At 45.2% G+C, this 137,500-nt stretch overlaps 5 protein-coding genes, 42 non-coding genes and 1 pseudogene across 47 annotated transcripts; 21 read left to right on the forward strand and 27 right to left on the reverse strand.

The window, feature by feature from the left end:
* Positions 1-27,858: 27,858 nt before the first annotated feature.
* On the reverse strand, positions 27,859-27,931 carry trnav-cac (transfer RNA valine (anticodon CAC)). The gene has a single exon. It is a non-coding gene; the product is annotated as a tRNA-Val (tRNA).
* Positions 27,932-28,267: 336 nt separating this feature from the next.
* trnaq-cug (transfer RNA glutamine (anticodon CUG)) lies at positions 28,268-28,339 on the reverse strand. Its single transcript has one exon. It is a non-coding gene; the product is annotated as a tRNA-Gln (tRNA).
* A 436-nt stretch (positions 28,340-28,775) lies between these two features.
* On the reverse strand, positions 28,776-28,848 carry trnav-aac (transfer RNA valine (anticodon AAC)). Its single transcript has one exon. It is a non-coding gene; the product is annotated as a tRNA-Val (tRNA).
* Positions 28,849-31,088: 2,240 nt separating this feature from the next.
* trnaq-uug (transfer RNA glutamine (anticodon UUG)) lies at positions 31,089-31,160 on the reverse strand. Its single transcript has one exon. It is a non-coding gene; the product is annotated as a tRNA-Gln (tRNA).
* Positions 31,161-31,594: 434 nt separating this feature from the next.
* Positions 31,595-31,667, reverse strand: trnav-cac (transfer RNA valine (anticodon CAC)). The gene has a single exon. It is a non-coding gene; the product is annotated as a tRNA-Val (tRNA).
* Positions 31,668-32,515: 848 nt separating this feature from the next.
* trnav-cac (transfer RNA valine (anticodon CAC)) lies at positions 32,516-32,588 on the reverse strand. The gene has a single exon. It is a non-coding gene; the product is annotated as a tRNA-Val (tRNA).
* A 1,765-nt stretch (positions 32,589-34,353) lies between these two features.
* Positions 34,354-34,426, reverse strand: trnav-aac (transfer RNA valine (anticodon AAC)). The gene has a single exon. It is a non-coding gene; the product is annotated as a tRNA-Val (tRNA).
* An 8,351-nt stretch (positions 34,427-42,777) lies between these two features.
* Positions 42,778-45,630, forward strand: LOC142391906 (NLR family CARD domain-containing protein 3-like). Its single transcript, XM_075478090.1, has 4 exons — positions 42,778-42,855; positions 43,018-43,225; positions 43,373-45,161; positions 45,383-45,630. The coding sequence occupies exons 1-4, from the start codon at positions 42,853-42,855 to the stop codon at positions 45,558-45,560; spliced, it is 2,178 nt and encodes a 725-aa protein (XP_075334205.1). The 5' UTR covers positions 42,778-42,852; the 3' UTR covers positions 45,561-45,630.
* Positions 45,631-49,652: 4,022 nt separating this feature from the next.
* On the forward strand, positions 49,653-58,306 carry LOC142391252 (ribonuclease inhibitor-like). The gene is made up of 4 exons (XM_075477022.1): positions 49,653-49,702; positions 51,150-51,323; positions 57,267-57,443; positions 57,956-58,306. The coding sequence occupies exons 1-4, from the start codon at positions 49,653-49,655 to the stop codon at positions 57,966-57,968; spliced, it is 414 nt and encodes a 137-aa protein (XP_075333137.1). The 3' UTR covers positions 57,969-58,306.
* Positions 58,307-80,610: 22,304 nt separating this feature from the next.
* On the reverse strand, positions 80,611-80,684 carry trnat-agu (transfer RNA threonine (anticodon AGU)). Its single transcript has one exon. It is a non-coding gene; the product is annotated as a tRNA-Thr (tRNA).
* A 14,718-nt stretch (positions 80,685-95,402) lies between these two features.
* On the forward strand, positions 95,403-95,521 carry LOC142392578 (5S ribosomal RNA). Its single transcript, XR_012771223.1, has one exon. It is a non-coding gene; the product is annotated as a 5S ribosomal RNA (ribosomal RNA).
* A 298-nt stretch (positions 95,522-95,819) lies between these two features.
* LOC142392085 (5S ribosomal RNA) lies at positions 95,820-95,938 on the reverse strand. Its single transcript, XR_012770755.1, has one exon. It is a non-coding gene; the product is annotated as a 5S ribosomal RNA (ribosomal RNA).
* A 354-nt stretch (positions 95,939-96,292) lies between these two features.
* Positions 96,293-96,411, forward strand: LOC142392957 (5S ribosomal RNA). The gene has a single exon (XR_012771584.1). It is a non-coding gene; the product is annotated as a 5S ribosomal RNA (ribosomal RNA).
* A 299-nt stretch (positions 96,412-96,710) lies between these two features.
* LOC142392086 (5S ribosomal RNA) lies at positions 96,711-96,829 on the reverse strand. Its single transcript, XR_012770756.1, has one exon. It is a non-coding gene; the product is annotated as a 5S ribosomal RNA (ribosomal RNA).
* Positions 96,830-97,183: 354 nt separating this feature from the next.
* On the forward strand, positions 97,184-97,302 carry LOC142392958 (5S ribosomal RNA). The gene has a single exon (XR_012771585.1). It is a non-coding gene; the product is annotated as a 5S ribosomal RNA (ribosomal RNA).
* A 301-nt stretch (positions 97,303-97,603) lies between these two features.
* LOC142392087 (5S ribosomal RNA) lies at positions 97,604-97,722 on the reverse strand. Its single transcript, XR_012770757.1, has one exon. It is a non-coding gene; the product is annotated as a 5S ribosomal RNA (ribosomal RNA).
* Positions 97,723-98,076: 354 nt separating this feature from the next.
* On the forward strand, positions 98,077-98,195 carry LOC142392372 (5S ribosomal RNA). The gene has a single exon (XR_012771028.1). It is a non-coding gene; the product is annotated as a 5S ribosomal RNA (ribosomal RNA).
* A 298-nt stretch (positions 98,196-98,493) lies between these two features.
* Positions 98,494-98,612, reverse strand: LOC142392088 (5S ribosomal RNA). Its single transcript, XR_012770758.1, has one exon. It is a non-coding gene; the product is annotated as a 5S ribosomal RNA (ribosomal RNA).
* Positions 98,613-98,966: 354 nt separating this feature from the next.
* On the forward strand, positions 98,967-99,085 carry LOC142393521 (5S ribosomal RNA). Its single transcript, XR_012772120.1, has one exon. It is a non-coding gene; the product is annotated as a 5S ribosomal RNA (ribosomal RNA).
* Positions 99,086-99,386: 301 nt separating this feature from the next.
* Positions 99,387-99,505, reverse strand: LOC142392089 (5S ribosomal RNA). Its single transcript, XR_012770759.1, has one exon. It is a non-coding gene; the product is annotated as a 5S ribosomal RNA (ribosomal RNA).
* Positions 99,506-99,859: 354 nt separating this feature from the next.
* On the forward strand, positions 99,860-99,978 carry LOC142392959 (5S ribosomal RNA). Its single transcript, XR_012771586.1, has one exon. It is a non-coding gene; the product is annotated as a 5S ribosomal RNA (ribosomal RNA).
* A 1,285-nt stretch (positions 99,979-101,263) lies between these two features.
* LOC142391253 (uncharacterized) lies at positions 101,264-102,506 on the forward strand. Its single transcript, XM_075477023.1, has 3 exons — positions 101,264-101,803; positions 101,919-102,018; positions 102,161-102,506. The coding sequence occupies exons 1-3, from the start codon at positions 101,264-101,266 to the stop codon at positions 102,301-102,303; spliced, it is 783 nt and encodes a 260-aa protein (XP_075333138.1). The 3' UTR covers positions 102,304-102,506.
* A 2,459-nt stretch (positions 102,507-104,965) lies between these two features.
* On the forward strand, positions 104,966-106,208 carry LOC142391254 (uncharacterized). Its single transcript, XM_075477024.1, has 3 exons — positions 104,966-105,505; positions 105,621-105,720; positions 105,863-106,208. Exons 1-3 carry the CDS (start codon positions 104,966-104,968, stop codon positions 106,003-106,005), a joined length of 783 nt encoding a protein of 260 aa, XP_075333139.1. The 3' UTR covers positions 106,006-106,208.
* Positions 106,209-107,676: 1,468 nt separating this feature from the next.
* LOC142393740 (5S ribosomal RNA) lies at positions 107,677-107,799 on the reverse strand (annotated as a pseudogene).
* Positions 107,800-109,588: 1,789 nt separating this feature from the next.
* LOC142391255 (uncharacterized) lies at positions 109,589-111,286 on the reverse strand. The gene is made up of 4 exons (XM_075477025.1): positions 110,747-111,286; positions 110,532-110,631; positions 110,145-110,389; positions 109,589-110,044 (listed from the first exon to the last, which is right to left on the reverse strand). Exons 1-3 carry the CDS (start codon positions 111,284-111,286, stop codon positions 110,247-110,249), a joined length of 783 nt encoding a protein of 260 aa, XP_075333140.1. The 3' UTR covers positions 109,589-110,044; positions 110,145-110,246.
* A 1,239-nt stretch (positions 111,287-112,525) lies between these two features.
* On the reverse strand, positions 112,526-112,644 carry LOC142392961 (5S ribosomal RNA). Its single transcript, XR_012771588.1, has one exon. It is a non-coding gene; the product is annotated as a 5S ribosomal RNA (ribosomal RNA).
* A 354-nt stretch (positions 112,645-112,998) lies between these two features.
* Positions 112,999-113,117, forward strand: LOC142393631 (5S ribosomal RNA). The gene has a single exon (XR_012772150.1). It is a non-coding gene; the product is annotated as a 5S ribosomal RNA (ribosomal RNA).
* A 298-nt stretch (positions 113,118-113,415) lies between these two features.
* Positions 113,416-113,534, reverse strand: LOC142393031 (5S ribosomal RNA). The gene has a single exon (XR_012771654.1). It is a non-coding gene; the product is annotated as a 5S ribosomal RNA (ribosomal RNA).
* A 358-nt stretch (positions 113,535-113,892) lies between these two features.
* Positions 113,893-114,011, forward strand: LOC142392962 (5S ribosomal RNA). Its single transcript, XR_012771589.1, has one exon. It is a non-coding gene; the product is annotated as a 5S ribosomal RNA (ribosomal RNA).
* A 298-nt stretch (positions 114,012-114,309) lies between these two features.
* On the reverse strand, positions 114,310-114,428 carry LOC142393032 (5S ribosomal RNA). Its single transcript, XR_012771655.1, has one exon. It is a non-coding gene; the product is annotated as a 5S ribosomal RNA (ribosomal RNA).
* A 358-nt stretch (positions 114,429-114,786) lies between these two features.
* LOC142392963 (5S ribosomal RNA) lies at positions 114,787-114,905 on the forward strand. The gene has a single exon (XR_012771590.1). It is a non-coding gene; the product is annotated as a 5S ribosomal RNA (ribosomal RNA).
* A 298-nt stretch (positions 114,906-115,203) lies between these two features.
* Positions 115,204-115,322, reverse strand: LOC142393033 (5S ribosomal RNA). The gene has a single exon (XR_012771656.1). It is a non-coding gene; the product is annotated as a 5S ribosomal RNA (ribosomal RNA).
* A 358-nt stretch (positions 115,323-115,680) lies between these two features.
* Positions 115,681-115,799, forward strand: LOC142392964 (5S ribosomal RNA). The gene has a single exon (XR_012771591.1). It is a non-coding gene; the product is annotated as a 5S ribosomal RNA (ribosomal RNA).
* Positions 115,800-116,097: 298 nt separating this feature from the next.
* Positions 116,098-116,216, reverse strand: LOC142393192 (5S ribosomal RNA). The gene has a single exon (XR_012771809.1). It is a non-coding gene; the product is annotated as a 5S ribosomal RNA (ribosomal RNA).
* A 358-nt stretch (positions 116,217-116,574) lies between these two features.
* On the forward strand, positions 116,575-116,693 carry LOC142392965 (5S ribosomal RNA). Its single transcript, XR_012771592.1, has one exon. It is a non-coding gene; the product is annotated as a 5S ribosomal RNA (ribosomal RNA).
* A 298-nt stretch (positions 116,694-116,991) lies between these two features.
* Positions 116,992-117,110, reverse strand: LOC142393034 (5S ribosomal RNA). Its single transcript, XR_012771657.1, has one exon. It is a non-coding gene; the product is annotated as a 5S ribosomal RNA (ribosomal RNA).
* Positions 117,111-117,468: 358 nt separating this feature from the next.
* Positions 117,469-117,587, forward strand: LOC142392967 (5S ribosomal RNA). Its single transcript, XR_012771594.1, has one exon. It is a non-coding gene; the product is annotated as a 5S ribosomal RNA (ribosomal RNA).
* Positions 117,588-117,885: 298 nt separating this feature from the next.
* On the reverse strand, positions 117,886-118,004 carry LOC142393035 (5S ribosomal RNA). The gene has a single exon (XR_012771658.1). It is a non-coding gene; the product is annotated as a 5S ribosomal RNA (ribosomal RNA).
* Positions 118,005-118,362: 358 nt separating this feature from the next.
* LOC142392968 (5S ribosomal RNA) lies at positions 118,363-118,481 on the forward strand. Its single transcript, XR_012771595.1, has one exon. It is a non-coding gene; the product is annotated as a 5S ribosomal RNA (ribosomal RNA).
* Positions 118,482-118,779: 298 nt separating this feature from the next.
* LOC142393037 (5S ribosomal RNA) lies at positions 118,780-118,898 on the reverse strand. Its single transcript, XR_012771660.1, has one exon. It is a non-coding gene; the product is annotated as a 5S ribosomal RNA (ribosomal RNA).
* A 358-nt stretch (positions 118,899-119,256) lies between these two features.
* On the forward strand, positions 119,257-119,375 carry LOC142392969 (5S ribosomal RNA). Its single transcript, XR_012771596.1, has one exon. It is a non-coding gene; the product is annotated as a 5S ribosomal RNA (ribosomal RNA).
* A 298-nt stretch (positions 119,376-119,673) lies between these two features.
* LOC142393038 (5S ribosomal RNA) lies at positions 119,674-119,792 on the reverse strand. Its single transcript, XR_012771661.1, has one exon. It is a non-coding gene; the product is annotated as a 5S ribosomal RNA (ribosomal RNA).
* Positions 119,793-120,150: 358 nt separating this feature from the next.
* On the forward strand, positions 120,151-120,269 carry LOC142392970 (5S ribosomal RNA). Its single transcript, XR_012771597.1, has one exon. It is a non-coding gene; the product is annotated as a 5S ribosomal RNA (ribosomal RNA).
* A 298-nt stretch (positions 120,270-120,567) lies between these two features.
* Positions 120,568-120,686, reverse strand: LOC142393039 (5S ribosomal RNA). The gene has a single exon (XR_012771662.1). It is a non-coding gene; the product is annotated as a 5S ribosomal RNA (ribosomal RNA).
* A 358-nt stretch (positions 120,687-121,044) lies between these two features.
* LOC142392971 (5S ribosomal RNA) lies at positions 121,045-121,163 on the forward strand. Its single transcript, XR_012771598.1, has one exon. It is a non-coding gene; the product is annotated as a 5S ribosomal RNA (ribosomal RNA).
* Positions 121,164-121,461: 298 nt separating this feature from the next.
* LOC142393040 (5S ribosomal RNA) lies at positions 121,462-121,580 on the reverse strand. The gene has a single exon (XR_012771663.1). It is a non-coding gene; the product is annotated as a 5S ribosomal RNA (ribosomal RNA).
* Positions 121,581-121,938: 358 nt separating this feature from the next.
* On the forward strand, positions 121,939-122,057 carry LOC142392973 (5S ribosomal RNA). The gene has a single exon (XR_012771599.1). It is a non-coding gene; the product is annotated as a 5S ribosomal RNA (ribosomal RNA).
* Positions 122,058-122,355: 298 nt separating this feature from the next.
* Positions 122,356-122,474, reverse strand: LOC142393042 (5S ribosomal RNA). The gene has a single exon (XR_012771664.1). It is a non-coding gene; the product is annotated as a 5S ribosomal RNA (ribosomal RNA).
* Between the last annotated feature and the right edge of the window lie 15,026 nt (positions 122,475-137,500).

A 137,500-nucleotide genomic window follows, 5' to 3' on the forward strand; every position in this document is an offset into this window, starting at 1 on the left:
ACAATACATCTTCACTGTAAAATCCAATAGCTGCCCTGACATTTGTTAACTTTACTAGGTTAATTACAATATGCACTTATGACTGATATTTATGAAGTAACAGTTAGTTTCATGGTGAAAAAGGCAAAAAACTTAGTGTTTAGAGTGAAGATGACTTTATTTAGAGTGAAGCTCACTCAACAATATGTAGGAACACAGTCTCACTCCCACTGCGCATTCAAAGAAGAAGAAGTGTGCATGCGCAGTAGCAACATTCAGTCTCTCCCGCTCAGCAACGTATATTATGTCTATGTCAGCAACGCAGCAGTCCAGCACACAGACCGGGGCACTGAGGGCAGCCTGCTGAGTCCACTTTTTCAGTTTTTTTAAAATTCGTTTGAAAAAGAATAAATAAGGTAAGTTATCAAGCAAGTATGTTTCTTAATATGTTTTAATTACTGCTCCGACTGTTAGCGTTCATGAGCTAACGTTAGCGTTAGTTAGCTAGCTAACGAACCAAACAGGCATAACATTAGCCTGTTCAGGCCATGGTTAAGGCGAGTTTGGGCGGTTTCCCACCATAGTCCTGTGATTATCTTAAAACGTTTTAACAGTTTCAAAGTCTAATTACTTTGAAAGTCTCACATTTGAAATGTTGTAGCATGAGTTTTCCGTTTTCCCCAAATTGACAACGATGGCATTTTGGCCTGACTTTCAAATTTGCAACGTGGAAATTACAGTTTTCAGTTAAGGCAGCATGAATGTGTTTGATGCAGAGAGGAGGATACATTAGGTTCATAATGCACTGGCGCTGTCTTTCTTTGGGGAAATGATGAAGACTGGTTTAGTAGCATAGATGCTTTCGCATCCTATGATCAGACATCCCAAGTCTCCCGGAAGTTCCGGGAGTCTCCCTGATATTGATAGTTAATCACGGATGCCCGCGAGTCGGATAAAATATCCCGGATTTAAGACTATGCTAGGGAGTGTTTTTTTTTTTTTTCAATGCGAGTGAGAGCGTGCAGGCAATACAATAACTCGTGCACCATGCGCGTTTCGACTGCGCAGGCACGAGAGAGAGAGGGGTGTGGGGAGAGGTGTGAAACCTGTGCGTATCTGTCCAAAGCGATGCTCTGTTCAACCAGCGTTCAGGGCGACTGCTGGTCAGAAGGCCCGCTGATTGGTTTAGTCAGCAAAATAAGCCAATAACGTTCGGTGTGGGAGGGCTTCGATTTACTCTCTGACAGTTACCACTCAAAACTGTGCATCCTGCGAAATGGCAGAGGGTGAATCCTTGAGTAAAAAACGAAAATATAAGACTCATTTTACAGCAGAATATACTAAAGTATATCCATGTCTAGTGAAGGTGAAGAATGATGACACTGTGCGAGGTGCACTGTATGCAATAGTGACTTCAGTGTTGCCCACAGCGGACTTAATGACTGTAAAACATGTGGAGGTAGGCTAAGTTGAATGCGTCATCATCTGCATCTTATTTCTGTAGGTTAAATGCTGTTATAAGATAAAACAAAACGTATCAAAGACTTATTTAAAGTATCAAACACATTTAGTTACTAAATTTGTAGGCCTATATCTAACTAGCCAGCTACAGTATCTAACTATCTATATCCGGCCTGTCTAAGCCTTTTAAAAAATCCCCAATTTAATATAGGGCCGGGGGGGGGGGGGGGGGGGGGCAAACAGAATTGCACACCGGTGTAGCCATTTACTGCAGGTGGGATGGACTAAATAGCCCAGTTACCTCCTCATCTCGCTCTTTTTGCACTCCGTGCCCATATTATTTCCCAGCAGAGTGGCTGAGCTCAGGTGTCTTGCTCCGTGTGCAACACATAACCCAGTTGGTTTGAGGTGGTATTAATATTTTCAAAATAAATTGGCTTAAACAATTTATCAAGAACCCATTTTAAATTTGGAACTTCATACCAATATGGTTCCATATGTAGTATCTATGTGGGGAAAATTTATGTTTGTAGATCAATGACCAAGAAAGAAGCATCTGTTTATGAAAGTAGGATAGCTTTGAGGGGATTTTTTCAACATTATAATTACAAAGTAAAAAGAAATTTAGGCCTCCTAATTTAGAGAAAATTAAATTCGGTATGAAGTTCCAAATTGAAGATGTGTTCTTGATAAATTGTTTAAGCCAATTTATTTTGAAAGTATTATTTAAAGTGTAAAAGTCTGAAAAGTTAAGGCCACCATTATCGTACCAGTTCATTATTACAGATTTTTTTTTAATATAGTGGTTTTTGTTCCTCCATATAAAGTTTAATGAAGTTTTGATTTGCCGTTGTCGCTTTCTCTTTTGCCGTTGTGATTTGCACTTCAGGGCCACCGTAGCACCTCCTCACCCAAGCAAGCGAGCAAGTGCAGGGCACCGAGTTCAGGGCAACATGTTTTTCTGTGTGTTTCTTATACGAGTAACTGAGTGAGTTAACTATGTGTGTGAGGGATGTTTATGAGACGTTGGGAGAGAGCAAACAGTTGACACCATAGATGTTGGAACTATTCTGTTTGGGGTGGCAGGGTTTTTGTTGGGAGGGGCGGCGGAAGCACGCACACTTATCAATGATTGAGGATTTGATTTGAAGTTATTTTATAATAACATGTGTCACGGATTTAACTTCCACCGACACAAAATCAGGTTCTGAGATCCCCCAAATCACACAGACGGTAGGCGAAGTAGGTATAGAAAATAGAACTTTATTGTAATTTCAATGCATAAGTAAAATCATTGCGCAAGTGAAATCATTGCACCAAACCCACCTGCAGTTACCCCCATCCCCCAGCTCTTCAACCAGTAACAAAGAAAAAACAGGTAATATTCTGGCCACACTATGTTATCTTGACAATGCCAGTCCACCACACATCAGCCCACAAACAGTCACTTCCCCACAAAGCCTCAGTCTACTGGTGACATTTTCCACCCCCCCCATTTTGGTGGTCGTCCTCGCCCACCCATTCACTCCCCATACCTTGCTGGAGGCATGCCCATATTAGACCGCTGTGACCGCCTCAGAGGGTTTGACCCCCCCTCTGACAGCAGGGCAGCCCCGGTCTGATCATCTGGCTCTAACAAAACTGGGGCCTGAGCTGGTTCAGCAAACCGCACAGGTTCACCCACTGGGTGAGGAATGGCAGGCTCTGTAACGGCCAAGGGGGCCAGTCGGGCTAAGGGGGCAAAAGGTAAAAAGAACGTAGGTTGTTTAGACAAAGAGTCCATCTTCAGGGTACACACCTTGGGCTCAGTCCTTGTAGCCTCAAGTCCTGCAGGACAGGGGCGCAAGTTGTTCCGGTGCATTGTCTGAATTGGTCCCTCCTTCCCCTCGGGTCGGATTTTGTACACTGGGTGGCCAGACAGTATCTGCGAAAGCACAACAAAAGGAGAGGGCATCCAATGGGGTGCCAACTTGCCCCGAGCTCTCCGTCTGAAATTCCTGATCAGCACTCTCTCGCCCGGCAACAAGGGTACGGCCCTTGTCTTCTTGTCATACCGAGCCTGATCCCAGCTCTGCCTCTGTTCTGTGTGGGTTCGGACCCGGCTATAGACCTCCACCAGCGTCCGATGGTGCTTGTCCACCCATCCCACCACCGTCCTCCGATCCTGTGGGGGGACAACATCTACACACAGGTCAATGGGTAGTCGGGCATGACGTCCAAAGAGCACAAAATAAGGGGTCAAACCAGTACTACAGTGCACCATGTTGTTATAGGCTTGCACCAAGGCTGGAAGCTTGTCTCTCCACCTCAGCTGGTCCTCTGCACAGAGGGTATTCAACAGGGATAGCAGGGTCCTATTGAAGCGCTCACACGCACCATTGCCCTGTGGGTGGTATGGGGTGGTCCGGCTCTTGGTACAACCATACAATTCACAGAGCTGACGCATTACCTCAGATTCAAAAGCCCCCCCACGGTCTGTCAGAAACCGCTCCGGACAACCAAACGGTTGGATGAGGGCGGCCCACAGGGCACTGGCCGTGGTCTGAGCAGTCTGGTCCTTAGTAGGCACGGCCACTGCAAATCTAGAAAACAGATCAGTCATCACGAGGATATACTGGTGGGTGTCGGTTGGCCGCCCCAAAGACAAATAATCCAAGGCCACCACCTCCCATGGGTAGCTGGACACAATCGATTGGAGGGGGGCCCGTACCGCGGGGCCGGCCTTTGCAACTGCACACTCGGGGCATTCGGCTGTCCATACCTTTATGTCTTTTCCCATTCCTTGCCAGTAGAACCGGCGGCGCATCAGGCCCAGAACCTTTTCACTATTAGCGTGTCCAGCTGCCTTGTGGTAGTCCTTCCACAAGTCTTGAGTATGCTGGGTTGGGACAATCAACTGGAAGGTCAGCTGGCCAGTATCTGGCTCCTTAATGCAACGTCCCAGGACGCCCTTGCGTTGCTCCAGCCGATCCCATTCTCGCCCCCACTTGCGAACCTGGGGAGACACTGTTAGACCTTGACTTTTCAGCTGGCTCACCTGGTTCAACTCCGGGTCCTGCTGCTGGCGTTCCTGCCAGGACCCCCAGCCATCGTCTTGAGCTGCCCGAGGAGCCTCCTCCAGCCCCCTCTCCCCAGGAGGGGCAAGGTGGACAGCCTGGACATGTGCCTCTCCTGGGAGTCGGGACAACGCGTCTGCATTCTGGTTCGTCCTACCAGGCCGGTATTTTACTGAAAAGGTGAAATTTGCCAGCTGAGCCACCCACCTCTGCTCCACCGCCCCCAGCTTTGCTGTCCCCAGGTGTACGAGGGGGTTGTTATCCGTGAACACTGTGAACTCCGACCCCCACAGGTAGTGCTTAAACTTTTCTGTGATCGCCCAAAACAGTGCCAGCAACTCCAACTTAAATGAACTATAGTTCTGGTCATTCCTCTCATGGGGCTTCAGGCTCCGGCTTGCATAGGCAATCACCCGCTCCCTCCCCCCTTGTACCTGTGACAGCACTGCCCCGAGTCCCTACAAGCTGGCATCTGTATACAGCAAAAATGGTAAGTTAAAGTCAGCGTAAGCCAGCACCGGTGCCTGCAGCAGTGCTTGCTTAAGTTCCTCGAACGCCTGCTGGCACCTGGGGGACCACTGAATAGCTGCCTTCTTGACCCCTGCTGTGCCCTGAAGGAGAGCGTTGATGGAGGCTGCCACTCTGGAGAATCCCGGGATGAAACGGCGGTAATAACCTATGAAGTTGAGGAAGGAGCGGACTTGGGTGACTGTCGTAGGAACAGGCCAGTTCTGTACTGCTGCCGTCTTGTCAAGGTCTGTAGCCACCCCACTTTTGCCTGACCACATGACCCAGGTACTTGACCTCTTTACGAAAAAGGTGACACTTCTGGGGCTGGAGTTTCAGGCCGTGCTGTGCAGTTTCTCAAACACCCTCTCAAGATGTTCCAGATGGCTGCCGAAACAGGGGGAATACACAATGACATCATCCAAGTAAATCAGGAGGAAATCGTTCACCTGGCCTCCCAAGCAGCGCTGCATGAGCCGCTGGAAGGTAGCAGGGGCATTGCACAGGCTGAAGGGCATCCGCTCGAACTGGAAGAGGCCCACGGGCGTGGTAAAGGCAGTCTTTTCTTGGTCCCGCGGAACCACCTCGACCTGCCAATACCCGCTTGCAAGATCCAGAGTGGAATACCAGGCTGACTCCTTGAGATGGGTCAGGGACTCCTCAATCCTGGGCAAAGGAAAAGCATCCTTGTGAGTGATTGCATTTAATTTTCGGTAGTCAACGCAAAACCGCCAGGACACATCTTTCTTCCGAACCAGCACCACGGGTGCAGCCAACGGGCTGGCACTTTCCTTTATTACTCCATTGTCCAACATACCTTCCAACAGCGACCTCAACTCTGTGTACAGATTTGGTGGAACTGGCCTGTACCTCTCACGCACTGGCGGTGCGTCCCCGGTGGGAATCTGATGGAGGACTGCAGTAGTGCGGCCGAAATCATCCTCATCTGCCGCAAAGACTTTGGTCCATCTCTGCAGCAGCTCGGCCAACCTCCGTTGTTCATCGAGGTCTAGGCCCTCCCCCTGCAGTGCCAAGGCTGGATGGCTCGGTGATGATGCCTCTGCTGGGGGTGACAGATCATTTATTCTCCTCACCTCTACTATTGAGGGTCCATCAGCTGTTAACACCAACTCTTCCTCAGTTCGCACATCTTGGGGATCCACCTGTGAGACTGCAGCGAGGGCCCGACGCTGAGGGAGCTCCACAGGGAAAAGGTGAGGGTTACACACTCTTACTGGTATTCTCCCACCCCTCACCCAACTCAGGGTCCTCGCCACCCGCCACTCTTGGTCATCGCTTTGCAGGTTCTCCACCATGATGCAGCAGTCTGGCCTCCCAGTCGCTTGGGGGACCTGGGCCCAAACCACCATTTCAGTCTCCGGGGGGATCACTATGGGGTCCTGACGCGGCAGCTTGGCGACACCCTGTAGGACTCCAGAGGGCTCCGCGAGGCCGATGCGCCGGCAGACTGCAAAGACCTTCCCCCACTTGGCGGCCGCTGTGGGGTTCATTGCGGACTTGAACCTCTCCTCTGCTTGGGAGCCACCCTGGAAAACACTCATCCAACAGTCCCCAATCACACTCATCCCGAGTAAACAACCGTCATGTTGCAAACACGCGTCTTCGACCACCACCACCCCTTTCTCCAATACCTTGACCCCATTTATCTCAAAGTCAAAAAGCGCATACCCAATATATGGGATCGACAGTCCATTTGCAGCCTTCAGGGTGAGCCAGGGGATTGTGCCCCTGACTAGTCCCTCCCCAAATTGCTCCTGAAACACAGAATGCTTCATTAGTGTGACTTGAGAACCAGAGTCTAACACACATGAAATGCTTTTACCTCCCATGGTAACGTTCACTTCAGGACTTTCTCCGACGAATGAGGGCTTGGTGGGGGGTGTGGTCTGGGTCCCCTCCTCGACCGCTCGCCCTACAGCGACCGAGGAAGCTAAAAATCCTGGGGGCCACGGCGTCGCTTGGGGCAGAACCGGCGAGTGTGGCCCGATTGTCCACACTCCAGGCAAATAGGCCGGCCCTGAGGGTCCCACTGGAACTGACTTCGAGACACCTCAGGGGCGGACCGGCGGGGCCTCTGCTGGAACGTTGACCCTGGTTGGACAGTCTGTACGGTTGGGTCAGCAGGCCCCACGGAGAGATTAGCTATTTGGGCCCGCAACTCCTCGGCCAGGGACCTGCCCAACACTGAAATCTGTTTCTTGAGGTCTTGTTGTAGCTCTGCCCGCAGGGATTCCCACAATGCCTGAGTGTCTTGGCCAGGAGGGGATTCTAGGTGATGGGTAGGTGGAGCCTGCTGTAGTGCTGCCTGGTGTGTAGGCGGGGGCGGCCGCTGGTTCGGGGGAGGCCTGGATGTGTACGTGTGGCAGGCCCAGGTCTCCGTTTCCTCTTTAGTGTGCTCTTGTTCAAGTGCCTTTGCCTCCTTACAAATAGCAGGGAAGGTGATAGCCGGTATGCGACGAAGTAGCCTTTTCAACTCTTGCTTCACATGACCTTGCTGTAGTCCCCTGATGAACTGGGTGCGTAACAGGTCATCTTCCACTGCGACATCCACTTGTTCCTTCACCTGCCACCTGTGATAGAGCTCCCGAAAACGGAGAATAAAAGCACACATTTCTTCTTCTGCGCCCTGCCTGCACTCATAGAACTGAGCCCTCAGTGTAGCCAGAGACTGACTTACCCCGTATAGTGTTGTCAGGAAGTCCAATATCTTCACATCACTGTCCCTTTCGTTATCAGGCAACAATAGGACTTCACGTTTGGCTTCGCCCCCCAAAGCACTCAATATAAAATCAGTCTTTTGTTCATTTGGAAGACCTTGTGCCCGTACAAACATTTCAATTTTAGCCCGCCATTCCTCAACCTTTTCTCCCCTCTTTCCTTCAAAAATGGGCAACCATGGCCCTCCCGTATACCAAGGAAACTTGACATTGTTAACCATATTTGGTGGTACATGAGCCGGGGCAGCCGGGTTCTCATTACCATCGTTCGACATACTGAATGTGTGTGTAGGGGGATCCTGCCGAGACAATGCCAAAAGAGAAGTGTCACGGATTTAACTTCCACCGACACAAAATCAGGTTCTGAGATCCCCCAAATCACACAGACGGTAGGTGAAGTAGGTATAGAAAATAGAACTTTATTGTAATTTCAATGCATAAGTAAAATCATTGCGCAAGTGAAATCATTGCACCAAACCCACCTGCAGTTACCCCCACCCCCCAGCTCTTCAACCAGTAACAAAGAAAAAACAGGTAATATTCTGGCCACACTATGTTATCTTGACAATGCCAGTCCACCACACATCAGCCCACAAACAGTCACTTCCCCACAAAGCCTCAGTCTACTGGTGACACATGCAGTTATAAGAGAAATAGAATGGATGAACACGGCATCTTTATTGTTCAGAAAATAAAAATTGATAACCAAATCAAGCCATTTAAGGAACATAACAGCATAAAATACACCACAAATGAAAAAAGAAAAGTCTGCGCTCATGACTTAGGGCATCAGGGCATAATGAAAGCTTTTAAAATGAGTAATAAAATCTGACAGGTAACCAGGGAAGGAAGTCCTTTAATCCTGGAAATATTCTCCAGGTGATAGTCGGCTGACTTCCTAACTGACCTGATCTGGCTGCTGAAGTTCAGCTCTGAGTCCATAATAACACCCAGATTCCTGCTTGGTTTGTGCTTTTTAACATCACAGCCTGAAGCTGAGCTCAGATTTTTAACAGCTGACAATGACCTCTGTTTTCTCTTTGTTTAGCTGCAGGAAGTTCTGGATCATCCGGTTGGTTATTTGTTGGAGGCTCTTTGCTGGGCCAGTTATTCCTCTGTGCCAGCAGCTGAGCACCAGTTCTGCCAAAACTAACAGGAAACATCATCCTGCACCGCTGGATTATCAACAAGTAATACTGACCAAGTCAGGAGATTAAAAAGGATGCAGAGGATAGTCAACCATATCCTAAACACGGGACTTGTGTTTGACACCAGTCTTTGAACTGCTGTGAGACCGTTGTTTCCTTCATTCGTTTTTCACCTTTTTTTCCAAAACTACTTGGTCAAAAGGTGTAAAACATTAAAAGTACTGGGTTAAAGTTAGAAAAGCATCATGTTTAGGAAATAAAATACACTTTTGGGGGAAAAACTTGGCCAATAAGACCAGGAGCTCCTGACCTGTCTCATACATTTCAGTAAGAGCTCGGGAAATTGTCCCAAAAAGGGCAAAACATGTCTCCTTTAAAGGACCAATAAGAGCTACATCTCAGACTCTACAGGCCTCAGTTAACTTGTTAAATGTGTGAGTGGGTCGGTGTGAAAACTCAACATCTAGGATGTTATTTCCAGCTTCTACGTTTAACTGAAATAGAAAATCTGAGAATTACGACAATTTGGGTAGAGCTATTTTACGACAGTAAAATATTTGGCAGTGACTAAGGGCCTTTAGCACAGACAGGAGGGTGGAGGCGAGAGGAGACAATGAGGCTGATACCAGACCAACCAGATGAGCCTCCAGCGTCCACCTGTCCTGATAGTCCCTCACAAGCAGCTGTCTGTTGTTAGCACGTTAAGCTTTGATTGGTCTGGGCTGGTCTGTGGCATTATTTATAAACCTTCACCCTTGCTGTTTCCTCTCATAGCTTGTTTTCACCATGACAGCTGCTGGGTTCTTCCTGAGGTATAAGCACAAGCTGTCTTTTACAGTTTTTGTTTGTTTGTTTGTTTGATTGATTGGAAACATTGGTTAATATTGCATTCTTACTCTTTGTTGTACATAATTTCAGGGTTTCCCTCTTTGCCTTGTTGACTGCTGCTACATGGGGTTTTCCCACTAAAGGTGTGCTATCATCTGTTGTGGTAAAACATTACATGCTTGCTTGAATTAGCTTCTGCTAAACTTGTTCTCATGCACCCAGGTTCAAAATCAGCAGGCCAGAGCAGCAGCGGCACAAGAGCTGCAGGTAATTTTGGCTCTTACCAGGGAGCAGCCGCTGGCCGCCCGGTGACCGTGCCCTACACTGCTTCCAGTGGCGTTTATATGGCGACACCTGTGCAAGCCTCTGGTCTAAGTCAACCTGTTCTTCAGGCAGACCCAAGACTCAGCGGCTCTGGCTCCGTTGTGCCCGTGCAAATGGCTGTGCAAGCTTCTGGAGTCCCACAGGCTGTTCAGACGGGTCCAGCATTGAGCAGCTTGAGCTCTGGCCTGCCTGCAACAGGATACTCTACTGTCACTTATGTGCCTGTTGATGTAGGATCTGACGCTGGAGCTGCCCAATCTGGACCACAAGGTAAATCTTCTGCTTGGAGTGTAGATGGCCCAAAATGTGTTTGGAAGCCTAAAGGTGTCTGTGCGTTTTCATGTAGTCACTAGCAAATCTTGCCGAGCTCTATTATGAAGCCGAAACCTGCTGTTTGGATTTTTTATTTTTTTTCAGAACATATGTATTAAAACACAAAATGATGCTCAGGTGTGTAATAATGGCTCCCTTCTGCTTGGAGGAAACGCCTTTCACTTTAAGCAGCCTTACTGGGGCACCAAAGAGAACCCGAGCATTGCACCTGTGCTTCTCATTCAGTCTGCTCAAAATCTCTGGAGAGGGGGGTGGAGCTTTTAACTTTACATCCTAAGAAACTGCGATGGTAAGACTCTGTGCTATCAGAACTTCTGCTGTGAAAATGACTAATTGTGAAATGTCTCCACACAGAAACCCAGTGGGCTATTGCTCCCTCAGTCTTTGAGGATGCGTCAGCCCAAGCCCTCAGCCTCACTGACGTTCTCCCTGCAGCCCCTCTGTCACCACCTGGCCCTGTCCTCCAGTCAGGGGAGACCTCCAGTGTCACAAAGGAAGCTGAACTCGGGAATTACCAGCAGCAGACGGAGGAATTCGGCTACCCGGATGACCGCCAAGGGTCTGGACCGGGATCTGCAACCGTACTGGTGCCACGCTTTGGTGTGGGTGGATCTCCTAACTTTGACTACAGGCTTTTGTATGGCTTGTACCCCTCTGGAACCTACAGCACCTTCAGCCAGCAGCATGAGAAGGGCAAAGACTACTTTCAGGATGTCCACTACTTGAAGGAGCATATTACTGATAGCCATGGTTCTGGGCAGCAGAAAAAGTTCTTCCCAAGTGCCCGCTAGAGCTGAACATGATGTGCAGAGGGTATGTTGAGTGGTACCTGCAAATGTCTTTATCTCAATGCTGTAACTAATCTGGTTCTGTTTCAGATTGGGAAGCATATCCCAACAGCATAAGATTCTTTTTAGTCTTTGAATAAAATCTTGTCACATGATCTTGCTTCAGAATGATTAAGGGAAACGATGGCCTGTGAATAACATCTGGGTTCAAGGCAAATGGCAGGCATCACCTGTCATATTTGACTCGGACATTCTGCTTTCGGTTTCAAACATGGCTTCTCAAAGCTCTGCATCTTGAGAGGAATTGCTATGGAAGTGTTAAATAGTTGCTCAATTGACTCTAGCGATCAGCTACAGCATCCTTTACAGCCATTTCTCTACACCTGTACATGGCAGCCAGACGCAACCCCTTCTATAGATTGCTGAGTGCACGTAGCCAACCTGAAGGCTTGCCAAACAAACATTGTGCTTGAAATACTTGGCTGGATACTTCTTAAATATTCTTCTGCAGTTAAGCCACAGCCAGTGCTGTCTTTGGCAGTCTTGTCATATGATGACCTTGTCTGGGTTTTTTCCCCCAAACCCTGCAGACGGAATGCTAAAGTAATGGCTAGCCAGTGGATAATGAACATTTCTATTTTTGTCTCTGGGCATCCATATACTAGGGCTGTCAAAAATGATTGAATATTCCTTCTAAAACGATGTAATCAGACATCTGTATTAGCACATGTCAATGACACACATGCGCATCTGCAGGCTTTCAAACTGCCAGGCAATGGCAGCTTTACATCAATAACGGGACAAACAGACTAAACTACTTGTACAGGTAGTTTATTAAAGTTTAAACATTTAACAATTTGTTTCATGTTATGCCAAGTCCATTTTGGTGACCATTTTCAAGAATTAACCTCATGTTGCTTGTGGTCGACTGACAAGCTAACTGTAGCTCGTATACAACTTTGTCTCAAGGCTCCAAAATTTTTCCATCTAACCAAAATCTGAAGTAGTGCCAGGCGGGGCTTTATATATTTTTGGGGGTTAAAATCACTTTCTTTGCGCCTGCGGTTGGGTTCTGAACTTTCTGCCATCTTCATGTGAATCAACTTTCAGCAGTGATGCTTTACCAGACAGTGACTCCTGTGACCTTTCCCTGACCCCGTCATGCAGTGTGCCGACTCAGGGCAGACGGCGGCTGCGCAGATGTTTTTCCACATTCGATTTTCATTTTCACCTTCGAATGTCTGTTTTTAAAACCTATTTGAATTTGGAATATTCTTTGACAACCCTATCCTGTACCACTCTACTATTGTGCTTTAATAGGCAACTTGTTGCCTTTCCACTCTGTAATGGCAGGTTGTGCCAGAACATGCTTACTGATGTTGCATCCTCTGAATGCAATAATAAAGAATTACAGTAGTCAAATCCTGAAGTAACAAATGCCTGGACCAGTTTTACTGCATCATGAGACAGGACATTCCTGATTTTAACAATATTACAAAGGTGAAAGAAGGCAGTCCTAGAAACCTGTTTTATGTGCATTGAATGATAAATTCTGGTAAAATAACTCCAAGGTTCCTCACTGGAACTATCTTACCATCCATTTACTTTACTCAATGTATCCAGTTTAGGGTAGTGGAAGCCTTTAGCCCAGTGATACTATTTTTTTTTTCCACAAGAGCCACATTGGCAGAGCAAAATCAAGGGAAGAGCAACTTTTATGACAACATACTAAGTCCCCTTTTGCAAATATGCATTTCTACATATAAAACATCCCACAAAAAAAGAAACAACACAGCCAATACATTTTCAATTAAGACCGCATTTACCTGAATACTGGAATACTTAATACTCAATACTGGAAGCTGGCATGCATGTCCTTGACTTTCTTCATGTTGTATTTGTAGTTTGTTGCAATCATAGTGAGACATTCAAGATGAGCATGGTTTAGTCCTTTTTTAATTAAAAACCGACCCATTGTGCCTGCATCTCGCGCTGGCTAAAGGAGCTAGCGTGCACTGCGGTCAAGTGTGACGGTGGTTTAAGCGGGCTGCGTTGCCAGGTTTAACAGAGCCCCCTTTAGGAAACACCATTAAGCCTTAATTAATACTTAATAAAAATACTTTATACTACAAAAACACAAACTTAATAGAAATACTTAATACTGTGCAGTATTCGCTGTATGTTATTTGAAAAAAATTGTTATTGTTACCATATTGTTATAAGCTACTATGCGAGTGCGAGCCACCAATTAAAGCTTGAGGAGCCGCGCAATGAGTATCTCTGCTTTAGCCTATCCCTGCTGCCAATTGAAAGAGTCAGGGTACACCCTGGACAGCTCTCCAGTCCACTCTGCAAAAGGTCTAATAATTTCCACACTTCCATTCACTGAGACTCTGCTAGAACTGTTTGGAGACCTTTTTTAGAGGGCCGTATCAGAGAGCCTACTGTGGGAGAGTACTTCGAAAGTTTGATCGTGCCAACTATTGCTAGTTTAATAGCAAGTGATCTGAATCGAAGGAGTTAAAAAATATTTTGCAAATTGATCATGTAGCTTTGCACTCGAGGGAATTTGAAAATGCATCTTCCGCATGTGGTAGAATCAGGAAAACATAAGCAGAGGAGATATTTAAGTCTTGTGTAGGATGAAAACCAACATGGGAAGATGTGATGCCATGTTAAGGACCGAGTCTGTATGAAGCACAGTGTCATAGCCCTCCAGCTGGTGTCCCAGGTGAGATGAACAAGGCCGCACACACAGGGGGCAAGTCGAGACAGTTGGTTAAGAGGGATGTATGGCTCTGATGAGGCACACAGAAGACACCAAGTGGTGCCAAGCAGAGGGGCAAGGCTACGTAGCATAGGCTAACGAGTCACATGCAATTAAAGCTTGGAAAAGGCCAGCGAGTGCAGATTTAACTGAAACACCTTCATGGCATAAGGTCAAGCAGGGCCACTGTATTGAGTTTCATCAAGTTATTTTGGTCTGGGTTTGTGTAATGCAATTCAACCATGAGGAGAAGGAAACATGTAGTGGTGGAATTTAAAGCAGCAGTATTCAGTTTGCCCTTCAAAAGCAGAGTCAGCCTCAGTGGGTGTGGTGAAGACTCAAAGCTATGAACTGAAAACAAACCTTGAGATCAAGTATTCAATACACAGACCTCATTTTATTGGTCAAGTTTATTTTGCCAGAGTTCAGCCACATGTTGGAATCTCCATGGAAGTGTCCATGAGAGTCACCTGCAGAAAACAGAAGGGGTCAGTATTGATACAGGAGTCTCAATACTTCAGACACTAGTCCAGCTTTACCTTAGTACAACTTCTGCCCTTTAGACCCAGTCTTGGCATCAGCGTGGTCAAAAGCATCCTGGGAGTATTTGGCGTACGAACTGGAGTCGCGGGCTCGTTGGTAGCCATTGCTGGACTGGACGATGTGGGATGAAGGGTATACAGTGCGCATCTCAGATGTGTCCTTAGGGACCTGGTCGGAGGTCCAGGCAGACTGTGGGAAAGAACGGTCGATCTTCAAGTTCATTAGGGCAGCAAGGAAACGAGCAAAGTCTGCGTCCTGCGCAGTAAAGCCAGCATTAGACCCAGAGGAGCCGCTGCCGTAGCCAGACCCAGAGGAGCCGCTGCCGTAGCCAGACCCAGAGGAGCCGCTGCCGTAGCCAGAGACAGAGGAGCCGCTGCCGTAGCCAGAGACAGAGGAGCCGCTGCCAGAGCCAGAGGAGCCGCTGCCGTAGCCAGAGCCAGAGGAGCCGCTGCCGTAGCCAGAGCCAGAGGAGCCGCTGCCGTAGCCAGAGACAGAGGAGCCGCTGCCGTAGCCAGAGACAGAGGAGCCGCTGCCAGAGCCAGAGACAGAGGAGCCGCTGCCAGAGCCAGAGACAGAGGAGCCGCTGCCGTAGCCAGAGACAGAGGAGCCGCTGCCGTAGCCAGACCCAGAGGAGCCGCTGCCGTAGCCAGACCCAGAGGAGCTGCTGCCGTAGCCAGACCCAGAGGAGCCGCTGCCGTAGCCAGACCCAGAGGAGCCGCTGCCGTACCCAGACCCAGAGGAGCCGCTGCCGTACCCAGAGGTGCTACTACCAGAGCCAGAGGACCCACTATTTTGACCTGAGCCCAGAAATTAGTTGAAGCAAAGTATGACAGCATGGTTAGTCATGCTGTTTGGATTTCAAAAGAAAAGAAAGAAACTTTAGTATATAGGAGAACAAAAACCTAAACCATTAAACATGAAGACTCACCTGAAGAAAACCTTAAACAACATGTTGAACAAGACAAAACAGAAGCAACACAATTCAGATAAAACTGGTCAAAAACAGCAATCTATTGACTGCTGTTGAGAGAAGATTTGTGCTGTAACTCATCTGAGGCTGCAGCTGACTTTATATTGGTGCTCTACCTGCTCTAATTACACTCATAAACCTCACCTGGGACCCAGTCAGATCGTGCTGCATTCAATTCAGCTCTGAAAATGAACACTTCTGACATTTAAAAAGGTTTGTTGCAACATGTGAGGAATGAACATGGGATGTTTTAAAGAAGGTGAATTACGCTTGGTCAGATACGTGTTAAACATCTGGACCAAAGTCCTGCAGATCACTGTGGGCCCCTAATCTCTGGCTGGGGAGGGGAGTGACAGAGATTTGGTCTGAAGGACTCCAGGTTATAACCTCGGTTATAATACGTCACAAAGACGTCACAGCCATGAAATTGGGGTCCAACACATCACTTGTCCACTTCACTAGTGGGAGCTGCTAGTTGGGTTTAAAGGGGAAAAAACTGAGCTCTGCGTGACATAAGACTGGAGTCTTAGTAAGTTAACCTGCTGAGTTCTGGAAATAACTCTAACATAATGTTGACTCCTTGGCAGGAATAAGGAGCTCTGCAGCTCTCTCATCCAGAGGTTCTAGAAGCATGGATGTGTTTGGAACATAGCAGAGGGTGTATTCTTACTAAAGTCACGCTAACTGCCTTCTGCGCACTCTGAGATGTTTAAAGCTCAGATTAATATCTGAGCTGAGATGTAGAAACGTGAGACAACATGATGCAGAGCTGCTCTTTTATTAAGTGATATGGAGGAGATCTTAGATTTATTTCAGATGAACCTGATTAAACAGGACATAACAGAGGTTAAATGTTTAAAGCACCTTTTGCCATCATTTCGTTCATATCTGTAACTGTTTCTCAAATTTGTCTTGATGATTTCTGTGGATTTCCATCATTCCTCCTGAAAACTTGTTGCCTTGTGAGAACAACCAAAGACTCCCACAGACTCCCTGTGACACAGCAAACTTCCAACATGGGAAATGTGACATTTGAGCACTTTATAGTCTGTAGGCGACTGTTTTCTGTTCTTTGTACTGTGGAGGCTTTACCAGCCATCAGTGAGGTGGAACTGTACTGAAAATACACTGAAGTTAAAGTTACATTTTTAACTCATTTAAAAGGGAAATGTGTCTATTTGAATAATGCTCTTTTTTAATATGGGTCTAAGTTTCTGAGAAAGTCTTTTTTTACTGTAAAATGTTGACTGTCACACCTGAACTTCATATTTATTTATGAAAATGAGAATATTTATATCCGCAGGTTGTTTTAATTCTGAAAACTAACATTTGTTACAGTAGTTCACATCATCTGTCCTCATAACTACTTTCATAAAATCCAACAAAGACCAGACTTTATCATGTTCATATTTAAACTGCAACCTGCAGGTTAACAATGTGAGTGACTTAAAGTGTAGAAACAAGTCCACAGACGTTTTTCTTTTAATTATGTGTCAATATATGTCGACTATGTGCAAGTAGTCCCCACAGGCAGTGTCCTTGCTGTAGGGACGACCAGGTAAGACATCTGATTCTCACATATAGATGGAACATTTGATGTCGCATTATGCCCAGTATTAATCACACATGTTTGTTCATGTTCCAGACAGGATAGTGAATGCTTTTATGCACAGTCCACTGTGTGGTTGTACAGCTCACGACTTAACTGAATATATTCCAACACCTGGCTCGTCTTCTTGCATCCAAATGTAGAACAAAATAGATGTTTGATCTGTAAAATCTGATGTAATGAACAGAATCCATGAGAGTTGTTTGATTTATTCATTTTAACCCTCCTCGGGCTCTGGGGACTCATCCCTCCATCAGACCTGCTGCCACTGATTTTCAGTCCACTTCTTGTGTCATTTGGCATAGCTCAGCCTTTTCTCCCCGTTTCCCCTCCTTAAGAACAGTTTCTTGACAGCCACCCTTCCATGGAGACCATTTCTGATGAGGCTTCATTGAACAGATGCATCTCTGGGAATCACCTGTTTTCTGCAGAAATGCTATTTCATGCATGTTAAACTGTTATTTTATAGATGCAACCAAAGAAATGGGAACAGATGACAAATTCTTCCCATCCCTGAATTTTAGCTTGAGCAGCTACTGATGCTGCAGCCCTTTTGGCCACCTGGTACCTGCTTCAGGTCAACCTCCTGAACAACCCAACACAAAAGGCCTTTTTCTTCAGCTTTAATTTTTCCCTACATGCTAATATTCACAAGCAGGTCCTATGCTACTGTCATGATAGGCAATGATGACCTTCTGGCCACACCTCTGCTATCGAGGCTCCTTTCAGTTTCCATGACCCAACCTCAATGGTAATGTATAGATTTAATAAAAACACTCTGCCTTGGGTTTCAGATGTCATGAACAGGGTCCTCCACTAGATGTTTGCCCCCCACCATCTGATCCAACTTACTTCCAGGTAGTGAGTAAGTGACAACATTGAACCTATAAGTTGTTGCCAAGCCACTTCACTAAAAGTAGCTGCCACATCTTTTGATTTGTGCAGCACAAGCTTCATTACAAGTATTCAAAGTTCAAGACCTTTGCAGCCACAGAAGATATTTATGAAGCCATCCTCGGTCATGGACTTGCAGAAACTACTGTCCAGGTTTCACATGGCCCCAGCATCTGATGGGTCTGCCCTTACCCAGAGCTGTAGGGTGAGGATTGCTACAGAGTGGAAGGCTGCGGCGACACGAAAACGTTTTTCACTGTAAACGATACTTTTTCTTATCGTTTCGCTGTCGCGGCCACACGGAGCCGGCGTTCCCACTATCCCAAAACGATAGTTTTTGAAAACGGGTTCCAGAGTGGGAAAGTTTGAAAACGGCCTCGTTTCGTTTCCATTGTTACAGCTAAAACGTTTTTGCGTCAGTCACACGTTAACGCTGTGAGCCAATTTTAACACTTCTCTATTGTCTCACAGCGTGGCGTGACACAGTGGCGTGTGTACTGCATCGTTTTCATCCGTTTTCGTCTGGACCTGAGTCTTTACAGCAGCGCGTTTCCGTGTGGTCGCAAGAATTTTCGTACCCGTTTTAAAAAAAAAAAAAAAACCTTGTTTCGTTTTCATGTAGCCGTAGCCTAAAGGTTTCCCCCTCAGCACAATATGCAGCAGTGGAATCTTCTGATAGAGCTCAAGGCCACACCTTTACCCACTGCTGTCAGAGAGCTGCAGTTGGCTTTTCAGCCATTTTTAGTTGGGAATGCATTCCAAGTTGAAGCCGTTAAGACCTTCACAAGCTCACCTTTGATCAGATACTGTCCTTAAGTTAATGCCAACGCCTTATTTATAGGATTAAGTCATCTCAACCTATCAGGCCCTCAACTATCCCCTCCAACCCACAACTGGATGACCCAGAGACGGCTAGGAGCCATTTGATGGAGCAACAAGGTATTCAAGTTAAAAGCCATTTATTCAAGCGGCAGCAGCAGCGATGCCTCTAGAATATGCAGATCTGCAAGACAAAGAAAGTCAGTCACCTACCAGCAGCTACAGAGAGCACACATGCAGAGTAAAATGAGCCTCACCAGAAAGATCCTCAGAAGCCGCTCTGAACTTGAACCTTGTGCTGAGATGTTTTGCCGTGGTCTGGCTCAGATTCTGTTGGGCTGTAGCGGAACTGGCTGAACAGCACACGCTTCTGGTTGTAGCGGGACCGAGATTTGTAAGCGTAGACTTGATCCTCGCCGGTCACAGGAGTGAAGACTGGCTCGTCCTCGCCGCTGGTGTCAGATGAAAGGCTCCAGCTCCCATCTTCAAACTGGTAATTGCTGCCAGGAGCTCCAGACTGACCTCCCTGAGCACCATGCTGCTGTGCTGCAGAACCACTGGTTCCAGCTGCTTTCTGATACGTTGGCTTAGATAGAGCTTGTCCATAAACTGAATACATGGGCGAGAAAACGGAGAATCAAGAAAAGCCTTCCATTTACACCCCGAGTCAATTTAAACTGCTTTTAGTTGCTGAGCTTTGATTGGGATCGGCTTACCGCTTTGTGCAGGAATGCAGGTGATGCTTCCAATCAGCACACAAGAAATCCACAAAACCCTGCAGAAACAGGGACATCTCATATGAAGTTCTGAGTACATTTAGAGACCAGTGGGGTCCAACCACCACCTCCCCTTAGCATGCCCAGTCCTGTTGAGCTTAACTGCATATTCATAGTGTAATGCTGCGACCAAATGAGGTTCTGCTTGCCTCAGACATTTAAGGCAGCAGAGGTTCAGTGCCACCACTTAGAAGCACTGGGACAGACTAGAAGTTACTCACCTCATTCTGCTGCAATATAATTAAAGCTTGCCTGGGACCTGCTGCTGCCAAACTGCACTAACACAAAGTTCAGAGCCCTGTGACACTAACCTGAAGCTGCAGGAGCTGCTTTCATATGATCCTCAGTGCAGAGGGAACTGATTGCTCAGCGGTAACAGCTGCTGCTGAAAGGTGCAAGGCTGCAGTTAACTGGCAACAATGCACTAACATATCGTCGCTGTCAGATACAGACCACGTATCTCCATTTTTTTTAATTTTGAGTTTTTTCGACCAATAGAATCTCCAAGTTCATGTCCTTATACCGTACACGTCACGTATGTACATGACCAATGAAAGATTGTGAAATCACGTCACCAGTTTTTCGCGTAAATCCATTTGATGACAAAGCTGTCCGTCATGCCACGTAAGTCCCTCCTCCTCCTCTCCCTTTCGATGGTGCGTGCGTCAAGCTGAAGCGAGCAGCCAACCAGCGTCGTGTAAACAAACACTGAGGTAAAGTGAAATTTTTGTCAACTATGTTCTTGCTTATCCTTGCTGAAATATATTTACAACTGTTATCTATCGATGTTGACATGATTGTTGCCTATGTCTAGGGTTTGAATTGTCACAAAAGTAGCGTCTCCAAAAGGCCAGCTTTCACCACAGATAGCGAGCTAGCTATCTAGCTTGCTAAGGTCTGGTGAAAATAACACCGGTCTCGTTTAGATTTAGTCCTTACTCACACTTATCAAATTACTTTGTGTAATATTCGTGGATTAAAGTTTTCCGTTACTGTGACAGATTTCCGTCAACTGAATTGTCTATGTCAATTTACTTTCCGTCAGCTGAACTCAAATGGGATATCAGTGCTGATCGGAGACTGGGGGGCGAGAGGTGGCGACTGGTAGTGTTTGCCTACGAATTTAGCTGGTGTGAATCCATTCACCAAAACATGTTGTCAAATACAGTCTGGTGAGGCATCTGATCAAGTACTTTATCCCGCTATTCCTTGTTTAGATCACACAGTGTGTTCCGTGTTGAGGGCTAAGCTATGGCTCCATTGTTGTTTACGAAGGGGTACAGGGGGAATACTCGATCGGATGCCGAACCGGTAAAGAGTTCAGTCAGATTACTTTTTTGCTTTAATCCCTGGATATTACGGTCATGACGATTGTCACTAGGAAATACCATGCGCCTATGCATTCAACTTGGACGACGCCAAAGCATTTCTAAAAGTGGTGCTAGCTTGCTACGTGTGTGGAGATGTTAATGTACAGGTTTCCCGAATGACGCAAGGTTATGTGATGTTATGTTGTGACATGGCGCGATATATTTTTTATTATCTGCATTTCTCCCTCCCTTCAGGATGTCATCATTTTCTTTAAAAGAGATCTGCGAGCTTGTGAACGTGAGGTATGATAGGGCACTTGAGGCAAGCGTCAGGGATGAAGAAGGTTTGTAGTTTGCAGGAAGCTAGAATTGAGAAAGTCAGACAGGAACGTGAACACTGTTTATTGTTATTCTAATGGTTAACCTCTCTGTCATTCTTAGCTGGAAGCGACAGAAACACAGAGACATCTGATGACAGTCTTTATATTATATTCAGTAGGCTACATTAAGCATTTTATTTTTCTTATTTTTAGATTCGTCATCAATCTCCTCCAAGGACTCAGACATAGCTTCCAGTGAAGGTAAGCATTTTATTCTTCTGATGGACTATACTAGAGTCTCCATTTCATTGGTTTTGGGTTTTCTCATGTCATTAGTAACTACAAACCTAATTCTGCTATTCTCTGCCTGTGATAACTTGATTACCAGTCAAAATTAATGCAGTGAATAACGTGAACAGTGTATTTATTCCACTGGATCTGTTCATTATGTCTTCTGCTTCACTTTTAAGACTCACTTGATGATTACATTCCAGACGGAGAGAATACAGGTAAGTTATTTATCTTTATTTATTTATTTAGTTCTGACATACCAATGGGCTCAGCCACACACAAACCACAATGCTAAACTTAAACAGTTATCCACTCTTGTCATTTTTAGACTAACAAAGTGAAAATGATGACTGTAACCCGGGGACATCTGCTGGTATGTACATTGCTCAAATTAGATAAGCTGCACATTAAACTTGGTCATTTTTACACTTCTCTCAGTAATTTGCAAACACAGCTAAACCTAACTACATGACAACACACACACACACACACACACACACACACACTGTATCTGATCTATTACCAACATACTAAGCAACCATAGAAGACGAATGTGGATTTTGTTCATCTATTTTTTTTAATCATTTTTCTTTTCATCAGATGATGATGCTGTTTGGGCCAACCCTTCACGTTGGAAAGCAAATGTTCAGAAAAAAAGGAGGGTGATGGGTCAATCATACCTTGGAAGGAGAAGAAACGGAAACATCATCAAAGAAGAAAGAAAAATGGGGGAGAGGTGCCAGAGTGCGTCCTGCCAGAAATCAAAACAAATCCATTGCTGCGAAATTGATGAAGGGCAGAGGAAGGAAATTTTTAGATATTTTTGGGAGAAATTGGACTGGAAAGAGAGGAGGATGTATGTGAAAACAATGGTGGAAGTGAGCTGTGTTAAACGGCGCCGAACAGAAGCAGTCACATCCCGAAGGTCAGCTTCTCTGTTCTGTTTCTTACTTGTAGATGGAAAAAGGATGAGGGTCTGCCAGCGGATGTTCCTGTCTACACTTGGGATCAGGCAGTGGACATTCCTGAAGTGGGTAGGGAGAAGGGGAGATAGTCCCAAGAAGACAGAGAGGGTGAGGGTGACTACTGAGGAGCATAACTTTGTAAACACATTTCTTTCAAATCTTCCAAAAGTGCCGTCACATTATTGTAGGTCCTCCTCATCCAAGCTGTATTTGGAGCCTTACTTCAAATCCATTTCTCATCTTCATTCACTGTACCAGCAGGCCTGTTCAGACAACAGCATCAGAGCACTATCACGACAGGTTTTCACAGTTGCGTTCAACCAACTGAATCTTTCGCTATTCCATCCGAAAAAAGATCAATGCGACACCTGTTGTGCATTCAAAGCCAGGAACATCGAGGCTGCTGTGTGGGAGAAACACCAAAAGAAAAAAGATGATGCTAGTGAAGAAAAGGAAAATGATAAACAACTGGCTACCAACACCTGCTTAGTGGCGTGCATGGACCTGCAGAGCCTTCTCCTGTGCCCAAAACTTCAAGCGTCTGCCCTGTACTACAAGATGAAGCTTGGTGTCCACAACTTTACCATCTACAATATGGCATCGCATGCGGCAAAAAATTACCTGTGGCATGAGGGTGAGGCGGGGCTCTCTGCCAGTGAATTTGTCTCGTGTATTGTACACTTTCTGAAATCCCAAGCCTCTTACACAGAGTTTGTCCTCTGGAGTGATGGATGTGGCTACCAAAATAGGAACCTCGTCCTCAGCAATGCACTGCTGAAGTTTGCAACAGAGATGAAGAAAACTGTTACTCAGAAGTACCTGGAAAGAGGCCACACGCAAATGGAGTGCGATTCAGTGCACAGCGTCATAGAGAGGAAGATGCGGGATCGGGATGTCCATGTTCCCGCAGAGTATGCAGCGGTCATCCGCGGAGCTCGTTCCCGCCCCTTTCCTTATGATGTGCAATACGTTGACCACAGCTTTTTCCAAGACTTCAGCAAAGTCAACTTCTGCAAGTCTCTCCGACCAGGCAGCAAAGTAGGAGATCCGACAGTGCATGACCTCCGAGCAATCAGGTTTTTCTTTTATAGATGTGTTTTCCATTAATACATAACCGTAAACAATAGCCATATCAAACTGAATTGTTTTGATTTATAAATTTAAACCGCCTTCTGATTTCGTCTTATCGCTTTGCTCTTTGTTCCCCAATACCACTTTTTTAATCTGTTCTAGGTACAACATTGATGGCAGCATGGAGTACAAATTGCTCCACTCTGATCCCTGGCAGCCCTACTCCATCCCATCGCTGAGGAAACCATGCGTCACTGTGGTCCCACTCCATCCATCCCGTCCAAAAATTAAAGCAACGAAGTTCAAACATCTTCAGGAACTGAAGCACGTTGTACCGAAGGATTTTCATCCATTTTATGACTCACTGTCCCATGACTGATCACTTACAATAGCACACACACTAGCACGTGCATACACACACAACAGCGCACGCAAACACACACATGACGAGCTCTGGATTCTGGTGCCTAAGTTTTAAAGGAGAACTCCGGTATTTTCAACATTAAGCCTCTTTTCTGAGTCGTCTGCAATGTTTTAGAACCCCCCTCACCGCTTTTTTGATGTTTACTGCTGTCTCCGGTATTTGCCTAATTTTGATTCTTCTCAACCTGCTTCAGAATGGCAAGTCATGCGCATGTCCAGAAAGGTCCGTAAAAGCACCATAAACGTCCGTTTTCAAAATAATCAACTCACCGGAGTTGATTATTATTTGGCAGCTCGTTCATGCTCGCACTCTTTTCTTAGCGGTGGCGGAGTAATATCAACGAACATCTAGTACAAAATGTCAAATAAAACACGACAGAAGCAACTTTTCGCCACGAAATTTGATATGGATTACCAGTGCACACCAGTGAGTTGATGATTTTGAAAACGGACGTTTATTGTGCTTTTACGGACCTTTCTGGACATGCGCATGACTTGCCATTCTGAAGCAGGTTGAGAAGAATCAAAATTAGGCAAATACCGGAGACAGTAGTAAAAATCAAAAAAGCGGGGAGGGGGGTTCTAAAACATTGCAGACGACTCAGAAAAGAGGCTTAATGTTGAAAATACCGGAGTTCTCCTTTAACGGGTTATGTTTTGTAAAATATTGATTGAAATTTCTGTGTTTGATTGTGCCTGGAGACCTTCCCCCACCACATATCAGTTTGTGTGTCTGTTGTTGAAATGTACAAGTGTTTTTATACTTAGAAATATCCACATGTGAATGTGGTTTAGATGTTTTCTTAATAAAATGTAGGCAATTTATTTTATGAATGGAATGTCTAGCCTCAGTTTTTCCTTAAGCAATGTAATGGTGTTCAAGATAATGTAGCCAAACTTGTTTGATTGCCATCAACCAAGCGTTTAATGTCAGCCTGTTTTACCTTTTTACACAATGTGTTAGCAGTGTTGACCCTAATTTCTTGCTCGCTTTATTCACATGAAGTACAAATTATTCAACTCTGAATTTCCTGATGCAACTTCAATGTTACTCGTCTTGCAATAAGCGCAAAATGAATTACGGAGAGTCAGTTTAAAATTGCTAATGCCTTGACGTACGTTGACAGTGCCAAGGTTACTCGTATAGCAGTACGAGCTAAATAAACGTTTCTTTGATTGTCCTGGACATAACTTTAGTCTAACTCTAAACCAGTCGATAGAAACATTTTTCATCCTGATATCTGAAACCCAGGAGTGCCGAAAATCACGGTGAGTCAGTTTAAAATTGTCAATGCGGACGGCGTGCCTTTCCGTTATCCAAGCGCAGTGCACCACATATTAGCGACCACCCTTGATTTTTTTTTTTTTAAAGTAGGCTATATTTCAGCAAAATGATGATTATATTCCCACGCTACAATAGGCTACATGTAGGCCTATGACAGATTGATTTGTCATATCACACAGCGCAGCTTGACTACTTTGGAATGCCGTGTTTTCATCAGGGGAAATAGATGTTACGGTTATACGTGTTTTTAATCGGACAGAAACAGTTTCGGATGTGCACGTATATCCTTTTATACTCGATTTAGGTACAGTGACGATTAAATTACTACACCAACAAGAACATGATGCCAATTAAAGGCATTAAGCCAAGTATGACAACGCTGACCTCCACTGTTGTGGAGTTTCGCTGTTTTTTTCACCTCCTGAAAAGTAGCATTTTTGGACATACGTGTTCTGTATCGGACAGCGACGATATGCAGCATCTCAGTGTTATGTCAATAAATAGATAATAATCAGGAACTCGTGAGTATTATGTATTTTATTTACATGTATAAATATTATATTATAAATATAAATGATCAAATATTCTGAACTGCTGATATACGTGATAATAATAACAATAACAATGGTAGCTGCTCTCAATATGTGAAATCTCTCTCATAGTTCATTATTAGTAGGCTAATTGATGAATAAACATCCTGCTGCTGAATATGTGTTTAAAAGATAAATAAATCAGAAGGAAACCTGCAGAAGAAAGTCTTCTAACAGCTGTCTCTCTGTGTTTATTGGCATACAGCACGGTTAGTGAGATCCAGATCCATGTGGGCACTCAGGACGGATTTAAATAGCGACTCTGAATGGACGGGAAACCCGCACTGAAGGCCCAGTGAGCCAAAGCACGGCCGCCACTGAAAAATATATTTGAAACCCGTCAATATGCTAACTTTGCGTGTTTACCTCTATAACTGATGTTATATATAAAACAGAGCACATGGTCAATTAGCTTTTTAAAAATCTTTATTTTAAAGAAAACGATCAAAACAAGAGTTTTTCTGGAAGAGATTTAAATAAGTTCTGAATATGCATAGAAGAGAGGTTACATTTGAGTCTATTTTCTTTGTAAAAAACTTAAAACAAAAACCTGAAGTCTGCACACTGAGAAAAACTGGTTTTGAGGATATTTATGAAATTTCCTCCTACACAGCAAATTGAGAAGAGTTGAATTCTTGGTGTTAAACTAGACATACACTAGTAGAGTTAATTATACTCTGGATAGAGTTAATCCATTATAATTAACTCTCAGTAGATAAATAGTTGTTGTCAAAACCGAGTGTAAAAAAGGAAGTGTCACTGAATCAAACCTCTAAGTGTAAATGTTTAATTATTAACTTAATTATTTTATTATGAACTTTTTAATCTAAACTCTGATCCTGTATTTCACACCTCAAGTGTGACCCCATAACCCCCACCCCATGTACGAACACCGCTCTGCTGAAGCAAGAACTGTCTCGACTCAGTCTCTACTCAATCGGTCTACTGAAGAAAGAGCAACATCTCAACTTTTAACGGTTACACTGTTCGGTAAGTACATGAAGTAGCCTAGTAGGCCTATCTGATGATATTGTATTTTATATTAATATTACTCTTCGGGCACCCGGTCATTTTGGAACGGTAACTTTACTCGTCGCTTTTACTAACCACCCTAACACCTGCTTAATGAGCTAGAGGTTAGCATGCCTGTTCTCACTGTAACATAAAAAGTGAGATACGCCAGTAAACGGTAAGTTTTGCCTGACGTTTTGGCTGAGTGAGACGAGTCATGCACTTTGTAACCATAGATATAAAACGTCATAAGATGATGCTAATGTTCGGAGTTTCTAGCTAGCGTGCTAAAGTGGTGCTAACGCTAGCAAGATTGTAACACACTCCTCTGGGAGAGCAAGGATAAATAGAAGCATCGTAAATGAATATGCAAGAAGAAACCAAAAAAGATTCAACTAGCAACACAGAGGTGTGACGTCACACACCACAGATCCTCTCAGCTGGAATTGATCAATCGTGCAATCTGGTGTCATTTGATAACTTTCTAGCCTACTATACTCATCTTCTTTCCAGAATGCAACCATGACAGCACACACCTGAAGGTTCCACCGAGCTTTGAACTCAGATCACTGGATTCAGAGTCCAGAGTGCTGACCTTTACACCATGGAACCCCTTCCACAGTCAATTTACGCTCTCAGTCATGCAAATGCTTGACAATGAAAGGGTTTTAGCAACGTGATTTTTTTGTCAATTTTTCAGTGATACTCTTACAGCTTGTATTCTCAGAATTGGCACGACAGTCAAGCAACACATTCTGTATCTTCTTCAATGGTCAAAGGCTAGAATCCGCCTGTCAAACGGAGGAACGGGGTTTGATTCCTTGACCGAAGGTTGCCATTTTCGCTCAGCAGCGAAGGATTCGCCAAAGTCCGTTTCACACCATAGCATCAGAAAATCTTTTGAAAACCTGCAAAAATTGACTTTACATGTCAAGAATAGCAGATGAGGCTCCCCTCCTATCCATAATTGTGAATATGTTGATGTTCCTATCATTAATGTGCAGTCATAATTCTTCACACAAGGATGAAATAAATAATGGAGGAGCAAGTAATGTTTCCGCCCAGTTTCGAACTGAGGACCTTTCGCGTGTGAGGCGAACGTGATAACCACTACACTACGGAACCTGAAGCCATGCCTATTCATGAGTGTTCCGGAAGGCAAAGAATGAGGTAAGTTTTACCAAATTTTGTTGCTTGCGGAAAGAGTTCGTGGAGTCGCAACCAATTGAGTCAGAAGTGGGATTGTAACACACTCATCTGGGAGAGCATGGATAAATAGAAGCATCGTTAATGAATATGCAAGAAGAAACCAGAAAAGATTCAACTAGCAACACAAAGGTGTGACGTCACATACCACAGATCCTCTCAGCTGCAATTGAGCACTCTGGTGTCATTTCACAAGTGACTAGCCTACTCAAATCATCTTCTTTCCAGAACGCAACCATGACAGCACACACCTGAAGGTTCCACCGAGATTTGAACTCGGATCACTGGATTCAGAGTCCAGAGTGCTGACCTTTACACCATGGAACCCCTTCCACAGTCAATTTACGCTCTCAGTCATGCAAATGCTTGAAAGTGAAAGGGTTTTGGCAACGTGTTTTTTTGTCAATTTTTCAGTGATACTCTTACAGCTTGTATTCTCAGAATTGGCACGACAGTCAAGCAACACATTCTGTATCTTTGCTGGTCAAAGGTTAGAATCAGCCTGTCAAGGTGAGGAACAGGGTTCGATTCCTTGACGGAAGGCTGCCATTTTCGCTCAGCAGCTAGGGATTCGCCAAAGTCTGTTTCACACCAAAGCATTGGAAAATCTTTTGAAAACCTGCAAAAATTGACTTTACATCTCAAGAATAGCAGATGAGGCTCCCCTCCTATCCATAATTATGAATATGTTGATATTGCTATCATTAACGTGCAGTCATACATCTTCACACAAGGATGAAATAAATAATGGAGGAGCAAGTAATGTTTCCGCCCAGTTTCAAACTGAGGACCTTTCGCGTGTTAGGCGAACGTGATAACCACTACACTACGGAAACTGAAGCCATGCCTATTCATTAGTGTTCCGGAAGCCAAAGAATGAGGTAAGTTTTCCCAAATTTTGTTGCTTGCGGAAAGAGTTTGTGGAGTCGCAACAAATTGAGTCAGAAGTGGGATTGTAACACACTCCTGTGGGAGAGCATGGATAAATAGAAGCATCGTAAATGAATATGCAAGAAGAAACCAAAAAAGATTCAACTCGCAACACAGAGGTGTGACGTCACATACCACAGATCCTCTCAGCTGCAATTGAGCACTCTGGTGTCATTTCACAAGTGACTAGCCTACTCAACTCATCTTCTTTCCAGAACGCAACCATGACAGTGTGATGGGGTGCACTAGGTCATTTCCTGAACACACCTCTGTGTTCAGGCCACTCCCTTCCCCTGATTAGGCTGAGGGCATTTAAAGCACCTGTGGCCTCCTGACTTTCTTTGTCTGCCTCTTTCTCCTCTGGCTGTTGCTGGTCTTGGTTTCCTCTCCCTTTTGGCCTAGTCTTACTGGTGTCTGCATCTAGGTAGGAAGAAAGATATATATGAACTGTGTGTTACAAGAAAGTGGTACTAATTTGAATTTTCCTTTTTCTTATAGTTGGAAGCACACCTTGCAGTGGCTTAGCCTGTGCACCTTTTTATCTAGGTTGTCGGCTGCTGTTTTGCCTGGGTTTTAGCTTGCTTTTAAGATTATTTCGGACCAACTGGCGTTTTTAACTGTTTAATATTGTGTTTTTCTCTTTTCTTTTAGTGGCATTAGTCGGCTTTAGCGGAGGCTAGGCACGGTAGTGTGGTTCCCCTTCACAAGTTTGTAGTGTTAAAGTTCACTGGGACACAGTTTGCAGTGCTGCACCATTTTGTTATGATTGCTGAGAGCACGCGTGGTGAGTAAGTTGTTGCACTCCTGGAACACACCCTTCGGTAGGCTGCCTCCCTATAGCTGGCTTCTGTTCACCCCTTTTGTTAATTTCAGCATAAATGTTTATTCTTTTTTTTTTTAAAGAATAAATTTTGGTGCTTGTAAAAGATATTTTTTAATAAATGTTATATTTTCATAAGTTGAGTTATTTTGTGCCATTAATTCCTTTTCTTTTCAGATCTTCATTTAGTAATTATTTTGATTGAAATTAATAAACATCTTATTTTGGAACCACGTTTCTGTCCTGTATATTTGGGTACTGAACTTGTGTTGTCCGCTTGTTGTAAGAGATTTCCTGGGGTGAAATCCCCCAGGTGGCGTTGTCCTTCACCTCCCCTCGCCACTGTTGCTGTTTTAACATCTGCTTTAACTCTGCCAATTCAGACCTCGTGTCTAAATTACTTGACCCTGAATGTGGACCTCCTGCCACTGCAAACTGAAAGCCTGCCGCAGATGAAACAGAGTGGCTCCTACCCTTGACACCTCCTGGCATCCCCTCCCGCTCCACCTGATGGCCTCGCTACGAACCTCAAGTAGAGTGGCTTCGGGATGGCGTCGGACAAACTGCTTTAATTCCCTACGTAGGGCACAATCACACACATGTTCAACAAATTGGTCACGCATTAACATATGGGAATTGGGAAAGCCAGAGGGAGCATTTGTCACAACTTTGTCCATCAGACACATCAGAGCATGGGAGAACTCCTGTAAAGTCTCATCGTCCTGCTGCTTTCTGGAGAAGAAATCCTCCTGCAATGAGATATAGGATTTAGAACACCCATACAACTCCTGAAGGATAACAAGAATTTTCTCTGGATTGCTCCTTTCTTCCCTAGGGCGATATCTTATCTCCTCTCTCGCCTCACTTTCCAGATGATCATAAATAAACAGTGCTTGATCAGCCCTAGACAGGTGGCGGGCACGCATACATGCTTGAATTTCCTCTGCCCATTCATTGATGCTTAAACCAGTCCTTCCTCTAAACATCGGACACTTTCTGTCTCGAGGAACATAAAACAGTCGTTCAACTACTGGGGCACTAGAGGATGGGGGAGGAGCAGCAGAGTCATTTGATGCAGCACTGGTTCCTGGGGCTTCATCCTGCTCTCGCAGCAACCGGTTCTCCGCCTGCAGTTGCTGATTTAGCTCCTCCATGATGAAGGAAACAAGAGAGGTTAGCCAGAGGAGAAAGAGGCAGACAAAGAAAGTCAGGAGGCCACAGGTGCTTTAAATGCCCTCAGCCTAATCAGGGGAAGGGAGTGGCCTGAACACAGAGGTGTGTTCAGGAAATGACCTAGTGCACCCCATCACAACAGCACACACCTGAAGGTTCCACCGAGATTTGAACTCGGATCACTGGATTCAAAGTCCAGAGTGCTGACCTTTACACCATGGAACCCCTTCCACAGTCAATTTACTCTCTGTCATGCAAATGCTTGAAAGTGAAAGGGTTTTGGCAACATGTTTTTTTGTCAATTTTTCAGTGATACTCTTACAGCTTGTATTCTCAGAATTGGCACGACAATCAAGCAACACATTCTGTATCTTTGCTGGTCAAAGGTTAGAATCCGCCTGTCAAGCAGAGGAACAGGGTTCGCTTCCTTGACGGAAGGCTGCCATTTTCGCTCAGCAACTAGGTATTCGCCAAAGTCCGTTTCACACCATAGCATGAGAAAATCTTTTGAAAACCTGCAAAAATTTACTTTACATGTCAACAATAGCAGATGACGCTCCCCTCCTATCCATAATTATGAATATGTTGATGTTGCTATCATTAAAGTGCAGTCATACATCTTCACACAAGGATGAAATAAATAAAGGAGGAGCAAGTAATGTTTCCGCCCAGTTTCGAACTGAGGACCTTTCGCGTGTGAGGCGAACGTGATAACCACTACACTACGGAAACTGAAGCCATGCCTATTCACTAGTGTTCCGGAAGCCAAAGAATGAGGTAAGTTTTCCCAAATTTTGTTGCTCGCGGAAAGAGTTTGTGGAGTCACAACAAATTGAGTCAGAAGTAGGATTGTAACACACTCCTCTGGGAGAGCATGGATAAATAGAAGCATCGTAAATGAATATGCAAGAAGAAACCAAAAAAGATTCAACTAGCAACACAGAGGTGTGACGTCACATACCACAAATCCTCTCAGCTGGATTTGAGCACTCTGGTGTCATTTCTCAGCTGACAAGCTTACTCAACTCATCTTCTTTCCAGAACACAACCATGACAGCACACACCTGAAGGTTCCACCGAGATTTGAACTCGTATCACTGGATTCAGAGTCCAGAGTGCTGACCTTTACACCATGGAACCCCTTCCACAGTCAATTTACGCTCTCAGTCATGCAAATGCTTGACAATGAAAGGGTTTTAGCAACGTGTTTTTTTTGTCAATTTTTCAGTGATAGTCTTACAGCTTGTATTCTCAGAATTGGCACGACAATCAAGCGACACATTCTGTATCTTCTTTAATGGTCAAAGGTTAGAATCCGCCTGTCAAGCGGAGGAACAGGGTTCGATTCCTTGACGGAAGGCTGCCATTTTCGCTCAGCAGCTAGGTATTCGCCAAAGTCCGTTTCACACCATAGCATGAGAAAATCTTTTGAAAACCTGCAAAAATTTACTTTACATGTCAAGAATAGCAGATGAAGCTCCCCTCCTATCCATAATTATGAATATGTTGATGTTGCTATCATTAACGTGCAGTCATACATCTTCACACAAGGATGAAATAAATAATGGAGGAGCAAGTAATGTTTCCGCCCAGTTTCGAACTGAGGACCTTTCGCGTGTGAGGCAAACGTGATAACCACTACACTACGGAAACTGAAGCCATACCTGTTCACTAGTGTTCCGGAAGCCTAAGAATGAGGTAAGTTTTCCCAAATTTTGTTGCTCGCGGAAAGAGTTTGTGGAGTCGCAACAAATTGAGTCAGAAGTGGGATTGTAACACACTCCTCTGGGAGAGCATGGATAAATAGAAGCATCGTTAATGAATATGCAAGAAGAAACCAAAAAAGATTCAACTAGCAACACAGAGGTGTGACGTCACATACCACAGATCCTCTCAGCTGCAATTGAGCACTCTGGTGTCATTTCTCAACTGACAAGCATACTCAACTCATCTTCTTTCCAGAACACAACCATGACAGCACACACCTGAAGGTTCCACTGAGATTTGAACTCGGATCACTGGATTCAGAGTCCAGAGTGCTGACCTTTACACCATGGAACCCCTTCCACAGTCAAGTTACGCTCTCAGTCATGCAAATGCTTGACAGTGAAAGGGTTTTAGCAACGTGTTTTTTTGTCAATTTTTCAGTGATACTCTTACAGCTTGTATTCTCAGAATTGGCACGACAATCAAGCGACACATTCTGTATCTTCTTTAATGGTCAAAGGTTAGAATCCGCCTGTCAAGCGGAGGAACAGGGTTTGATTCCTGGACGGAAGGTTGCCATTTTCGCTCAGCAGCTTGGGGTTTGCCAAATCCGTTTCACACCACAGCATCGGAAAATCTTTTGAAAACTTGCAAAAATTGACTTTACATGTCAACAATAGCAGATGAGGCTCCCCTCCTATCCATAATTATGAATATGTTGATGTTGCTATCATTAACGTGCAGTCATACATCTTCACACAAGGTTGAAATAAATAAAGGAGGCGCAAGTAATGTTTCCGCCCAGTTTCAAACTGAGGACCTTTCGCGTGTGAGGCGAACATGATAACCGCTACACTACTGAAACTGAAGCCATGCCTATTCACTAGTGTTCCGGAAGCCAAAGAATGAGGTAAGTTTTCCCAAATTTTGTTGCTTGCGGAAAGAGTTTGTGGAGTCGCAACAAATTGAGTCAGAAGTGGGATTGTAACACACTCATCTGGGAGAGCATGGATAAATAGAAGCATCGTTAATGAATATGCAAGAAGAAACCAAAAAAGATTCAACTAGAAACCCAGAGGTGTGACGTCACATACCACAGATCCTCTCAGCGGCAATTGAGCACTCTGGTGTCATTTCACAAGTGACTAGCCTACTCAAATCATCTTCTTTCCAGAACGCAACCATGACAGCACACACCTGAAGGTTCCACCGAGATTTGAACTCCTATCACTGGATTCAGAGTCCAGAGTGCTGACCTTTACACCATGGAACCCCTTCCACAGTCAATTTACGCTCTCAGTCATGCAAATGCTTGACAATGAAAGGGTTTTAGCAACGTGTTTTTTTGTCAATTTTTCAGTGATACTCTTACAGCTTGTATTCTCAGAATTGGCACGACAATCAAGCGACACATTCTGTATCTTCTTTAATGGTCAAAGGTTAGAATCCGCCTGTGAAGCGGAGGAACAGGGTTTGATTCCTTGACGGAAGGCTGCCATTTTCGCTCAGCAGCTTGGGGTTTGCCAAATCCGTTTCACACCACAGCATCGGAAAATCTTTTGAAAACTTGCAAAAATTGACTTTACATGTCAAGAATAGCAGATGAGGCTCCCCTCCTATCCATATTTATGAATATGTTGATGTTGCTATCATTAACGTGCAGTCATACATCTTCACACAAGGATGAAATAAATAATGGAGGAGCAAGTAATGTTTCCGCCCAGTTTCGAACTGAGGACCTTTCGCGTGTTAGGCGAACGTGATAACCACTACACTACGGAAACTGAAGCCATGCCTATTCACTAGTGTTCCGGAAGCCAAAGAAAGAGGTAAGTTTTCCCAAATTTTGTTGCTTGCGGAAAGAGTTTGTGGAGTCGCAACAAATTGAGTCAGAAGTGGGATTGTAACACACTCCTCTGGGAGAGCATGGATAAATAGAAGCATCTGTAGCGTTACCGGGGCAATTATATATTTCAAATATAAGGATTCATAAGACGTTCTCACTGTCTTAATATCCTTAAACCTCGAAATTAGGGCACCACCTCGCTGATATTTAAACTTGCTTTAAGTTACAGTCCAGGGAGGACGACTGTTAAAATCTTACGATCCTGGTGTTAAATTAATCTTTCAATTACTAATTAATTATTATTCAGTCTCATATCTCGCTACTTTCGTGAAGTTCTCGTTTGGTGTTAGGCGAACGTGATAACCACTACACTACGGAAACTGAAGCCATGCCTATTCACTAGTGTTCCGGAAGCCAAAGAAAGAGGTAAGTTTTCCCAAATTTTGTTGCTTGCGGAAAGAGTTTGTGGAGTCGCAACAAATTGAGTCAGAAGTGGGATTGTAACACACTCCTCTGGGAGAGCATGGATAAATAGAAGCATCTGTAGCGTTACCGGGGCAATTATATATTTCAAATATAAGGATTCATAAGACGTTCTCACTGTCTTAATATCCTTAAACCTCGAAATTAGGGCACCACCTCGCTGATATTTAAACTTGCTTTAAGTTACAGTCCAGGGAGGACGACTGTTAAAATCTTACGATCCTGGTGTTAAATTAATCTTTCAATTACTAATTAATTATTATTCAGTCTCATATCTCGCTACTTTCGTGAAGTTCTCGTTTGGTGTTAGGCGAACGTGATAACCACTACACTACTGAAACTGAAGCCATGCCTATTCACTAGTGTTCCGGAAGCCAAAGAAAGAGGTAAGTTTTCCCAAATTTTGTTGCTTGCGGAAAGAGTTTGTGGAGTCGCAACAAATTGAGTCAGAAGTGGGATTGTAACACACTCCTCTGGGAGACCATGGATAAATAGAAGCATCTGTAGCGTTACCGGGGCAATTATATATATCAAATATAAGGATTCATAAGACGTTCTCACTGTCTTAATATCCTTAAACCTCGAAATTAGGGCACCACCTCGCTGATATTTAAACTTGCTTTAAGTTACAGTCCAGGGAGGACGACTGTTAAAATCTTACGATCCTGGTGTTAAATTAATCTTTCAATTACTAATTAATTATTATTCAGTCTCATATCTCGCTACTTTCGTGAAGTTCTCGTTTGGTTGGACAGACATTACGTAAAGAAAGCATACGACACAATCTGTGATTATAACATATATATAGATATATGAACTATTTATTACAATGATATGACCAAAGACATGTGAACCTTAAACAAACAGGAGATGCATGGAATATGGGTGATTATATAAAACACTTAGTGAATATAAAATAAAACATGGGAATGGGGAGATACTGGATGTATTCAAATAGTTTGGGTTGGCTGACTATTTGAATCTAAATACTGACATTTCGGATTAATTTATCATTCTGTGAAAGCCTCGAGACATCCATCAAACCCACTTTAAGGTGAAAACGGGTCGGTCTTACTGTGTTGAAGTTCTGCTTAGTCGGGACACGGCAGCGGCCACGCGGGGTCCCAGGGGACTTCTCTTCCGCTCTCTGGGCCTTCCTGGCTGTGGTGGCTGACCTTTTAGCTTCTCAGTTGGTTCTTTCACTGGGAAACGGGAACGATGGTGCCGAGGGCTTTGCTGTGGGATGATCGAATCTTCTTAGTGTCAGTGGGTCCGTTGCTTCTCTGATGAAGTGAACTTAAGTTCACAGAAGATTAATAAAAGGTTGCTTGGAGTTGGCTTTCTGGGTAGAAAAAGGTGATGATGGCGTGAAACAGCGGAGGTTAGGACGTGCGACGTAGAAGGACGTGGATGGCGAGGGACGAACAAAAACACGTAAAACGTGCATCTTCAGAGTATTTCAATCTGTTTCTTTGTTCGGGTCTTCCTCGTCTTTCTTTGGGTCCTTCTTTGGTCATGGAGGGCTTCATCCTCTCCTCTTTCTTTGGGTCCTGCTCCGTCCTTCTCCTTCCCCCCTTCCGTCGTCTTCTCCACGGCTCATACTCTCATCTTTCCGTGCTCTTCAAATCTCTCTGAGCAACTCATCTGATCAATTCTCCATTGTTCTTCTCTGACCTGTTCTCCCTCTGCTCTCTGTGTTGAAAACACTGAGCGTGCTTCTGGAAAACAACAACAGAACCAAGAAACGAGAGAGGCAAGAAGGCAAGAGACAAGAGAGGGTGTATTTCGCGGGGTTCCGGGTTTTGACTCTCGGAGGCGGGGCTTACACTACTTTTTCAGCCAATGATATGCTTGTGTGCATGTCTGTGTAAGGTGATCTGTGCTAAAGGGGGATTTCTGGATGAGACAAAGAACTCTGTGTTTCTCCATTACTCTGTCTCATAGAACATTTGTCTCGGTGATTCTGAAAACACCACATCTTGTTAAGATATGCAGATTAAAGATATAACATAGACTTGTAATATAAAGACATCAAAATAACACACATGATAAAGACAATTATGACTTTCAAAATTCAGATGGATATCTATAAAATCGTGACACATGAATAGCGAATCACACAATGTTCATTTTCTGTGTTAACAATGGGGACACTAAACAAATACCAAATAGATACCGAAGGGACATCGTTAGAAGTTAAATTGTTGCATATACATTGTCCATTTTACTGAGTCCTCTGGGATTTAAATGTTCAACTAATCAACACTGCAGACCACTAGGGGGCAATGTGGTTCCATCAGGCAGGTTGGGCATTTCCCACCAAAATCAGTTCTTTGTCAATATTTAAGCCAGAATCGTACAAATTGTCTCTATATGCGTCTTGTGATCAAGCTGGAAACCTGAAAGAAATTGTACACGGTTATCAAACACATTTAATATAGTTTTAAGATTCGACTAAAAGTGAGTCTTCTCAGTTCATGTGTAGCCATCTGGTCGGTTTGCTGGTGAGAAGGGGTGTTAAAGTGTCAACTTTCGAGTTATGGTCTAGATAAGATAGTAAGTGTCCCACTTTTCCAAGAGTGAGTTCGACTCCCCAAAAGCTCTTAAGGGTGTTGTAAATTAGGCAGTTTCTGTCTCTTTTTCCTTTGTGGAAAGAAAATGAAGATCTGGTTTATATCCACATACGTAAACATCCCCCACAGGAATGTTGGTTTTGTCAAAGTTTGAAAACTCTTAATCCACACGGCACTGTGACTGCTACAATAAGCAGTTTCCAGCTGAATTACCTGAGACTTGGATCAGTTGTTGATGTCTCTGATGAGATTAATTAGCTGCATCATGTGTGTAATGTGATGTTTTAGTTCAGTCCTGCAGCTCTTTATTAAAACAAAGGGAGAATATTGCTGAATATCTGTCCACTGATGTGGCTTTTTCACAGGATGCTGATTATGTAGTGAACATGGCGGCTAATGTAGAAATATTATGTTCTCACACATTGTGTTTAATGACGTCAGTTTAAAACGACCTTCTGAAAAAACCAAATCAAGTCAGTAATGTTAGTAACTGATCTGTTATTAATTCTCTCCTAATAAACCTGCTCATGTTATCTGGTGAAAAGATCTCATTTTTTAATCTGACACTGTATATTCCAGAAAGATGAAATCTTCCAAAGTCAGTGTTTTCCAGAGTGGTGCAGCTGTAGTTTGTTTCTGAAAGAGCAGAATGAATCTGATCACACAAACAGTACAGACTGAGTCAGAGAACCACACTGTAAGCTCAGAGCTGAAGTCTTCCTGTTTTCTCTGGTAAAATTACATCCAGCTTCCAGTTTCACACACCTGCTGACGTCTGCCTGCAGAGTGGCAGAGCTGCCACAAGGGGGAGCTCTAACGTTGTTCCACAGCAGCCACACTGACTCTCTGACAGGCCGTCTCACTGCAGACTCAAACACTATCACTGAATACTTTAGTTTGAAAAAATCATGTGTTTTTCTGTCAGGATCCATCAGAGCCTCAGACCTGAACCTGAACCTGGACCCAGCTGTGTGTCCATGAAGAGCGACCGGTCAATGGAGCCGCCTCTTGCATTCAAATCAGACCAACATCCATCCTTTCAGAGGTGAGCTGAGTGTAAATGTTGTAGCAGAGTAAAATGTAACAGAGTCAGTTTGAACAGTTCTTATTCCAACAAGTGTTTAATGTGAGCTCAGCTCTGCTTCACATCCATTTCTGTGTTCATATGTGAAGCGGTGTGTGTTGGATGTTTCCCACAAACACAGCAGTCAGAGAGGAAAGAATGGATGCTGGAGGTGTTTCTGAGTGTCTGTAGGACAGCAGCTGGTCCAGCAGGGGGCGCCTTTGTGCTGTGGCTCTAACACAGTGTAAGTAGGAACTTCCACTCAGGGGGCCGGTGCTGCTGGATGGAGGAGGACAGATAGATTTATTTAGAATTAAAAAGCTGAACGTCTGAACCACATGGAGCTGATGGAGGTGTGATGTGTTCCAGGTTCAGCAGAGGAACAGTCAGCAGGGTGCTGGTTAGCTGCTTCAAGCTTTGAGAAGTTCAGATTAGTGAGCAACAGAACAAACGTTTGTCCTGAAAGTTACCTGTTACCTATCCACTTCGTGCCTTGTGGCACATAAGGCCTTCACAGAGCACTTCCACTTCTCCCGGTCAGCTGCTGCAGTCCTCGCTTCAGCCTATGATGTCCATCCTAGCTCTTTTCTTTCTTTCTCCACAGTACGTCTCCAGGTGGTCTTTGGTCTTCCTTTTCTTCTTTTCCCTTCTGGTGCCCAGGTCATTGCTATATTGCAGTCGTTGTTGTGGTCCTGCCGTAATATGTGTCCAATCATTTTCCGTCTACGTAGCTTCACTTCTTCACTCAATGCCTTCATCTCAGCTCTTTCTAGCAGGTCTTCAGTTCTGACGTGGTCTTGCCAATGTATACGGAGTATTCTGCGTAGGCATCTATTATGGAACACATCTACTGCTTTGTTATCTCCTTTATTCATTTTCCATGTTTCACATCCGTATAGCAAGACTGGCACTACTAGCGTCTTGAAAAGTCTTAGTTTTGTTCTCCTTGTGATGCTGTTGGAGCTCCAGATCTTCTTGAGTCTGATGAAGGCACCTCTTGCTTTTGATAGTCGGTTCTTCAGGTCTTTCATTCCACCTCCCTCTTTACAAACTGTGGCTCCCAAGTATGTGAACTGCTCCACCTCTTCAATGTCTTTTCCATTGATCTGGATTCTTTCCTGGTTGCTTGCGTTAATCCTCATTGTTTTTGTTTTTTGTGTGTTACTCTTAAGACCTACTCGCCTGGCCTCTTCATCCAACCGTGTTGTTTTATTCTGAATTTGTTGTTTTGTAAAGGATAGTAATGCTATGTCATCTGCGAAGTCCAAGTCGTCCAGTTTTGATGTTAGCTTCCATCTAATTCCATTTTCTCCCCGTCTAACTGTTCTTCTCATGATCCAATCTATCACAATCAAGAATAAGAATCCTGACATATTGCAGCCTTGTTTGACACCGGTTTTAATGTCAAACCATTCACAAATTTCTCCCTGGTCTTCAACTGCACACTGGAAGTCTTCATAGAATGTTCTCACCATTCTCACAATCTTGTCTGGGATTCCATACTTTTCCATGATTATCCACAGGCTCTTGTGATGGACAGAGTCAAAAGCCTTCTCGAAGTCTACAAAATTCATATACAGTGTTGCTTGCCACTCATTAACCTGTTCTATGATGTTCCGTAGTACGAAGACTTGCTCTGTTGTTCTGTAACCTGCTTGTTCTTTTCTAAGTCTGCAGTCAACTCCCTGTCTTATACGGTCTACAATAATCCTGCCGAGTATCTTTCCCACAACAGATAGTAGGGTTATGCCTCTTGAGTTCTTACATTCTTTGAGGTTTCCTTTCTTTGCTAGTTTGATGATAAGCCCTTTCTTCCAGTTTGTTGGAATCTTTTCATGTTTCCATACCTTCCCTAGTAGTTGGTGCACTTTTATTGTTGAGAAGTCTACATCAGCTTTTAATAGCTCAGCTGTGATGCAGTCAATTCCTGGTGCCTTACTATTCTGCAGTTTTTTTATTGCTTCTTTGACTTCAGCAATTGATGGTTAATTTACTGTGATCTCCTCGATTCTGTTATTGAAATCACATTCATCATCTTCTGTTATTGGGTTTTCCGGTTCTTCTGTATTAAACACATCCTTGAAGTGTTGTGTCCATCTTAACTTAATTGCGTCTCTTCCGCTGATGAGGCTACCGTCTTTGTCTAGTACTGCTGTGCTCTGTCTGGGTCTCTCATTACATAATGTTTTTGTGAGTCCATACAGGGTCTTCATGTGTTTTCTTGCGGCGTCTTCGGCTTCACTAGCAATGTTCTCCAACCATTTCTTTTTGTCTGCTTTTATACTTCTCTTCACCTCTTTGTTCTTCTCTGCATACTTCTCCTTTAACTGCTTCTTGATTCTTTCTGAATGTGTGTCTAGGATTTTCTTATTTAGTTTTTCTCTTTGTTCTACAAGGCTCCAAGATTCTTCGCTGATCCATGGCTTCTTCTTTTTCTGTGGTCTTCCAAGGACTGCTTCAGCTACTTCATTGTATGTCTTCTCCATTACTTGGGCGTTACGTTCTACTTCTTCATCTCCTTCTCCTTCCACTTCCTTTTCTAGCACCTGCAACCTGTTTTGCAAACTGATGGAGAAGGTCTTTAAGATGGTTTTATCCTTAAGCTTTGCTGTTTCATACTTGACTCTGGAGTTTTTCTTTTCCTTTTGCTGTTTCTTCAGTCTTAGCTTGATTGTTGTGCAGACAAGATAGTGGTCACTTCCAATATCCGCAGATCTGTGTACTCTTGTATCTTTGATTGAATTCCTAAATCGTTTGCTGACTAGTGTATGATCTATCTGATTCCTGGTCTTCCCATCTGGGGATATCCAGGTTGCTTCATGTATGTCTTTATGCGGGAACAGAGTTCCTGTTATTACTAGCTCGTTCATGTCGCACATCTCACACAGCCTTTCTCCATTATCATTCTGTTGTCCGAGGCCGTGCTTGCCCATGACCCGGTCATAAACTTTTTCCTGCCCTACTGTCTGGCATAAAACTCATCTTTTTCTTGTTCGTCTGCATCTTCTGTGGGTGCATAGATATGTATGATTGTCATCTTAATGTGTTGGGAGTGGTATCTGGCTTGAATGATTCTTTCATTGACTGGGGTCCAGTCAATCAGGGCTCTTGCCGCTGTTTTTGACATCAGTATGCCTACTCCTTGTCTATGGTTGTTGTCGTCTCTTCCAGAGTAGATGATGGTTTCTCCTTCTGCTAGTTCTGCTTTTCCTTGTCCTGTCCAGGGTGTTTCACTGATGCCCATGATGTCGATTCCTCTGTTCTTCATTTCTCTTGCTACTAGTGAAATGTTGCAGCTTGTGTAGAGTGTTCGTACATTCCAATTACCGATCTTCAAGTTGCTTTTCGGGTGCAGTGGTGGCCTATTCAGCCCAAGGACGTCCTGTCGGCTTTGGCCCTTGTGCATCATGGTGTCTCTCCTGTTGTGAGGACTGGCTTCAGCATTCCCCGGATATGTTTTTTTTGCTCTGTTTCTGGTTTCTGTAATAATGTGTTTTTTCCGGGCGCGGGTTATCAGCCCACAGCCCAACCCCCAACCTGGAGGGCCAGTGGGATCACTCTTTGTCTGGCCTCTACCCTTCGACCTGTTCGGCTTGGGTGGCCCTACCCGACATAGCTCTAGGGGTCATGGAGACATGCAAACCACCCCACCACGTTAAGGTTGTGATCCCGTAGGGGCAGTTGTCCTGAAAGACTGAGATGAAACTTGGTAAACAGACAGGAACTCTGCTTCTTCCAGTGAACTAAACACAGCTTTGGAAGATACAATGAAAGTTTGTCTCCTGTCTTTGGGAAATAATCATCAGATGATGTTGTACAGTCATCGTCTGAGGCCTTCACACTGGGAGCTGCCCAGTACAACCAGTCTGATCCTAGCACACCCTGGCTCTGGCTGCCTTGCTCCAGGGCACTTCAGCAGGGAGGGAAAGCTTTCTGAAGGGGTTGGTGAGAGCTGCTGGGACCCAACCAAAGTGAGCTGAAAGCTCCAAGCAGCTGCAGACTGAGCTGTTGGTTCTCAGTGGGATCAGCAGGACCAGTAAAGCTTTCCACTATAGGCAGTCCTCTGATCCACTGCTCACATCCACACATCCCTTCATGGAGCTTCACCTTGTGTTGCTCTCTGTGTGGACAGACAGAATGTGAGCTCATTCTTCATGATTCCTCCACAGAGTGGACCAGCAGAGCTCAGAGGGTCCCAGTGGTCCGTCTGCCCAGCAGCATCAAACACAGCTGGACTCCATATTTATGGTCTGTACATGTACAACAACTACTTTCCCATCTGTTCTGTTCACAGTCCTCTCCATGCTGCACTCTGTAGACCAGTGGGTTGTCAGTGTGTCCAACATGGATCTGATGTTTGGCTCCATGGTTTCAGTCTGATTGGCTCATTCATATAGTTTTCTGTTCCAGCTGCTGGAGGACAACATGCTCACTTTTGTGAAGGAGGAGCTGAAGAAGATGCAGAAGGTTCTGAGTCCAGATTACCCAGAATGCTTAGAGAGTCAGAGGGAAGGTGAAGATGAAGAGCAGAGGAGCAGCAGAGAGGCATTAGTGAAGATCACAGTTCACTTCCTGAGGAGAATGAAGCAGGAGGAGCTGGCTGACCGTCTGCAGAGCAGTAAGAGGATTTCTCTAAAGGTTTAACCTGCTGGATAAATGACACATTTACTGATGTCTCAGCACACAGAACAGCAGATGTTCAGATACTCATTCTTTACAGGGATGGAATAACTATTTACTTATGTTATTTCTTTTCTTCATTCAGAACTTTGTGTACGTAAACTTAAATCTGCTCTGAAGAAGAAGTTCCAGTGTGTGTTTGAGGGGATTCCTAAAGCAGGAAAGCCAACCCTTCTGAATCAGATCTACACAGAGCTCTACATCACAGAGGGAGGGACCGGAGAGGTCTGTGATGAACATGAGGTCAGACAGATTGAAGCAGCATCCAGGAAAGCAGGCAGAGCAGAAACAACCATCAGACATGAAGACATCTTTAAAGTCCCACCTGGAAGAGATGAACCAATCAGAACAGTGATGACAAAGGGAGTGGCTGGCATTGGGAAAACAGTCTTAACACAGAAGTTCACTCTGGACTGGGCTGAAGGCAAAGCCAACCAGGACATCCACTTCATGTTTCCATTCACTTTCAGAGAGCTGAATGTGCTGAAAGAGAGAAAGTTCAGCTTGGTGGAACTTGTTCATCACTTCTTTACTGAAACCAAAGAAGCAGGAATCTGCAGCTTTGAAGAGTTCCAGGTTGTGTTCATCTTTGACGGTCTGGATGAGTGTCGACTTCCTCTGGACTTCCACAGCAAGGAGCCCCTGACTGATGCTACAGAGCCCACCTCAGTGGATGTGCTGCTGACAAACCTCATCAGGGGGAACCTGCTTCCCTCTGCTCGCCTCTGGATAACCACACGACCTGCAGCAGCCAATCAGATCCCTCCTGGCTGTGTTGGCATGGTGACAGAGGTCAGAGGGTTCACTGACCCACAGAAGGAGGAGTACTTTATGAAGAGATTCAGAGATGAGGAGCAGGCCAGCAGGATCATCTCCCACATCCAGACTTCACGAAGCCTCCACATCATGTGCCACATCCCAGTCTTCTGCTGGATCACTGCTACAGTTCTGGAGGATGTGTTGGAAACCAGAGAGGGAGGAGAGCTGCCCAACACCCTGACTGAGATGTACATCCACTTCCTGGTGGTTCAGGCCAAAGTGAAGAAGGTCAAGTATGATGGAGGAGCTGAGACAGATCCACACTGGAGTCCAGAGAGCAGGAAGATGATTGAGTCTCTGGGAAAACTGGCTTTTGAGCAGCTGCAGAAAGGAAACCTGATCTTCTATGAATCAGACCTGAGAGAGTGTGGCATCGATATCTCAGCAGCCTCAGTGTACTCAGGAGTGTTCACACAGATGTTTAAAGAGGAGAGAGGGCTGTACCAGCAGAAGGTGTTCTGCTTCATCCATCTGAGTGTTCAGGAGTTTCTGGCTGCTCTTCATGTCCATCTGACCTTCATCAGCTCTGGAGTCAACCTGATGGAAGAACAGCAAACAACCCCCTGGAGGCCTAAATGGTTCAATAAACAAGGTCTAAAACATCTCCATCAGACTGCTGTGAACAAGGCCTTAGAGAGTCCAAATGGACACCTGGACCTGTTCCTCCGCTTCCTCCTGGGTCTTTCCCTGCAGACCAATCAGAGGCTCCTACGAGGCCTGCTGACACAGACAGGAAGTAGCTCACAGACCAATCAGGAAACAATTGATTACATTAAGGAGAAGATCAGTGAGAATCTGTCTGCAGAGAGAAGCATCAATCTGTTCCACTGTCTGAATGAACTGAATGATCGTTCTCTGGTGGAGGAGATCCAACAGGCCCTGAGTTCAGGAAGTCTCTCCACAGATAAACTGTCTCCTGCTCAGTGGTCAGCTCTGGTCTTCATCTTACTGTCATCAGGAAAAGATCTGGATGAGTTTGACCTGAAGAAATACTCTGCTTCAGAGGAGGCTCTTCTGAGGCTGCTGCCAGTGATCAAAGCCTCCAACAAAGCTCTGTACGTACAACAGAGATATATTTCTTTTTAAATACATTCTTTACTTATTAACAGAGAAAAAAACTCTATTTAGCTTCTTTTATTTTATGTTTTTACTTTATTTCCATGGACATATAAACAGAAACAAACAGGGAAACAGAATTCTTCCACTAATGAAATACAAATGTAGTTTGATTGATTAGTCGATCAAGTTATTTCCTTCCATCTCATTTCCTCCTCAGACTGAGTGACTGTAACCTCTCAGAGAGAAGCTGTGCAGCTCTGTCCTCAGTTCTCAGCTCCCAGTCCTCCAGCCTGACAGAACTGGACCTGAGTAACAACTACCTGCAGGATTCAGGAGTGAAGCAGCTTTCTGCTGGACTGAAGAGTCCAAACTGCAGACTGGAAAAACTCAGGTAAGGATTCATGACCTTTTCAGCTGAGAGCTGATATAATTCTGGCTTAAATGGATTAAAAACAGCTTCCAGGTACCTTGATCAATGAAACAGGTTGATCTGTTCTGCCTTTTGATTATCTGGCTTAAATAACTCTGATAACTCTGATAATGAAATATAACACACACAGTTTAAAGAAATACCAAAGTGCTGTTTTACTCCTTTGCATTCCTGTAGATTTGTCCTAAAACACAGATCCATCACATACCCAAAGTAAACTACTTTACAGAAATATGAGCTGTTTTTTCCTCTAAATGTGAGCATCAAACCTCATTTAAAGCAATACTATGTAACATTTCTACCTGAAAATAACAGCTTGAAAAAAATTGTGCGGCTAGAATGAGTTTTAATATTACGATTGGCCTGTCTCCTATGCCCTTCGGGGGTCTGAGTTGGAAAAACTGCGCTATGTAACTTTGCTGGACCGGCCCGGGAGCTGAGCGGAAGTACTTCGAATGCTTTCTGGCACACCTACCGCAAAAACAAATAGACCCCTCTCTCGCTCCCAGGTACATTTGATTACTCTTACCTTCTCGGTCGACATAGCTTGCACCTTCTGACTCCTCACCGGTTCGTCAACAAACGTGAAACCTGAAAGCGAAAGGGTGTTGTATTTACGACAGTGTAACCGTACATTACCTCCAAGCCTGTAGGGGGAGCTCCATAATGGGCTTTTTGAGAAGTTACATTGTATTGCTTTAAATGTGGACACACTGCACTGGAACAAAGTGATTATATATGTATGGTTATTTGGTTTGAGGCAGTGTTAATTTCGTCAAATTTTTTTAATTTAGTCTTAGTCTTAGTCACAATGTCGAAAATCAATTTTAGTCTTAGTCATATTTAGTCATTGCCTTCCCAATTTAGTCTTAGTCTTAGTCATAATGACGAAAATCAATTTTAGTCTTAGTCAAATTTTAGTCATTTTAGTCATTTTAGTCAACACTGTACATTATAGAACTTCTCACACGGCGGCATCATCAATCATTATCATGCAGGTTGTTTTGTTGTCCTTGTTGTAAACGAAATGGCTCCATACATCCAGGCGTTGTTTTCGCCCAGCTCCAACAAACCGTATACCGGCAGGTGAGATAAATGCTACAACTAGCATGCACATGGCGAGTTACACATCAAAGCAACAGAAGCTACGGCTGCAGCAACCTGAATACATTACATGAACAATATATACAGCCATACTCACGTTTCATTTACGCACACACCACTTGCCGGGACATTAATCAACAGCTCGATCTTCCCTCTGTCCACTCATCAGAGCACACACCTGAGGTCCGTTTCACGTAGCAGGTTTAGTGAAAACTCTGAGTAGGTTAACCCTGAAATGAGGGAAACTCTGAGTTTTCCGTTTCACAAAGAGAGGTAACTTAACCTCTCGGTCAGTTACCGGAGTAACAGACTCTCTGAACCTAACCTGTTCGGGACCAGGTTTTATTCAAGAAACCTTGAGTTTCTTTCTGTCTCCGCCCTCTTTCAGCCACACACGCCATTTGATTTCCTCATTCATTCAGTCAGCAGAGCGAGTTCTTCTACTTCTAGAAGTCCATCAGGCACAGTAGGAGGCGACTTTTTTCACAAACATGTCCTTTTGACAACGATCCCGTGGATGAAGGTGCAGCATTATTGCGCAGAGAAATAAATATTCGTCGGAGATGGTTATCAGACCGCGCATAGATTTTTGCATTTACAGACAATTATCTTTTTGAGCGGCACCATCAGAATGTGTTGGGACAAAAGAAAAAAAAGACATAAAAGACAAATAAATATTTGTATGAATAGGCTTAAAAAAGACATATATAGGCCTATTATATTTTATAAAGGCACTCGTGTCTTGGGGGTGGACTCCCTCAGCCACTACCCTCCCGTTAGAGGTGGCGGTGCTGGGCACCACCCGTTTTACGGGCATCTGCCTTCTTTCTGTTGGCTCAGTAGAAGTCTGTGTTAGTTTAAATAGGCTTAATTATTTAACAGAACATGATATAGATGATGACTCTAAATTGTCCTTCGGAATCTGTGAGTGTGCATGGTTGTTTGTCTCGTTTGTCTCTATGTGGCCCTGTGATGGACTTGCGGCCTCTCCAGGGTGTACCCCACCTCTTGCCCATTGACCGCTGGGATAGGCTCCAGTATGGAAGTTTTTCTGTGCCATCAGAGTTTGAATACGAATTTCTAATATCGAATTTTTACAGCATCAAAATCAGACTTTGAATTTGAAAAACTAACAGTGTAAAAAAAAAATACAGTGGAAAAAAATTTCAACTTCCAAAAATTCAGTGGAAAAAGAACCAGACTCAACATCCGGGTAAACAGGGAGAAGCAATCGATCCCTGTCTCAACTCATCCAACGGCAGCCAATCAAGTTACGCTACATTGGACAGATCAGCCATGTCCACCAACGCGGGTGATGGTGCTTCGGTGAGTGAGTTTACTTTATTTTCCATTTGTGTGAATAAAATTGAGTAATAGATATTAATATATATTGAGCTGATCTGATGAATTGAGACAGGGATCGATTGCTTCTCCCTGTTTACCCGAATGTTGAGTCTGGTTCTTTTTCCACTGAATTTTCTGAAGTTGAATTTTTTTCCACTGAATTTTCTGAAGTTGAATTTTTTTCCACTGAATTTTTTGAAGTTGAATTTTTGTTTTACACTGTTGGTTTTTCAAATTCAAAGTCTGATTTTGATGCTGTAAAAATTCGATATTAGAAATTCGTATTCAAACTCTGATGGCACAGAAAAACTTCCATACTCCAGCCCCCCCGCGACCCGACTGACGGATTCAGCGGTGTATAGATAATGGATGGATGGATGATATAGATGAGAAGACATAGTTTATGTGTGTGAAAACAGCATTATGTTGGGAATAAAATAACTGCACAGTCAAATAGCCACTTAATATTTACTTTACAGTTTAAAACATGATCAAAATGAGGTACCTCCATGCCGAGGTCTCACCTGTTTGAACAATGTTTTTATATTTCATCTTAAACTGCTGCCAAGAGCGCTTCTCCCCTGCGGGATTGCACCTAAATGAAATAAATGAATGGGCTACCATTCAAGCAGTTTCCCTGTAATATTATTGTGATTGCAAAGGAATACATTTAAACTTACACTTTTGCTGCTGCAGCGGTGTTGCACTTATTTCTAAAAACGTATTGAAACTCGCCGTATGAGCGCATTAAGATTTCCAATTCGAGGTTGGTGACAAACGTAGCCCCTCCTCTTCCCCGTTGCCATGGTGACTCGTCGAATCGGGGCTCCATTGATGCTGGCTTTTTAAAGTTGTGGTGCACATGCAAAACTCAAGGTGAACTTACTCAGAGTTGATTAACCTCACTCAAATCAGCGTTTCTGGAACCGAAAACTCAGGGTTTTCTATCTCAGAGTAGATCAACTCAGAGATCAGGAACAGACTCAGAGTTGGTTGAACCTGCTACGTGAAACGGACCCCTGTTCTAACCGAGCACCGACAGTTACGCTACATGACCAGCAGGGGGCCGCTCCGCTCTGAACTGACCAACACAATACATCTATAAACGTAACAAATCTCAACTTTGGAGCCTTTTCTACATCAAGAAACACTTATATTAACAATTACAAATTACAAATTAATTATAAACAATTAAATTTGTTAATGTCCATTCGTCCATGGCTTGTAAATTTCGTCTTGTCTTAGTCTCGTTAACGAAAATCATTTTTTATTCTAGTCATATTTTTATTTTCTGGAAGCATTTTTGTGCGTCATCGTCACGGGAAAAAGGGGCGTTAATGAAATATTTTCGGCATCGTCCTAGTTGACAAAATTAACACTGGTTTGAGGTGAACCTGACCTTTTGTGAAGGCGACTGTGAATTAGACAGATGTGCAGCCTCTGGTTTGCTGCCATTTAACGGGCAACAAAGCCACATAATCCTTTAGTGAATCAGAAGCTGAATGTATTTCCCAAACACACAGAATCCTTCTAAGTGTTACTGGAAGTGAATAAGACATGTTGGAACACACTGGGGAAAAAATCATGTCCAAGTGACTTTTATTAACAGATGCCTGTAGATGACTACAATCAGGATCTGCAAGTCCTGCTGCTCACCAAGTCTGAGTCCTAATATTAAAATGGCACAAAAAAGGATATTTTACAGCTTTTTATCAGACTAAATCTAGAAGCTGTCCAAAAGCATCTCCCCACAGTCCACAGAAATGTTGCTGTTTTTATCAGATATTTCCTCCCCAGACTCCTCAGAGTCATGATGACTGCATGTTTTCAGTTTGTCAGGAAAATGAATAAGAATACTCAGGAATACTGTCTGAAGTTCAAAAGCAGAGGACATTAATTATCCTGCGGCAAGGGAAGGTTTACATACAGAAGCTGTGATGCAAATGCTCAGAGATGCAGAGTTCTCAGGAAGCTTTTATAGGGCAGAGAAGACGGATGCTTGCTTCTATGCATGAGACATTTCCTTCTGTCTATGACATCATCGACGCGTGCCGCGCCACTAGACGCATGTATAGAAAGCCCCCGATAGCCCCAAATAACAACAACATGGCAGCTCTGAGCTAACAGTGCAATAGTACGCGTTCATTCAGTCATTGGTCTTAAAGTATTGGTGAAATAAAGACGGATAATGCCTTATTTAGCTGACTGTCAGTGTGAGAAGATGCTTTGCTCACATGGTGTTCTTTGCTGAGCTGAGATCATCAGTAACAAAACAGGATGAGCCGATAACAGCAGAAGATACATCTTTTAGTTTCTGCTTTGGTAGCGAGCATCTGTACTGATCTGCTCATTAGTCCAGTGTTTGGATTTCCTGAAGATGAGTCTCTCAGTGGAGCTGCTGCCTGCTGTGTTTCTGTCTGCTTCTAAATCATGTGACTCTGATGGAAGCTGTGATGTTTAAAGACTGAATGGAAACACTGAACTTAACACTCTAACTCCTCCTTGACTTCAGCTTTGTAGCTTCCTGCTGGAGATGGGGGAGGTCTCCCAACCATCTGCCTCAAACTCCACTGATTCTGATAGTTAGTCAAAGCGTCCATCAGCATCCATTAATCAGCCAAACTGATCAATCAGTCCACCTCTGGATGCTTCCAACACTTTTCTAAGGCTCTGTAATGTTTGGACTGACTGAAATATTCAAACACAACAAGTCACAGTAACAAGTTCTGCTGCTGTCGACTCTTTACAGAAGTTTGATTCCATGATTCCATTAAACATCACTGCACCATGTTTTTGTGCCTTTAACCTTCAATAAAACAGTGAACCTGATCTCCATTTCTATCAGTTTGTTCCCATTTGCTCCAAAGTTCCTCCTGACATGTTTGTTTTCTTTGAAACTTGAATCATTTGGCTGCACAACATGAGTTTGTATGGATGGAGCCACTGGTGGAGCTGGCAGAGTTTAAGAGCTGAAGTCACTCCGTCTTTATTGAAGCAGCAGCATGTTGTCATTAATATTAATGAGAGCTCTTTTTCACTTGTTCTGTTGGACTGTTTTAACCTGCATCCTGTTGGCTTCAGCTCACATGTTTTATTCTTTATTCAGATTGGAGCGCTGCAGTTTGTCAAAGATCAGCTGTGCTTCTCTGGTCTCTGCTCTGAAGTCCAACCCCTCCCATCTGACAGAACTGGACCTGGGCTACAACAACATCGGTGACTCTGCAGCGAAGGAGCTGTGCAGCTTTCTGCAGAGTCCTCACTGTGGACTGAAGACTCTGAGGTCAGACACCATGTTTTAGTTGTTTGTTCAGATTAATATGATGTGAAAGTTGTGCTGGTCTTCATGGTAAAGTCTGTTTTCTTCTTCAGTGGTTTAGTTGATGAAATGATGATTCATTAAATAATGAGAAAACACAGTGAATCTGTCGGACAGAAACAAATCTAGAATCACTGGCTGATGCTTCTAGAGCTCCAGAGTTGGTGAATATTTCTGGCTGAAACAATAACAACAGTTTGGAGCAGCAAAACTCCAAAAGCCCGTTAATCAGCTGATACTAACAAACTCCCCTCCAACACTGTTGGAAATGAACAATCTTTGACTTGGTTAGAAAACAGCTTTCATCACAGCAGCAGTTATCTTCAGTCAGATTCACTCATGATGACAAAATCCAGCCAAAAACCTTCTCACACTAATAACTGAAAGGAAATCACTTTCAGTTGAGCTTTATTTCATGAATTCTATCAATAATTCCCTCTGTTACACAATGCCAAGTCCAACTGAAAGTGATGCTGACATTTAGTGACTGTGAGGAAAATACAAAGAAGAGTTTATCAGAAGAAGAATAACATGATTGGACGATGGATGGAAGTTGTGAGTGTGTGAGCAGCTTTTTTATTTCCACTTTAGTCTCATTTCTTCATATTTGAGATGTTTTCTGTTTTCAGATTCAAACTTTCTGTCAGATTCTGAACTTTTTTCCACCTTCTGACCCGTTTTTTCACTTTCAAACTTTTGCTGCTGACCTGCTTTGAGAGCCAGGACGTCAGCTGACAGGGGTGTTAAATCCTGACTGCCAGAATAACAGAGGAGGCTGAAGGGACCCCCATCATGCTGCCTTCAGGGACTGTGGGAACTGCAATCCTTTCTTAGACACCTCCTCCACACTATATTTCCATGAGTGCTGGTGAAAATAACCTGCAGCACTGACACACTTTGTTAATGTCAGCTGTTTCTGTCAGCACTCAGCACAGATCACAGTTGCTCATCGTCCATGATGGACAGCAGCTTGTTCAGAGTCCTTTTCTCTGCATCTGATGTTAAGGACTCCAGCTCTGCAGCAGCCACAGAGCCAGCTTTCCTCAGCAGCCTGTCCAGTCTGCTGACATCTCTCCTCTTAAAGTTGCCTCCCAGCACACCACCGCATAGAAGAGAAGGCCAGCCACTAAAATATGAAGAATAACAGAAAAGAGAAGATTTGATATCAAATCAAAGTTAGCTTCAAACTAAAATCATCTCTCTTTTAGTTCTTGTGTTTTAGTGTAAATGATTTAGTGATGCGTGGAAATATCCAAATATTCAGTGTTTCCACATGTCTGAATTAATCTTCCCTTACATCTTTTTCACCTACCAAAGCAATTCTTTTCTCACTTTCATAGACTGAAACAGAGCTGTTCCTTAGAAAAATTATCCTCGTAAAAAACATTTTTCTTAAGCAGCTGAAATGTAGCTTTGACTCACCTTTCTGGGTCCATCTGAGAGATCTTTGATCAGTAAAGTTTGGAAAGCTGAATGAAGATTAAACTGCAACCCAAACTGACAGATCTGCTGGTTCTGCTGCTCATTTGAACATGACAAATGTTCAGAGGTCAGTCACTTTAACTACAATGACTCAGTCTGCTTTGGGTTTTAGCCTTCACCCAGTAATTAGTGACAGACTGGAGGAAATGGCAAAGCACTGACTCAGCACTTTATTTTAAACACGAAGGATGAAAAATCACCAAAGTTGAGAGGATCACATGCTAAAAGAATCCATAAAAAAGTGCAGAAACCAGAGTGGAATTCAGAATTACACCAAAGAAGAAGAAGCTGTTTGATTTGTGTTTAAAAATGTAAAAATCCAGAAGTAACAGATGTGCAGCAGAGCCCTGCCAGCACAGAGAGGTGGTGCCACCTCTTCAGAGGGCTGTGCTACAAGGACAGATTGATGGCTTACCGAGGACTGTTGGGCCTAAAGTCAGTCAGAGTTTTCAGTGTCAGATCACCGTGGTAACAGCTGGTGATCACATGACCTGCTCTGAAGCAGGTTCTGTTCAACATTTCATCTGAAGTTCCGAACAGAAAGGCTCCACCCATTCACTGATGAATTTCCAGATGTCCCAGATTAAAAAGATAAACACAGTAAATCATTTAAATGTGGTCAGGCAGAAGTGATGCATTGTTGTTTATTTCTGACATTAAAACCAAACTCAAAGATTGTTCTGATCAATGTTAAAAATGTCAGATTGTCAGCCATAACTGACAGAAAATCCATGATTCAGCTGCACAATAACAGGTCAGAGTGCAGCAAGTTGAGTCAGTACTGAGGAAGTTTGACCTTTTTAATCATCACATTTAACCAGAATGGAATAGCGTTTTCATTAGATTTCATTTTCCAGAAAAGTTTGGATTTTTTTCTCTAAAATGTGACAGAAATAACTTGACAGTGTTTCACTGACCAACTTCAAATGTTGACTTTAATGTAGAAAGAGTCAGAAAAGGGAGAGAAGCATGTTCACCAGTAGCCATGGTTACACTATCAGGCCACTGGAAGCTCATCCAACTTTCAAACCAGTGCTTTATTGTAACACAGGGACTAAAGCTCTGAGTTAAAGACCTCTTTGCATTTTAACTGTGTGGCAACTAGTTCTGAAGTAAACCCACCCACCCAGTTAGCTGACGACACCACCGCTGTAGGACAAACGATGACGAGTCGGCCAACAGGGAGGAGGTCCAGCACCTGACCCACCGGTGTCTCCACAACAATCTGGGCCTAAACACATCCAAGAATAAGGAACTTATTGTGGATTTTAGGAGATCCAAGAAGTCCATGCTCACCTCCGTCCATCAGGGGAGAGGAAGTCAAGAGGGTGGAGAGCTTTAAGTTCCTCGGAGTCCACATCTGGGCTAACCTGACCTGGTCCACCAACATCTCCTGGCAGGTGGAAAGCAGGGCAGCGCCTTTACTTCCTCAGGAAGTTAAACCAGGCCCACCTCCCTCATCACCTGCTGGTTAACCTCTACAGGACCACCATAGAGAGCATCCTGATGGTGGAGGAGGAGGTTCTAAGAAGGGATGCAGCTGATACTGAGGTGAATAGGCCAGTTATCTTGGTTCCAGTCTTACCTCTCAAGCAGGAAACAATACATCATTCTGAAAGGTTCCAACTCCATCACTGCAGCAGTTAACCATGGCGTCCCCCAGGGGTCTGTCCTGGGTCCCCTTCTTTTCACCATTTACATGCTCCCCCTAGGACAAATTATCCGAAACCATGGACTCAGTTTTCACTGCTATGCTGATGACACTCAGATGTACATCAGCACAAACCCCTCCTCTCAGCTCCCACCCATGCAACTCAACAACTGCCTGCAGCAAATCAGAGCTTGGTTGACCTCTAACCTTCTCAAACTCAACAGCAGCAAAACGGAGCTCATGGTGGTGGCCCCGGCACCCCTGCTGAAGAAGGTTAGTGATCTGGCCCTGGTCATAGATGGCTGTTCCATCTCTCCATCACCAGAGGTACGGAACCTGGGTGTGATCCTGGACTCCACTCTCTCATTTCGGTCCCACATCAAGAGCATCACTAAATCTGCCTTTTTTCACCTCAGAAACATTTCAAGACTCCGGCCCTCATTATCTGACTCAGTAACAGAGACCCTCATCCACTCATTTATCTCCTCCCGCCTGGACTACTGCAATGGTGTCCTGTCTGGGCCACCCAGTAAGGCCCTTGACAGGTTGCAGTATGTCCAAAACTCAGCTGCCAGGGTGCTAACTCACACCAAGCCCTGGCAGCACATCACCCCCATCCTAAAGCAATTTCACTGGCTCCCAGTCAAAGCACGAGTCACCTATATAATCCTTCTCTTGACCTACAAATCTCTCCACCTACTTGCACCTAAGTACATTTCCCTGACATACATACTCCCAGTCGCGGCTTCTGCGCTCCTCAGACAAGGACCTACTTTCCGTTCCTCGTACCAGACTAAAAACATATGGAGATAGTGCCTTCTGTTCAGCTGCCCCTACCCTATGGAACAATCTGCCACTTCACATCCGTTCTGCCCCCTCTCTACTACAGTTCAAAAATAATCTAAAAACACATCTCTTCTCCATGTCCTACTCTTCTTAAACCCACCCCTCCGGCCTTACGCTTCCCCCCTTCTTTTCTTTTGTTAAGCGACCTTGGGTACCTTGAAAGGCGCAATATAAGTCCAAGTTATTATTATTATTATTATTATTATTATTATTAGTTATAGAGAGAAATATGGAGCGGAAAGCTGGAGTTGTGGCCTAGGGCAAATAGCAACAAAGAATGGGAGGCAGTCAATAAAGATTTGTCGATAATATTAGATAGATTAGGAGGAAATACAAGAGATAGGCTAGAGAAGATGGGATATATAATTTACTCCTATGGTGTAGAAAGATTTGGGCTGCAAGATAGAGAGTTGAAAGAGTACATTTAGTTAAGTCTAGACGGCAAAAAGAGATGGAGAAACTGGTTAAGGAGTTGATAGATCACTGATCTATGTAGGGAGTATAGGGAATTATTCACTGAGTGGTTCATTTTTTCTTCAGCGCAAGTTTCTTGTGTTTACCTTAAATCCAGTAGCAAAACATAACAATAAAATGTTTTATACAACTATGAACTATTTAAAAATATAAAGTGACCGTACAAGTGGCAGAAGTAAGTGACACACTAGTGACAGAGCTGGATTCCAAAATGATTTTTGGAAAGGCACATAGTGGATTAAAACTGGTTTGTTCACAGTGTTATGTGGAGGGTGTGAAGTGTTTTCCGGGTTATTGAGCAGCCTCAGCAACATTCTTCTTTCCATACTCTGCTCCTGGGGCTGCAGAGCAGTTTGTTTGTCTCTCTGGCTCTGATGCTGCTGCCCCAACAGATGCTGCCAGGCACATCACACTTTCCACCACAGACCTATAGGAGATATGGGGATGTGCAACACCCTGATGCAAATGTTGTACCACATTAGCTTCCTCCAGGTTAATGATTTTAAAGGAAAAGAAGGAAAATGTCTGTTTGGTTTGTCTTTCTTTTACTTTTGTAAAGTTGTTGTTTTGTGTTGACTCAGTTTTTGCTCTACTTCCATGTTCTGTATTCCAGTCATGTTTCTAATGAAATCAGCTCCTCTTCTGTATCTTGTTAGCTTTACTTCCTATTTTATTTGGGAGAACTTGCTTCTCGTTTGTATCCGGTTCAGCTGTGCTTCTCCCTCATGTTTTCCTCCAACTCCTTATCCATTTCTCAGTTTCCACAGAGGCTGAATGAAGGAGACATTTGTACGCTCAGCAGTTTATCAGAGAGCAGAAACTCAGATTTAAGTTGAAGAAGAACAGATCTGTAGCTTCAGCTTTGTAGCTTCCTGCTGGAGATGGAGGAGGTCTCCCAACCATCAGCCTCAAACTCCACTGATTCTGATAGTTAGTCAAAGCGTCCATCAGCATCCATTAATCAGCCAAACTGATCAATCAGTCCACCTCTGGATGCTTCCAACACTTTTCTAAGGCTCTGCAATGTTTGGACTGACTGAAATATTCAAACACAACAAGTCACAGTAACAAGTTCTGCTGCTGTCGACTCTTTAAAGAAGTTTGATTCCATGATTCCATTAAACATCACTGCACCATGTTTTTGTGCCTTTAACCTTCAATAAAACAGTGAACCTGATCTCCATTTCTATCAGTTTGTTCCCATTTGCTCCAAAGTTCCTCCTGACATGTTTGTTTTCTTTGAAACTTGAATCATTTGGCTGCACAACATGAGTTTGTATGGATGGAGCCACTGGTGGAGCTGGCAGAGTTTAAGAGCTGAAGTCACTCCGTCTTTATTGAAGCAGCAGCATGTTGTCATTAATATTAATGAGAGCTCTTTTTCACTTGTTCTGTTGGACTGTTTTAACCTGCATCCTGTTAACTTCAGCTCACATGTTTTATTCTTTATTCAGATTGTGGGGCTGCAGTTTGTCAAAGATCAGCTGTGCTTCTCTGGCCTCTGCTCTGAAGTCCAACCCCTCCTCCCATCTGACAGAACTGGACCTGGGCTGGAACTTCCTAATGAAATCAGCAGTGAAGGAGCTGTCTGATCTTGTGGAGAGTCCACACAGCAAACTGCAGACTCTGATGTCAGTAGAGGGTTGGAGGTCCATGCAGCTCTCAGCTGTATTTTATTAAGCCCCGTGCACACACGTCGCTGCTATTTACTCGCTCACTCGCCTACTCGCCACTCGCTTGGGTGCTTTTGCTGACTTGGTTGTCATGGTTCCCGCTGTTTGCATGTAACGCCAATAGAGTCCGTACGGAAACAACGTCACCTGTCAATAATCTGTATTCTGCATTTTAATTGGCTACTCGCTTTTACTCGCTTTACTCGCGTCGCTCGAAGTTGAAATATGTTCATCTCGGAATCCGCCCACATCGCATCGCTTGTACTCTCCTCGCCTACTCGCCTCGCGTGAACACATAGACATTCTATTGACTTCACTCGCTGAGCGAGTAAATAGCAGCGACGTGTGTGTACGGGGCTTTAGACTTTATTTATTCTATTATATTTATTAAAGCTGATGGCAGCTGACAGCTGAGGAAGAGATGCTCTGAAACACTCCTTTATCTCCTCTCTTCTTTCTTCTCTCTACAGATGGTTATTGTGATGAACAGGACGATGTGAGCTGAGAGGATGAAGCAGCAGCAGCTTGTGTGCAGAGAGACTCGGACTGGATGATGATGTATATCATGTTGATGTGTTTATATTCTGTGTGTTTCTTCCTTTGGAATAATAAAGTTAAAGTTGTTAGAAATGATCAGTAATGAAATGATCCATAAAGCCAGCTGCCATCACTACCTGCAGTTCCACCTGAATTTAAAGAAAAGCCAGCGTGTAAAATCTGTCACCTGTTTTATTCTCTTTGCTTCCAGCTTGACCTGGTTACATCTCACTTTGTTTGATTCGGATGGATTTGATAACAATCCATCAGTGGAAATGAGAAGTTGTCAGTAGGTGCGTTTATATGGACACGTTTCGTTTAAAGAGATTACATGTAATCGGTTTATTAGAATTCGACCGAACTGTATACATGAGCCAGAAATAAAGAGATTAAATTTCTTCCGAGTTTACATGTTACAGCAATTTAATCCGATAGGACGATGTTTTAACAAATGTTGCAGTATGTCTGAGCTGTTTCTTTGCTTTGTGTTACATGAAAAAATGAGGTGCTCTGTTTTTTTTTTCTTTAAAAAAAAACTGCATAGAAGGCCAAGGGGCAGGACAGCCCCAGTCTGCGCACGCAAGCACACACGCACACACGCACCACTGACAGGCATACCTGTCCATCTCATTCATTGCTGTGAAAATGCCGTCTCTTATGCCAATCGGCCAGAGGTTTATTTGGACGTGTTCAATGCCGTTTTACTAAAATGTCAAGCAAAGCGTGGATTATTGTTTTAAATAGGTCGTTTTGACAAAAAGTCTGGGGTTGCTTTAGGGTTGCTGAGTAATTTCTTGGGGTTGCTATAGCAACTGCAAGCAACCCTGTAGCGCCGCCTCTGTGCTACACACATAGAAAAAAGATATTTGGCTACTTACTAGTAACATTTCTCTCCTCCTCAAATCCGACATTGACACCATGGCTGACGTCCGAAAGGGGTCTGCCTCCCAGTATGTCGTCCATTTCTGTCTGGTACGCGAAATTGGCCGGGCTTGATCCGCTTTTACCATTTTGCCTTTTGGCATTGCAGTAGGCGGCCTTCAGGGCTTCCATCTTGACTTAATTTGGTCAACGGACCGGTCAAACCCTGCCTCTTTCAAGGCTGTGGACATCATTAAAGATTTCCGAGTTCCTCATCTTCCTCCCGTCCAGTTTTGACATTATATTTTGCTCTTGCAACGTTTTCAATAAAAACACCGTTTCCTCCCCCGACCAATTTTTGTTCTTCTTCACCGTCGCCGTCATTTTAACTTCGATATCTTCCGTTATCTAACCTCTAACGTTATCTCGCGCGCCCTTACACTTGCGCAGTAACATGAAACGTGTTCTAATAAACGGTTTATCCAGGTGCGCCTGTATATATGGGGAATTTCCTCCTTCAATCGGATTATATGAACGGTCCAAACCACCTATTGTAATCGGCTTAAATATTTAACCCGTTTATATTTAAGGAGATTATTTGACTGTTTACATGACGCATATTTAATCTCTTTACACGTGTAATCGGTTTAAACGTGCATTTAATCAGATTAAACGTGTCCATATAAACGCACCTAATGTGATTGCCTTCTTTTATGATTTTATTGCCTTCTTGTGATTTTACGTAGCTGTACAGCACTTTGAATTGCCTTGTGTACGAATTGTGCTCTAGAAATAAAATTGCCTTGCCTTGATTCATTCAGAGACGAGCAGCTTTAGAGACAACGAAAGTTACGTATGTAACTACGGTTCTATGAATCCTGGATGACCGCCAGAGGCGGTGCTTCAAGCACTGAATGATACATCTTGCGCATGCGCAGGTTGAGTGTTTATACCAACAAATTCACTCGTGACCCCTGATGACCCCGGAGAGCCTATATCTTCCGGTGACATCAGCCGATTTGTTCCTACAGAATCTTCTCGCGAGTACACTAGGATTCTGAGTGACAGAACGCTCTGGCGGTCATCCAGGATTCATAGAACCGTAGTTACATACGTAACTTTCGTTCTATTTCATCCTTACTGACCGCCAGAGGCGGTGCTTCAAGCACTGGATGACTCATACCAGAAAAGTCACGAGGAACCCAGCACGTACTTTACTGAGAGGAAGCAGCAGAGTCGGGCAGCAGGACCACACCCAACGGATGGGGAGTGGCAACATTCACCTGATAGAACCTGGAGAAGGTACTCGGTGACGCCCATGACGCTGCCTCACAGATGTCCTCCAGGGGAAGCTCAGCTGGCGGGGGGTGCCCACTTCCTTTATATGCCTGGGTGATGGCGTCCACCACCCAGTGGGACAGTCGCTGCTTAGAGAGCGCACAGCCCCTCCGAGGGCCACCGTAGCAGAGGAAGAGCTGGTCCGACTGCCTGATATCAGCAGTCGCGGCCACGTAGGCTCTCCGAGCCCGCACAGGGCACAGTAGTTGTAACCTATCCTCCACCTCTGGGGGAACAAAATGTGCCAGGTGGATAGGTCTGTTGAGGTTCGATGAAGACAGAACCTTCGGGAGAAAGGCGGAGTTTGGCCATAGGGAAACCCCCGAGCCATCCGAGTTCCACCTCCTGCAGGAGTCGCTCACCGACAGAGCATGCAGCTCCCCGACGCGCTTCGCTGATGCGATGGCGAGGAGAAAGGCAGTCTTAGCGGAGACCCACCTCAGCCCCGCCTGAGCAAGGGGTTCAAAGGGAGGTGAGCACAGAGCGCCGAGCACCAGGCGCAGACCCCATGGCGGGATGCGCCGCACTTGTGGGGGGCGCAACCGCTGCGCACCTTTCAGAAAAAGGGACACCAACCTGTGGCTCCCCACCGTGCCGCTATCCACTCGAGCATGCCGAGAGGAAATGGCTGCCACATACACCCTCAGGGTAGCGGGGACCGGCCGCCATCCAGGAGTGACTGGAGGAACTCCAGAATCTTAGGGACATGACAGTGCACAGGGTCCTCACCCCTGTCCAAGCACCATGTAGTGAACAGTCACCACCTCTGTTCATAATGCGCCCGGGTAGAAGGCGCCCTCGCGTTTAGGATGGTATGGCAGACATCGCCAGAGCACTCAGTCAGCAGCGGGTCGGGCCCTGCAGTGGCCAGATCCACAGCTGCAGGCGGGAAGGGTCGGGATGCCAGATCCGACCCTGCAACTGAGACAGGAGATCTCTCCTGTCGGGGAGGCGCCATGGGGAACCGCTGCAGAGCCTGTGCAGCAGTGGGAACCACGTCCTCCCTGGCCAAAAGGGGGCTACCAACAGCAGCCTGTGGCCTTGCTGGAGGACCCTCTGTAGTGTTGGGACAATCAGAGGGATCGGCGGGAAAGCATAGAGGAGAACCTCTGGCCAGTCGTGGGCAAGAGCATCCTGGCCCAGAGGACTGCTCTCCTCTGTCCAGGAGAACCAGAGGGGGCAATGGCTTGACTCCTCTGAGGCAAAGAGGTCCACATGTGCTCTGCCGAAGGTGGTCCAGATATTGAGAACCACCTCCGGATGACGCTGCCAATCCCCCGGCGGAGGCTTGCAACGGGAGAGCAAGTCCGCCATCTGGTTTCGTTCCCCGGGCAAATAAATTGCCCTCAGGCTGGCTAGGCGTGGTGCTGCCCACAGCAGGAGGTCCTGGGACACCTGCAGCAGCAGTGCAGACCTGGTGCCATCTTGGTGGTTTATGTGGGAGACGGCCTAAACATTGTCCGACCGCACAAGTACATGCCGGCCCCTCAAGAAAGGGAGGAAAGCCTGCAGCACCCTGTGCACAGCCCGCAGCTCCAGTGCGTTGATGTGCTGCGAGCGGTCCCGCGCCGGCCACAGCCCTTGAGCTGTCCGGTTTTGCCACACGGTGCCCCACCCCGAGAGGGAGGCATCCATCGTGACTCTCTCCCGACGGGATGCAATGGAACCCATGGGCATGCCCTGGAGGAGAAACGAACGCTTCCTCCACAGGGCCAGGGCAAGAAGGCAACGGTGGGACACCCTGAGCCTCCTTTGCCGGTGTCTCTTGGCATCCAGGTGAAAGCTGTGCAACCACCTCTGGAGGGGACGCAGCGATAGCAATCCTAAAGGGACCACGGCAGCCGCAGCTGTCAGTTTCCCCAGGACACGTAAGAACTCCACGTAATGGAACCGCCTGCCTTCCCGAAACGGGAGGAGGCGGCGGGGGGTGTCATCCACCCGCCGTGGCGACGGGCAGGCCTTCATGGTGACCGCATCGAGGGTCACCCCAAGAAAAACCGTGCTCTGTGATGGGGCCAGGCCAAACGGGCCACATGGGAAAGAAGACACGTCGTGTCAAGGGCCACCTGAGACTGGGACGGCGCACAGACGAGCCAGTCGTCCAGATACGGCAAGATCTTCATGCCCCGCGACAGTAGGTGCGAGAGGGCTGCCGCCACACACCTGGTGAACACCCGTGAGGAGAGGGAGAGACCAAATGGTAGCACCCTGAACTGGAAATGACGGCCCTGAAAGGCGAATCGCAGAAACTGCCGATGGTGTGGCTCTATAGGAACGTGAAAGTAGGCATCCTCCAGGTCTATTGAGGTAAACCACTCCCCTCTGGAGACCGTACGCAGAACCTCTGCAGTGGTCAGCATATGGAACCTCAAGACCTTCAGGAACCTGTTGAGGTTCCTGAGGTCGAGGATAGGACGGAATCCGCCATCTTTCTTTGCTACCAGAAAGTAAGTCGAGTAGAACCCCCCGGGGTGCAACAGGGGGTCTACCGGTTCGATGGCAGCCTTGTCCAGGAGGACGAACAGCCCCTGGGCGAGGGCTTGGGCTTTCGCCGGGTCACGGATGAGTAGTCATCCTGACTCGGCCATGGGTTGTGGGCCGGCGTCGGAACTGAAGTTTGTACCCGTGGGTCAAGGTGGAAAGAACCCACGGGTCCCTGGTGGAAGCAGCCCAGTAGCTGAGCTGCTGCTTGGAAAAAAAGCCAACGGTCGGCCCCGTGGGCTGAAACATAGTAGCCAAAGCTGCTATGGAAAACGCATCCTCCTCTGACCCGAAGGAGGCCGTCGGAGGAACAAGAGCACCTGGCTGGCTTGCCCCAGCCCCAGGTTGGAGGGCCAGGAGGAGGGACTTCATGCTGTCAAGCTCCGCTGTTAGCTGATCCACTCTGGAGGTAAGCCCGGACCCCTTAGCCCTCTTCCCGGAGGTGGGGCCTGCAGTCTCAGCAGGCCGACGCCGGGGTTGGCTAGACCGAACTGGGGCCAGCCGCTGGTCAGGGGTCAACTGGGAAGACAAGGGAGGGCCCAACAGGTGCTCTACCTCAGCCAGCCTAGCAACTCTGACAGCATGAGGCAAGATACCACAGTTCATGCAGGACTCGTCTGAAAGACCCTGCCTAAGATGTCCGAGGCCAAGATACGAGGGACACAAATCATGGCCATCCTCAAGCTGTAGAGGAGCCATACAGGCCGAGCAGCCTATATATATATATATATATATATATATATATATATATATATATATATATTTATTATCTACTTATTTATTTATTTATCTATAGATGGATATAGGCCGCCTGTGCTGGGAGCGGGGAGCGCACACGCCGCCTTCACCAGGAGAGGGGCAGAACAGTAGCAGCAAACAAAAAGTTGCAACAGAGAAAAAACCGGCACAACCGATTTGGCCACGCTTTAACGTATGCAGATTACAGATGCCGGGAGAGGGCTAGCAAACACATAGCCTTCACCAACAACATAACTATAAACAAAAAAAGCTGTTACTTACTTGCGGCTGCACAGCACCGGGTAAAGGAGCGAACACGCTGCCTACACCGACAACTGGCAGTACACTTCATCAGCCGAGGAATAAACAAAGTTACAGACCTCTCGGCGGAGTTCGTTGCGGTCTCTGAAGGGCGAGCAGCTCGCAGCTTCGATGGAACGTCGCAAGGCCACCAGCAGCGAACAATGAAGCAGTAACGTATGGTTTGAGAAATTCGTCTCGCATGTAGACGCGGTAATACCTGCGAGCGAGAAGATGAAAAGGAACAGATCCGCTGATGTCACCGGAAGATATAGGCTCTCTGGGGTCATCAGGGGTCACGTGTGACTTTGTTGGTATAAACACTCGACCTGCGCATGCGTGAGATGTATCATTCAGCGCTTGAAGCACCGCCTCTGGCGGTCATCCAGGATGAAATAGAACTAACCTGATGGAAATGTGGGGACCTGGAAGGAAGATCTTTCTCTCTTTTCACTTTGGATGTTTTCATCTGAAGGTTTTTGTACAGGCTGCAGAGACCAGACTTCCAACACCTGCAGCAGTAGGTGGCTGAATGATGGAGTTTAACGTTCTGTATCTGCAACTCACAGCTGCTCTGTTTATTCACAGCTGAGAAATCATCTTCCTGGGGATGACCATAACCTTTATAAACATCACCACTATCTTTAGGAACATCAAGAATCAGTCTGAATGTTTCTGCTTCTTTCTTCTGGTACCAGAATACGTCAGCATTAATCACACTGGTCAGTTCCACAGCTGACGGAGACACTTTGACCAACTCTCCTGGTCAGTGTTAACTGGTCCTGAATCAGCTCTGCTGCCATGGCAACCAATTCAATTCAATTCATTTTTATTTATATAGTGCCAAATACAACAAATGTCATCTCAAGGCACTTAGATAATAAAGTCCAATTCAAGCCAATTGGAATTCAATTCATTGTAATCATAATTATTCATAAAATAATCCAATTCGTTCATATAGAGCCAATTCAAAAACAATTTCCTAGCTAAGGAAACCAACAGATTGCACTGAAAACTTTTTCTTTTTCGGTCCAATCTCCCGTCCTGAGCGTGCCTGAGGCGACTGTGGAGAGAAACGACTCCCTTTTAACAGGAAGAAACCTCTGGCAGAACCAGAACCAGGAAGGGTGGCCATCCGCCTCGACCAGCTGGGGTTTGAGAAGACAGAAAGGGGGGGAGGGGGCGCGGTGGCGGCGGCACTGTAACACCATTCAAAGGATATCTGTTGGAACAGGGAAACACGAGTTAATGACCACAATAATGTCACATATACATAAAGAGAGTAAAGTGAGGAAAGGTGTGACAGATGAGGCCCCCCAGCAGTCTAGGCCTATAGCAGCTTAACACATTGACTCCCAAGTCACGTAAAACTACGTTTTTACTGCCCATGCGTTGGCTCCCACATGGTAAAAAATACGTTTTTACGTTTTTTTTTATGGATTCTGAATCTATACATTCTAATGCACATTCTGTGTGATTTTTGTAATTATGTGATGAACAGAACTGACATAGATGGCCGTCAAAAACTGGTGTCATCATCTGGACATTTTGATCATTACGCCAATGGCTTTGCGTCAACTCTAGGGTGACCAAACGTCCGTATTTCCCGGGACATGTCCGTATTTCACGTCCTGTCCTGGGCGTCCCGGATTTTTTTTAGAAAGCGTGACTGTCAGTAGGCAAGCAACAAACATGCCGAAGCGCAAATGCACATTTACCGACGATTTACAAAAGAGTTTCCCCGCTTTCAGACCGGGTCGAGACAAATGGGAAGCCTTGTGCACAGTGTGCAAAGCAAGCACATATGTCTCGGTGTCCAATGGAGGTGCAAGAGATCTGAAAAGCCACCTGGACACGAGAAGCACAAGACAGCTGTCCGAGGCGAGAGTAGTGCTAGCTCGATCACACAGTTATTTGGAGTTGAGAGTTATTGTTAACTTTTGTTGTTAAGTGAGGGATGTTAAGATGAGACATTATTTCTTTCATTGTGCTATTCATTCATTACAGGAATTGTAAAGCATTTTGAATAAAATTATCATTTGTTATGAGAGTTATTGTTGTTAACTTTTACTGAAAAGCATTTTTAATAAACCAACTGTAAATATCTTGTTATTGTAGGACTGGGTAGGCCTATTTTAAGTGAGCGCATGCCACAGACATAAATAATTATAATATTATAATAATAATAATATGTAATATAATATAATAATAATATTGGTAAAGCAGCAGCAGCATCCTCCATATGCATGCAGAGTCCCCCCCCGCTCCAAGGTGTCCTGGTTTTCCCAAATGAAAATATGGTCACCCTAGTCAACTCAAGAACAATTTTGATAACGCTGCATTGATTGTTGTGCATTTCCACATTTTGTCCAATCGCACGTGTCGGTTTCCAGAGGGTGACGGTAAAGTAACATAAACAAACAACAAGAAGGAGAAGAAGACACGCGACAAGTCTAAGGAGGCGGTCTTATGAACAGGTTAGCTTTGCAACATGCGACACGACGCAAATCCTCTGACCCAGATATGTAAGTATCTAAAGTGCGACAGGCTGAAAGAGCGCACGTTTCACAAAAGCCCCGATATCTCAGTTTGTTGTTGATTTTGGTGGATACCCGCCTTGGTTTAGCTAAGGATAGCTCGCTAATGGCGGCATCTAGAGACACGCAGTTTTGACCCACAAAGAGTTTAAAGTCTCAGTTTTCAAACGAGCCATAACATGTTTCAGTGGCCCTATCACATAATATGCTGTGACTGTACAAAAAACATAAAAAAAATGGTTTAGAACACTGGGATTCTACGACATAATTCCGTAAAAAACGCCAGTATTCAATGTGTTAACTATGGGATGTTTCAGGATCACCTGAGCCATCCCTAACTATAAGCTTTATCAAAAAGGAAAGTTTTAAGCCTGGTCTTAAAAGTGGAAAGGGTGTCTGCTCCCCGGACATTTACTGGCAGCTTATTCCACAAGAGAGGGGCCTGATAACTGAAGGCTCTGCCTCCCATTCTACTTTTAGAAACTCTGGGAACCTCAAGTAAACCTGCAGTTTGGGAACGAAGTGCTCTGTTAGGAAAATATCTTATAATGAGATCTTTAAGATATGATGGAGCTCGGTCATTAAGAGCTTTATATGTTAGGAGAAGAATCTTAAATTCTATTCTGAATTTAACAGGGAGCCAATGAAGAGAAGCTAAAACTGGAGAAATATGATCTCTCCTGTTAGTTCTCATCAGAACTCTGGCTGCAGCATTTTGGATCAGCTGGAGGCTTTTCAGAGAATATGTGGGACAGCCCATAAATAAAGAATTACAGTAGTCCAATCTTGAAGTAACAAATGCATGGAGCAGTTTTTCTGCATCACTCTGAGACAGGATGTTCCTGATTTTAACAATATTACGAAGATGAAAGAAGACAGTCCTAGAAACCTGTTTTATATGCGAGTCAAATGATAAGTTCTGGTCAAAAATAACTCCAAGGTTCCTCACTGTAGAACTAGAAGCCAAGGAAATACCATCTAAAATAACTATATAGCTTGACAATTTCTCCCTGAAACGCTCAGGTCCAAAGATAACGACTTCAGTTTTGTCTGAATTTAGAAGCAGACAGTTCTGAGTCGTCCAGGTCTTTATGTCTTTAAGACATGCTTGTAGTCTGACCAACCTATTGGGTTCATCTGGTTTTATAGATAAGTACAGCTGAGTATCATCAGCATAGCAATGGAAATTTATGCCATGCTGTCTAATAATGTTACCTAATGGAAGCATGTATAAAGTGAAAAGAATCGGTCCAAGCACAGAACCCTGAGGAACTCCATGACTTACTCTGGTGTGTGAGGAAGATTCTTCATTTACAAGAACAAACTGAAATCTATCAGATAAATATGACTTAAACCAGCCTAATGCAGTTCCTTTAATCCCAATAACATGTTCAAGTCTCTGTAATAAGATACTGTGATCGACCGTATCAAATGCAGCACTGAGATCCAACAGGACAAGCACAGACACAAGTCCGCTATCAGAGGCTAAGAGGAGATCATTGGTTACTTTCAGCAGTGCAGTTTCTGTGCTATGGTGCACTCTGAATCCTGACTGAAACTCTTCAAACAGATTATTTCTGTGTAAATGATCACAAAGCTGAGCTGCAACTATTTTTTCAAGAACTTTAGACATAAAAGGGAGATTGGATATAGGTCTATAATGAGCCAACACCTCTGAATCAAGAGTAGGTTTTTTAAGTAAAGGTTTAATTACAGCAACCTTAAAAGTCTGAGGTACATATCCTGTCAACAAAGACAGATTGATCAAATCCAATATGGAAGTGTCAATTAATGGGAAAACCTCCTTGAACAGTCTGGTTGGGATTGGGTCTAAAACACAAGTTGATGGTTTAGAAGAGACTATTGCTGTTGTTAGTTCAGAGAGATCAACTGGACAGAAGCCGTCTAAATACAAATCAGGTTCTAAAGATACTTCTAAAGCTGCTGTACTTGATGATACATCACTGATAATAGTGGGAAGGACTCCATCAATCTTCTCTCTAATAGAAACAATTTTATTAATAAAGAAGCTCATGAAATCATCACTGCTGAGAGTTAAAGGAATAACTGGCTCAGCAGAGACTAATTGAGACTCTTCTAAATTAGAGGAACGCCACTGTCTCTCCAGCTTTCTTGCAGTCTGCTTTAAAGCACGCAGCTGTGAATTATACCAAGGAGCCAACCTCTTCTGACTGATTACCTTCCTTTTCAGAGGGGCAACATTGTCCAGTGCTGTACGCATTGAAACTATAGTGCTGTCAACAAGAGAGTCAAGTGTTGCTGGAGTAAAGTTTAGGTAGTCGTCCTCTGTCATATCTGCACATGGCAGTGAAGAAAAAGATGATGAAGGCATTAGGCAAACATCTTACTCCTGTGCTGGATTATTATTCTCCCGTTTCCGCCCTAAAGTTCGGCGACTAACTAGTCTGGCAGCGTTGGTCCCACCGACATAAAAAGCGCTCCGTTAGGTGCGCATTGATCGGGAATAGTGTGCTATTACGTTTGGCTCTCATTAGTCAAAAGGAATTCCGGAAAAATGGGAAAACGTCGGAAAATTTATCTACATTCCCAACTAAAACTGGCTGAAAAGCCGACTGCAGCTCTCTGACAGCAGTGGGTAAAGGTGTGGCCTTGAGCTCTATCAGAAGATTCCACTGCTGCATATTGTGCTGAGGGGGAAACCTTTACACTCTGTAGCAATCCTCACCCTACAGCTCTGGGAAGGGCAGACCCATCAGATGCTGGGGCCATGTGAAACCTGGACAGTAGTTTCTGCAAGTCCATGACCGAGGATGGCTTCATAACTATCTTCTGTGGTTGCAAAGGTCTTTTCCTTTGAATACTTGTAATGAAGCTTGTGCTGAACAAATCAAAAGATGTGGCAGCTACTTTTAGTGAAGTGGCTTGGGAACAAAATTTATTGGCTCAATGTTGTCACTTACTCACTACCTGGAAGTAAGTTTGATCAGGTGGTTGGGGCAAACATCTAGTGGAGGACCCTGTTCATGACGTCTTAAACACAAAGCTGAGTATTTTTATTAAATCTATACATTACCATTGAGGTTGGGTCATGGGAACTGAAAGGAGCTTCTCAGCCTCAATAGCAGAGGTGTGGCCAGAAGGTCATCATTGCCTATCAGGACAGCAGCATAGGACCTGCTCGTGAATATTTGCATGTAGGGAAAAATTAAAGCTGTAGAAAAAGGCCTTTTGTGTTGGGTTGTTCAGGAGGTTGACCTGAAGCAGGTACCAGGTGGCCAAAAGGGCTGCATCATCAGTAGCTGCTCAAGCTAAAATTCAGGGATGGGAAGTATTTGTCATCTGTTCCCATTTCTTTGGTTGCATCTATAAAAAAAGTTTGATGTGCATGAAATGGCATTTCTGCAGAAAATGGGTGATTCCCTGAGATGCATCTGGACCTTCAGCTGTTCAATGAAGCCTCATCAGAAATGGGCTCCATGGAAGGGTGGCTGTCAAGAAGCCGTTCTTAAGGAGGGAAACGGGGAGAAAAGGCTGAGCTGTGCCAAAGGACACAAGAAGTGGACTGAAAATCAGTGGCAACAGGTCTGATGGAGGGATGAATCCTCCCCAGAGCCCGGAGAGGGTTAGAATAAATGTATTATATTAATGAATAAATCCAACAACTCTCATGGATTCTGTTCATTACATCAGATTTTACAGATCAAACATCTATTTTGTTCTACATTTGGATGCAAGAAGGCGAGCCAGGTGTTGGAATATATTCATGTAAGTCGTGAGCTGTACAACCACACAGTGGACTGTGCACAAAAGCATTCACTATCCTGTCTGGAACATGAACAAACATGTCTGATTAATACCGGGCATAATGCAACATCAAATGTTCCATCTATATGTGAGAATCAGATGTCTTACCTGGTTATCCCTACAGCAAGGACACTGCCTGTGGGGCCTTGCACATAGTCGACATATACTGACATAATTAAAAGAAAAACTTCTGTGGACTTGTTTCTACACTTTAAGTCACTCACATTGTTAACCTGCAGGTTGCAGTTTAAATATGAACATGATAAAGTCTGGTCTTTGTTGGATTTTATGAAAGTAATTATGAGGACAGATGATGTGAACTACTGTAACGAATGTTAGTTTTCAGAATTAAAACAACCTGGGGATATAAATATTCTCATTTTCATAAATAAATATGAAGTTCAGGTGTGACAGTCAACATTTTACAGTAAAAAATACTTTCTCAGAAACTTAGACCCATATTAAAAAAGAGCATTATTCAAATAGACATATTTTCCCTTTTAAATGAGTTAAAAATGTAACTTTAACTTCAGTGTATTTTCAGTACAGTTCCACCTCACTGATGGCTGGTAAAGCCTCCACAGTACAAAGAACAGAAAACAGTCGCCTACAGACTATAAAGTGCTCAAATGTCACATTTCCCATGTTGGAAGTTTGCTGTGTCACAGGGAGTCTGTGGGAGTCTTTGGTTGTTCTCACAAGGCAACAAGTTTTCAGGAGGAATGATGGAAATCCACAGAAATCATCAAGACAAATTTGAGAAACAGTTACAGATATGAACAAAATGATGGCACAAGGTGCTTTAAACATTTAACCTCCGTTATGTCCTGTTTAATCAAGTTCATCTGAAATAAATCTAAGATCTCCTCCATATCACTTAATAAAAGAGCAGCTCTGCATCATGTTGTTTCACGTTTCTACATCTCAGCTCAGATATTAATCTGAGCTTTGAACATCTCAGAGTGCGCAGAAGGCAGTTAGCGTGACTTTAGTAAGAATACACCCTCTGCTATGTTCCAAACACATCCATGCTTCTAGATCCTCTGGATGAGAGAGCTGCAGAGCTCCTTATTCCTGCCAAGGAGTCAACATTATGTTAGAGTTATTTCCAGAACTCAGCAGGTTAACTTACTAAGACTCCAGTCTTATGTCACGCTGAGCTCACTTTTTTCCCCTTGAAACCCAACTAGCAGCTCCCACTAGTGAAGTGGACAAGTGATGTGTTGGACCCCAATTTCATGAATGTGACGACTTTGTGACGTATTAGAACCGAGGTTATAACCTGGAGTCCTTCAGACCAAATCTCTGTCACTCCCCTCACACTCCCAAGCCAGAGATTAGGGGCCCACAGTGATCTGCAGGACTTTGGTCCAGATGTTTAACACCGTATCTGACCAAGCGTAATTCACCTTCTTTAAAACATCCCATGTTCATTCCTCACATGTTGCAACAAACCTTTTTAAATGTCAGAAGTGTTCATTTTCAGAGCTGAATTGAATGCAGCACGATCTGACTGGGTCCCAGGTGAGGTTTATGAGTGTAATTAGAGCAGGTAGAGCACCAATATAAAGTCAGCTGCAGCCTCAGATGAGTTACAGCACAAATCTTCTCTCAACAGCAGTCACTAGATTGCTGTTTTTGACCAGTTGTATCTGAATTGTGTTGCTTCTGTTTTGTCTTGTTCAACATGTTGTTTAAGGTTTTCTTCAGGTGAGTCTTCATGTTTAATGGTTTAGGTTTTTGTTCTCCTATATACTAAAGTTTCTTTCTTTTCTTTTGAAATCCAAACAGGATTTCCTGGCTTTGTGTCCTGCTCTTCAGCGTTGGAACATGTTATCCCCCCCAGAAAAGCAAGTATATCAACATTTAGGTGCAGTTTATATAAAGGCAGCCAACATGGGAAGTTGTTTAGTCTGGACATGCTCAACCCATGATGTTGGTAGGAATGAGAGGGAAGAGGGTCTGCAACTATATTAATCATGCAGCACCAAATCTTACAATATATTAGACTTCAGGTTTAATGACCCACTTGAACTGCAAATACTCCTTTAGCTTTGTTTATTGTTACTAAACATATTGGCAGTGATACAGAGGCTACTGACAGCATGACTAACCATGCTGTCATACTTTGCTTCAATTAATTTCTGGGCTCAGGTCAAAATAGTGGGTCCTCTGGCTCCGGCAGCGTCTCCTCTGGGTCTGGCTACGGCGGCGTCTCCTCTGGGTCTGGCTCCGGCAGCGGCTCCTCTGGGTCTGGCTCCGGCAGCGGCTCCTCTGGCTCTGGCTCCGGCAGCGGCTCCTCTGGCTCTGGCTCCGGCAGCGGCTCCTCTGGCTCTGGCTACGGCAGCGGCTCCTCTGGCTCTGGCTACGGCAGCGGCTCCTCTGGGTCTGATGCTGGCTTTACTGCGCAGGACGCAGACTTTGCTCGTTTCCTTGCTGCCCTAATGAACTTGAAGATCGACCCTTCTTTCCCACAGTCTGCCTGGACCTCCGACCAGGTCCCTAAGGACACATCTGAGATGCGCACTGTATACCCTTCGTCCCACATCGTCCAGTCCAGCAATGGCTACCAACGAGCCCGCGACTCCAGTTCGTACGCCAAATACTCCCAGGATGCTTTTGACCACGCTGATGCCAAGACTGGGTCTAAAGGGCAGAAGTTGTACTAAGGTAAAGCTGGACTAGTGTCTGAAGTATTGAGACTCCTGTATCAATACTGACCCCTTCTGTTTTCTGCAGGTGACTCTCATGGACACTTCCATGGAGATTCCAACATGTGGCTGAACTCTGGCAAAATAAACTTGACCAATAAAATGAGGTCTGTGTATTGAATACTTGATCTCAAGGTTTGTTTTCACTTCATAGCTTTGAGTCTTCACCACACCCACTGAGGCTGACTCTGCTTTTGAAGGGCAAACTGAATACTGCTGCTTTAAATTCCACCACTACATGTTTCCTTCTCCTCATGGTTGAATTGCATTACACAAACCCAGACCAAAATAACTTGAAGCTCAATACAGTGGCCCTGCTTGACCTTGCACCATGAAGGTGTTTCAGTTAAATCTGCACTCGCTGGCCTTTTCCAAGCTTTAATTGCATGTGACTCGTTAGCCTATGCTACGTAGCCTTGCCCCTCTGCTTGGCACCACTTGGTGTCTTCTGTGTGCCTCATCAGAGCCATACATCCCTCTTAACCAACTGTCTCGACTTGCCCCCTGTGAGTGCGGCCTTCATGTTCATCTCACCTGGGACACCAGCTGGAGGGCTATGACACTGTGCTTCATACAGACTCGGTCCTTAACATGGCATCACATCTTCCCATGTTGGTTTTCATCCTACAAAAGACTTAAATAACTCCTGCTTTTGTTTTCCTGATTCTACCACATGTGGAAGATGCCTTTTCAAATTCCCTCGAGTGCAAAGTTACATGATCAATTTGCAAAATATTTTTTAACTCCTTCGATTCAGATCACTTGCTATTAAACTAGCAATAGTTGGCACAATCAAACTTTCAAAGTACTCTCCCACAGTAGGCTCTCCGATACGGCCCTCTAGAAAAGGTCTCCAAACAGTTCTAGCAGAGTCCCAGTGAATGGAAGTGTGGAAATTATTAGACCTTTTGCAGAGTGGACTGAAGAGCTGTCCAGGGTGTACCCTGACTCTTTCAATTGGCAGCAGGGATAGGCTAAAGCAGAGATACTCATTGCGCGGCTCCTCAAGCTTTAATTGGTGGCTCGCAGTCGCATAGTAGCTAATAACAATATGGTAACAATAACAAATTTTGTCAAATAACAACCAGCGAATACTGCACAGTATGAAGTATTTTTATTAAGGCTTAATGGTGTTTCCTAAAGGGGGCTCTGTTAAACCTGGCAACGCAGCCCGCTTAAACCACCGTCACACTTGACCGCAGTGCACGCTAGCTCCATTAGCGAGATGCAGGCACAATGGGTCGGTTTTTAATTAAAAAAGGACTAAACCATGCTCATCTTGAATGTCTCACTATGATTGCAACAAACTACAAATACAACATGAAGAAAGTCAAGGACATGCATGCCAGCTTCCAGTATTGAGTATTAAGGATTCCAGTATTAAGGTAAATGTGGTCTTAATTGAAAATGTATTGGCTGTGTTGTTTCTTTTTTTGTGGGATGTTTTATATGTAGAAATGCATATTTGCAAAAGGGGACTTAGTATGTTGTCATAAAAGTGGCTCTTCCCTTGATTTTGCTCTGCCAATGTGGCTCTTGTGAAAAAAAAAAATAGTATCACTGGGCTAAAGGCTTCCATTACCCTAAACTGGATACATTGAGTAAAGTAAATGGATGGTAAGATAGTTCTACAGTGAGGAACCTTGGAGTTATTTTTGACCAGAATTTATCATTCAACGCACATAAAACAGGTTTCTAGGACTGCCTTCTTTCACCTTCGTAATATTGTTAAAATCAGGAACATCCTGTCTCAGTGATGCTGTAAAACTGCTCCATGCATTTGTTACTGCAGGATTTGACTACTGTAATTCTTTATTATTGCATTCAGAGGATGCAACATCAATAGGCATGTTCTGGCACAACTGCAGAACCTGCCATTACAGAGTGGAAAGGCAACAAGTTGCCTATTAAAGCACAATGGTAGAGTGGTACAGGGTAGGGTGGTCAAAGAATATTCTAAATTCAAATAGGTTTTAAAAACAGACATTCGAAGGTGAAAATTTATATCGAATGTGGAAAAACATCTGCGCAGCCGCCGTCTGCCTTGAGTCGGCACACTGCATGACGGGGTCAGGGTCAGGTCACAGGAGTCGCACTGTCTGGTAAAGCGTCACTGCTGAAAGTTGATTCACATGAAAATGGCAGAAAGTTCAGAACCCAACTCGACCACAGGCACAAAGAAAGTGATTTTAACCCCCAAAAATATATAAATACTTCAGATTTGTCAGTTGATGGAAAAATTTGAGCCAAGACAAAGTTGTATACGAGCTACAGTTAGCTTATCATTCGACCACCAGCAACATGGTTAATTCTTGAAAATGTTCACCCAAATGGACTTGGCATAACACGAAACAAATCGTTAAATGTTTAAACCACCTATATTAAGTCAGTTTGTCCCGTTATTGACGTAAAGCTGCTGTTGCCTGGCAGTTTGAAAGCCCCCAGATGCTCATGTGTGTCATTGACATGTGCTAATACAGATGTCTGAATACATCGTTTTAGAAGGAATATTCAATCATTTTTGACAACCCTAGTATATGGATACCCAGAGAGAAAAATAGAAATGTTCATTATCCACTGGCTAGCCATTACTTTAGCATTCCATCTGCAGGGTTTGGGGGGGGGAACCCAGACAAGGTCATCATATGACAAGACTGCTGAAGACAGCACTGGCTGTGGCTTAACTGCAGAAGAATATTTAAGGAGTATCCAGCCAAGTATTTCAAGCACAACGTTTGTTTGTCAAGCCTTCAGGTTGCTACCGTACACTCTGCAATCTATAGAAGGGGTTGTGTCTGGCTGCCATGTACAGGTGTAGAGAAATGGCTGTAAAGGATGCTGTAGCTGATCGCTATAGTCAATTGAGCAACTACTTAACACTTCCATAGCAATTCCTCTCAAGATGCAGAGCTTTGAGAAGCCATGCTAGAAACCAAAACCAGAATGTCCGAGTCAAATATGACAGGCGATGCCTGCCATTTGCCTTGAACCCAGATGGTGTACACAGGCCATTGTTTCCCTTAGTCAATCATTCTGAAGCGAGATCATTTGACAAGATTTTATTCAAAGACTAAAAAGAATCTTGTGCCGTTGGATTCAGCTTTCCCATCTGAAACAGAACCAGATTAGTTAGAGCATTGAGATAAAGACATTTGCAGGTACCACTCAACATACCCTCTGCACATGTTCAGCTCTAGCGGGCACTTGGGAAGAACTTTTTCTGCTGCCCAGAACCATGGCTGTCAGTAATATGCTCCTTCAAGTAGTGGACGTCCTGAAAGTAGTCTTTGCCCTTCTCATGCTGCTGGCTGAAGGTGCTGTAGGTTCCAGAGGGGTACAAGCCATACAAAAGCCTGTAGTCAAAGTCAGGAGATCCACCCACACCAAAGCGTGGCACCAGTAAAGTTGCGGATCCCGGTCCAGACCCTTGGCGGTCATCCGGGTAGCCGAATTCCTCCGTCTGCTGCTGGTAATTCCCGAGTTCAGCTTCCTTGGTGACACTGGAGGTCTCCCCTGACTGGAGGACAGGGCCAGGTGGTGACAGAGGGGCTGCAGGGAGAACGTCAGTGAGGCTGAGGGCTTGGGCTGACGCATCCTCAAAGACTGAGGGAGCAATAGCCCACTGGGTTTCTGTGTGGAGACATTTCACAATTAGTCCTTTTCACAGCAGAAGTTCTGAAACCACAGAGTCTTAACATATTCTTAACTAAGCAAGATTTGCTAGTGACTACATGAAAACACACAGACACATTTAGGCTTCCAAACATATTTTGGGCCATCTACACTCCAAGCAGAAGATTTACCTTGTGGTCCAGATTGGGCAGCTCCAGGTTGCAGAGCGCCAGCGTCAGATCCTACGTCAACAGGCACATAAGTGACAGTAGAGTATCCTGTTGCAGGCAGGCCAGAGCTCAAGCTGCTCAATGCTGGACCCGTCTGAACAGCCTGTGGGACACCAGAAGCTTGCACAGCCATTTGCACGGGCACAACGGAGCCAGAGCTGCTGAATCTTGGGTCTCCCTGAAGAGCACCTTGGACAAAACCGGGAGCTTGGACAAAACCGGGAGCTTGGACAGCCATTTGCACGGGCACAACGGAGCCAGAGCTGCTGAATCTTGGGTCTCCCTGAAGAGCACCTTGGACAAAACCGGGAGCTTGGACAAAACCGGGAGCTTGGACAGCCATTTGCACGGGCACAACGGAGCCAGAGCTGCTGAATCTTGGGTCTGCCTGAAGAGCACCTTGGACAAGGCCAGGAGCTTGGACAAAACCGGGAGCTTGGGTACCCAGTTGCATTGGCACAAGTGAGCCATAGCCACTGAATCTTGGGTCTGCCTGAAGAACAGGTTGACTTAGACCAGAGGATAGCACAGGTGTCGCCATATAAACGTCACTGGAAGCAGTGTAGGGCACGGTCACCGGGCGGCCAGCGGCTGCTCCCTGGTAAGAGCCAAAATGACCTGCAGCTCTTGTGCCGCTGCTGCTCTGGCCTGCTGATTTTGAACCTGGGTGCATGAGAACAAGTTTAGCAGAAGCTAATTCAAGCAAGCATGTAATGTTTTATCACAACAGATGATAGCACACCTTTAGTGGGAAAACCCCATGTAGCAGCAGTCAACAAGGCAAAGAGGGAAACCCTGAAATTATGTACAACAAAGAGTAAGAATGCAATATTAACTAATGTTTCCAATCAATCAAACAAAAACTGTGAAAGACAGCTTGTGCTTATACCTCAGGAAGAACCCAGCAGCTGTCATGGTGAAAACAAGCTATGAGAGGAAACAGCAAGGGTGAAGGTTTATAAATAATGCCACAGACCAGCCCAGACCAATCAAAGCTTAACGTGCTAACAACAGACAGCTGCTTGTGAGGGACTATCAGGACAGGTGGACGCTGGAGGCTCATCTGGTTGGTCTGGTATCAGCCTCATTGTCTCCTCTGGCCTCCACCCTCCTGTCTGTGCTAAAGGCACTTAGTCACTGCCAAATATTTTACTGTCGTAAAATAGCTCTTCCCAAATTGTCGTAATTCTCAGATTTTCTATTTCAGTTAAACGTAGAAGCTGGAAATAACATCCTAGATGTTGAGTTTTCACACCGACCCACTGACACATTTAACAAGTTAACTGAGGCCTGTAGAGTCTGAGATGTAGCTCTTATTGGTCCTTTAAAGGAGACATGTTTTGCCCTTTTTGGTACAATTTCCAGAGGTCTTACTGAAATGTATGAGACAGGTCAGGAGCTCCTGGTCTTATTGGCCAAGTTTTTCCCCAAAAGTGTATTTTATTTCCTAAACATGATGCTTTTCTAACTTTAACCCAGTACTTTTAATGTTTTACACCTTTCGACCAAGTAGTTTTGGAAAAAAGCTGAAAAACGAATGAAGGAAACAACGGTCTCACAGCAGTTCAAAGACTGGTGTCAAACACAAGTCCCGTGTTTAGGAGATGGCTGACTATCCTCTGCATCCTTTTTAATCTCCTGACTTGGTCAGTATTACTTGTTGATAATCCAGCGGTGCAGGATGATGTTTCCTGTTAGTTTTGGCAGAACTGGTGCTCAGCTGCTGGCACAGAGGAATAACTGGCCCAGCAAAGAGCCTCCAACAAATAACCAACCGGATGATCCAGAACTTCCTGCAGCTAAACAAAGAGAAAACAGAGGTCATTGTCAGCTGTTAAAAATCTGAGCTCAGCTTCAGGCTGTGATGTTAAAAAGCACAAACCAAGCAGGAATCTGGGTGTTATTATGGACTCAGAGCTGAGCTTCAGCAGCCAGATCTGGGGTCCGTTTCACGTAGCAGGTTCAACCAACTCTGAGTCTATTCCTGATCTCTGAGTTGATCTACTCTGAGATAGAAAACCCTGAGTTTTCGGTTCCAGAAACGCTGATTTGAGTGAGGTTAATCAACTCTGAGTAAGTTCACCTTGAGTTTAGCGCGTGCACCACAACTTTAAAAAGCCAGCATCAATGGAGCCCCGATTCGACGAGTCACCTTGGCAACGGGGAAGAGGAGGGGCTACGTTTTTAACCAACCTCGAATTGGAAATATAATGCGCTCATATACGGCAAGTTTCAATACGTTTTTATAAATAAGTGCAACACCGTTGCAGCAGCAAAAGTGTAAGTTTAAATGTAGTCCTTTGCAATCACAATAATATTACAGGGAAACTGCTTGAATGGTAGCCCATTCATTTATTTCATTTAGGTGCAATCCCGCAGGGGAGAAGCGCTCTTGGCAGCAGTTTAAGATGAAATATAAAAACATTGTTCAAACAGGTGAGACCTCGGCATGGAGGTACCTCATTTTGATCATGTTTTACACTGTAAAGTAAATATTAAGTGGCTATTTGACTGTGCAGTTATTTTATTCCCAACATAATGCTGTTTTCACACACATAAACTATGTCTTCTCATCTATATCATCCATCCATCCATTATCTATACACCGCTGAATCCGTCAGTCGGGTCGCGGGGGGGCTGGAGCCTATCCCAGCGGTCAATGGGCAAGAGGCGGGGTACACCCTGGACAGGCTGCCAGTCCATCACAGGGCCACATAGAGACAAACGAGACAAACAACCATGCACACTCACAGTAACTCCGAAGGACAATTTAGAGTCATCATCTATATCATGTTCTGTTAAATAATTAAGCCTATTTAAACTAACACAGACTTCTACTGAGCCAACAGAAAGAAGGCAGAGGCCCGTAAAACGGGTGGTGGCCAGCACCGCCACCTCTAACGGGAGGGCAGTGGCTGAGGGAGTCCACCCCCAAGACACGAGTGCCTTTATAAAATATAATAGGCCTATATATGTCTTTTTTAAGCCTATTCATACAAATATTTATTTGTCTTTTATGTCTTTTTTTTCTTTTGTCCCAACACATTCTGATGGTGCCGCTCAAAAAGATAATTGTCTGTAAATGCAAAAATCTATGCGCGGTCTGATAACCATCTCCGACGAATATTTATTTCTCTGCGCAATAATGCTGCACCTTCATCCACGGGATCGTTGTCAAAAGGACATGTTTGTGAAAAAAGTCGCCTCCTACTGTGCCTAATGGACTTCTAGAAGTAGAAGAACTCGCTCTGCTGACTGAATGAATGAGGAAATCAAATGGCGTGTGTGGCTGAAAGAGGGCGGAGACAGAAAGAAACTCAAGGTTTCTTGAATAAAACCTGGTCCCGAACAGGTTAGGTTCAGAGAGTCTGTTACTCCGGTAACTGACCGAGGGCTTAAGTTACCTCTCTTTGTGAAACAGGCTAGAGTTACCCCTCTTACTCGGGGTTGAGTTACCTCCCTTTGTGAAACGGAAAACTCAGAGTTTCCCTCATTTCAGGGTTAACCAACTCAGAGTTTTCACTAAACCTGCTACGTGAAACGGACCTCTGCTGTTCATGAGGAAGTCACTTTCACCAGTTACAGCCAGATCTCATGAAGTGGTGTACTTATTACACGCCAAGTCATTTACTGTGTTTTTACAAGGCTTTTTTATGCTTTTGCGTATTATTTTCCGCTACATATTTCAAGGAAATGACGTCCTGCCCTCAGCTTTTACTCTATCTCTGACTATTTCACGGTTTGTACGTTCATTTTGATGTTATGTAGTGTGACAGGAGGAGAACCTCCACCGTACTGTACCCTAACCATTTGACGTGTTATGTGAACAGAGGAAAATTACACTCTGAAAGTATAAAATAGGCATAAATTAGACTTTAAAAGCTGTGTGCTATTTATACGCACTTTCATTAAGCAGACCAGTGAGAAGCATTTAGTAGAACCCTGATAATTACTTGTTTTATATATTAAGTCAAAGTTAGCTCTGAAGGCCCACAGGCACTGCTGGGATTTGAACCCAGGATCTCCTGTTTACTAGACAGGCACTTTGACCAACTAAGCCACAGCGCCACATGGTTCATAAAACTGATGAAAGAATAAAGAGCAGGAACTGGATCCACCTCAGGAAGTGGTTTTTGTGATTCTGTACCTCAAGAATAGTTAAAGCCATGAGTAGAAGTGCCTCCAATTGGTTCAAAACTTCATCATATTTTGCAGATATTGTTGGGTTTTCTACTCAGACCCTGGTGTTCATGAGGAAGTCACTTTCACCAGTTACAGCCAGATCTCATGAAGCGGTGTACTTATTACACGCCAAGTCATTTACTGTGTTTTTACAAGGCTTTTTTATGCTTTTGCGTATTATTTTCCGCTACATATTTCAAGGAAATGACGTCCTGCCCTCAGCTTTTACTCTAACTCTGACTATTTCACGGTTTGTACATTCATTTTGATGTTATGTAGTGTGACAGGAGGAGAACCTCCACCGTACTGTACCCTAACCATTTGACTTATGTGAACGGAGTAAAATTATACTCTGAAAGCATAAAATAGGCATAAATGAGACTTTAAAAGCTGTGTGCTATTTATACTCACTTTCATTAAGCAGACCAGTGAGAAGCATTTAGTAGAACCTGTTTTATATATTAAGTCAAAGTTAGCTCTGAAGGCCCACAGGCACTGCTGGGATTTGAACCCAGGATCTCCTGTTTATGTGGGAGAAGGAAGTCATGACATTCTCATGACTTCTGGCCTAGTTACATCGTGTGCCTTGCTGACTGGTTCAGAATATTGTTGATAGTTAGAATGAGCGTGTTTATGATAAACTGCGAAAGCTAGGCGCCTCCAGAGAGGGCCACGTACACTTGTTATGATACAACGGTATAAAAGGGTGTCACAAGATGAGCTCGTCGGACATTTTGTACATTCTGTATGCATATTTGCTGTGACAGTTTGTTCAATAAACTACCCAATGGACTGCTTATCGACAGCGTGATTCGACTCATTTTCTCCACAACATTTACAAGACAGGTTCTTTGACCAACTAAGCCACAGCACCACATGGTTCATAAAACTGATGAAGGAATAAAGAGCAGGAACTGGATCCACCTCAGGAAGTGGTTTTTGTGATTCTGTACCTCAAGAATAGTTAAAGCCATGAGTAGAAGTGCCTCCAATTGGTTCGAAACTTCATCATATTTTACAGATATTGTTGGGTTTTCAACTCAGACCCTGCTGTTCATGAGGAAGTCACTTTCACCAGTTACAGCCAGATCTCATGAAGCGGTGTACTTATTACACGCCAAGTCATTTACTGTGTTTTTACAAGGCTTTTTTATGCTTTTGCGTATTATTTTCCGCTACATATTTCAAGGAAATGACGTCCTGCCCTCAGCTTTTACTCTAACTCTGACTATTTCACGGTTTGTACGTTCATTTTGATGTTATGTAGTGTGACAGGAGGAGAACCTCCACCGTACTGTACCCTAACCATTTGACTTGTTATGTGAACGGAGGAAAATTACACTCTGAAAGTATAAAATAGGCATAAATGAGACTTTAAAAGCTGTGTGCTATTTATACGCACTTTCATTAAGTGGACGATCCTGCAGGAGCTGGACATCCTATGAGTGAGGAGTCCCAGCTGCAGCAGAGACCTGGGATTGTTCTTTTTCCACAGTTGGTGGGTTCCTCATAACTTTCCTTACTGCCAAAAGTAATGGGACACGTGTAGAAACCCTCGGGCAAATCGTCGTCTGCCATGTGACACCACTGAAGTGGAGGAGATGATTTGTTGGTTTGACTCATTTTACTTGTTGTTTGTAAGTACTTAAAATCAAAATGACTTTTTAAGATAGCAAGTAAGCGTTGTTTCTAAGTGCTTGTTAAAATAACTATTTAAGATTGTAATTATGTGTTTTTTAGGCGATGTGAAAACCGTTTGCTGTGACTTTCAAATATGCTTCAAAAACTGGACGTGTTTCTTCAGATAAACTCCTGACCAGCTGTGAAAAAGCAGTGAAAATGTCTGGCCTGTAGAAACTTTGTGATGTCAAACAAGATCAGAGATGACATCGATTGTGATGTCACCACAGTGATGACATCACAACTTTGTGAAGGCTTCTGTTCTGTCTCTTCTGGTCTGTGGTTCCAACCACAGATTCTGGATGGAAGTGAAGTCCGGTTTCCAGAATGTTGATTTGTGTTCTCTGTTAATCTCTGGACGACTTCAGCTGATTACTTCCTGTCACTGTCACGTTGGAAGGTCCACTTCTGCCAGTTTTTCAGCAGCCAGTATCATGTTTTCCACCAGCAGTGTTTTCCAAGACAGAATAATGTCAGTTTGTTTAAAATGTTGCCAAAATAAACTATTACAATTACAACAAATGTCATCTCAGGGCACTTTAGTAATAAAGTCCAATTCAGGCCAATTGGAGTTAAATTCATTGTAATTATAATTCAATTCAGAATGAATTGGATTCATTCATACAGAGCAATTCAAAAACTATTTCCTCGCTAAGGAAACCAACAGATGGCACTGAACTTGCACTATTTCTAATTAGATAGAACTTTTTAATAGTTCTAAGATCATATCTTTCTGGTTTTATTTGCATTTTACAAAGAGTCCTGAGTAATTATGAAAGTGGGGTTTTAATTTGAGGAAAAAGCCTCAAAATAAAGTGATTTTTAGGAGTATGCAGGGATTCATTTCCATCTAATGAACAGCTCAGTTATATTAAACAGTGGGCCGTGTGAGCAGCAATCAGGGGAGTAAGGAGTTCACAGATCATAGACAGAGGCAACCGTCCAACTATTCAAAGCTTTTAAAATGAGTAATAAAATCTGACAGGTAACCAGGGAAGGAAGTCCTTTAATCCTGGAAATATTCTCCAGGTGATAGTCGGCTGACTTCCTAACTGAGCTGATCTGGCTGCTGAAGCTCAGCTCTGAGTCCATAATAACACCCAGATTCCTGCTTGGTTTGTGCTTTTTAACATCACAGCCTGAAGCTGAGCTCAGATTTTTAACAGCTGACAATGACCTCTGTTTTCTCTTTGTTTAGCTGCAGGAAGTTCTGGATCATCCGGTTGGTTATTTGTTGGAGGCTCTTTGCTGGGCCAGTTATTCCTCTGTGCCAGCAGCTAAGCACCAGTTCTGCCAAAACTAACAGGAAACATCATCCTGCACCGCTGGATTATCAACAAGTAATACTGACCAAGTCAGGAGATTAAAAAGGATGCAGAGGATAGTCAACCATCTCCTAAACACGGGACTTGTGTTTGACACCAGTCTTTGAACTGCTGTGAGACCGTTGTTTCCTTCATTCGTTTTTCACCTTTTTTTCCAAAACTACTTGGTCAAAAGGTATAAAACATTAAAAGTACTGGGTTAAAGTTAGAAAAGCATCATGTTTAGGAAATAAAATACACTTTTGGGGGAAAAACTTGGCCAATAAGACCAGGAGCTCCTGACCTGTCTCATACATTTCAGTAAGACCTCGGGAAATTGTACCAAAAAGGGCAAAACATGTCTCCTTTAAAGGACCAATAAGAGCTACATCTCAGACTCTACAGGCCTCAGTTAACTTGTTAAATGTGTCAGTGGGTCGGTGTGAAAACTCAACATCTAGGATGTTATTTCCAGCTTCTACATTTTACTGAAATAGAAAAATCTGAGAATTACGACAATTTGGGTAGAGCTATTTTACGACAGTAAAATATTTGGCAGTGACTAAGTGCCTTTAGCACAGACAGGAGGGTGGAGGCGAGAGGAGACAATGAGGCTGATACCAGAGCAACCAGATGAGCCTCCAGCGTCCACCTGTCCTGATAGTCCCTCACAAGCAGCTGTCTGTTGTTAGCACGTTAAAGGGGAACTCCGGGGCATTTGAAGCGCGTTTCCATTGCTAGAGGTTGTCAAATACTGATAGTAGGACACAGAGAGGTGCAAATCTGCGCTCCCTGTGTGGAGATTGCGCTGTTCGCACACCCTGTCATGCGAGGCTAATACGTGGTGGCTAAGGGGCAAGCGCTAACCCTTCCACGTAAAACAACAACTTGCACACTGCAGAAACGTCACACCACTTTATAAACCATCCGACAATAAAGTCACAAGCCTTACCATCAAAACCATATGCATGGTTCTCACATTACTGGCATGGGGACGTTACAAAACAACTTTATAAACAGCATGTCACTTCCCGGTTGGTTGTAGGCTCGCGCATGTGAAAGCCAAAAAGAGTCGATGGAGAATAATCCCATATACAAAACAATTATCTTCTCTAGAAAAACTGCGTTCAAGTATTTAAAACATTACAACAATATTACTGGGCATGTATTGTTGTAATGTTTTAAATACTTGAACGCAGTTTTTCTAGAGAAGATAATTGTTTTGTATATGGGATTATCGTCCATCGACTCTTTTGGGCTTTCACATGCGCGAGCCTACAACCAGCCGGTGAGTTACATGCTGTTTATAAAGTTGTTTTGTAACGTCCCCATGCCAGTAATGTGAGAACCATGCATATTGTGACGACCCCTCCGCTCCACTAGATGTCCCGGTTCTCTTCAGTGCCTTTTCCCTTCTACAGAGAGTAAGGAGTGCTCGTCAGACTGATTGGGCACACCTGGAGCCTGTGCTTCAAAAGCTTCTCTCTTGCCAGTTTCGATCCCTCCTGACTTGCCTTTGACTTGCAGGGCGGCGGCTGTTTTGTTGTTTTTGATCGCTTACACATTCACACACTCAGGCATGCATACACGACTGACAACTGACTTCCACGTATCCTTAGTTTAGATTATTTTGTTAATAAAAGTTGTTTGAAATTTGGAAGCTTTCGTCTGTCTCCCATTTTTGTTACAGCCTTAGAGCCGGGCTGTGACAAATGGGGGCTCGTCCGATCGTCCGCTAATTCGGTGACATAAGAGATCAGCTGTAGTTATAGTTCCGAATAGAGGTGAGATTTTTGTTGTTGGGAGAAGTTGACGAAAGTGATGGTTGTTGGTTGTTTTGGTCAGTGAGCCAGCTGCTGTGAGTCTGTTTGGAGATCGTGTGTTTTGTTTGGCACCGAGTTGTCTGGTCCCGTACGCGGCCGTGGTAAATCACGGTGGTTCTGTCCCTGTTAGGCTTTACAGCGAGATCCCTTTTGGAGTTCGTTGGGGGGTGTTTTTTAGAGTGTTGTGAACGTGGTCAGAGCAGTTGTCTCGGGAGCACATCCGGAGCTGCAGGTGAGTCGCCATTATTTTTTGGTTGCTTTTCCGGGCTCACGGGCGTTAGTGCATAAGAACCCACCACAAGTAACATCCGAAGACTAAGGGGGAGCTTAGCTAGAGGTTGGTGAGGCAGTTAGAGGGACGGCTCTACTGTGACGTTGCGGTGCTTGTGGGCTGGTTCAACTCAGGTAAGTAGGCTTTTGTAATTTGGTTTGGTTGCATTGGTAGGCGTAATCTGTATTTTGGACAGGTAATTGTGTGTTAGTTGGCATGGCTAGTGTAGAGGATTTTTTGAGTGATCCGTCCGAGGAGGGGCTGGAGCGCTGCACACGCGACCAGTTCCAAAGGATTGCTGATCATTTTGAATTAGAGATCAGTGATAGACGGTCTAAGGAAAGTATCAAAGCTAATCTGACTGAGTCGGAGGTTATCAAACCTGGTAAGTCGCAGGCTGCCGGTACGGTTTCGGAAGCTGTTGTGTCTGGTGATCCTGGTTTAACTTTTGAACAGAAGCGTGAGTTGCTTCAGCTACAGGCTGAGGTGAACAGGCTGGAACTTAAAAGACTGGAGGTGAAAAGGCTGGAAGTGGAGGAGCGTAGGCTGACTTTAGGGGGTGCAGGCCATGCTTCTGGTAGGTCAAATTCTGGTTCGTTTGATGTTGCCAGTAACCTGCGCTTGGTTCTTCAGTTTGGTGAGCGAGATCCGGACACATTTTTCTCCCTGTTTGAGCGCGTGGCTGACAGTAGGGGGTGGACAGATTCAGACCGAACACTGTTGCTACAGTGTGTGTTAACAGGTAAAGCGCAGGAAGCGTACTCTGCTCTCACGGTAGCTGAGAGTAAAGTTTACATCACTGTGAAGGAGGCTGTTTTGACCGCTTATGAGTTGGTGCCGGAGGCGTACCGACAAAGGTTTAGGAGCTGGGAGAAGTCTGGGAAGCAGACTCATGTTGAGTTTGCCAGGGAGCTGGAGACTCATTTCAGTCGGTGGTGTGCTTCCTTGGAGGTCAGCACTTTTGGTGACCTTTGTAATTTGGTTGTTCTAGAGCAGTTTAAGAACTCTATTCCCGGTCATATTGCTGTGTACATTAGTGAACATTAAGTGAAGACTGCTGCCAAGGCCGCTAAGCTGGCAGATGAGTATGTGCTTACACACAGGGGTGGCCGTGAGTACCACTCTCGGGATGATTTTGGTTACCGGGGAGGTGGTAAACGTGGTGTAAGTCATGTGAAGGGAGATGAAGGAATTAGTCATCTGGGTATCAGCAGACCAGAACGGGTTGCATATGGTCAAGTACAGTTTGACTCAACTAAAACATGCCATTATTGCAAAGGCAGGGGGCATTGGAAGGGTGATTGTCCTAAACGTAGGAATAGTGGTCCCCAGGTTAAATCTGTTGCTCTTGCTGCCTCTGACAAACGTGTTAGTCCTGTCATTTCCTCCTCCCAGCAGGTGGAAGCTGGAGGTACGTGCAGTTTGGATAAGGCTGATTTCTCAGCTTTTGTCTCGGATGGCTATGTGTCACTGGTTGGGAGTGATGTCACTGTGCCGGTAAAAATTCTGAGAGATACGGGGGCTTTTGACTCATATATTGTGAGTTCTGTGTTGCCTTTTTCTGAGGAAACAAATACTGGAGACTCCATTTTGATGCAGGGAATGGGGCTAATGGTGTTGCCAGTTCCGCTGCATAAACTGATGCTGCACTGTGGGTTGGTTCAGGGTGAGGTTACCATGGGGGTGCGTCCTGCACTTCCCCTTAAGGGGGTGGATATTATTCTTGGTAATGATCTTGCTGGGAGACATGTGTGGGCTGATGGTCTGCCACCTCCACCCATAGTAACATCTTCACCTGTTGTTACAGGAAAGCCAGATGAGAGTGCTCAGTGTTTTCCTGGAGTTTTCACGGCCTGTGCGGTGACACGAGCTATGTGCCGTGTTGAGTCTGAGTCGAATACTGACCTGGAGGATGAGAGAGCAGGAGAAAGTGAGGTTTTCTCTGTAGACATCCCTGAGTCTCTTTTGTCTGTTTCTCGCAGTGACCTGCTGGTGGAGCAGAGAGCAGATCCCTCTCTGAGTCAGTTGTTTGATCAGGTTCTCACTGTTAAGGAGGCAGAGAGTGTTGCAAGTGGGTACGTGTTGAAGGATGGGCTGTTGGTGCGGAAATGGTTGCTGCATGGGGAAAACTTTGTTGGTGACCCAGTCTGGCAGATTGTTGTTCCTTCCAAGTTTCGCAGTGAGGTGCTGAAGGCTTCCCATGATCAGTCTGGGCATCTGGGTGTCCATAAGACTTATAATTATATTCTGCGGTACTTTTTCTGGCCTTGGTTAAAAAAGGATGTGTCAAGGTACATTAGAACATGCCATACATGTCAGATGACCGGTAAGCCAAACCAGAGTATTAAACCGGTTCCTCTGTATCCTATCCCAGCAATATTACAGCCATTTGAACATTTGATTATTGATTGTGTCGGTCCTTTGCCTCGTTCCAAGGGTGGTAGTAACTATTTGCTGACAGTAATGTGTCAGAGCACAAGGTATCCAGCTGCGTACCCGCTTCGCACCATTACTGCTAGGTCTGTGGTAAAGGCTTTGACGCAGTTCATTTCCATCTTTGGCATTCCAAAAGTAATCCAGAGTGATCAGGGATCAAACTTTTCCTCTCATCTGTTCGCTCAGGTTTTGAAACAACTGAAGGTAAAGCATAATCAGGCTTCTGCGTACCATGCTCAGAGTCAAGGGGCTCTGGAAAGATTTCACCAGACCCTGAAATCTCTTTTGCGTGGCTACTGTGTTGAACTAAACCAGGACTGGGAGGATGGGCTGCCTTGGCTTCTGTTGGCTGCTCGAGAAGTGGTGCAGGAGAGCACCGGGTTTAGTCCAAATGAGCTAGTTTTTGGACACACAGTGCGTGGGCCACTCACATTATTGCATGATGCTGTGGGGCTGTCGGAACTGCCTAGTAATTTGGTTGACTGTGTAAATGGTTTTCGCCACCGGTTGTATGCTGGGGGGGAGATGGCCAGAGAGAAGTTGACCTCTTCCCAGGAGAAAATGAAGCGTCTTTATGACCGTAAAGCTGAGCAGCAGCAGTTTAGCCCTGGTGATCAGGTGCTTGCATTGTTGCCAGTTGTCAGCTCCCCTTTTCAGGCTAAGTTTACTGGCCCGTTTACAGTGCTACGCCAGCTGTCAGACCAGAATTATTTGCTGTCAACACCGGGACGTAGGAAGTCCACACAACTTTGTCATGTCAATTTATTGAAACCTTATTATACTCGGCAGGTCTACACATCCAAAGGTGAGAAACAGACAAGGACGGGTAAGGCTGTGGCTGCTGCAGTAGGAGGTTTGAGTTTTCTGTCTGTACCAGAGGTTGACGGGGTTATCCAACCTGATGAAAGTTTGTTACGTGGGAGGTTAAACATTTCTGAAACTCTGAAAAATATGAAACTTCTGTTTGGACATTTGTCTGAGGTAGGGAGCTCTGAGCTGTTTGCTCTGATAAATGAGTATCTGTGTTTGTTTGGTGACGTACTAAGTCGAACTCACCTAATTGAACATGACATTGATGTAGGTGAAACGCAGCCAATCCGCCAACGTTTCTACCGGGTGTCGGAAGAGAAGCGCAAGGTCATGGACAGGGAAATACAGTACATGCTTGTTAATGGTATTGCTGAACCCTCTGCATCTAGCTGGGCATCACCTTGTTTGTTGGTCTGACAAGAGTCCCAGGTTTTGCACGGACTACCGGAAGGTAAATGGGGTCACAAAACCAGATGCTTATCCCCTACCGCGAATGGAAGACTGCGTAGATCAGGTTGGCTCAGCTCAGTTTGTGAGCAAGTTTGATTTATTAAAGGGTTATTGGCAAGTTCCACTGTCCAAGAGAGCCAGGGAGGTCTCTGCTTTTATAACTCCCTCTGGTCTTTTCTCTTACTCAGTTATGAGTTTCGGGTTGCGGAATGCACCAGCGACGTTCCAGCGCCTTATGAATATGGTTGTGTCTGGGTTGGAGGGTTGTGCCGTCTATCTCGACGATGTTGTGATCTACAGTAATACGTGGGAAGAACATCTGGTCCGTATTAAAAAACTGTTTGATCGTCTAGCTGACGCACGCCTAACCATTAACCTGGCAAAGTGTGAGTTTGCCAAAGCCACCGTCACATACCTGGGTAAGGTAGTGGGGCAGGGGAACGTGCGGCCTGTGCAGGCCAAGGTGACTGCAATCGTGCAGTATCGGCCACGAAAAAAGAACTCCAACGGTTTCTGGGTCTTGTGGGGTACTACCGCAGTTTTTGTAAAAACTTCTCCACTGTGGTAGCTCCCCTAACAGATTTGTTAAAGGGTAAAGCAAAATACATCTGGTCACCTTCATGTCAGCAAGCTTTTGACAATGTGAAATCCGTCCTCTGTTCTCCTCCTGTGCTTGCAGCTCCACGCATGGACCGACCTTTCCAACTGCATGTGGATGCGAGTGATGCAGGTGGGGTGTTATTTCAGTGTGATGATTGTGGTGTTGAACGACCTGTGAGTTTTTACTCCAAAAAGTTTTATCAGTTTCAATTGAACTACTCTGTTATCGAAAAAGAGACACTTGCGCTCATCTGGGCTTTGCAGCACTTTGAAGTGTACCTAGATTCTGGCAGTGTTCCTCTGGTGGTCTTTACTGACCATAATCCCATAACTTTCCTGCATTCATTACAGTGTCCAAACCGCAGATTGATGCGATGGGTGTTATTTTTGCAGTCTTATTGTTTGGATATACGCCACATTAAAGGCTCGGATAACATTGTGGCTGACACTTTATCCAGAGCACCTTGCATTTAAATTTGTACTATGCCATTATGGTTTACTTTCTCACCTCGTCCACCATCACCTGTGCCCTCATAAATCCTGGTACATGTTCATATGCTATATCCCTCACTTTCCTGATCCCTGCCCTCAACATCAGCCTATTAAATATTGTGCTCCCCCCACAAGTGATTTTTGGGTTTAAAAACACTGGCTGCTCCCACACCTTCCTCACATTCTTACATTCATACTCCACATTTTTCACAAACTCCCCCCACGCTCCCAGCACCTCCTTATGAAACTCAGACACTCCGCTCAACATACCTTCCTTCAAATCCATGTACACCGCACTCCCACCACACCCACCACATTCATCTATTGCCCTCCCTAGAAACACCTTCCACACTTGATCTTCTTTATTTTTTAAATATCTCACCATCATCTTCACTCTCATTGCTTTCTTTTTTCTTTCTAGATTTATTAGTTTTAACCCCCCATCCTCATACTCATTCTCCAACACCTCCCTAGCTATCCTCACTCCTTTCCCATCCCATAAAAACTCATTGACCTTCCTCTCCATCTCCTTCAACACTCTCTCAGGCACATCCAACACATATCCAATCTTACTCAATATTAACGCATTCACAACCACCACCTTCCCCCGCAATGTAAGCCCTCTCTTCTTCCAAAACTCCAGTGTTTTTTTGATGCTATTCATTAGCCCTTCATACTTCATATCCCTCCCTTCTCTGGCCTCTATCCCTAAGTTTACACCTAACACTTTAAAATAATCCTTCTTCTCCTTCAACCCTAGTTCTGTTTGCCCTGCTCTACCTGCCCCTATGTACATGACCTCTGACTTTTCCTTGTTCAATTTCGCCCCTGATGCCCTACCATACAGCTCTACACTCCCTAAGACCTCAGCTACGCTCTCCCTGTCCCTAACCGTAACTGTCGTGTCATCTGCGTACTGATAAACTAAACTTCTGTGCCCCCCTGGCAACTCTATGCCTCTTATCGTTGTTCTCCAGCATCGCCGCTAAAGGCTCTGCAGATATCGAATACAGCAGAGCCGATAGCGGACACCCTTGCCTTACTGACCTCTCTAATCTAAACGTGTCTGTGATTATCCCATTTATTTTAACACAACTAACTGCCTTATCATATAACCTCTTAATCCATCCCACTGACCTCTCCCCAAACCACCTTTTCTAACACCCTGTACAAGTATGTGTGGTCTACTCTGTCAAATGCTTTGTTCAGATCTAAGCTAATCACTAACCCTCCTGTTCCTCCCTTCATGTAATCTATCGTGTCCCTGATGCTACTTATTGTGTCTGCTATGTCCCTACCTGGTATGCTGTAAGCCTGTGTGCTTCCCACCACCGTCCCTATTACTCTTTTGATCCTGTTTGCTAGCACCCGTGCTAATATTTTATAATCTCCATTTAACATGCTCAGTGGTCTGTAGTTTTCTAATCTGTCCCTATCCCCTTTCTTGTGTATTAAACTAACTAGCCCTGTCATCATACTAACTGGCATCTCTCCCTTTTCTTCTATCCATTTAAATAGCTTATCTAACACAGGCACTAAATCCTCTCTAAACTCTCTGTAGAATTCCCCTGTCAACCCATCCAACCCTGGACTCTTATTCCTCCCTAACCCCCCTATCGCTTTCTCTATTTCTCCCGTCCCCATCTCACCCTCACACATGTCCCTGCCCTCTTCTGTTAGCCTAGCCCTCACCTTATCTATTCCCTGCCCTATGCTCTCCTCATCTACCTCTTCTTTCCTAAATAAATCCCTATAAAACTCTTCTACCCTATCCGCTATCCCTACAAAATCTTTTATCTTCTCTCCCTTCTTTCCCTCTACCTGTTCTAAGAAATTCCTCGTCTGCTTTGTCTTCTCTAACCCTAAAAAAAACCCTGTGCACTTCTCTCCCCCAATGGCGTATCTGGCCCTGCTTCTAACTATCGCTCCCATACACTTCTTCTGCTCTATCCCTTTCAGCTCCTCCTTAATTCATATATACCTCTTACCTATCTTATTCTCTATGTCCCTCGTACCGAGCACTAAATCTATCCGGCTCTGCTTTAACACCCCTCTCACCACTTGCCTCCTTGTGAACTCCCTCTTCTCTGGATTCCTCTCCCTCCATACATCTATCAATCCGTTCACTCTCATTACCTCTTTCAACACACCTCTTGTAGAGTCGCTCTTAAAGCACACACTCGCAGATGCATCCAGTCTCCCACACCATACGTTAAAGTCTCCCACCACCATGCAGTTCTCCTCACACATTCCTCCTATTCCCTCAAAAAAGACCTTTCTCTCCTTCTCTTCATTTGGTGCATACACATTTATTAGTCTGTATTCTTTCCCCACATAATCAAACGTGATCCCTATCACTCGCCCCTCCCCATCATCCACACACTTCTTTATGTTGCTAACTACTCCCCTCTTCACCAGAATAGCCACCCCTCTGGACTTTGCCCCACTATTGTTCACATACATTTCTCCCATCCATTCCTTCTTTACTTCACTCATGCACTCCTCATCCCAATGTGTCTCTTGCACACACATAATATCCCCGTCACACACCTGCCAGGCTTGTTGCCTTCTATTTTTGTCACGCAGCCCATTTACATTAAAAGATGTAATTTTTAACATAAATAGTAGTATATACACAATTATCTTTCTCGTCATTTTAAACTCTTTTTCACCTTCCCAATCCTTTTCACTTCTCTTTTCCCCAAAGGCCTTTATCTGGTTGCAATCACCTCCTCCATGTTATCCCCACTGCTGTCTGTATCTTCTCCCATTGCCCATTCACATTCCTGCCCTGCCCGCAAGTCCTCCCTTGACCCCCCTACCCCCCCTCCCCGCTGCCTCCTCAGTCCTCTGCTTGCTCCACTCGTCTGTCGTCTTCTTCTCTCCACCATGGCTCTCCTCTCCTCTCCTCTGTCCTCTCCTTGCTCGCTGCCGTTGTGGCCATCTCTCTCCTTCTCCCCTCTCATCTGCGTTGGTGTCTCCTCCACCACCGTCAGGTCCTCCTCCTCTCCACCAGCGAGCTCCAGGCTCTCTGCTCCACCTCCGCTCTGCACCTCCTCTCCTTCAACGAGCTCCAGGCTCACTGCTCCACCTCCGCTCTGCACCTCCTCTCCACCAGCGAGCTCCAAGCTCTCTGCTCCACCTCCGCTCTGCACCTCCTCTCCTTCAACGAGCTCCAGGCTCTCTGCTCCACCTCCGTTCTGCTCCTCCTCTCCACCAACAATCTCCTGACTCGCTCCTCCACCTCCGTTCTGCTCCTCCTGTTCTCCGTTTTGCTGCTCTTTTCCTCTCCCATTATTGCACTCTCGTGCGTAATGCCCCTGTTTTGCGCATTTATGGCACTTAAATTCAGGACATTCTCGTAGAATGTGTCCCGGCTGAATGCACAGCCGGCACACTTTTACTTGTCTGTCGTGAATTACACGAAAGTATTCTCCCCCCTCCAGGGTTTCAAACTTGGTCGAACAACGGCAGCGATTGCACTTTGTCGGTGAACTGCACCTTGCAGAATCTCGTGCCGTCAGCCACGTCCGTTCCTGGCCATTTCCTCCTTTTAATCAGCGAAGTTGCCTTCACCCCCCAAGTTGCTAATTTTTCGCATATTTCCTCGTCCGTGATGTACGGGGGCAAGTTGAGGAAGGATACAACTAGTTCATTGCTCCTGACTTCCTTTGCCATTACCCGCACTCCCTTTAATAGAAAGCCGTCCATGAGGCGCGCCTTGCCTTTCCCGTCCTGCATGGTGATCTCAAATGTGCTCTTTGCCTTCAATCTGCAGGCAAGAACTATACCGCAGCTTTCCTTTATGCCTCTAAGCAACTCCATTAGTGTCACTTTGTCTGGCCCTGCCAGCTCCACAATCACGGTCAGCTCCATTCTGAAGCCACCATCTTTCACTTTTTCCCTGTCATTCTTCATATTCTCTTCATTCAAACTCGTACTTCTACTTTCTCCCTTCCAAGTATCTGCATTCACTTCTCCATTCTTTCTCACTTTCTCTCCTCCATTTTCATTTCCTCCTTTATTCATACCTTCATTTACTCTCCTAATCTCGCTTTCTTTCCCACCATCATTCACTCGCCTGTCATCCGTCAGCCGTTCTCCTTTGTTCAATATCGTTGTCATTTTCCGTTCCATTGTTTCGTTTGCCATGTTGTCAATCCGATTACAAAAACACACAAAACGAGGACGTTCCCCCGAACAGCGAAGCTGCTGGGGGAATAAAACAAAACACACAACTATACAAACAAATCTAACTCACACACGATCACTCAAAACACTCACCAAACACTGTCACTCACTCTTTCAAAAGCACGCTCTCTCTCAAACAAATTGCTGCAGGGCACCGACTGTCACAAGTGTTCAGGGCGGTGTGGCCGTAAGCCACAGTCCCTGTGACAAATATATGTTATATAGGTGCTGGAACCATACGTTTCCCCTATTTTTACCAGAGAGCTGGCTTGAGAGGCTGCTGTTGAGCCTGCACGTTGACTTCCCTGATGTGATTGTTCTCTGCAGCTGAAAATGGGACTCTCAGATAACTGTCTGTCAAGCTCCTCTGTTCCCTGTGTGTAGTTTTGTGTCCGTTGTCATATAGAGAAACCAGGGAAGCTCAATCCCACGACATGCTCATAAACTGCGTCTTCTCTAAACAGTATAGTTCTATTTTAGAAGTCGGAATACAATAACAGATTCTGTTTCAGAATCTATAAAAAGCTGGTTTGGGATTCCATTGCTGGCTTACGGCCACACCACCCTGAACACGCCTGATCTCGTCCGATCTCAGAAGCCAAGCAGAGTCGGGCCTGGTTAGTACTTGGATGGGAGACCGCCTGGGAATACCAGGTGCTGTAAGCCTTTTGGCTTCTCCAGGCGCATGCAGTTTGGCTACGTCAAATGCAAAAGTAGTCCCTGTTTGACTTTTTGGAACTTGTCCTTTCTCAGGACAAAGTTAAATGTATGAGGATCAAAGCCAACAATGGCCTGGGACATCTCAGCAGATCCAGGATCAGCAACATGGAGACTGAGAGCCAAACAGAAACAGAGGTGTCTGCCAACCAATCAGCAGCAGCCCAAGCTGGTTAACTTCCTGGTGTCTGTGTGGCACACGGTGATGGTCAGATGTTACATGCAGGCCGCAGAGAGAAGAGAAAAAAGCTTACAGCACCTGGTATTCCCAAGCGGTCTCCCATCCAAGTACTAACCAGGCCCGACCCTGCTTGGCTTCCGAGATCGGACGAGATCGGGCGTGTTCAGGGCGGTGTGGCCGTAAGCCACAGTCCCTGTGACAAATATATGTTATATAGGTGCTGGAACCATACGTTTCCCCTATTTTTACCAGAGAGCTGGCTTGAGAGGCTGCTGTTGAGCCTGCACGTTGACTTCCCTGATGTGATTGTTCTCTGCAGCTGAAAATGGGACTCTCAGATAACTGTCTGTCAAGCTCCTCTGTTCCCTGTGTGTAGTTTTGTGTCCGTTGTCATATAGAGAAACAAGGGAAGCTCAATCCCACGACATGCTCATAAACTGTGTCTTCTCTAAACGGTATAGTTCTATTTTAGAAGTCAGAATACAATAACAGATTCTGTTTCAGAATCTATAAAAAACTGGTTTGGGATTCCATTGCTGGCTTACGGCCACACCACCCTGAACACGCCTGATCTCGTCAGATCTCAGAAGCCAAGCAGAGTCGGGCCTGGTTAGTACTTGGATGGGAGACCGCCTGGGAATACCAGGTGCTGTAAGCCTTTTGGCTTCTCCAGGCGCATGCAGTTTGGCTACGTCAAATGCAAAAGTAGTCCCTGTTTGACTTTTTGGAACTTGTCCTTTCTCAGGACAAAGTTAAATGTATGAGGATCAAAGCCAACAATGGCCTGGGACATCTCAGCAGATCCAGGATCAGCAACATGGAGACTGAGAGCCAAACAGAAACAGAGGTGTCTGCCAACCAATCAGCAGCAGCCCAAGCTGGTTAACTTCCTGGTGTCTGTGTGGCACACGGTGATGGTCAGATGTTACATGCAGGCCGCAGAGAGAAGAGAAATAAAGCTTACAGCACCTGGTATTCCCAAGCGGTCTCCCATCCAAGTACTAACCAGGCCCGACCCTGCTTGGCTTCCGAGATCGGACGAGATCGGGCGTGTTCAGGGCGGTGTGGCCGTAAGCCACAGTCCCTGTGACAAATATATGTTATATAGGTGCTGGAACCATACGTTTCCCCTATTTTTACCAGAGAGCTGGCTTGAGAGGCTGCTGTTGAGCCTGCACGTTGACTTCCCTGATGTGATTGTTCTCTGCAGCTGAAAATGGGACTCTCAGATAACTGTCTGTCAAGCTCCTCTGTTCCCTGTGTGTAGTTTTGTGTCCGTTGTCATATAGAGAAACCAGGGAACCTCAATCCCACGACATGCTCATAAACTGCGTCTTCTCTAAACGGTATAGTTCTATTTTAGAAGTCGGAATACAATAACAGATTCTGTTTCAGAATCTATAAAAAGCTGTTTTGGGATTCCATTGCTGGCTTACGGCCACACCACCCTGAACACGCCTGATCTCGTCAGATCTCAGAAGCCAAGCAGAGTCGGGCCTGGTTAGTACTTGGATGGGAGACCGCCTGGGAATACCAGGTGCTGTAAGCCTTTTGGCTTCTCCAGGCGCATGCAGTTTGGCTACGTCAAATGCAAAAGTAGTCCCTGTTTGACTTTTTGGAACTTGTCCTTTCTCAGGACAAAGTTAAATGTATGAGGATCAAAGCCAACAATGGCCTGCTGGGACATCTCAGCAGATCCAGGATCAGCAACATGGAGACTGAGAGCCAAACAGAAACAGAGGTGTCTGCCAACCAATCAGCAGCAGCCCAAGCTGGTTAACTTCCTGGTGTCTGTGTGGCACACGGTGATGGTCAGATGTTACATGCAGGCCGCAGAGAGAAGAGAAAAAAGCTTACAGCACCTGGTATTCCCAAGCGGTCTCCCATCCAAGTACTAACCAGGCCCGACCCTGCTTGGCTTCCGAGATCGGACGAGATCGGGCGTGTTCAGGGCGGTGTGGCCGTAAGCCACAGTCCCTGTGACAAATATATGTTATATAGGTGCTGGAACCATACGTTTCCCCTATTTTTACCAGAGAGCTGGCTTGAGAGGCTGCTGTTGAGCCTGCACGTTGACTTCCCTGATGTGATTGTTCTCTGCAGCTGAAAATGGGACTCTCAGATAACTGTCTGTCAAGCTCCTCTGTTCCCTGTGTGTAGTTTTGTGTCCGTTGTCATATAGAGAAACCAGGGAAGCTCAATCCCACGACATGCTCATAAACTGCGTCTTCTCTAAACAGTATAGTTCTATTTTAGAAGTCGGAATACAATAACAGATTCTGTTTCAGAATCTATAAAAAGCTGGTTTGGGATTCCATTGCTGGCTTACGGCCACACCACCCTGAACACGCCTGATCTCGTCAGATCTCAGAAGCCAAGCAGAGTTGGGCCTGGTTAGTACTTGGATGGGAGACCGCCTGGGAATACCAGGTGCTGTAAGCCTTTTGGCTTCTCCAGGCGCATGCAGTTTGGCTACGTCAAATGCAAAAGTAGTCCCTGTTTGACTTTTTGGAACTTGTCCTTTCTCAGGACAAAGTTAAATGTATGAGGATCAAAGCCAACAATGGCCTGGGACATCTCAGCAGATCCAGGATCAGCAACATGGAGACTGAGAGCCAAACAGAAACAGAGGTGTCTGCCAACCAATCAGCAGCAGCCCAAGCTGGTTAACTTCCTGGTGTCTGTGTGGCACACGGTGATGGTCAGATGTTACATGCAGGCCGCAGAGAGAAGAGAAAAAAGCTTACAGCACCTGGTATTCCCAAGCGGTCTCCCATCCAAGTACTAACCAGGCCCGACCCTGCTTGGCTTCCGAGATCGGACGAGATCGGGCGTGTTCAGGGCGGTGTGGCCGTAAGCCACAGTCCCTGTGACAAATATATGTTATATAGGTGCTGGAACCATACGTTTCCCCTATTTTTACCAGAGAGCTGGCTTGAGAGGCTGCTGTTGAGCCTGCACGTTGACTTCCCTGATGTGATTGTTCTCTGCAGCTGAAAATGGGACTCTCAGATAACTGTCTGTCAAGCTCCTCTGTTCCCTGTGTGTAGTTTTGTGTCCGTTGTCATATAGAGAAACCAGGGAAGCTCAATCCCACGACATGCTCATAAACTGCGTCTTCTCTAAACGGTATAGTTCTATTTTAGAAGTCGGAATACAATAACAGATTCTGTTTCAGAATCTATAAAAAGCTGGTTTGGGATTCCATTGCTGGCTTACGGCCACACCACCCTGAACACGCCTGATCTCGTCCGATCACAGAAGCCAAGCAGAGTCGGGCCTGGTTAGTACTTGGATGGGAGACCGCCTGGGAATACCAGGTGCTGTAAGGCTTTTGGCTTCTCCAGGCGCATGCAGTTTGGCTACGTCAAATGCAAAAGTAGTCCCTGTTTGACTTTTTGGAACTTGTCCTTTCTCAGGACAAAGTTAAATGTATGAGGATCAAAGCCAACAATGGCCTGCTGGGACATCTCAGCAGATCCAGGATCAGCAACATGGAGACTGAGAGCCAAACAGAAACAGAGGTGTCTGCCAACCAATCAGCAGCAGCCCAAGCTGGTTAACTTCCTGGTGTCTGTGTGGCACACGGTGATGGTCAGATGTTACATGCAGGCCGCAGAGAGAAGAGAAAAAAGCTTACAGCACCTGGTATTCCCAAGCGGTCTCCCATCCAAGTACTAACCAGGCCCGACCCTGCTTGGCTTCCGAGATCGGACGAGATCGGGCGTGTTCAGGGCGGTGTGGCCGTAAGCCACAGTCCCTGTGACAAATATATGTTATATAGGTGCTGGAACCATACGTTTCCCCTATTTTTACCAGAGAGCTGGCTTGAGAGGCTGCTGTTGAGCCTGCACGTTGACTTCCCTGATGTGATTGTTCTCTGCAGCTGAAAATGGGACTCTCAGATAACTGTCTGTCAAGCTCCTCTGTTCCCTGTGTGTAGTTTTGTGTCCGTTGTCATATAGAGAAACAAGGGAAGCTCAATCCCACGACATGCTCATAAACTGTGTCTTCTCTAAACGGTATAGTTCTATTTTAGAAGTCAGAATACAATAACAGATTATGTTTCAGAATCTATAAAAAACTGGTTTGGGATTCCATTGCTGGCTTACGGCCACACCACCCTGAACACGCCTGATCTCGTCAGATCTCAGAAGCCAAGCAGAGTCGGGCCTGGTTAGTACTTGGATGGGAGACCGCCTGGGAATACCAGGTGCTGTAAGCCTTTTGGCTTCTCCAGGCGCATGCAGTTTGGCTACGTCAAATGCAAAAGTAGTCCCTGTTTGACTTTTTGGAACTTGTCCTTTCTCAGGACAAAGTTAAATGTATGAGGATCAAAGCCAACAATGGCCTGGGACATCTCAGCAGATCCAGGATCAGCAACATGGAGACTGAGAGCCAAAACCAAACAGAGGTGTGTGCCAACCAATCAGCAGCAGCCCAAGCTGGTTAACTTCCTGGTGTCTGTGTGGCACACGGTGATGGTCAGATGTTACATGCAGGCCGCAGAGAGAAGAGAAAAAAGCTTACAGCACCTGGTGTTCCCAGGCGAATTCTCCTCCAAGTACTAAAGCGATCGTCAGCCGTCCAATGGTTGAGCAATGCTGAGCAGAGCTGAGCAGCGATCAGCCAATGGTTGAGCAATGCTGAGCAGAGCTGAGCAGCGATCAGCCAATGGTTGAGCAATGCTGAGCAGAGCTGAGCGCTCAACAGACCAATCATTGAGCGATCAGGCTCACCGCAGGCTCACGCACGTGTGTGACGTCACACTGGTTGTCGTCTGCATTTCAAACCAAGATGGCGGGCGCCGGTAACTTTCAAATCTAGCGATACACATTTGACGCTCTCGTTTCCCTCAGGTAAGTTCAATTTTCTTCATTCTTAGCTCTTTCTGTTGGTAAATCGGTGGTGCATTTAGCCAGCTAGGTGTCACTTTTGCTGTGTTGAATGTTTCTATGAAAACCGGCAGATTAACGCGACTGTTAACAGCTGAACCGGCGAATCCAGCGATAGCCTACACTACAGTACACATTTGACGCTCCCGTTTCTCTCAACTAAGTTCAATATTCTTCATTCTTAGCTCTTTCTGTTGGTAAATCGGTGGTGCATAAAGCCAGCTAGATGTCACTTTTGCTGTGTTGAATGATTCTCTTAAAACTGGCAAAAACGATTAGCATGCTGCTGTGAAAATGAATGACCTACCAATCGCCACTGTAATGTAACCTGACGATCCCTGGAAATACTTTAAAAACGTGATCAGACACTCTACCTCGCTTCTTAAGATCATAGAGATGGTGTTACAACAATTTGGATTTGAAATTCGATGTGGAAATATGCTTTAGAGGTGTAAACATGTCAACGATTTGTATGCTAAAAACAAAGTGATGAATGAATGGGCTGTTTTTGGTTACTACTTTTATGAGGGCTGTAGGGTCTCTAAAAATGTATTTAAGCCCTCATCTGCTTTTAGTTTTACTCATTTATTCACTTTTTACTGTACCAGATGAAACATGGAGAAGCCGCATCGGTGCAGCGTGTGCGACAAGATTTTTACTGAAAAGTCCAACCTGACGAGGCATGTAAAGATCCATGCCATCGACAGGGAGACTTTTGATTGTAATGTCTGCAAGAAGAGCTTGACCACAAAATCATCGCTGGTCAGCCATCAACTGCAGCACCAGTACCCCAACATAGTTCTCTACCAGCAAGGAGAGGCCAGGCTGCAGTGTACGTCAGCAGCAAAGTCTGTGGAAGAGGCCCCCAGCACCATTGTTGACCCTACATGGCTGGATCCCAAGACAGCAGAGGCGGCTGCCAAGAGGTCCGGGGGTGAGCTGTGGAAAGGTCAGCTGGTCATCGTGTTTGGGAAGTACGCCGGTCAGACCTTCAGGTGGCTTATTGAAAACAATGTCGGCTGGCTGGTGTGGTTGCTGTTCGAGTACTGTCAGCAGGGAGAGCAGAACGAGCTGATGAAATGGCAGAAGGAGCGACTGCTCGAGTACGCCAGAGAGTTCCCTCCTGTCACATGTCACCTTGACAGGAGGTTGAAGGTAAGATAAACTCAGTTACCTTTTAGACCTGAGTAATTGATGTTAAGCAGTAACCAGTATTAGTAAAAGTATTATTTTATGAGATTAGTCTATAGTTGTATTTTATTTTCTGCAGAAAGCTCAATCAAAGAAAGACTGGGCTCCTCCGACCGTCCCCGACCTCTCTCAGAAAGACCCCAACTACACCACCGATGCCGAGTTGTTGGCTGCTGCAGGTATAGTAGTATTATGCTGAAATGAACATGAAATTCTTTGTAGTGTGCTGTGGAGCTGCTAGAACTTGTGTTTGTGCCACGTGAAATTCATCAGTATGTATCGAGCAATGCAGTTGATACATTTTTGTTGTGTTCTCTTCAGAGAGTGTCCTGGACAGTTCCGAGGCGTCGGTCAGCACGCAGCTGACCACCTGGGGAGACCTCGCCAGCTCTGTGTGCCAGGACGGCAGTACTGCCGAAGGTGACGCCTCACCTGAAAGTGCTGTCAGACGCACCGTTCCCTGAAGCTCCTGCGCTGCCAACGTCCCTCCCACCACCAGACCGGCCTCAGGTCCAGTACCAGCACGTTCATCACGAGGCTGGAAAAAGGCGTGGTGAGAAGCGGAGGTAAGTTGTCATAAGCACTTTGTTTCACCTGTTGGCTGTGGAAAGCAAATAGCACATACGTCATATCGATACTCATTACATGTGTATTTTATATTTCCAGAATATTTGTTGAAGAGCCAGACCCTGTGCCTTCTGTGAGACGGCCCGTTCAGCCCACAGCGTCGTCCTCCTCCACTCGTCCAAAGCCTGCTGCGCCCACCCCCATTCTGCCAGGGCCTGCTGCATCCACCCACCTCCAGCCAAAGCCTGCTGCATCCACCTATGGACCACCCCCTGTGTCGGCAGCACCCATACTGCTGGTTCTCCCCTCACAGCCACAGGCTCCCTCCGTCCTGTTTCGTGGGCCATCGTGCAGCCAGAGCTTTGTACCTCCTGCACCAACAGTCTCGGCACTCATGCCAAACAAGTCCTTGCGGCCATGTGGGGCTTGCCACGTGCCTAATTGTGGTGGACAACGGAAGAGGTACACACCTCCCAAGGACAAAGTGGCTGGAAGCACCCAGAAAATTTTTTCCTACTGTCCAACCACTAGGAAATCCACCACCTCTGGGTTTGACAGTGTGGTGTACGACAGCTTCATACACTTTAAATGTGTGGTGAATGCAGAGTTGGAAAAGAGGGGAACTGTGTAAATAACTGTAAATAATTGTGTAAATAACTTTGTGTGTGTGTTTGTGTTTCAAAGTATAATCTATTATTTATATAGTTCAAAAGTTACAAATAATGCACTTTACAGTTCTTGTGTTTGTTTTTTTATTTATGTTGCTGTTAAAATGCACTTTATTATCTTTTTATACAAACATGTTCTGGCCTATGTTCAGTATCAAGGCCAATCTAACCTCAATCATTTTAACCGTAATCAGTTCTGATCTAACACAATCAGTTTACATACCCTTTAGTGGTTGTTCATGTTCAGATAATCTGTGTTTTTGTCATGCGTGTTGTTTGTTTTTGTCAGCTTCATGTCTTTGTGATGTTTGTATGTCTGTCAGCTCCATGTTTAACTAAATGATTGCAAATGATAGTACATGTTTGTCTCTCGTCTTGTCTCGTGTTCTCGCTCGTAGATCTGTACCTTGTCGTGGTGAGCGAGCTTTAAACCAAACAGATCTTGTATACTTGTGTTTTCATGCATTGCCTTTTAAATGAAACACATTCTGGATGGAAAAAATAAAAGTTGTAAAAGTATTTCAAGTATTTTGGAGTCTCTGTATGCTTGGGTTTCAGAAGGGTTGGGATAGTGTAAGATAACACATCAATTCACTGATACATTACACCCTTTCTTAATTCAGCCCAAAAATGTAACAGTTACACACTTTTCCACTTGACTATATGAATCTCATCAACTGAAACTATGAAAATAATACACAAAACATTCAGCAGACTAGTGGATTTCAATAGATAGATAGATAGATACTTTATTGATCCCCATGGGGAAATTCAAGAAATTAGAAAGGAAATCAGGCTTTGTACATAACAATTTCCGTAAATAACACTTCAGGGTTTTGACCACCAGATGGCACCATCCGTTTTGATCATTTTCGATCGATCCCAGGGTTGAGCAATATGTACTTGGGGGGGTCATGAGCCGTTCCCAGGCGAATTCTCCTCCAAGTACTAAAGCGATCGTCAGCCGTCCAATGGTTGAGCAATGCTGAGCAGAGCTGAGCAGCGATCAGCCAATGGTTGAGCAATGCTGAGCAGAGCTGAGCAGCGATCAGCCAATGGTTGAGCAATGCTGAGCAGAGCTGAGCGCTCAACAGACCAATCATTGAGCGATCAGGCTCACCGCAGGCTCACGCACGTGTGTGACGTCACACTGGTTGTCGTCTGCATTTCAAACCAAGATGGCGGGCGCCGGTAACTTTCAAATCTAGCGATACACATTTGACGCTCTCGTTTCCCTCAGGTAAGTTCAATTTTCTTCATTCTTAGCTCTTTCTGTTGGTAAATCGGTGGTGCATTTAGCCAGCTAGGTGTCACTTTTGCTGTGTTGAATGTTTCTATGAAAACCGGCAGATTAACGCGACTGTTAACAGCTGAACCGGCGAATCCAGCGATAGCCTACACTACAGTACACATTTGACGCTCCCGTTTCTCTCAACTAAGTTCAATATTCTTCATTCTTAGCTCTTTCTGTTGGTAAATCGGTGGTGCATAAAGCCAGCTAGATGTCACTTTTGCTGTGTTGAATGATTCTCTTAAAACTGGCAAAAACGATTAGCATGCTGCTGTGAAAATGAATGACCTACCAATCGCCACTGTAATGTAACCTGACGATCCCTGGAAATACTTTAAAAACGTGATCAGACACTCTACCTCGCTTCTTAAGATCATAGAGATGGTGTTACAACAATTTGGATTTGAAATTCGATGTGGAAATATGCTTTAGAGGTGTAAACATGTCAACGATTTGTATGCTAAAAACAAAGTGATGAATGAATGGGCTGTTTTTGGTTACTACTTTTATGAGGGCTGTAGGGTCTCTAAAAATGTATTTAAGCCCTCATCTGCTTTTAGTTTTACTCATTTATTCACTTTTTACTGTACCAGATGAAACATGGAGAAGCCGCATCGGTGCAGCGTGTGCGACAAGATTTTTACTGAAAAGTCCAACCTGACGAGGCATGTAAAGATCCATGCCATCGACAGGGAGACTTTTGATTGTAATGTCTGCAAGAAGAGCTTGACCACAAAATCATCGCTGGTCAGCCATCAACTGCAGCACCAGTACCCCAACATAGTTCTCTACCAGCAAGGAGAGGCCAGGCTGCAGTGTACGTCAGCAGCAAAGTCTGTGGAAGAGGCCCCCAGCACCATTGTTGACCCTACATGGCTGGATCCCAAGACAGCAGAGGCGGCTGCCAAGAGGTCCGGGGGTGAGCTGTGGAAAGGTCAGCTGGTCATCGTGTTTGGGAAGTACGCCGGTCAGACCTTCAGGTGGCTTATTGAAAACAATGTCGGCTGGCTGGTGTGGTTGCTGTTCGAGTACTGTCAGCAGGGAGAGCAGAACGAGCTGATGAAATGGCAGAAGGAGCGACTGCTCGAGTACGCCAGAGAGTTCCCTCCTGTCACATGTCACCTTGACAGGAGGTTGAAGGTAAGATAAACTCAGTTACCTTTTAGACCTGAGTAATTGATGTTAAGCAGTAACCAGTATTAGTAAAAGTATTATTTTATGAGATTAGTCTATAGTTGTATTTTATTTTCTGCAGAAAGCTCAATCAAAGAAAGACTGGGCTCCTCCGACCGTCCCCGACCTCTCTCAGAAAGACCCCAACTACACCACCGATGCCGAGTTGTTGGCTGCTGCAGGTATAGTAGTATTATGCTGAAATGAACATGAAATTCTTTGTAGTGTGCTGTGGAGCTGCTAGAACTTGTGTTTGTGCCACGTGAAATTCATCAGTATGTATCGAGCAATGCAGTTGATACATTTTTGTTGTGTTCTCTTCAGAGAGTGTCCTGGACAGTTCCGAGGCGTCGGTCAGCACGCAGCTGACCACCTGGGGAGACCTCGCCAGCTCTGTGTGCCAGGACGGCAGTACTGCCGAAGGTGACGCCTCACCTGAAAGTGCTGTCAGACGCACCGTTCCCTGAAGCTCCTGCGCTGCCAACGTCCCTCCCACCACCAGACCGGCCTCAGGTCCAGTACCAGCACGTTCATCACGAGGCTGGAAAAAGGCGTGGTGAGAAGCGGAGGTAAGTTGTCATAAGCACTTTGTTTCACCTGTTGGCTGTGGAAAGCAAATAGCACATACGTCATATCGATACTCATTACATGTGTATTTTATATTTCCAGAATATTTGTTGAAGAGCCAGACCCTGTGCCTTCTGTGAGACGGCCCGTTCAGCCCACAGCGTCGTCCTCCTCCACTCGTCCAAAGCCTGCTGCGCCCACCCCCATTCTGCCAGGGCCTGCTGCATCCACCCACCTCCAGCCAAAGCCTGCTGCATCCACCTATGGACCACCCCCTGTGTCGGCAGCACCCATACTGCTGGTTCTCCCCTCACAGCCACAGGCTCCCTCCGTCCTGTTTCGTGGGCCATCGTGCAGCCAGAGCTTTGTACCTCCTGCACCAACAGTCTCGGCACTCATGCCAAACAAGTCCTTGCGGCCATGTGGGGCTTGCCACGTGCCTAATTGTGGTGGACAACGGAAGAGGTACACACCTCCCAAGGACAAAGTGGCTGGAAGCACCCAGAAAATTTTTTCCTACTGTCCAACCACTAGGAAATCCACCACCTCTGGGTTTGACAGTGTGGTGTACGACAGCTTCATACACTTTAAATGTGTGGTGAATGCAGAGTTGGAAAAGAGGGGAACTGTGTAAATAACTGTAAATAATTGTGTAAATAACTTTGTGTGTGTGTTTGTGTTTCAAAGTATAATCTATTATTTATATAGTTCAAAAGTTACAAATAATGCACTTTACAGTTCTTGTGTTTGTTTTTTTATTTATGTTGCTGTTAAAATGCACTTTATTATCTTTTTATACAAACATGTTCTGGCCTATGTTCAGTATCAAGGCCAATCTAACCTCAATCATTTTAACCGTAATCAGTTCTGATCTAACACAATCAGTTTACATACCCTTTAGTGGTTGTTCATGTTCAGATAATCTGTGTTTTTGTCATGCGTGTTGTTTGTTTTTGTCAGCTTCATGTCTTTGTGATGTTTGTATGTCTGTCAGCTCCATGTTTAACTAAATGATTGCAAATGATAGTACATGTTTGTCTCTCGTCTTGTCTCGTGTTCTCGCTCGTAGATCTGTACCTTGTCGTGGTGAGCGAGCTTTAAACCAAACAGATCTTGTATACTTGTGTTTTCATGCATTGCCTTTTAAATGAAACACATTCTGGATGGAAAAAATAAAAGTTGTAAAAGTATTTCAAGTATTTTGGAGTCTCTGTATGCTTGGGTTTCAGAAGGGTTGGGATAGTGTAAGATAACACATCAATTCACTGATACATTACACCCTTTCTTAATTCAGCCCAAAAATGTAACAGTTACACACTTTTCCACTTGACTATATGAATCTCATCAACTGAAACTATGAAAATAATACACAAAACATTCAGCAGACTAGTGGATTTCAATAGATAGATAGATAGATACTTTATTGATCCCCATGGGGAAATTCAAGAAATTAGAAAGGAAATCAGGCTTTGTACATAACAATTTCCGTAAATAACACTTCAGGGTTTTGACCACCAGATGGCACCATCCGTTTTGATCATTTTCGATCGATCCCAGGGTTGAGCAATATGTACTTGGGGGGGTCATGAGCCGTTCCCAGGCGGTCTCCCATCCAAGTACTGACCCGGCCCGACCCTGCTTAGCTTCCGAGATCGGACGAGATCGGGCGTGTTCAGGGTGGTATGGCCGTAAGCGAAGAACCAGGGGAAACACAACCATTTTATATGGGACTCCACCACATCAACGGGTATATCTGACATGCTTTATCTGTGCAAACACATACATTTCAGACAGAGCTATTATCAGACTGCTGCCTGTATAATCAGTTAATTGGTTTGTTTGTTTACATGTTAAATATTGATGTATAAAGAATGAGTGCTCTTTATTTTAATGAATACTTATAATTTATATATATATAACTTGAATTGTTAGTTCGGGTGGCACCGTATGTCTCAATCCACATCTGAATTTAAATTTGAGACATGAAATTACTTATCAGAATTTAACTTGAAGATATTTTTGTAGTCTATTTACTTTTGTTTTCTCAGAGCGATAAGGTACTTAAAGCTGAATTTAAACACCAAGAAATGACCTGTCACACTCATTTCATGTACCCATTTTTTGTTATTCGTGATAATTGTCATTGGGATTTTTTAGGCTATACTTTGAGTTGTTTCATTTCATTAAGTTTAGAATTATATCATTTTATAGAATAGAAAAATACTTGATTCATCTCTGATAACAGCTCTGTCTGAAATGTATGTGTTTGCACAGATAAAGCATGTCAGATATACCCGTTGATGTGGTGGAGTCCCATATAAAATGGTTGTGTTTCCCCTGGTTCTTCGCTTACGGCCATACCACCCTGAACACGCCCGATCTCGTCCAATCTCGGAAGCTAAGCCGGGTCGGGCCGGGTCAGTACTTGGATGGGAGACCGCCTGGGATCGGCTCATGACCCCCCCAAGTACATATTGCTCAACCCTGGGATCGATCGAAAATGATCAAAACGGATGGTGCCATCTGGTGGTCAAAACCCTGAAGTGTTATTTACGGAAATTGTTATGTACAAAGCCTGATTTCCTTTCTAATTTCTTGAATTTCCCCATGGGGATCAATAAAGTATCTATCTATCTATCTATTGAAATCCACTAGTCTGCTGAATGTTTTGTGTATTATTTTCATAGTTTCAGTTGATGAGATTCATATAGTCAAGTGGAAAAGTGTGTAACTGTTACATTTTTGGGCTGAATTAAGAAAGGGTGTAATGTATCAGTGAATTGATGTGTTATCTTACACTATCCCAACCCTTCTGAAACCCAAGCATACAGAGACTCCAAAATACTTGAAATACTTTTACAACTTTTATTTTTTCCATCCAGAATGTGTTTCATTTAAAAGGCAATGCATGAAAACACAAGTATACAAGATCTGTTTGGTTTAAAGCTCGCTCACCACGACAAGGTACAGATCTACGAGCGAGAACACGAGACAAGACGAGAGACAAACATGTACTATCATTTGCAATCATTTAGTTAAACATGGAGCTGACAGACATACAAACATCACAAAGACATGAAGCTGACAAAAACAAACAACACGCATGACAAAAACACAGATTATCTGAACATGAACAACCACTAAAGGGTATGTAAACTGATTGTGTTAGATCAGAACTGATTACGGTTAAAATGATTGAGGTTAGATTGGCCTTGATACTGAACATAGGCCAGAACATGTTTGTATAAAAAGATAATAAAGTGCATTTTAACAGCAACATAAATAAAAAAACAAACACAAGAACTGTAAAGTGAATTATTTGTAACTTTTGAACTATATAAATAATAGATTATACTTTGAAACACAAACACACACACAAAGTTATTTACACAATTATTTACAGTTATTTACACAGTTCCCCTCTTTTCCAACTCTGCATTCACCACACATTTAAAGTGTATGAAGCTGTCGTACACCACACTGTCAAACCCAGAGGTGGTGGATTTCCTAGTGGTTGGACAGTAGGAAAAAATTTTCTGGGTGCTTCCAGCCACTTTGTCCTTGGGAGGTGTGTACCTCTTCCGTTGTCCACCACAATTAGGCACGTGGCAAGCCCCACATGGCCGCAAGGACTTGTTCGGCATGAGTGCCGAGACTGTTGGTGCAGGAGGTACAAAGCTCTGGCTGCACGATGGCCCACGAAACAGGACGGAGGGAGCCTGTGGCTGTGAGGGGAGAACCAGCAGTATGGGTGCTGCCGACACAGGGGGTGGTCCATAGGTGGATGCAGCAGGCTTTGGCTGGAGGTGGGTGGATGCAGCAGGCCCTGGCAGAATGGGGGTGGGCGCAGCAGGCTTTGGACGAGTGGAGGAGGACGACGCTGTGGGCTGAACGGGCCGTCTCACAGAAGGCACAGGCTCTGGCTCTTCAACAAATATTCTGGAAATATAAAATACACATGTAATGAGTATCGATATGACGTATGTGCTATTTGCTTTCCACAGCCAACAGGTGAAACAAAGTGCTTATGACAACTTACCTCCGCTTCTCACCACGCCTTTTTCCAGCCTCGTGATGAACGTGCTGGTACTGGACCTGAGGCCGGTCTGGTGGTGGGAGGGACGTTGGCAGCGCAGGAGCTTCAGGGAACGGTGCGTCTGACAGCACTTTCAGGTGAGGCGTCACCTTCGGCAGTACTGCCGTCCTGGCACACAGAGCTGGCGAGGTCTCCCCAGGTGGTCAGCTGCGTGCTGACCGACGCCTCGGAACTGTCCAGGACACTCTCTGAAGAGAACACAACAAAAATGTATCAACTGCATTGCTCGATACATACTGATGAATTTCACGTGGCACAAACACAAGTTCTAGCAGCTCCACAGCACACTACAAAGAATTTCATGTTCATTTCAGCATAATACTACTATACCTGCAGCAGCCAACAACTCGGCATCGGTGGTGTAGTTGGGGTCTTTCTGAGAGAGGTCGGGGACGGTCGGAGGAGCCCAGTCTTTCTTTGATTGAGCTTTCTGCAGAAAATAAAATACAACTATAGACTAATCTCATAAAATAATACTTTTACTAATACTGGTTACTGCTTAACATCAATTACTCAGGTCTAAAAGGTAACTGAGTTTATCTTACCTTCAACCTCCTGTCAAGGTGACATGTGACAGGAGGGAACTCTCTGGCGTACTCGAGCAGTCGCTCCTTCTGCCATTTCATCAGCTCGTTCTGCTCTCCCTGCTGACAGTACTCGAACAGCAACCACACCAGCCAGCCGACATTGTTTTCAATAAGCCACCTGAAGGTCTGACCGGCGTACTTCCCAAACACGATGACCAGCTGACCTTTCCACAGCTCACCCCCGGACCTCTTGGCAGCCGCCTCTGCTGTCTTGGGATCCAGCCATGTAGGGTCAACAATGGTGCTGGGGGCCTCTTCCACAGACTTTGCTGCTGACGTACACTGCAGCCTGGCCTCTCCTTGCTGGTAGAGAACTATGTTGGGGTACTGGTGCTGCAGTTGATGGCTGACCAGCGATGATTTTGTGGTCAAGCTCTTCTTGCAGACATTACAATCAAAAGTCTCCCTGTCGATGGCATGGATCTTTACATGCCTCGTCAGGTTGGACTTTTCAGTAAAAATCTTGTCGCACACGCTGCACCGATGCGGCTTCTCCATGTTTCATCTGGTACAGTAAAAAGTGAATAAATGAGTAAAACTAAAAGCAGATGAGGGCTTAAATACATTTTTAGAGACCCTACAGCCCTCATAAAAGTAGTAACCAAAAACAGCCCATTCATTCATCACTTTGTTTTTAGCATACAAATCGTTGACATGTTTACACTTCTAAAGCATATTTCCACATCGAATTTCAAATCCAAATTGTTGTAACACCATCTCTATGATCTTAAGAAGCGAGGTAGAGTGTCTGATCACGTTTTTAAAGTATTTCCAGGGATCGTCAGGTTACATTACAGTGGCGATTGGTAGGTCATTCATTTTCACAGCAGCATGCTAATCGTTTTTGCCAGTTTTAAGAGAATCATTCAACACAGCAAAAGTGACATCTAGCTGGCTAAATGCACCACCGATTTACCAACAGAAAGAGCTAAGAATGAAGAATATTGAACTTAGTTGAGAGAAACGGGAGCGTCAAATGTGTACTGTAGGCTATCGCTGGATTCGCCGGTTCAGCTGTTAACAGTCGCGTTAATCTGCCGGTTTTCATAGAAACATTCAACACAGCAAAAGTGACACCTAGCTGGCAAAATGCACCACCAAATTACAAACAGAATGAGCTAAGAATGAAGAAAATTGAACTTACCTGAGGGAAACGAGAGCGTCAAATGTGTATCGCTACATTTGACAGTAACCGGCGACCGCCATCTTGGTTTGAAATGCAGACGACCCAAGTGTGACGTCACACACGTGCGTGAGCCTGCGTGAGCCTGATCGCTCAATGATTGGTCTGTTGAGCGCTCAGCTCTGCTCAGCATTGCTCAACCATTGGCTGATCGCTGCTCAGCTCTGCTCAGCATTGCTCAACCATTGGACGGCTGACAATCGCTTTAGTACTTGGAGGAGAATTCGCCTGGGATCACCAGGTGCTGTAAGCTTTTTTCTCTTCTCTCTGCGGCCTGCATGTAACATCTGACCATCACCGTGTGCCACACAGACACCAGGAAGTTAACCAGCTTGGGCTGCTGCTGATTGGTTGGCAGACACCTCTGTTTCTGTTTGGCTCTCAGTCTCCATGTTGCTGATCCTGGATCTGCTGAGATGTCCCAGCAGGCCATTGTTGGCTTTGATCCTCATACATTTAACTTTGTCCTGAGAAAGGACAAGTTCCAAAAAGTCAAACAGGGACTACTTTTGCATTTGACGTAGCCAAACTGCATGCGCCTGGAGAAGCCAAAAGGCTTACAGCACCTGGTATTCCCAGGCGGTCTCCCATCCAAGTACTAACCAGGCCCGACTCTGCTTGGCTTCTGAGATCTGACGAGATCAGGCGTGTTCAGGGTGGTGTGGCCGTAAGCCAGCAATGGAATCCCAAACCAGCTTTTTATAGATTCTGAAACAGAATCTGTTATTGTATTCCGACTTCTAAAATAGAACTATACTGTTTAGAGAAGACGCAGTTTATGAGCATGTCGTGGGATTGAGCTTCCCTGGTTTCTCTATATGACAACGGACACAAAACTACACACAGGGAACAGAGGAGCTTGACAGACAGTTATCTGAGAGTCCCATTTTCAGCTGCAGAGAACAATCACATCAGGGAAGTCAACGTGCAGGCTCAACAGCAGCCTCTCAAGCCAGCTCTCTGGTAAAAATAGGGGAAACGTATGGTTCCAGCACCTATATAACATATATTTGTCACAGGGACTGTGGCTTACGGCCACACCACCCTGAACACGCCTGATCTCGTCAGATCTCAGAAGCCAAGCAGGGTCGGGCCTGGTTAGTACTTGGATGGGAGACCGCCTGGGAATACCAGGTGCTGTAAGCCTTTTGGCTTCTCCAGGCGCATGCAGTTTGGCTACGTCAAATGCAAAAGTAGTCCCTGTTTGACTTTTTGGAACTTGTCCTTTCTCAGGACAAAGTTAAATGTATGAGGATCAAAGCCAACAATGGCCTGGGACATCTCAGCAGATCCAGGATCAGCAACATGGAGACTGAGAGCCAAAACCAAACAGAGGTGTGTGCCAACCAATCAGCAGCAGCCCAAGCTGGTTAACTTCCTGGTGTCTGTGTGGCACACGGTGATGGTCAGATGTTACATGCAGGCCGCAGAGAGAAGAGAAAAAAGCTTACTGCACCTGGTATTCCCAAGCGGTCTCCCATCCAAGTACTAACCAGGCCCGACCCTGCTTGGCTTCCGAGATCGGACGAGATCGGGCGTGTTCAGGGCGGTGTGGCCGTAAGCCACAGTCCCTGTGACAAAAATATGTTATATAGGTGCTGGAACCATACGTTTGCCCTATTTTTACCAGAGAGCTGGCTTGAGAGGCTGCTGTTGAGCCTGCACGTTGACTTCCCTGATGTGATTGTTCTCTGCAGCTGAAAATGGGACTCTCAGATAACTTAGTGTCTGTCAAGCTCCTCTGTTCCCTGTGTGTAGTTTTGTGTCCGTTGTCATATAGAGAAACCAGGGAAGCTCAATCCCACGACATGCTCATAAACTGCGTCTTCTCTAAACAGTATAGTTCTATTTTAGAAGTCGGAATACAATAACAGATTCTGTTTCAGAATCTATAAAAAGCTGGTTTGGGATTCCATTGCTGGCTTACGGCCACACCACCCTGAACACGCCTGATCTCGTCAGATCTCAGAAGCCAAGCAGAGTCGGGCCTGGTTAGTACTTGGATGGGAGACCGCCTGGGAATACCAGGTGCTGTAAGCCTTTTGGCTTCTCCAGGCGCATGCAGTTTGGCTACGTCAAATGCAAAAGTAGTCCCTGTTTGACTTTTTGGAACTTGTCCTTTCTCAGGACAAAGTTAAATGTATGAGGATCAAAGCCAACAATGGCCTGGCACATCTCAGCAGATCCAGGATCAGCAACATGGAGACTGAGAGCCAAAACCAAACAGAGGTGTGTGCCAACCAATCAGCAGCAGCCCAAGCTGGTTAACTTCCTGGTGTCTGTGTGGCACACGGTGATGGTCAGATGTTACATGCAGGCCGCAGAGAGAAGAGAAAAAAGCTTACTGCACCTGGTATTCCCAAGCGGTCTCCCATCCAAGTACTAACCAGGCCCGACCCTGCTTGGCTTCCGAGATCGGACGAGATCGGGCGTGTTCAGGGCGGTGTGGCCGTAAGCCACAGTCCCTGTGACAAAAATATGTTATATAGGTGCTGGAACCATACGTTTGCCCTATTTTTACCAGAGAGCTGGCTTGAGAGGCTGCTGTTGAGCCTGCACGTTGACTTCCCTGATGTGATTGTTCTCTGCAGCTGAAAATGGGACTCTCAGATAACTTAGTGTCTGTCAAGCTCCTCTGTTCCCTGTGTGTAGTTTTGTGTCCGTTGTCATATAGAGAAACCAGGGAAGCTCAATCCCACGACATGCTCATAAACTGCGTCTTCTCTAAACAGTATAGTTCTATTTTAGAAGTCGGAATACAATAACAGATTCTGTTTCAGAATCTATAAAAAGCTGGTTTGGGATTCCATTGCTGGCTTACGGCCACACCACCCTGAACACGCCTGATCTCGTCAGATCTCAGAAGCCAAGCAGAGTCGGGCCTGGTTAGTACTTGGATGGGAGACCGCCTGGGAATACCAGGTGCTGTAAGCCTTTTGGCTTCTCCAGGCGCATGCAGTTTGGCTACGTCAAATGCAAAAGTACTCCCTGTTTGACTTTTTGGAACTTGTCCTTTCTCAGGACAAAGTTAAATGTATGAGGATCAAAGCCAACAATGGCCTGGCACATCTCAGCAGATCCAGGATCAGCAACATGGAGACTGAGAGCCAAAACCAAACAGAGGTGTGTGCCAACCAATCAGCAGCAGCCCAAGCTGGTTAACTTCCTGGTGTCTGTGTGGCACACGGTGATGGTCAGATGTTACATGCAGGCCGCAGAGAGAAGAGAAAAAAGCTTACTGCACCTGGTATTCCCAAGCGGTCTCCCATCCAAGTACTAACCAGGCCCGACCCTGCTTGGCTTCCGAGATCGGACGAGATCGGGCGTGTTCAGGGCGGTGTGGCCGTAAGCCACAGTCCCTGTGACAAAAATATGTTATATAGGTGCTGGAACCATACGTTTGCCCTATTTTTACCAGAGAGCTGGCTTGAGAGGCTGCTGTTGAGCCTGCACGTTGACTTCCCTGATGTGATTGTTCTCTGCAGCTGAAAATGGGACTCTCAGATAACTTAGTGTCTGTCAAGCTCCTCTGTTCCCTGTGTGTAGTTTTGTGTCCGTTGTCATATAGAGAAACCAGGGAAGCTCAATCCCACGACATGCTCATAAACTGCGTCTTCTCTAAACAGTATAGTTCTATTTTAGAAGTCGGAATACAATAACAGATTCTGTTTCAGAATCTATAAAAAGCTGGTTTGGGATTCCATTGCTGGCTTACGGCCACACCACCCTGAACACGCCTGATCTCGTCAGATCTCAGAAGCCAAGCAGAGTCGGGCCTGGTTAGTACTTGGATGGGAGACCGCCTGGGAATACCAGGTGCTGTAAGCCTTTTGGCTTCTCCAGGCGCATGCAGTTTGGCTACGTCAAATGCAAAAGTAGTCCCTGTTTGACTTTTTGGAACTTGTCCTTTCTCAGGACAAAGTTAAATGTATGAGGATCAAAGCCAACAATGGCCTGGCACATCTCAGCAGATCCAGGATCAGCAACATGGAGACTGAGAGCCAAAACCAAACAGAGGTGTGTGCCAACCAATCAGCAGCAGCCCAAGCTGGTTAACTTCCTGGTGTCTGTGTGGCACACGGTGATGGTCAGATGTTACATGCAGGCCGCAGAGAGAAGAGAAAAAAGCTTACTGCACCTGGTATTCCCAAGCGGTATCCCATCCAAGTACTAACCAGGCCCGACCCTGCTTGGCTTCCGAGATCGGACGAGATCGGGCGTGTTCAGGGCGGTGTGGCCGTAAGCCACAGTCCCTGTGACAAAAATATGTTATATAGGTGCTGGAACCATACGTTTGCCCTATTTTTACCAGAGAGCTGGCTTGAGAGGCTGCTGTTGAGCCTGCATGTTGACTTCCCTGATGTGATTGTTCTCTGCAGCTGAAAATGGGACTCTCAGATAACTTAGTGTCTGTCAAGCTCCTCTGTTCCCTGTGTGTAGTTTTGTGTCCGTTGTCATATAGAGAAACCAGGGAAGCTCAATCCCACGACATGCTCATAAACTGCGTCTTCTCTAAACAGTATAGTTCTATTTTAGAAGTCGGAATACAATAACAGATTCTGTTTCAGAATCTATAAAAAGCTGGTTTGGGATTCCATTGCTGGCTTACGGCCACACCACCCTGAACACGCCTGATCTCGTCAGATCTCAGAAGCCAAGCAGAGTCGGGCCTGGTTAGTACTTGGATGGGAGACCGCCTGGGAATACCAGGTGCTGTAAGCCTTTTGGCTTCTCCAGGCGCATGCAGTTTGGCTACGTCAAATGCAAAAGTAGTCCCTGTTTGACTTTTTGGAACTTGTCCTTTCTCAGGACAAAGTTAAATGTATGAGGATCAAAGCCAACAATGGCCTGGGACATCTCAGCAGATCCAGGATCAGCAACATGGAGACTGAGAGCCAAAACCAAACAGAGGTGTGTGCCAACCAATCAGCAGCAGCCCAAGCTGGTTAACTTCCTGGTGTCTGTGTGGCACACGGTGATGGTCAGATGTTACATGCAGGCCGCAGAGAGAAGAGAAAAAAGCTTACTGCACCTGGTATTCCCAAGCGGTCTCCCATCCAAGTACTAACCAGGCCCGACCCTGCTTGGCTTCCGAGATCGGACGAGATCGGGCGTGTTCAGGGCGGTGTGGCCGTAAGCCACAGTCCCTGTGACAAAAATATGTTATATAGGTGCTGGAACCATACGTTTGCCCTATTTTTACCAGAGAGCTGGCTTGAGAGGCTGCTGTTGAGCCTGCACGTTGACTTCCCTGATGTGATTGTTCTCTGCAGCTGAAAATGGGACTCTCAGATAACTTAGTGTCTGTCAAGCTCCTCTGTTCCCTGTGTGTAGTTTTGTGTCCGTTGTCATATAGAGAAACCAGGGAAGCTCAATCCCACGACATGCTCATAAACTGCGTCTTCTCTAAACAGTATAGTTCTATTTTAGAAGTCGGAATACAATAACAGATTCTGTTTCAGAATCTATAAAAAGCTGGTTTGGGATTCCATTGCTGGCTTACGGCCACACCACCCTGAACACGCCTGATCTCGTCAGATCTCAGAAGCCAAGCAGAGTCGGGCCTGGTTAGTACTTGGATGGGAGACCGCCTGGGAATACCAGGTGCTGTAAGCCTTTTGGCTTCTCCAGGCGCATGCAGTTTGGCTACGTCAAATGCAAAAGTAGTCCCTGTTTGACTTTTTGGAACTTGTCCTTTCTCAGGACAAAGTTAAATGTATGAGGATCAAAGCCAACAATGGCCTGGCACATCTCAGCAGATCCAGGATCAGCAACATGGAGACTGAGAGCCAAAACCAAACAGAGGTGTGTGCCAACCAATCAGCAGCAGCCCAAGCTGGTTAACTTCCTGGTGTCTGTGTGGCACACGGTGATGGTCAGATGTTACATGCAGGCCGCAGAGAGAAGAGAAAAAAGCTTACTGCACCTGGTATTCCCAAGCGGTCTCCCATCCAAGTACTAACCAGGCCCGACCCTGCTTGGCTTCCGAGATCGGACGAGATCGGGCGTGTTCAGGGCGGTGTGGCCGTAAGCCACAGTCCCTGTGACAAAAATATGTTATATAGGTGCTGGAACCATACGTTTGCCCTATTTTTACCAGAGAGCTGGCTTGAGAGGCTGCTGTTGAGCCTGCACGTTGACTTCCCTGATGTGATTGTTCTCTGCAGCTGAAAATGGGACTCTCAGATAACTTAGTGTCTGTCAAGCTCCTCTGTTCCCTGTGTGTAGTTTTGTGTCCGTTGTCATATAGAGAAACCAGGGAAGCTCAATCCCACGACATGCTCATAAACTGCGTCTTCTCTAAACAGTATAGTTCTATTTTAGAAGTCGGAATACAATAACAGATTCTGTTTCAGAATCTATAAAAAGCTGGTTTGGGATTCCATTGCTGGCTTACGGCCACACCACCCTGAACACGCCTGATCTCGTCAGATCTCAGAAGCCAAGCAGAGTCGGGCCTGGTTAGTACTTGGATGGGAGACCGCCTGGGAATACCAGGTGCTGTAAGCCTTTTGGCTTCTCCAGGCGCATGCAGTTTGGCTACGTCAAATGCAAAAGTAGTCCCTGTTTGACTTTTTGGAACTTGTCCTTTCTCAGGACAAAGTTAAATGTATGAGGATCAAAGCCAACAATGGCCTGGCACATCTCAGCAGATCCAGGATCAGCAACATGGAGACTGAGAGCCAAAACCAAACAGAGGTGTGTGCCAACCAATCAGCAGCAGCCCAAGCTGGTTAACTTCCTGGTGTCTGTGTGGCACACGGTGATGGTCAGATGTTACATGCAGGCCGCAGAGAGAAGAGAAAAAAGCTTACTGCACCTGGTATTCCCAAGCGGTCTCCCATCCAAGTACTAACCAGGCCCGACCCTGCTTGGCTTCCGAGATCGGACGAGATCGGGCGTGTTCAGGGCGGTGTGGCCGTAAGCCACAGTCCCTGTGACAAAAATATGTTATATAGGTGCTGGAACCATACGTTTGCCCTATTTTTACCAGAGAGCTGGCTTGAGAGGCTGCTGTTGAGCCTGCACGTTGACTTCCCTGATGTGATTGTTCTCTGCAGCTGAAAATGGGACTCTCAGATAACTTAGTGTCTGTCAAGCTCCTCTGTTCCCTGTGTGTAGTTTTGTGTCCGTTGTCATATAGAGAAACCAGGGAAGCTCAATCCCACGACATGCTCATAAACTGCGTCTTCTCTAAACAGTATAGTTCTATTTTAGAAGTCGGAATACAATAACAGATTCTGTTTCAGAATCTATAAAAAGCTGGTTTGGGATTCCATTGCTGGCTTACGGCCACACCACCCTGAACACGCCTGATCTCGTCAGATCTCAGAAGCCAAGCAGAGTCGGGCCTGGTTAGTACTTGGATGGGAGACCGCCTGGGAATACCAGGTGCTGTAAGCCTTTTGGCTTCTCCAGGCGCATGCAGTTTGGCTACGTCAAATGCAAAAGTACTCCCTGTTTGACTTTTTGGAACTTGTCCTTTCTCAGGACAAAGTTAAATGTATGAGGATCAAAGCCAACAATGGCCTGGGACATCTCAGCAGATCCAGGATCAGCAACATGGAGACTGAGAGCCAAAACCAAACAGAGGTGTGTGCCAACCAATCAGCAGCAGCCCAAGCTGGTTAACTTCCTGGTGTCTGTGTGGCACACGGTGATGGTCAGATGTTACATGCAGGCCGCAGAGAGAAGAGAAAAAAGCTTACTGCACCTGGTATTCCCAAGCGGTCTCCCATCCAAGTACTAACCAGGCCCGACCCTGCTTGGCTTCCGAGATCGGACGAGATCGGGCGTGTTCAGGGCGGTGTGGCCGTAAGCCACAGTCCCTGTGACAAAAATATGTTATATAGGTGCTGGAACCATACGTTTGCCCTATTTTTACCAGAGAGCTGGCTTGAGAGGCTGCTGTTGAGCCTGCACGTTGACTTCCCTGATGTGATTGTTCTCTGCAGCTGAAAATGGGACTCTCAGATAACTTAGTGTCTGTCAAGCTCCTCTGTTCCCTGTGTGTAGTTTTGTGTCCGTTGTCATATAGAGAAACCAGGGAAGCTCAATCCCACGACATGCTCATAAACTGCGTCTTCTCTAAACAGTATAGTTCTATTTTAGAAGTCGGAATACAATAACAGATTCTGTTTCAGAATCTATAAAAAGCTGGTTTGGGATTCCATTGCTGGCTTACGGCCACACCACCCTGAACACGCCTGATCTCGTCAGATCTCAGAAGCCAAGCAGAGTCGGGCCTGGTTAGTACTTGGATGGGAGACCGCCTGGGAATACCAGGTGCTGTAAGCCTTTTGGCTTCTCCAGGCGCATGCAGTTTGGCTACGTCAAATGCAAAAGTAGTCCCTGTTTGACTTTTTGGAACTTGTCCTTTCTCAGGACAAAGTTAAATGTATGAGGATCAAAGCCAACAATGGCCTGGGACATCTCAGCAGATCCAGGATCAGCAACATGGAGACTGAGAGCCAAAACCAAACAGAGGTGTGTGCCAACCAATCAGCAGCAGCCCAAGCTGGTTAACTTCCTGGTGTCTGTGTGGCACACGGTGATGGTCAGATGTTACATGCAGGCCGCAGAGAGAAGAGAAAAAAGCTTACTGCACCTGGTATTCCCAAGCGGTCTCCCATCCAAGTACTAACCAGGCCCGACCCTGCTTGGCTTCCGAGATCGGACGAGATCGGGCGTGTTCAGGGCGGTGTGGCCGTAAGCCACAGTCCCTGTGACAAAAATATGTTATATAGGTGCTGGAACCATACGTTTGCCCTATTTTTACCAGAGAGCTGGCTTGAGAGGCTGCTGTTGAGCCTGCACGTTGACTTCCCTGATGTGATTGTTCTCTGCAGCTGAAAATGGGACTCTCAGATAACTTAGTGTCTGTCAAGCTCCTCTGTTCCCTGTGTGTAGTTTTGTGTCCGTTGTCATATAGAGAAACCAGGGAAGCTCAATCCCACGACATGCTCATAAACTGCGTCTTCTCTAAACAGTATAGTTCTATTTTAGAAGTCGGAATACAATAACAGATTCTGTTTCAGAATCTATAAAAAGCTGGTTTGGGATTCCATTGCTGGCTTACGGCCACACCACCCTGAACACGCCTGATCTCGTCAGATCTCAGAAGCCAAGCAGAGTCGGGCCTGGTTAGTACTTGGATGGGAGACCGCCTGGGAATACCAGGTGCTGTAAGCCTTTTGGCTTCTCCAGGCGCATGCAGTTTGGCTACGTCAAATGCAAAAGTAGTCCCTGTTTGACTTTTTGGAACTTGTCCTTTCTCAGGACAAAGTTAAATGTATGAGGATCAAAGCCAACAATGGCCTGGGACATCTCAGCAGATCCAGGATCAGCAACATGGAGACTGAGAGCCAAAACCAAACAGAGGTGTGTGCCAACCAATCAGCAGCAGCCCAAGCTGGTTAACTTCCTGGTGTCTGTGTGGCACACGGTGATGGTCAGATGTTACATGCAGGCCGCAGAGAGAAGAGAAAAAAGCTTACTGCACCTGGTATTCCCAAGCGGTCTCCCATCCAAGTACTAACCAGGCCCGACCCTGCTTGGCTTCCGAGATCGGACGAGATCGGGCGTGTTCAGGGCGGTGTGGCCGTAAGCCACAGTCCCTGTGACAAAAATATGTTATATAGGTGCTGGAACCATACGTTTGCCCTATTTTTACCAGAGAGCTGGCTTGAGAGGCTGCTGTTGAGCCTGCACGTTGACTTCCCTGATGTGATTGTTCTCTGCAGCTGAAAATGGGACTCTCAGATAACTTAGTGTCTGTCAAGCTCCTCTGTTCCCTGTGTGTAGTTTTGTGTCCGTTGTCATATAGAGAAACCAGGGAAGCTCAATCCCACGACATGCTCATAAACTGCGTCTTCTCTAAACAGTATAGTTCTATTTTAGAAGTCGGAATACAATAACAGATTCTGTTTCAGAATCTATAAAAAGCTGGTTTGGGATTCCATTGCTGGCTTACGGCCACACCACCCTGAACACGCCTGATCTCGTCAGATCTCAGAAGCCAAGCAGAGTCGGGCCTGGTTAGTACTTGGATGGGAGACCGCCTGGGAATACCAGGTGCTGTAAGCCTTTTGGCTTCTCCAGGCGCATGCAGTTTGGCTACGTCAAATGCAAAAGTAGTCCCTGTTTGACTTTTTGGAACTTGTCCTTTCTCAGGACAAAGTTAAATGTATGAGGATCAAAGCCAACAATGGCCTGGCACATCTCAGCAGATCCAGGATCAGCAACATGGAGACTGAGAGCCAAAACCAAACAGAGGTGTGTGCCAACCAATCAGCAGCAGCCCAAGCTGGTTAACTTCCTGGTGTCTGTGTGGCACACGGTGATGGTCAGATGTTACATGCAGGCCGCAGAGAGAAGAGAAAAAAGCTTACTGCACCTGGTATTCCCAAGCGGTCTCCCATCCAAGTACTAACCAGGCCCGACCCTGCTTGGCTTCCGAGATCGGACGAGATCGGGCGTGTTCAGGGCGGTGTGGCCGTAAGCCACAGTCCCTGTGACAAAAATATGTTATATAGGTGCTGGAACCATACGTTTGCCCTATTTTTACCAGAGAGCTGGCTTGAGAGGCTGCTGTTGAGCCTGCACGTTGACTTCCCTGATGTGATTGTTCTCTGCAGCTGAAAATGGGACTCTCAGATAACTTAGTGTCTGTCAAGCTCCTCTGTTCCCTGTGTGTAGTTTTGTGTCCGTTGTCATATAGAGAAACCAGGGAAGCTCAATCCCACGACATGCTCATAAACTGCGTCTTCTCTAAACAGTATAGTTCTATTTTAGAAGTCGGAATACAATAACAGATTCTGTTTCAGAATCTATAAAAAGCTGGTTTGGGATTCCATTGCTGGCTTACGGCCACACCCCCATGATCACTTGTGACAGTCGGTGCCCTGCAGCAATTTGTTTGAGAGAGAGCGCGTGCGTTTGAAAGAGTGAGTGAAAGTGTTTGGTGAGTGTTTTGACTGATCGTGTGTGAGTAAGATTTGTTTGTATAGTTGTGTGTTTTGTTTTATTCCCCCAGCAGCTTCGCTGTTCGGGGGAACGTCCTCGTTTCGTGTGTTTTTGTAACCGGACGGATACCATGGCAAACGAAACAATGGAACGGAAAATGACAACGATATTGAACAAAGGAGAACGGCTGACGGATGACAGGCGAGTGAATGATGGTGTGAAAGACAGCGAGATTAGGAGAGTAAATGAAGGTATGAATAAAGGAGGAAATGAAAATGGAGGAAAGAAAGTGAGAAAGAATGGAGAAGTGAATGCAGCAAGTTGGAAGGGAGAAAGTAGAAGTTTGAATGAAGAGAATATGAAGAATGACAGAGAAAGTGTGAAAGACGGTGGCTTCAAAAAGGAGCTGACCGTGATTGTGGAGCTGGCAGGGCCAGACAAAGTGACACTAATGGAGTTGCTGAGAGGCATAAAAGAAAGCTGCGGTATAGTTCTGGCCTGCAGATTGAAGGCAAAGAGCATATACGAAATAACCATGCAGGACGGGAAAGGCAAGGCGCGCCTCATGGACGGCTTTTTATTAAAAGGAGTGCGGGTAATGGCAAAGGAAGTCAGGAGCAATGAACTTGTTGTATCCTTCCTCAACTTGCCCCCGTACATCACGGACGAGGAAATATGCGAAAAATTAGCAACTTGGGGGGTGAAGGCAACTTCACCGATTAAGAGGAGGAAATGGCCAGGAACGGACGTGGCTGACGGCACGCGCTTTTGCAAGGTGCAATTTAACGACAAAGTGCAATCGCTGCCGTATTCTACAAAGTTTGAAACCCTGGAGGGGGGAGAATACTTTCGTGTAATTCACGACAGACAAGTAAAAGTGTGCCGGCTGTGCATTCAGCCGGGACACATTCTAAGAGAATGTCCTGAATTTAAGTGCCATAAATGCGCAAATCAGGGGCATTACGCACGAGAGTGCAATGATGGGAGAGGAAAAGAGCAGCAAAACGGAGAACAGGAGGAGCAGAACGGAGGTGGAGGAGCGAGTCAGGAGATTGCTGGTGGAGAGGAGGAGCAGAACGGAGGTGGAGCAGAGAACCTGGAAATCGTTGAAGGAGAGGAGGTGCAGAGCGGAGGTGGAGCAGAGAGCTTGGAGCTTGTTGGTGGAGAGGAGGTGCAGAGCGGAGGTGGAGCAGAGAGCCTGGAGCTTGTTGGTGGAGAGGAGGTGCAGAGCGGAGGTGGAGCAGAGAGCCTGGAGCTCGCTGGTGGAGAGGAGGAGCAGAGCGGAGGTGGAGCAGAGAGCCTGGAGCTCGTTGACGGAGAGGTGGAGCAGATGGAGGAGGGAGGCGAGCGAGACGGAGAGGAGGAGGACCTGACGGTGGTGGAGGAGACACCAACGCAGATGAGAGGGGAGAAGGAGAGAGATGGCCACAACGGCAGCGAGCAAGGAGAGGACAGAGGAGAGGAGAGGAGACCCATGGTGGAGAGAAGAAGACGGCAGACGAGTGGAGCAAGCAGAGGACTGAGGAGGCAGCGGGGAGGGGGGGTAGGGGGGTCAAGGGAGGACTTGCGGGCAGGGCAGGAATGTGAATGGGCAATGGGAGAAGATACAGACAGCAGTGGGGATAACATGGAGGAGGTGATGGCAACCAGAAAAAGGCCTATGGGGAAAAGAGAAGTGAAAAGGATTGGGAAGGTGAAAAAGAGTTTAAAATGAAGAGAAAGATAATTGTGTACATAATACTGTTTATGTTAAAAATCACATCGTTTAATGTAAATGGGCTGCGTGACAACAACAGAAGGCAACAAGCCTGGCAGGTGTGTGACGGGGATATCATGTGTGTGCAAGAGACACATTGGGATGAGGAGTGCATGAGTGAAGTTAAGAAGGAATGGATGGGAGAAATGTATGTGAATAATGGTGGGGCAAAGTCCAGAGGGGTGGCTATTCTGGTGAAGAGGGGAGTAGTCGGCAACATAAAGAAGTGTGTGGATGATGGGGAGGGACGAATGATAGGGATCACGTTTGATTATGTGGGGAAAGAATACAGACTAATAAATGTGTATGCACCAAATGAAGAGAAAGAGAGAAAGGTCTTTTTTGAGGGGATAGGAGGAATGTGTGGGGAGAACTGCATGGTGGTGGGAGACTTTAACGTATGGTGTGGGAGATTGGATGCATCTGCGAGTGTGTGCTTTAAGAGCGACTCTACAAGAGGTGTGTTGAAAGAGGTCATGAGAGTGAACGGATTGATAGATGTATGGAGGGAGAGGAATCCAGAGAAGAGGGAGTTCACAAGGAGGCAAGTGGTGAGAGGGGTGTTAAAGCAGAGCCGGATAGATTTAGTGCTCGGTACGAGGGACACAGAGAATAAGATAGTTAAGATAGAATATAGGGTAACTGCACTGAGCGACCACATGATAGTAGGGTTTAGTTTAGGACAAGGTATAGAGAGGAGGGGGGGGGGAGTGTGGTGTTTGAATGGTGAGATGCTGAAAGAAAGAAAGTATAAGGAGAAAGTGAGAGACTGTATTGCAAGGAGAATAAATGAAAACATGTATGAGGATGACATTGGGAGGTGGTGGGAAAGCTTTAAAGAAGAGATAAAGGATCTGAGCATAGCTTATAGTAGGAACAGGAGCAGGAAAGAGAAGGAAAGAGAACAGAGGTTAAAGCGAGAATTAGACAGAGAAGCAGAGAGAGCAGATAGGGAAGCAGGATATGATTTAGGGAGGTATATAGGAATTAAGGAGGAGCTGAAAGGGATAGAGCAAAAGAAGTGTATGGGAGCGATAGTTAGAAGCAGGGCCAGATACGCCATTGAGGGAGAGAAGTGCACAGGGTTTTTTTTAGGGTTAGAGAAGACAAAGCAGAAGAGGAATTTCTTAGAACAGGTAGAGGGAAAGAAGGGAGAGAAGATAAAAGATTTTGTAGGGATAGCGGATAGAGTAGAAGAGTTTTATAGGGATTTATTTAGGAAGGAAGAGGTAGATGAGGAAAGCATAGGGCAGGTAATAGGAAAGGTGAGGGCTAGGCTTACAGAAGAGGGCAGGGACATGTGTGAGGGTGAGATAGGGACGGGAGAAATAGAGAAAGCGATAGGGGGGTTAGGGAGGAATAAGAGTCCAGGGTTGGATGGGTTGACAGGGGAATTCTACAGAGAGTTTAGAGAGGATTTAGTGCCTGTGTTAGATAAGCTATTTAAATGGATAGAAGAAAAGGGAGAGATGCCAGTTAGTATGATGACAGGATTAGTTAGTATAATACACAAGAAAGGGGATAGGGACAGATTAGAAAACTACAGACCACTAAGCATGTTAAATGGAGATTATAAAATATTAGCACGGGTGCTAGCAAACAGGATCAAAAGAGTAATAGGGACGGTGGTGGGAAGCACACAGGCTTACAGCATACCAGGTAGGGACATAGCAGACACAATAAGCAGCATCAGGGACACGATAGATTACATGAAGGGAGGAACAGGAGGGTTAGTGGTTAGTTTAGATCTGAACAAAGCATTTGACAGAGTAGACCACACATACTTGTACAGGGTGTTAGAAAAGGTAGGGTTTGGGGAGAGGTTAGTGGGATGGATTAAGAGGTTATATGATAGGGCAGTTAGTTGTGTTAAAATAAATGGGATAATCACAGACACGTTTAGATTAGAGAGGTCAGTTAGGCAAGGGTGTCCGCTATCGGCTCTGCTGTACTCAATATCTGCAGAGCCTTTAGCGGTGATGCTGGAGAAAAACGATAAGATCAGAGGCATAGAGTTACCAGGGGGGCACAGAAGTTTAGTGTATCAGTACGCAGATGACACGACAGTTACGGTTAGGGACAGGGAGAGCGTAGCTGAGGTCTTAGGGAGTGTAGAGCTGTATGGTAGGGCATCAGGGGCAAAATTGAACAAAGAAAAGTCAGAGGTCATGTATATAGGGGCAGGTAGAGCAGGGCAAACAGAACTAGGGTTGAAGGAGAAGAAGGATTATTTTAAAGTGTTAGGTGTAAACTTAGGGATAGAGGCCAGAGAAGGGAGGGATATGAAGTATGAAGGGCTAATGAATAGCATAAAAAAAACACTGGAGTTTTGGAAGAAGAGAGGGCTTACACTGAGGGGGAAGGTGGTGGTGGTGAATGCGTTAATAGTGAGTAAGATTGGATATGTGTTGGATGTGCCTGAGAGAGTGTTGAAGGAGATGGAGAGGAAGGTGAATGAGTTTTTATGGGATGGGAAAGGAGTGAGGATAGCTAGGGAGGTGTTGGAGAATGAGTATGAGGATGGTGGGTTAAAACTAATAAATATAGAAAGGAAAAAGAAAGCAATGAGAGTGAAAATGATGGTGAGATATTTAAAAAATAAAGAAGATCAAGTGTGGAAGGTGTTTCTAGGGAGGGCAATAGATGAATGTGGTGGATGTGGTGGGAGTGCGGTGTACATGGATTTGAAGGAAGGTATGTTGAGCGGAGTGTCTGAGTTTCATAAGGAGGTGCTGGGAGCGTGGGGGGAGTTTGTGAAAAATGTGGAGTATGAATGTAAGAATGTGAGGCAGGTGTGGGAGCAGCCAGTGTTTTTAAACCCAAAAATCACTTGTGGGGGGAGCACAATATTTAATAGGCTGATGTTGAGGGCAGGGATCAGGAAAGTGAGGGATATAGCATATGAACATGTACCAGGATTTATGAGGGCACAGGTGATGGTGGACGAGGTGAGAAAGTAAACCATAATGGCATAGTACAAATTTAAATGCAAGGTGCTCTGGATAAAGTGTCAGCCACAATGTTATCCGAGCCTTTAATGTGGCGTATATCCAAACAATAAGACTGCAAAAATAACACCCATCGCATCAATCTGCGGTTTGGACACTGTAATGAATGCAGGAAAGTTATGGGATTATGGTCAGTAAAGACCACCAGAGGAACACTGCCAGAATCTAGGTACACTTCAAAGTGCTGCAAAGCCCAGATGAGCGCAAGTGTCTCTTTTTCGATAACAGAGTAGTTCAATTGAAACTGATTAAACTTTTTGGAGTAAAAACTCACAGGTCGTTCAACACCACAATCATCACACTGAAATAACACCGCACCTGCATCACTCGCATCCACATGCAGTTGGAAAGGTCGGTCCATGCGTGGAGCTGCAAGCACAGGAGGAGAACAGAGGACGGATTTCACATTGTCAAAAGCTTGCTGACATGAAGGTGACCAGATGTATTTTGCTTTACCCTTTAACAAATCTGTTAGGGGAGCTACCACAGTGGAGTGGTTTTTACAAAAACTGCGGTAGTACCCCACAAGACCCAGAAACCGTTGAAGTTCTTTTTTCGTGGCCGATACTGCACGATTGCAGTCACCTTGGCCTGCACAGGCCGCACGTTCCCCTGCCCCACTACCTTACCCAGGTATGTGACGGTGGCTTTGGCAAACTCACACTTTGCCAGGTTAATGGTTAGGCGTGCGTCAGCTAGATGATCAAACAGTTTTTTAATACGGACCAGATGTTCTTCCCACGTATTACTGTAGATCACAACATCGTCGAGATAGACGGCACAACCCTCCAACCCAGACACAACCATATTCATAAGGCGCTGGAACGTCGCTGGTGCATTCCGCAACCCGAAACTCATAACTGAGTAAGAGAAAAGACCAGAGGGAGTTATAAAAGCAGAGACCTCCCTGGCTCTCTTGGACAGTGGAACTTGCCAATAACCCTTTAATAAATCGAACTTGCTCACAAACTGAGCTGAGCCAACCTGATCTACGCAGTCTTCCATTCGCGGTAGGGGATAAGCATCTGGTTTTGTGACCCCATTTACCTTCCGGTAGTCCGTGCAAAACCTGGGACTCTTGTCAGACCAACAAACAAGGTGATGCCCAGCTAGATGCAGAGGGTTCAGCAATACCATTAACAAGCATGTACTGTATTTCCCTGTCCATGACCTTGCGCTTCTCTTCCGACACCCGGTAGAAACGTTGGCGGATTGGTTGCGTTTCACCTACATCAATGTCATGTTCAATTAGGTGAGTTCGACTTAGTACGTCACCAAACAAACACAGATACTCATTTATCAGAGCAAACAGCTCAGAGCTCCCTACCTCAGACAAATGTCCAAACAGAAGTTTCATATTTTTCAGAGTTTCAGAAATGTTTAACCTCCCACGTAACAAACTTTCATCAGGTTGGATAACCCGTCAACCTCTGGTACAGACAGAAAACTCAAACCTCCTACTGCAGCAGCCACAGACACAGCCTTACCAGTCCTTGTCTGTTCCTCACCGTTGGATGTGTAGACCTGCCGAGTATAATAAGGTTTCAATAAATTGACATGACAAAGTTGTGTGGACTTCCTACGTCCCGGTGTTGACAGCAAATAATTCTGGTCTGATAGCTGGCGTAGCACTGTAAACGGGCCAGTAAACTTAGCCTGAAAAGGGGAGCTGACAACTGGCAACAATGCAAGCACCTGATCACCAGGGCTAAACTGCCGCTGCTCAGCTTTACGGTCATAAAGACGCTTCATTTTCTCCTGGGAAGAGGTCAACTTCTCTCTGGCCATCTCCCCCCCAGCATACAACCGGTGGCGAAAACCATTTACACAGTCAACCAAATTACTAGGCAGTTCCGACAGCCCCACAGCATCATGCAATAATGTGAGTGGCCCACGCACTGTGTGTCCAAAAACTAGCTCATTTGGACTAAACCCGGTGCTCTCCTGCACCACTTCTCGAGCAGCCAACAGAAGCCAAGGCAGCCCATCCTCCCAGTCCTGGTTTAGTTCAACACAGTAGCCACGCAAAAGAGATTTCAGGGTCTGGTGAAATCTTTCCAGAGCCCCTTGACTCTGAGCATGGTACGCAGAAGCCTGATTATGCTTTACCTTCAGTTGTTTCAAAACCTGAGCGAACAGATGAGAGGAAAAGTTTGATCCCTGATCACTCTGGATTACTTTTGGAATGCCAAAGATGGAAATGAACTGCGTCAAAGCCTTTACCACAGACCTAGCAGTAATGGTGCGAAGCGGGTACGCAGCTGGATACCTTGTGCTCTGACACATTACTGTCAGCAAATAGTTACTACCACCCTTGGAACGAGGCAAAGGACCGACACAATCAATAATCAAATGTTCAAATGGCTGTAATATTGCTGGGATAGGATACAGAGGAACCGGTTTAATACTCTGGTTTGGCTTACCGGTCATCTGACATGTATGGCATGTTCTAATGTACCTTGACACATCCTTTTTTAACCAAGGCCAGAAAAAGTACCGCAGAATATAATTATAAGTCTTATGGACACCCAGATGCCCAGACTGATCATGGGAAGCCTTCAGCACCTCACTGCGAAACTTGGAAGGAACAACAATCTGCCAGATTGGGTCACCAACAAAGTTTTCCCCATGCAGCAACCATTTCCACACCAACAACTCATCCTTCAACACGTACCCACTTGCAACACTCTCTGCCTCCTTAACAGTGAGAACCTGATCAAACAACTGACTCAGAGAGGGATCTGCTCTCTGCTCCACCAGCAGGTCACTGCGAGAAACAGACAAAAGAGACTCAGGGATGTCTACAGAGAAAACCTCACTTTCTCCTGCTCTCTCATCCTCCAGGTCAGTATTAGACCCAGACTCAACACGGCACATAGCTCGTGTCACCGCACAGGCCGTGAAAACTCCAGGAAAACACTGAGCACTCTCATCTGGCTTTCCTGTAACAACAGGTGAAGATGTTACTATGGGTGGAGGTGGCAGACCATCAGCCCACACATGTCTCCCAGCAAGATCATTACCAAGAATAATATCCACCCCCTTAAGGGGAAGTGCAAGACGCACCCCCATGGTAACCTCACCCTGAACCAACCCACAGTGCAGCATCAGTTTATGCAGCGGAACTGGCAACACCATTAGCCCCATTCCCTGCATCAAAATGGAGTCTCCAGTATTTGTTTCCTCAGAAAAAGGCAACACAGAACTCACAATATATGAGTCAAAAGCCCCCGTATCTCTCAGAATTTTTACCGGCACAGTGACATCACTCCCAACCAGTGACACATAGCCATCCGAGACAAAAGCTGAGAAATCAGCCTTATCCAAACTGCACGTACCTCCAGCTTCCACCTGCTGGGAGGAGGAAATGACAGGACTAACACGTTTGTCAGAGGCAGCAAGAGCAACAGATTTAACCTGGGGACCACTATTCCTACGTTTAGGACAATCACCCTTCCAATGCCCCCTGCCTTTGCAATAATGGCATGTTTTAGTTGAGTCAAACTGTACTTGACCATATGCAACCCGTTCTGGTCTGCTGATACCCAGATGACTAATTCCATCATCTCCCTTCACATGACTTACACCACATTTACCACCTCCCCGGTAACCAAAATCATCCCGAGAGTGGTACTCACGGCCACCCCTGTGTGTAAGCACATACTCATCTGCCAGCTTAGCGGCCTTGGCAGCAGTCTTCACTTAATGTTCACTAATGTACACAGCGATGTGACTGGGAATAGAGTTCTTAAACTGCTCTAGAACAACCAAATTACAAAGGTCACCAAAAGTGCTGACCTCCAAGGAAGCACACCACCGACTGAAATGAGTCTCCAGCTCCCTGGCAAACTCAACATGAGTCTGCTTCCCAGACCTCTCCCAGCTCCTAAACCTTTGTCGGTACGCCTCCGGCACCAACTCATAAGCGGTCAAAACAGCCTCCTTCACAGTGATGTAAACTTTACTCTCAGCTACCGTGAGAGCAGAGTACGCTTCCTGCGCTTTACCTGTTAACACACACTGTAGCAACAGTGTTCGGTCTGAATCTGTCCACCCCCTACTGTCAGCCACGCGCTCAAACAGGGAGAAAAATGTGTCCGGATCTCGCTCACCAAACTGAAGAACCAAGCGCAGGTTACTGGCAACATCAAACGAACCAGAATTTGACCTACCAGAAGCATGGCCTGCACCCCCTAAAGTTAGCCTACGCTCCTCTACTTCCAGCCTTTTAAGTTCCAGCCTGTTCACCTCAGCCTGTAGCTGAAGCAACTCACGCTTCTGTTCAAAAGTTAAACCAGGATCACCAGACACAACAGCTTCCGAAACCGTACCGGCAGCCTGCGACTTACCAGGTTTGATAACCTCCGACTCAGTCAGATTAGCTTTGATACTTTCCTTAGACCGTCTATCACTGATCTCTAATTCAAAATGATCAGCAATCCTTTGGAACTGGTCGCGTGTGCAGCGCTCCAGCCCCTCCTCGGACGGATCACTCAAAAAATCCTCTACACTAGCCATGCCAACTAACACACAATTACCTGTCCAAAATACAGATTACGCCTACCAATGCAACCAAACCAAATTACAAAAGCCTACTTACCTGAGTTGAACCAGCCCACAAGCACCGCAACGTCACAGTAGAGCCGTCCCTCCAACTGCCTCACCAACATCTAGCTAAGCTCCCCCCTAGTCTTCGGATGTTACTTGTGGTGGGTTCTTATGCACTAACGCCCGTGAGCCCGGAAAAGCAACCAAAAAATAATGGCGACTCACCTGCAGCTCCGGATGTGCTCCCGAGACAACTGCTCTGACCACGTTCACAACACTCTAAAAAACACCCCCCAACGAAATCCAAAAGGGATCTCGCTGTAAAGCCTAACAGGGACAGAACCACCGTGATTTACCACGGCCGCGTACGGGACCAGACAACTCGGTGCCAAACAAAACACACGATCTCCAAACAGACTCACAGCAGCTGGCTCACTGACCAAAACAACCAACAACCATCACTTTCGTCAACTTCTCCCAACAACAAAAATCTCACCTCTATTCGCAACTATAACTACAGCTGATCTCTTATGTCACCGAATTAGCGGACGATCGGACGAGCCCCCATTTGTCACAGCCCGGCTCTAAGGCTGTAACAAAAATGGGAGACAGACGAAAGCTTCCAAATTTCAAACAACTTTTATTAACAAAATAATCTAAACTAAGGATACGTGGAAGTCAGTTGTCAGTCGTGTATGCATGCCTGAGTGTGTGAATGTGTAAGCGATCAAAAACAACAAAACAGCCGCCGCCCTGCAAGTCAAAGGCAAGTCAGGAGGGATCGAAACTGGCAAGAGAGAAGCTTTTGAAGCACAGGCTCCAGGTGTGCCCAATCAGTCTGACGAGCACTCCTTACTCTCTGTAGAAGGGAAAAGGCACTGAAGAGAACCGGGACATCTAGTGGAGCGGAGGGGTCGTCACAATATGCATGGTTCTCACATTACTGGCATGGGGACGTTACAAAACAACTTTATAAACAGCATGTAACTCACCGGCTGGTTGTAGGCTCGCGCATGTGAAAGCCCAAAAGAGTCGATGGACGATAATCCCATATACAAAACAATTATCTTCTCTAGAAAAACTGCGTTCAAGTATTTAAAACATTACAACAATACATGCCCAGTAATATTGTTGTAATGTTTTAAATACTTGAACGCAGTTTTTCTAGAGAATATAATTGTTTTGTATATGGGATTATTCTCCATCGACTCTTTTTGGCTTTCACATGCGCGAGCCTACAACCAGCCGGTGAGTTATATGCTGTTTATAAAGTTGTTTTGTAACGTCCCCATGCCAGTAATGTGAGAACCATGCATATGGTTTTGATGGTAAGGCTTGTGACTTTATTGTCGGATGGTTTATAAAGTGGTGTGACGTTTCTGCAGTGTGCAAGTTGTTGTTTTACGTGGAAGGGTTAGCGCTTGCCCCTTAGCCACCACGTATTAGCCTCGCATGACAGGGTGTGCGAACAGCGCAATCTCCACACAGGGAGCGCAGATTTGCACCTCTCTGTGTCCTACTATCAGTATTTGACAACCTCTAGCAATGGAAACGCGCTTCAAATGCCCCGGAGTTCCCCTTTAAAGTGCTAACAACAGACAGCTGCTTGTGAGGGACTATCAGGACAGGTGGACGCTGGAGGCTCATCTGGTTGCTCTGGTATCAGCCTCATTGTCTCCTCTGGCCTCCACCCTCCTGTCTGTGCTAAAGGCACTTAGTCACTGCCAAAGATTTTACTGTCGTAAAATAGCTCTACCCAAATTGTCGTAATTCTCAGATTTTCTATTTCAGTAAAATGTAGAAGCTGGAAATAACATCCTAGATGTTGAGTTTTCACACCGACCCACTGACACATTTAACAAGTTAACTGAGGCCTGTAGAGTCTGAGATGTAGCTCTTATTGGTCCTTTAAAGGAGACATGTTTTGCCCTTTTTGGTACAATTTCCCGAGGTCTTACTGAAATGTATGAGACAGGTCAGGAGCTCCTGGTCTTATTGGCCAAGTTTTTCCCCCAAAAGTGTATTTTATTTCCTAAACATGATGCTTTTCTAACTTTAACCCAGTACTTTTAATGTTTTACACCTTTCGACCAAGTGGTTTTGGAAAAAAAGGTGAAAAACGAATGAAGGAAACAACGGTCTCACAGCAGTTCAAAGACTGGTGTCAAACACAAGTCCCGTGTTTAGGAGATGGTTGACTATCCTCTGCATCCTTTTTAATCTCCTGACTTGGTCAGTGTTACTTGTTGATAATCCAGCGGTGCAGGATGATGTTTCCTGTTAGTTTTGGCAGAACTGGTGCTCAGCTGCTGGCACAGAGGAATAACTGGCCCAGCAAAGAGCCTCCAACAAATAACCAACCGGATGATCCAGAACTTCCTGCAGCTAAACAAAGAGAAAACAGAGGTCATTGTCAGCTGTTAAAAATCTGAGCTCAGCTTCAGGCTGTGATGTTAAAAAGCACAAACCAAGCAGGAATCTGGGTGTTATTATGGACTCAGAGCTGAGCTTCAGCAGCCAGATCAGGTCAGTTAGGAAGTCAGCCGACTATCACCTGGAGAATATTTCCAGGATTAAAGGACTTCCTTCCCTGGTTACCTGTCAGATTTTATTACTCATTTTAAAAGCTTTGAATAGTTGGACGGTTGCCTCTGTCTATGATCTGTGAACTCCTTACTCCCCTGATTGCTGCTCACACGGCCCACTGTTTAATATAACTGACCTGTTCATTAGATGGAAATGAATCCCTGCATACTCCTAAAAATCACTTTATTTTGAGGCTTTTTCCTCAAATTAAAACCCCACTTTCATAATTACTCAGGACTCTTTGTAAAATGCAAATAAAACCAGAAAGATATGATCTTAGAACTATTAAAAAGTTCTATCTAATTAGAAATAGTGCAAGTTCGGTGCCATCTGTTGGTTTCCTTAGCGAGGAAATAGTTTTTGAATTGCTCTGTATGAATGAATCCAATTCATTCTGAATTGAATTATAATTACAATGAATTTAACTCCAATTGGCCTGAATTGGACTTTATTACTAAAGTGCCCTGAGATGACATTTGTTGTAATTGTAATAGTTTATTTTGGCAACATTTTAAACAAACTGACATTATTCTGTCTTGGAAAACACTGCTGGTGGAAAACATGATACTGGCTGCTGAAAAACTGGCAGAAGTGGACCTTCCAACGTGACAGTGACAGGAAGTAATCAGCTGAAGTCGTCCAGAGATTAACAGAGAACACAAATCAACATTCTGGAATCCGGACTTCACTTCCATCCAGAATCTGTGGTTGGAACCACAGACCAGAAGAGACAGAACAGAAGTCTTCACAAAGTTGTGATGTCATCACTGTGGTGACATCACAATCCATGTCATCTCTGATCTTGTATGACATCACAAAGTTTATACAGGCCAGACATTTTCACTGCTTTTTCACAGTTGGTCAGGAGTTTATCTGAAGAAACACGTCCAGTTTTTGAAGCATATTTGAAAGTCACAGCAAACGGTTTTCACATCGCCTAAAAAACACTTAATTACTATCTTAAATAATCATTTTAACAAGCACTTAGAAACAACGCTTACTTGCTATCTTAAAAAGTCATTTTGATTTTAAGTACTTACAAACAACAAGTAAAATGAGTCAAACCAACAAATCCTCTCCTCCACTTCAGTGGTGTGACATGGCAGACGACGATTTGCCCGAGGGTTTCTACACGTGTCCCATTACTTTTGGCAGTAAGGAAAGTTATGAGGAACCCACCAACTGTTGGAAAAAGAACAATCCCAGGTCTCTGCTGCAGCTAGGACTCCTCACTCATAGGATGTCCAGCTCCTGCAGGATCGTCCACTTAATGAAAGTGCGTATAAATAGCACACAGCTTTTAAAGTCTCATTTATGCCTATTTTATACTTTCAGAGTGTAATTTTCCTCCGTTCACATAACAAGTCAAATGGTTAGGGTACAGTACGGTGGAGGTTCTCCTCCTGTCACACTACATAACATCAAAATGAACGTACAAACCGTGAAATAGTCAGAGTTAGAGTAAAAGCTGAGGGCAGGACGTCATTTCCTTGAAATATGTAGCGGAAAATAATACGCAAAAGCATAAAAAAGCCTTGTAAAAACACAGTAAATGACTTGGCGTGTAATAAGTACACCGCTTCATGAGATCTGGCTGTAACTGGTGAAAGTGCCTTCCTCATGAACAGCAGGGTCTGAGTTGAAAACCCAACAATATCTGCAAAATATGATGAAGTTTCGAACCAATTGGAGGCACTTCTACTCATGGCTTTAACTATTCTTGAGGTACAGAATCACAAAAACCACTTCCTGAGGTGGATCCAGTTCCTGCTCTTTATTCTTTCATCAGTTTTATGAACCATGTGGTGCTGTGGCTTAGTTGGTCAAAGAACCTGTCTTGTAAATGTTGTGGAGAAAATGAGTCGAATCACGCTGTCGATAAGCAGTCCATTGGGGAGTTTATTGAACAAACTGTCACAGCAAATATGCATACAGAATGTACAAAATGTCCGACGAGCTCATCTTGTGACACCCTTTTATACCGTTGTATCATAACAAGTGTACGTGGCCCTCTCTGGAGGCGCCTAGCTTTCGCAGTTTATCATAAACACGCTCATTCTAACTATCAACAATATTCTGAACCAGTCAGCAAGGCACACGATGTAACTAGGCCAGAAGTCATGAGAATGTCATGACTTCCTTCTCCCACATAAACAGGAGATCCTGGGTTCAAATCCCAGCAGTGCCTGTGGGCCTTCAGAGCTAACTTTGACTTAATATATAAAACAGGTTCTACTAAATGCTTCTCACTGGTCTGCTTAATGAAAGTGAGTATAAATAGCACACAGCTTTTAAAGTCTTATTTATGCCTATTTTATGCTTTCAGAGTATAATTTTACTCCGTTCACATAAGTCAAATGGTTAGGGTACAGTACGGTGGAGGTTATCCTCCTGTCACACTACATAACATCAAAATGAATGTACAAACCGTGAAATAGTCAGAGTTAGAGTAAAAGCTGAGGGCAGGACGTCATTTCCTTGAAATATGTAGCGGAAAATAATACGCAAAAGCATAAAAAAGCCTTGTAAAAACACAGTAAATGACTTGGCGTGTAATAAGTACACCACTTCATGAGATCTGGCTGTAACTGGTGAAAGTGACTTCCTCATGAACACCAGAGGTCCGTTTCACGTAGCAGGTTTAGTGAAAACTCTGAGTAGGTTAA

Source organism: Odontesthes bonariensis, chromosome 11 (genome assembly GCF_027942865.1).
Source record: "Odontesthes bonariensis isolate fOdoBon6 chromosome 11, fOdoBon6.hap1, whole genome shotgun sequence".
In the NCBI taxonomy this organism is placed as follows: Eukaryota; Metazoa; Chordata; class Actinopteri; order Atheriniformes; family Atherinopsidae; genus Odontesthes; species Odontesthes bonariensis.

What these genes read in the sequence shown, in the direction of transcription:
- LOC142391906 (XM_075478090.1), top strand. An exon ending in GGCTGACCGTCTGCAGAGCA is followed by an intron (nt 43,226 to 43,372) that starts GTAAGAGGATTT and finishes TTCTTCATTCAG; the next exon opens with AACTTTGTGTACGTAAACTT. An exon ending in AAAGCCTCCAACAAAGCTCT is followed by an intron (nt 45,162 to 45,382) that starts GTACGTACAACA and finishes TTTCCTCCTCAG; the next exon opens with ACTGAGTGACTGTAACCTCT.
- LOC142391252 (XM_075477022.1), top strand. Translation starts at nt 49,653, where the DNA reads ATGCCTGTAGATGACTACAATCAGGATCTGCAAGTCCTGCTGCTCACC. An exon ending in CAAGTCCTGCTGCTCACCAA is followed by an intron (nt 49,703 to 51,149) that starts GTCTGAGTCCTA and finishes TTCTTTATTCAG; the next exon opens with ATTGGAGCGCTGCAGTTTGT. An exon ending in TGTGGACTGAAGACTCTGAG is followed by an intron (nt 51,324 to 57,266) that starts GTCAGACACCAT and finishes TTCTTTATTCAG; the next exon opens with ATTGTGGGGCTGCAGTTTGT.
- LOC142391253 (XM_075477023.1), top strand. Translation starts at nt 101,264, where the DNA reads ATGGAGAAGCCGCATCGGTGCAGCGTGTGCGACAAGATTTTTACTGAA. An exon ending in ACCTTGACAGGAGGTTGAAG is followed by an intron (nt 101,804 to 101,918) that starts GTAAGATAAACT and finishes TATTTTCTGCAG; the next exon opens with AAAGCTCAATCAAAGAAAGA. An exon ending in CGAGTTGTTGGCTGCTGCAG is followed by an intron (nt 102,019 to 102,160) that starts GTATAGTAGTAT and finishes TGTTCTCTTCAG; the next exon opens with AGAGTGTCCTGGACAGTTCC.
- LOC142391254 (XM_075477024.1), top strand. Translation starts at nt 104,966, where the DNA reads ATGGAGAAGCCGCATCGGTGCAGCGTGTGCGACAAGATTTTTACTGAA. An exon ending in ACCTTGACAGGAGGTTGAAG is followed by an intron (nt 105,506 to 105,620) that starts GTAAGATAAACT and finishes TATTTTCTGCAG; the next exon opens with AAAGCTCAATCAAAGAAAGA. An exon ending in CGAGTTGTTGGCTGCTGCAG is followed by an intron (nt 105,721 to 105,862) that starts GTATAGTAGTAT and finishes TGTTCTCTTCAG; the next exon opens with AGAGTGTCCTGGACAGTTCC.
- LOC142391255 (XM_075477025.1), bottom strand. Translation starts at nt 111,286, where the DNA reads ATGGAGAAGCCGCATCGGTGCAGCGTGTGCGACAAGATTTTTACTGAA. An exon ending in ACCTTGACAGGAGGTTGAAG is followed by an intron (nt 110,632 to 110,746) that starts GTAAGATAAACT and finishes TATTTTCTGCAG; the next exon opens with AAAGCTCAATCAAAGAAAGA. An exon ending in CGAGTTGTTGGCTGCTGCAG is followed by an intron (nt 110,390 to 110,531) that starts GTATAGTAGTAT and finishes TGTTCTCTTCAG; the next exon opens with AGAGTGTCCTGGACAGTTCC.